The sequence below is a fragment of the Eptesicus fuscus genome, chromosome 8, assembly GCF_027574615.1.
Source record: "Eptesicus fuscus isolate TK198812 chromosome 8, DD_ASM_mEF_20220401, whole genome shotgun sequence".
Lineage (NCBI taxonomy): Eukaryota > Metazoa > Chordata > Mammalia > Chiroptera > Vespertilionidae > Eptesicus > Eptesicus fuscus.
This window is the reverse complement of record NC_072480.1, coordinates 88,980,355-89,124,533: the sequence shown is the minus strand read 5'-3', so window position 1 is coordinate 89,124,533 and position 144,179 is coordinate 88,980,355. Positions and strand designations below refer to the sequence as shown.

The 144,179-nt window shown below is 46.1% G+C and overlaps 1 protein-coding gene across 1 annotated transcript; it reads right to left on the bottom strand.

Moving 5' to 3' along the window:
* Window positions 1-47,316: 47,316 nt before the first annotated feature.
* PRAG1 (PEAK1 related, kinase-activating pseudokinase 1) lies at window positions 47,317-99,425 on the bottom strand. The gene is made up of 6 exons (XM_008146218.3): window positions 99,322-99,425; window positions 94,574-94,993; window positions 90,786-92,635; window positions 68,951-69,108; window positions 55,475-56,229; window positions 47,317-48,896 (listed from the first exon to the last, which is right to left on the bottom strand). Exons 2-6 carry the CDS (start codon window positions 94,901-94,903, stop codon window positions 47,718-47,720), a joined length of 4,272 nt encoding a protein of 1,423 aa, XP_008144440.2. The 5' UTR covers window positions 94,904-94,993; window positions 99,322-99,425; the 3' UTR covers window positions 47,317-47,717.
* Window positions 99,426-144,179: the final 44,754 nt, after the last annotated feature.

The following is a 144,179-nucleotide window of genomic DNA, read 5'->3' as shown; positions in this document are numbered from 1 at the left end:
ATGTTGGAAGTTTAAACTGTTGGAACCTCAGTCTGTGACTTTATTTGGGAATAGGGTTTAGTGTGCAGATGTAATTGAGATGAGGACACACTGGAGTAAAGTGAGTCCTTAGTCTAATATGACTGATGTTTTTAGAAGAAGAGGAGGAAAAACACAGAGAGCAGAATGCTATGTGAAGCACAAAGACTCAGAAGACAGCCCATGTGGCAATGGAGGCAGAGATTTGAGTGACATGTCCACAAGCCAACGAATGCCTGAGGGTATCAGGAGCTGGAAGAGGCAAGAAAGAATCCTCCCCTAAAGGTTTTGGAGGGGGCATGACATTGGTGACATCCTGATTTGGGACTTCTAGTCTCCAGAACTGTGAGGGAATACACTTATACTGTTTACAGCCACCCAGTTTGAAGTATGGCAGCCTGGGAAAACAAGTATAGCATTCATTTCAGATTGGCACAAGGATTGTGATGCAAAGGCCATGTGGAAGTGGGACTGAACCTGGTTGAATACTCTTTTTCTGATTAAAATTGATTCTAGCAACTAATCCTATATAATAAAGAGCTAATATGCTAGTGTTTGTCATGCCATCACGCCGTAACGACCGATCAGCAGAAGGCTGCATGCGCGGTAGGCACGTGTGGGTGGGCGGAGACTTGATGCTGCATCCTTCTGGACAAAGCTGCAGCAGCAGCCTGAGGCTCAGGCAAGCTGCCAATGGCAGCTGCCACTGCCCAGGGCTGGTCCGAGGCTCAGGCAAGCCGTGGATGGCGGCTGCCACTGCCCGGGGCCCAAGGCTCAGGCAAACTGCGGAGGCTGCGAGGGCTGAGGCTCAGGCAGCATGAAGCTGACAGTGGCAGCAGCAGAGGGTGATGGGGGCGTCGCCTTCCCTTGATTGCTGGGTCGCCTCCTGCAGGGGGAGGCCAGAGGCAGCAGCAGCGAGGGGATGATGGGGGTGGTGCCTTCCCAATCGGCCATGGTGAGCGGGCCTAAGCCGTCAGTAGGACATCACCTGAGGGCTCCTGAACTGTGAGAGGGGGCAGGCCGGGCTGAGGGAACCCCCACTACCCCTGTGCACAAATTTTCATGCACCAGGCCTCTAGTCTGATATAACTAATTCTAGAGTTGGAGGATTTGTAAGTAGAGATAAAGTTGCCAGAAATGAGGAAAGGAAGGGACAAATCAGCAGATGAGACTCAAAATAATTATACCTTTTACTTCAGGCACATTCATAAATCCATGTAAACTAGCTGGTAAATGCAAGACACATAAAAGCCATCCTCTCACCCCAAGTCAAAACATTGGAATGATTCTAGCATCTCACATGTATAACAGTTACTCAATAAATACCTATAGAATGACCACCTATCAAGATAAATATCAACAGATAATTTCATGTTACCTCCAATTTGTTCACTTTTCAAAATTAAGAGCTCAGTAGGGTCTGCAGGGAAACAAATTTCATGAAGTGAAAGGTATCCATGTATTTACTGGGACAATGCAGTCTGTCCTTAGGTTATTTTCATTCTTTTTTTTAATTCATTGATTTGAGAGAGAGAAAAACCTCAATTTGTTGTTCTACCCATTCAGGCATTCATTGGTTGCTACCTGTATGTGCCCCAAACCCTGGTACAATGCCCTACCCAACCGAGCTACCTGACTAGCACTATTTTAATTTTTAATTTTACAGATTCTAGTAAATTTAATTTTTTAAAAAATATTATGCCACTTCCGCACCATATTGTTGATAATATATGATGATTAAGAATGCCAAATGGAGAAACTCTAGTTCTCTTTACATAAAAGAGTACTATTTTCATAGATCTTTGGTTCCAAAAATATTAGCATTTACCTTGTGCCCAACATGGATAGGTATTTGAAATACAAGTATCAGCCCTTTAGAAACTTAGATTCTGATCTGTTCATAAAAAAATGTGTCCAGAAACACCTAAACTCCCTTTCTCTATGAGTTCATCTCATGACTTGTCAATCGTCCCAAATTTCTCAAAATTTCTAAAAATTGTTACTCAAATCTTTCCCAGCAGATGCACACAGGCGTCACCTGGTGGCCAGTAAGATCAACTGCAGGCTGAGCTGTCAGCTTTTAGAACTGTCTGATTCCAGACTATTTTCTGGCACAATCCTGGAGGAAAAAAAGTGAAGGAAATAGGACTTGCTTGTAAATAGCTAGGCTCAGATCTCCTCCTGCCTCCCACTGGTCACCAGAAAGACTTGCGATGCAGTGGAGAATACTGCCAAACACTGAAAAGGGAGGGGTGGGTTGACTGCTCACCACACGCTGATTTAGATGATTGTTTTGGTGGCTTGTTTTAATATAATTACAATAATACTACATATTTTAAAATAAAATTAAATAATGCGGACATGTAAAAAGCAAAGTTCAACATCTTCTCACTATTTCTCACCAGTTACCCAGCCACGTAAAAGCTCTGTTTACAGTGTGGCCATGTTTTCAGAAGAGGCTTGCTGGAGGTGTCTTCATGCTAAATTAGTAGGAAACTGGAAAAAACAATGCTGCAGGAGGCACCATCTGCCACGTTTCCTAAGTTGTAGAAATCTCAATAAATCTAGAAATTCCCCCCATGTGCTTTCACAGATCCAAAATTTGTAACAACTGACATCTAATCTAATAAAAGAGTAATATGCAAATTAACTGTCACTCCGACACAAAGATGGCGGCACCCATAGTGGCCAGGGGGGGATGCTGGTGTTGTCACCCTGGCAACGATGCCAGTGTCTTGCGCCCTGGCTGTGGAGGGCGGGAGGGCTGCAGACACAAGGCAGGGCTGCTGGGCTGGGGGCGTGCTCCCGGCAGCTGCTGGGCAGCTTGGGGCACACCCCCAGCCCAGCGGACACAACACAGGGGGTCCTCTGCGCATGAGCTGCAGAGGAAACACCTTTTCTGACTGCTCATTGGCTAAGCTCCCTGTACACCACCACTTGCAGTGTTCCTGGTAACTTGGGTAATAAGAATCCAAGAAGGTGATCTAGGGTTTTTTCCACCTCACTCCTGGAGGAAAAAAACGAAGGTCCGCTGCTGGAGGGGCTAAGAAATGTCATATCCTACCCTAGCCGGTTTGGCTCGGTGGATAGAGCTTCGGCCTGCTGACTGCAGGGTCTGGGTTCAATTCTGATCAAGGGCATGTACCTAGGTTGCCCAGGTCAGGGCTCATGCAGGAGGCAACCAATCGAAGTGTCCCTCTCACATTGATGTTTCTCTCTGTCTCTTCCTCTCTCTTCCAAGCTCTCTAAAAATAAATGGAAACATATCCTCAGGCAAGGATAAAAAAAAGAAGAAGAAGAAAGAAAGAAATGTCATATCCTATGAAAGACACATCTTGAAGATGCCTAAAGAAAGTTGTAATTTTTTCGTGGTGAAGGGACTGGAGTCCATGTTGATGAAAACACCTTGGTGGCTGCGGTGGCTGGCAGTGGCAGCAGCAGCGGGATGATGGGGCTGGCGCCTTCCCCTGATCAGCCCAGTCACCTCCCACAGAGGGAGGCCAGACTGTGGCTTAGGCTTGCTCCCCATAAGGATGAAAATGAAAATCGTACCCTGTAAAGGCTATATGTAGCACATTTTCACCCTCACTACATCTTTTTTACTAGTTTATTCCTCATTTGGTTGAGACTTCCGTCAGTGGGACATCCTCTGAAGGCTCCCAGTCTGTGAGAGGGGGCAGGCTGGGCTGAGGGACCCCCTCCCCACCAGTGCACGAATTTCGTGCACCGGGCCTCTAGTCCTATATAATAAAGAGCTAATATGCAAATGATCATCACACCCTTGCTCCGGTACTGGGGGACCTGAGGCTGGGCCGGGGGACCTGAGGCTGTGCCCCCCAGCCTGGCGGGGCTTGACAGGGGTGGGGCTGGCCAGGTCTGGGTCTCGCGTGATTTCAAGGCGTGCGCGGTGGGCAGGGACTTGACTCTGGGTCCCACGGCATGCCCCAGACTCTGACAGGAGGCAGATTTTCATATACATTTTACTAATTTTCTTTCATCTCTGACACTTATATTATAGAGAAAGGGCAAATAGCAATATTAAAATATTTCCTCTAATTAATTCCCTTTTAATGTGTACGAATTTTGTGCACTGGGCCACTAGTATATCAATAAATACCACATTTCAAACTTCATGCTATGAAAATCGTACCCTGTAAAGTCTATGTGTAGCACATTTTCACCCTCACTACATCTTTTTTACTAGTTTATCCCTCATTTGGTTGAGACTTCCTAAGCCCCAAATGAATGTCACCCTATAAATGGGGTTAGTTGTCCAATGAAGAAAGTCACTCAATAGGTCTGTGTCTGAATTTTTCGCCACTAGATGGTGCTGCCACATCTGAATATAAGTTAACTGGCGTTCAGGTATGAAAAGTAAGAAGGAGTTGATTTTCACATGGAGCTTTTCAACATTTCTCTGATCCTAAACACGTATGCACCTCTGTAAGTGAGTCTACACAGGTCTCTCCTTTTACTACATTGATACTACTGAGGAGATCCTGGTTTTGGCTGAGGAAGATCACCAGAGGATACTCCCTCAGCAGTCCATCACCGTGTTCTTTTTCTTTATGTCTCTTACTGATTGTGAGTGTGTCACTGACATTCCTATGCTCCACTCTGACTCTCTTCTTTTTTTAAAAATAATATATTTTTTATTGATTTCAGAGAGGAAGGGAGAGGGAGAAAGAGATAGAAACATCAGTGATGAGAGAGAATCATTGATTGGCTGCCTCTTGCACGCCTCACACTGGGGATTGATCCTGCAACCTGGGCATGTGCCCTGATCGGGAATTGAACCATGACTTCCTGGTTCATAGGTCAATGCTCAACCACTGAGCCACACCGGCTGGGCCAACTCTCTTACATCTTAAATTCAGTCCAGTCCTTGGCCCCGTAGTCTGAGAAGTGATCTGGGCCAGGAGAGCTACCGCTACTGGGCATCTATAAGTGTAGTTTCTAGTTCTGCTGCGAAGCCACAGTTAAGTCTCTGTGTTCCTTCATGAAATAAACATCTACTATGATACCAGATGCTTGGCGACGGAAATAAATAACACCAAGTTCCTGCCCTCAGGGACTCTCAATAGAGCGGGGAAGATGAATGCAGAAAGAGGTGATAAAAACCAGGGCCATGTGCAGTGATTGGCATATGCCTGGGGTGTTATGCAAACTCTAAGAGGGTCACTTAGCCTATAGGAGGGTGGGGTGGCGATGGAGTGTTATGCTGGGCTCCTGGAGAGGGACTCTAGGCTGTCTTAAAGATGAGTCATGTTTAATCAGGTGGAGAGGGGAGGAAATGAACTAGATGGAGGGAACAGCATGAACAGAAGCCTAAAATTCTCTATGAACTACAGTAACTACTAAGGAAGACAACAGGTATGCTTATTCCATCTGGGCACCAACAGATGCCAACCTCCTAGATAAGAAATGATTCAAATACTGTGAAATTTCATCAAGTTCGCTGCATCTTTAAACACACGATGTTTGATTTATCTCATAATGACAAAGAAATATGTAAGTCTGTCTCTGCTTCAAACTTAACTGTTGGGGGTACATGTTAGGCAGCTTACTGATAAAGGAAATGTTAGGAGCTGAATTTTTTTTGTTTTGTTAGGAGTTAAATTTGATGAGAACAAAAAACATGAACTTCCTGTGTTCTAGGTCACCACCTTCTATCCTCTTTCTGTCTCCTAAGTATTTGTAGGAGTCTTTTGTCCCCTACGGGTTTGTCTCCAACTTTCTGCCTCTGTGAATTAATAACATTTTTCCTTTCATTGGCTCCGTTTTAGTTCAATTTTTTCCAGGTAAAGAAAATAAACGTATTTTCTCATTTTATTTTTAATTGGAAGCCCCAAATTGATCTATCACCCTTAAAAATGGGGTTAGATGTCCAATGAAGAAAATCACTCAATGGGGCTATGTCTTTTTTCACCACTAGATGGTGCTGCCACACCTGAAGATAAAACAGGCCAGCTAGCTTCAGAGGGAATTTGATGGATTTGTGTTCTTAAGAACTTTTCTCTCATTTGGACAAAAACAAACAAACATGCTCTTAGATAAGGCCATAGTGTTTTTTTAAACCACTTTTTTATATTTTAGGAAAACATCTTCCATATTAGGAGAGGAACACTTTTTTAAAACCATAGTCTTGAGAGAGACTGAGAGAGAAATGAACATTTTTAATAATATTTCCTAGATGTGAAATCTTAGATGAGCTATTTAACTTTTCTGAGCCTCAGTTCTCTATAAGATAATGAAAGTAAAAACTATATCTCATATTTTATAGAAGTTAAATATTTATTACATATCTCACAGGCATATATAATGGATCACAAAAAAATACTAAGAATGACAACGTTAGAATATATAGGCTTTTAAGACGATCATGTCAAAGGTTAATATAATTTTTGGTATGAGTAGTTTGTGTTTTTATTTTTTGTTAACCCTCACCTGAGGATATTTTTCCATTGATTTTTTAGAGGGAGTGGAAGGGAGGGGGAGTGATGCAGAGAGAGGAACACCAATGTGAGAGAGACACATTGATTGGCTGCCTCCCACAGGCACCCTGACAAGGGCTGGGGATAAAACCTGCAACCACGGTATGTACCCTTGACCAGAATCTAACCCTGGACCCTTCAGCCTGCCAACGCTCTATCCACTGAGCCAAACCCGCTACGTCTGGCAGGAGGAGTTTTAAAATGAATTTTAATGACTTCTTACTCCCTCCCTTCCACATCTGACTTGAGTGGTAATGGAGTAGGAGTGTGTGTGTGTGTGTGTGTGTGTGTGTGTGTGTGTGTGTGTGTGTTTAAGTGAAGCAATGACTGTGGGTTTATTTTCTTTCAATTGAAAATGGTTATATGTGAAAGTGCTCTGCGTACTGAGAAGTGTCTACAGTCCAGGACCCATCCGAACCACCTTTACAAGCTCTGAGGAGAGGGGCCCTGATCGCATGCACTCAGCGGGTCACATCACAGAACAGACACTTGTGGGCGCATCTGGCCGGCTCGAGCGGGTTGCCCTCCTGTGGAAATTGTCAAGGATCCTCAAAGGCTGTGTGTTTTCACTGAGATGCTGCCCCAAGGCCGGATTATTCAGTTCTTCCATGAGTTCCGTTAGAAACCACAGCATTCCCATGCTAAGTCCCTTCACCTGCTCACCGTAGCTTCACTTGGAGTCTAGTCCTCAGAACCAAATGGACCTTAACGAATGCAGCAAAGAGAAATGATGCATTATTTTCTCAGCACCGCAATATCTCGTAGGGATGGAACTGTTTGTTGCCTAAGAAAAACACCTTGAAAGGTAGCTGAGCGTTTCTGGTAAAACCCCTAAGCCATAGCTCGGCGGGAGAGAGCTGAACGCCATGGAAGTAATGGGCGGGTTTGGGAGAGCAAGTGTTGAGTGATTGCTGCCACTGGGGGGACAGGGTGGGCGAGCGCATGCCGGACAGACTGTTAGAGTGGGAATTTTTGAGCACTACTGAGGCCGTGGACTATGCCCCAGATAGAGTTGTCGGTGCTGACACCAGGCCAAGCCTTGAGATATGGTCTCATGGCCCCTTCCCAGCACGTAGCCTTCTTTCATAGAACACTGTCAGCTTTCTGAAGAACAGGATGACCCTGTGAATAACATGGTCATCATTGGCATGATCCTGACGTTGCTTGGGAAAAACTGTTTTGTCTTGGGTTACTTGTTCTGCAAAAACCGGATGTGGTTAAAAGCGCTTCTACACAAAGGGTCGCTGCTGCTCTCTGGTCTCCCTGCGTGGAGAATGGCAGAGCTGTCGCCGGGTCGTCCGGCCGCCAGGCCGCCCAGCTAATAAAGGCTCCCTAAATTTTAATTTGGTCTGGGCTCCAGTGGTCATTCACTCGCATCCGCTCCACAACACAGACACCCACAAGCTAAACGATTCAGAGCTGTCCCGGCACATGGCGAAGATTTAAACCCGTTTTATTCCAAAGGCTACTTCTGAGCTTGGAACTACACAAATGTCCATAAATGAGCTTTCTGGTTTAAAACCATCAGTCACTATTTTATTGTCACAGCTTACTGTCACCTTGCTACATTTTTTCCTCCTAAACTTTCTGCTTCGGTTGAACTCCTTAGTCATGGCCTCTGTTATCCCCTCGCTGACAGGCCGAGCCTGTTGGGGCCGCACAGGTGCTCAGCACCTTGAGCATCTTCTGGGCACCGACTTTGAGAGTTGAACGTTGCTCAGCTTCATGGGTCTTAAAGTCTAGCTGGAGAGACAGAATATTTACGGCAGCAGCAGATAAGTCGTGTGAAAGCGTGGCCAGCGCCACCAGAGAATCGAACAGGACGTGGCTGTAAGAAACAGGCCGAGTGGCCTCTCTTAGACACGGCGCTGGAGGAAAACATTTTGACCAGCATGAGAGGCAGCCAGGGATGGACGGAGAGTTACAGGTGAGCAGATGAAGGTGTGAGGGCTCTCAGGTGGCAGAGACCTGTCCTGTTGGAGAGCCAGGAGCAGCCTTCCGGAAATGCAGTTCTCCCCGAGTCAAGAGGAGAGGTGGTGTGGTGTGGGGCTGGGAGAGGAAGCCCTTGGCAGAAAGTTTCCTATTCTTTTTGTTTGTTTGTTTAAATACATTTTTATTGATTTCAGAGCGGAAGGGAAAAAGAGAGAGATAGAAACATCAATTATGAGAGAGAATATTGATTGGCTGCCTCCTGCACTCCCCCCACTAGAGATCAGGCCTGCCACCTGGGCATGTGCCCTGTCCAAGCATCGCACAGGCGGCCTGTTGGTTCACTCAACCACTGAGCCACACCAGCCGGGCGAAATGTTCCTATTCTGATGAGCAGGGCAATCGCCCCTTCAGGTATGGGATGGGCAGACACATGTCCTATCTTCAAGTCGCTTCCTCCCTGCATTTTCCATAACTCAGGCCAGGCTGGGAGAGCTGAAAGCCGACCTCCTGTGTTCTAGCCACACCCCACGGTCATGGCAGCGCTGGACAGAGAATAATCACGGGGGTAGGGCAGCTGCAAGGGGCTCCCCTCTCCCACCGGAAGGGAGAAGATAGCAGGAGCCGAAACCAAAGTCGCTCCAAGGGGAAGTTAAAGGGACCCTCTGGCTATGACAATAACTCCTTGGTGGAGAGGATGTTATTTAACTTTTACTGCAATTCCGCAATAGTTGGCTTGCAGGAAAGTAATGGTATTGAAATTCTCACGTTACCAAAAAGAAGCCCTGTTTTTCATGCTGGGAATGCTCTGACCACTTCCTCAGTGCCGCCCTGGAATGCCTGTGATCCGATGACTGGTGGCGGCAAAGGATTTCAGATGCTAATCGAGAAAGATGGCCTTTCTCCAAAGCACTACGTGATCTTGGGCAACTCTTCATTTTGGGGGACCTCACTTCCCCATCCATGTAGGGAGGGGCTCAGGCTAGATGTTCTCTGAGATCTCCTCCAGTCCTACATCTGACGATGGAAGGACAGCAGAGTGAAATAGGAAGGAAATAGGGCAGACTGGATTGGGCAAAGCTGGGTGTGAGTTCTGGCTTCATCACATCATAGTTGTGAGATTTTGAGAAAAAGTCTTAGCCTTTCTAATCTCAGATTTCTCATCTCTAAAATGGAATGGTGAAAATAATACATGAATTTCTTACGTCCAGTGAAGGTCCAATGAGATGACCCGTGTTTAAACTGTAAAACTCTGAGGTTCAGTATAAATGGGAGTTTTGTCACTATAGTTATGATGACGAAAATAAAAATAAATAATACCAACCAATACCTGTTTGTCATTTTAAAGCATATGAATACGTGGTCTCTTCATCTTCACAACAACCCTGTAGGATAGTACCATGACAATCCCCATTTTCCAGAGGGGAAAACTGAGGCAGAGGATGGGAAACGGCATGACTAACAAAGAGGCCGGGTTCTTGGCAGGAGGCAGGGGGTCTCAGGGCAAAGCTTGGCTTCTGGGTCAGTTCTAGTCCTTAGACCTTGATGTGAAGGGACCACAGAGATTTAATGTGACCACAGAGGACGGGTAGTCCTACTCTTCAAGCTTCTTCAGTCATTTCTGAAAAACCCAGCCCGGCCGGCATGGCTCAGTGGTTGAGCATCGACCCATGAACCAGGAGGTCACCGTTCAATTCCCGGTCAGGGCACACGCCCAGGTTGCGGGCTTAATCACCAGTGTGGGGCGTGCAGGAGGCAGCCGATCAGTGATTCTCTCTCATCATTGACGTTTCTCTCTCTCTCTCCTCCTCCTTTCCTCTCTGAAATAATAAACAAACAAACAAACCTATTTGGGGAGGTAAAATGATCCCAAATGATTCACGTAGTCACAATCATGCATCAAAACACGTGGTTTTAGCATGTTCCCTAAAAGCAATACGGTAAAAGAAATCAGTATGACCACCAAAGAGCCCTCCTATTCAGAGAGCGATTCTGGAAGGAAAATGTAGCAACTTAAACACAGAGTTCCAATATCTCAGAAACCCCAGAAACAAAAACACACAGAAAACACCAGTGCTCATGCGTAAGTTTCTGTGTGCATACAACCTTAACCTGTGAAAAGCCTCCCGTGTCCCCACGCCCACCCCAACAAGCACCTGGGAAAGAAGGCAGCATCTCAATCGAACCCGGCCCTCGGGCACAAAGGCTGCCTAATGACAGGCGTGTTTCTGTGGTGGAATTGCGAAAGCAGCAGGCAACAATTTAATTAGCTCCAAGCCAATAAATCTCCATGAACCCCAGCAAGGCAGTAAACCACAAGCCTTGCTAAGCAATTATCAGCAGAAGATTATTCATGTAGAACCATGATGCCTAACATTTGGCAATACCCAACATGAAATATTTATAAGTTTCCGAGAACAACTGACAATGGAGAATGGCATTAAAATGCATCAGACTTAATTCTGCTAGAATCCTTAATTTAGAAAGAATGCACATGAAAGGATATAAAACACAGGAAAACCACAGATGATAAATGGTCAAAGGAGAGACAAGTCGCAAAATACGTTCCCAGGCGCTTCACAGAATTTTTCTTTTAGAAAGTGACTGCATGAATATTTTATGTAGGAAAATGTTGATCCTGGTGGGAGTGGGTCACACTGCGTTACTCACCTATTTGTTATATATAACTACTCATCATATTATAATTCCTTACATTAAGCAGTCCCTAGAGTCTGCCTCAAATCTCACGACGCTAAACACTGCCATGGGTTAAGAGTTGACTTTTGGCTTTGATAGAAGGGTTTTGATTTGAGAATCCATGATAATTTTGATAAAAGAATCTAATGAAATAAAACAGATAAGCATGTTTACCAGGCCCCAAGCTTCACCGTCTGCAAGGTATGTGCACCCCGCCCCCATACTCACTTAGCTGCAGTACAATTCAAATCTAGCAGACATACCCAAGTTCTTTAGGGCTGACTCTATCTATAGAAAGTAGAATATAGGGTTTCTCCCTCAAAAGTCATAAAAACAACTAATTTTCAAGAGAGGCAAAAAAACCAAAACCAAAAAATAAAATGAAAACAAAAAAGAGTGGTAGACTAGTAGAATGTTATTTTTCCTGCATTATCATAGGATTACTCTCATTCTCTGATCCTTTTTTTTTTTAAAAAAAATATGTTTTTATTGATTTCATGGAGAATAAGAGAGATGGAGAGAGAGATAGGAACATCAATGATGACAGAGACTCATTGATCAGCTGCCTCCTGAACACCCCACTACTGGAGATCGAGCTCATAACCTGGGCATGTGCCCTGACTGAGAATCGAACCGTGACCTCCTGGATCGTAGGTCAACGCTCAACCCCTGAGCAACACCAGCTGGGCTCAGCTGTCTTTTAAGTCCTGCCAACTCACCAACAGCTCTTTGGAAGTGGAGCTTATGACATTGTTTATTTTGAGGATGATAGCTATTTCTCATTCGATCAGTGTTGCCTCACAATGAAGACCCAGTCTAGGGAGTCCAGGAAGGTCTCCCTGAATAAGTGAAGGCTGATCTGACCTGAGGGATGAGTGGGCTTTAACTGTAAGGGAAAGGGGAGCCTTCAGCAGATAAAACTGTATGGACGGAAGAATTGGGAATTCAAAGGATGGCAGGACCAATAGGGATGTAGGGCAGAAAGTTTGGGAGGAGGGTGACTTGAGAATACCTTAGTTAGCTACAACACACAGGCTAAAGATTGCTCTCTCTACACGATAGGCACTGGATGTCCTTAGATGGGAGAATAATACGAGCATATTCTGACTTTCAAAGATCAGTGGGATTGTGGTGATGTCTTCCCAATGGGAACTGTATATTACACTTCTTCATGTACACCCCATGTGCCCAGTGCAGTACTGTGAGCATCGTGCCAAACAGATGCCTACTCACGATGAAGGAAGAAGAAACAGCAGGCACTGAGCTGGCCTTGAACACAGCATCTAGCACCTTCCCTTTGCTTCTGACAACCTTGAGGTTCCCTAAGCTACTTTGTGTCTTCTTTAGCCAGTACTGGTTGAAGAGATTTGGAGCAATATCCTTCGTAATACACACTCTTTGTTAAAATAAACACATTTCTGTTTATTTTCTGCATAGAAATAAAGTATAACTAATGATCAGCTTTCTTTCCTAAATTCAATAATTGTTTACTGAACACTATACCTACTCGTTTCCATACAATACATTTGTCTTTAGAAGGAGCCAAAATCATCCCTTCTCCCCCTGCCCACCCGGCCCCCGCCAAACAAAACAAAAAAAAAACAAACAAAACAAAACAAAACTCCACTTCAATACAAAGCAATAATTATACTTTACTGAAAGTCTGTATGAAGTACATATTTTGGGGTACTCTCAAAGTATTTTCTAATCAGAACTGAATTACAAATGACAGTTAACTTTTTAAACCAGTCCAGAAAATTGAATGTAACTGAAGGAAGTAATGAAAGAACTAGCTGAGGTCCCTTTGGGGTGTGTGTGTGTGTGTGTGTGTGTGTGTGTGTGTGTGTGTGTCTGTCTGTCTGTCTGTCTTGCTGGTAAACAAGTTGTACACTACTTCTTTTCTTTTAAAAAAATCCTCACCTGAGGATATTTCTCAGTTGATTTTTAGAAAGAGCGGAGGAGAGAGGGAGAGACAGAGAGAAACATCGATGTGAGGGAAACACATCAATTGGTTGCCAGGGAGGAGCCTGCAACCAAATCCTTTGGTCCACAGGCCGACACTCTGTCCACTGAGCAAACCGGTTAGGGTTACGCTACTTCCTTTCTACGTGTGGAATTTCCAGCCAAACTCTGGAATGGATGAGGTTCACCTTTAGTTTCCTTCTATCTCCTTTCTATGTCCTGTAAGTGTGGCACACTCTCCCTAGACCCCCAGGCACGCAGCATCCCCCGACGGCCCAACCTCGGAACCCACTCCCCTGCCTACACGCAGCACGGCGCTCAGGACTGTCCCGTCCCCATACGTGTCCTATCTGTTTGGCAGATGCACTTGTCACCTGGTGTGGAAACCGAACAGATAGCTGGGCTGGAGGTGGGCTTAGAGGAAGGGAAGCCCAGAGGGCAAGGAATGTGTAGTCTCTAGTCTACAGGGAAGACAGATAGTAGACACCTGGTTATAATTGGAGAAGTACAAGGGTCTGGTGAGAGCATGTAGTCCTGTGATTGAGCAAACCTGGCATGTAGGAGAAAGCCTGCACGGAGAAAATGGTGTTTAAGGAGTCTTTATGTAACAGAGAGATTTCTTTTTTTTCCGGCAGGAACTTCTCTTTGTCTCGGGTAAATCCCTGGGTCAAGCTGTCCTGGGCTCTATCCCTGGAAAGCACCATCCCCACCAGGCCAACCCAGGACAAGTACAGTGCCGAAGTGCCAGCCGCCTGGAAGGGGACCCCTGGGAGAACCAAAGCCCTCTGCGTTCATAACCTTCTGACCCGGAGGCGGATTAATCACATCAACCAGGGGCTTGGTGTTCTCTGTGTTAAGAAAACAGACTTAGAAGTTGGGGCACGTTGGGTTCAAATCCTGAGCCTACCCGAAGAGCTGTCTACCCTTAGAAACATTGCTTAATGTTACGTTAGCCTCAACATCCTCATCTATAGAACAGGGAGAAAAAATATCTGACTTACATTGTTGTATCCATTGGATGATTTGAAGGCACTAAACAGAAAGCTCTGATTAAACCGGCGTAAACAGTGAAATTTGTTATCACATGCTAAAAGCAGTCTGCTCCATGGACATTCTATCAGAACCCTGGTTGCATTTCTCTGTGGTTATCTCCATCTACCCACCCTCCTGTGTGCGACCTCTGGCAAACAGCAGGTTCCGGGAAGTAGGTCAAAGTTCAGCACGGAACAGAGGAAGAACGGGCTTTCTCAGGAGTGAGGGAACCTGCCAGAAACGTGAGCGCACGTCTCCCTCAAGTCTTGTTGGCCAACATTTGGTCATATGTTCATTCCTGAAGCAGAAACTGGTGGAAGGAATGGGAGGACCCTTAGACCAATCAGGGCCACCCAGGGGCTGAGCGAGAGGTGACTTCTGGGCCTCGTGGCTGGACGAGGTGGACCACGGAACAGAATCAGGGCTCTGGGGAAAGAGGAACGGGGTCCTGAATGCTGGGGAGCGTCTGTGAGAATTGCATGCAAAGTGCTATTGCTGTGCTTGACTCACATAAATAATTAATCACATTGCTTCGGGGAAAGGGCAATGTAGGAAGTATCTGCAGAGAACAGAAACCAAAATAACCAGTGCGCTCACCTCAGCTCAGTGGCATTTGCTATAACAATCCACCGTACCCTCCCCCAAGAATATCCCATTCTGTAGCAACAGGCCTGGCAGGTGACATCTACCTGTTCGGTCTGTTCAAATAATCAAATCGATACCTCCTCCCCTGGGAACTGACCTTTAGGCCACTTCACAGCTGACATTCCATTCTGCTTAGACCAGTGGTCGGCAAACTGCAGCTCGCGAGCCACATGCGGCTCTTTGGCACCTTGAGTGTGGCTCTTCCACAAAATACCACGGCCTGGGTGAGTCTATTTTGAAGAAGTGGCGTTAGAAGAAGTTTAAGTTTAAAAAATTGGGCTCTCAAAAGAAATTTCAATCGTTGTACTGTTGATATTTGGCTCTGTTGACTAATGAGTTTGCCGACCACTGGCTTAGACCACATTCCACTTGCTAAGACCATTACCCTTTCCCTCCGGACCTTCCCAGGATCTGGACCCGTGCAGAGAATTCTCTGCCCAGAAAAAGCCCTCCTAGCGTCCTTTAAAACCTCTGACTCCCCATCCCCAGGTGCTGATGCCATTTGGGGGCTCAGCCCATCTGGGTTCCAGATGACCTAATAAATGTCTAACCCTTCACCACCTTTGGCCTCGTGCGTTCCTCCTTCGGCAACCCTAACAGTACCCGGGGTGGGAGGCACTGTGACACTAGAAAAGCCTCTAGAAAATGCTGTAGGATGTGCAGGGTCAAAGTAAGTCCTAAAGTGGTAGCTGTCCCTCCTAAAGGGGGGGCATCTCAGTGGAAGATGCCTGGGGCTGCTCCAGAATCTTCCAGACCTGACACTTCAGAAACCAGAGGTCCACTGGGGTCGGCAAGCCGCCGAGGCCACCATCCCCATGAGTTTCTGTCTCTAGTCTCCCTCTCTGCAAACATCCCCACCAGGCCCCCCAGATCCCTGCTACACCCAACCCACCCTCTCAAACTGCGCCTGAACATTCGATCCCAACAAGAGCTCCGGTAACTCTTCCCCGTGACAATGGGAAAGAACCCCCATCGCCTTGGAAATGCACGCACGCTCCAGCCTTCAGAGCCGTGGACCAGGCCCATCTAGGGAACCCCCACAGGAGAAAGCCGGTGGGGGAGGGGAGGTTGGAGTTAGTTCTGAGCTACTTTAATTCTAAACGCCTGACCTCGAAAAGCTGCCTGCTTGGGTCCTGCCTGCTCCTTCCACTTCTCAGGTCTCCTCTTTTGTTTTGTTTTTCTAACCCATTTGGCGTCTTATCTTAGTTGTCACTCACGATTTGGCCTCTGGGGTTGCTGACCCAATTTAGAAGGTTTGTTTTGGCTCTGACTTTGCATTCCTTTGGGGACTTGACTTTCCTGAATTACCTGTCTGCACCTTGTGCAACTTTCAGCCATAGAGGCCTCATTCCTCTGACCTCTCCCAACCCAGAGACAGAGGGTGCCCCTTTGCCGGCTCCACGTCTCCCCCCCCCCCCCGCCCCCCAGCAAAGAAGGGTGATTACCCAAGAGAATTCTGTAATTCAGACTCACCTTCTTTCCTTGTACCCTCTGAACGTGGCTGTTCTGAAGAGGTAGAAGAAAGCCACCTGATGGAATTGATTCCATCTCACGGGTGAATTAATCATACCCATTTAACACTTAAGCTTATCTTAACTGTATTTCCAGTTTTTAGAAGCACATAAATGGCCTGGCCGGTGTTGCTCAGTGGATTGAGCATCGTCTCAACCACCAAGAAGGTTGCTGGTTTGAATCCTGGTCAGGGCATATGCCTGGGTTTCAGGCTCGATCCCCAGTAGGGGGCGTGCTGAAGGCAGCCGATAGATGCTTCTATCTTCTCTCCCTCTCCCTCTTTCTCTAAAAAAAAAAAAAAAAAATCAATAAAAACATATGTGTGTGTGTGTGTGTGTGTGTGTGTGTGTGTGTGTGTGTATTAAAGAAGTATATAAATGTAACAACACAAAGTAAAATATTTGGGGCCCAAGAAGTCAAGGTGGTGAGTTTCTCCCTCCGGGAAGGTGGAGTGTCCCACATCTCCCTGAGCTGCCTGTTATTTTTACCTCCACCCTCACTCCATTCTGAAATCACAGAGCCCGTAAGTGTCTCCAGTTTCAGGTGACTTCCGTGGCTGTCACAGTGGGCACGCAGATGTGACAGAATCCAGATATCCTGTTCTGTTGTGTGTGTGATTTGGGTGCTTTGCTACCAAAACACAGATTCGCTTTAACCAGGAATGATTCTCCACTTTTTCCTTCTGGTGGTTGCCGAGGGCTGGCGCACAGAGCGATTCCCTTCCAATGATTACCTTCGTGCTTTCCGCCTCACTCCGGGGAAAAGAGCTCCACAGAATGAAAGACAAGAAGGAGAATAAATTAAACCCAAGAAAGGAATCCATTAGACATTAAAATGCAAAAATAATCGGTGTCTTGAGTTTAGTAGACATCAATCGAGGTTCTGTTCCTTCCTTAGACCTGGTCGTAATGAAATGCTAGGAACTGCAGACAAACAAAACCTGCTGGTTAACAGTCTCCCGCTTAACCTCCACGGCAGGGATTTTAAAATGCAACGACACTATTCAGGTTAGTGGGGTACTGTGTTTTAATAATAAATATGTAAATGGATTGTGGTCTTTGTCCCTGGCTCCAGACCAGAGCTCTCCAAATCTCTGTAAGCGATAAAGGCGCTCGGAGCATCTTTTGTTCCAACGTTAGTCGTTCACCCCAGTTTCTGACAAAGAGATCCTTAATCCCTTGGGCTTTCCTGGGCGGCAGGAGCATCTTTGGAGAAATGAGGTCACTCTCGGTGGGCGCCTGGATAACTTCAGGACGGGGGCTGGTCACCAGGAAGACGAAGCCTTGGTCGGAAGCTTGGAACTTCCATCTCCACTCCCCATCCTCCAAGCAGGGGAGAGGGACCAGAAATTGAGTTACTAATGGATCATGCCTCTGTGATGAAACTGCCTTAAAAGTCCCTAAACTACAGTGTTCAAAAGATTTCAAGCTCTCGGACACATGAATGGGAGGATGGCACTCCCCAATTCCACCGAAGCTGCTGTGCTTGGGACACTTCCGGCCCTCACCCTACATATCCCTCCATCTGACTACTCATTTACCATTTATCATATTCCCTCTTAAAAGAAAAGTCAGTAAATGTCAGTGTTTCCTTAGAGTTCTGTGAGACATCATAGCAAGTTATTGAACCCAAAGGAAAGGGTCATTGGAACCCCCAATTTGTAGCCAAGTCCGACAGAGGCTTGGGTCACCTGGGGAATTGGCATCCGAAGTGGGGGCAGTGTGTGGGACTCCGTCTCTCACCTGTGCGATCTGACACTGGTTCCAGGCAGAGGGTGTCGGACAGGACTGAACTGCAGGCCACCAGCTGGTGTCAGGGAATTGGTGGAGGTGGGGACAACGCCACACCTGCTGTCAACGTGTTGTGAGCAGAGGGTAGAGGGATGGTGCTTTCCCTTCAGCAAACTAACGAGGGGCTATTGCCAGGCGATGTGTGGTTATACACATGAAACACGTGCCTATCCCTGAGTCAGAGGTGCATGTGAACTTTTGAGTCGTTTTGGAGACTAAGAATACAGAAGTACTTGCTATGACGTCTCACCACGTACCTGCACTTCCCACCAAACCTTTACTGAGAAGCATCCCATACCCCTGAACCCCAGAATAGGTGCCTTTTAAGTCTTTTAAATGATCTACACAGGCAGTTCCATCAGTAACTGCCAAGTCCAGGTCATGAGTAGAAACAACTCTAGATGTTGTTATACAGCTGCTTGATAAAAAGGTTGCATAGACATATATAACTTCCTACGATAGGAAAGATCTGTGTAACTCTTATAAAATAAATGAGTATGATAATCCTGTGGAAGCCGGCAAGGGAAACAGACTTGCTTTGGGGGCCCATTTAGTGTCCAAACCCAAGGACACCGGAACATGAGCAGACTCAAGAAAATCTCCATTAGCCAGGGGACCATTTTTCAGTAACTGCTCAGGTCCAGTGAGAGTGACTTGTTCATGAGACAGAGGTTCATATCCATAGCAACTTCCTATTGACAGCAGTTAGCAAGCTTGTTTCAGTGAAATGGGCTTCGCGTTTGAGAATGAGCACATCCTTCGTGTAGTGTGTTTATCTTCCTTCCTAGAGTGTTACTAATTTCGTTATCTCAGAAAGAAGGCATGATTTCTGGGACATTTATCGGTTTACCATGACAAAGCCAGGAAGTATGTCTATTGACATTCAAAATAAGAAACATATTTGTAGCTAGAGAAATAACAATAAAAAAAATGAGTCCCCAAATTGAATATCTTCCTTTGTTTAACTTGAACCCCTGACAAGGGTTAGTCAAACAGCGGAGCACTTTTTATGTTCTGTTGAGAAGCACAGACTGAGAGGAGCCAGAGGACTGAGAAACTTAAGACTACTATGAAACCGCCGTCATTTTTCCTAATTAAAGAGTAGGCTTGTCTGATTCAGAAAAGGGCCTGAATCAGAGGACACTTTATAAGAAATGTAATTTATGGCAGCCCTTAACAAGGAAGGGGAAGAGAATCAAATTAAAAGCCTTAGAAAATAAAAAATTCAATAAAACAAAGACAATCATCTATAACTCATTCATTATTTGAATATAAAGGCTACTAGAAGTTCGCTTTCAATTTTTTTTTAAGAAGAAATGAATTTGCCTTAGCACTTAATAGACTAAATTCATTCCATCTTTGATTGTCACTAGCAGTGTGGTCTGTTGGAATGACACCAAATTCCAGGTTAATAAGTCTAAATTAATAAACTATGTTGGCTTTGCCTATATCATGCCTGATAGAAATATATCCGTTGCTGGCTTTGGGGGATATGTGGGTTGTTTTTTTAACATTCCCAGGAAAAGAATTTATAGCTGTATGACAAAATAATTGTATATTTCTACTCTGGCCGCCAGAGGTCTCTACTCACCACTACAAATATTCCAAGCCTGGCTACTGAACTGAGTCACAGACAGGCAGTGTGGGCATGCTCTTGGGTAAGAAATGCAAACTCTCAGGCCCTCTCCCAGACCAGAACCTGTGGTGGAACGTCTCTAGGTGATTTGTATGTACAGTAAGTTTTATTTTTTTTTTTATTATTATTATTTTTTTTAATATATTTTATTGATTTTTTACAGAGAGGAAGAGAGAGGGATAGAGAGCCAGAAACATCGATGAGAGAGAAACATCGATCAGCTGCCTCTTGCACATCCCCCACTGGGGACGTGCCCGCAACCAAGGTACATGCCCTTGACCGGAATCGAACCCGGGACCCTTGAGTCCGCAGGCCGACGCTCTATCCACTGAGCCAAACCGGTCTCGGCTACAGTAAGTTTTAGAGGCATGGTTCTAGGTTATGGGAGCAAATATTTTCCTTTTCTATAGGATCAGGATTAAGAAGTTTGAAAACTCAGAGGATCTTGCCATCCAGTTTCAAACTCAATCTCCTGACTCCAGATTAGTTTGTTTTTCATAAAAGCATTACAAGTCAAAAACTAGTCTTTTCCTTAAAATACTTGTTCTAGCCCTGACCGGTTTGGCTCAGTGGATAGAGCGTCGGCCTTTGGACTGAAGCGTCCCAGGTTAGATTCTGGTCAAGAGCATATACCTTGGTTGCAGCCACATCCCCAGTGGAGGGTGTGCAGGAGGCAGCTGATCTATGTTTCTCTCTCATTGATGTTTCTAACTCTCTATCCCTCTCCCTTCCTCTCTGTAAAAATAAATAAAAAATATATATATTTTTTAAAAACTTGTTCTAAAGTGTTTCTTGCATGACACTTCTAATTCCATAAATGATCATAATCATGAACCCTTTTTTATTTAATATCTGGTTTACAGACATTAATTATATCAGAGTTGAAAAGCCTGTAAGTATTATCTAACACTAGTCTAAATTTCCTCATGTTTTAGAGTTGGGACCTACAGTAGCTGTGGGCTCTCAGTAAAGATTCCTCTCCATCCTATCCTTTTTAAAAATTTTTTTCTTGGTAAAAGAACTGGCGCTGAGCTAGATGAGCTCTGGGAAAGGGACAGGGCTTGTCAATCAAGATGTGTAGCTCCCTGGGGGTAACACTCTGTCCTACTTGACTATCCCAGGATTCCTTAAGGGACACAAGGCCTTGGACAAATCTTTTCTGCCATGTGTGCAGGGAGAGCCCAGAGTGATCTGAGAGCAGGGCACTTCCTGTGGTGCCTCAGAGGGGGACTCTCAACCTCTATACTACGCTCACAGGGAGGGGACCCTGTGGCCTGAGAGTATCCTGATTTTTAGAGTAGTATCAAAAACAGGAATGGTTTCAATTCCGATTGGCCAACAGAGAAAAATATTCATCTATTCAAAGTTGTCCAGAGTCAAAGAGAGGACAAATAAATACGATGATCAGGTCATACCCCCAAAGGAACAGACCTGCTGGAGTAGATAAATGGGTTCCTAAATAAAAAAATTAAAGAGAGCACTAATGCCTGGCCAGTGTGGCTCAGTGGCTGAGCGTCAACCTATGAACCAGGAGATCATGGTTTGATTCTCAGTCAGGGCACATGTCTGGATTTCGCGATCAATCTCCAGTAGGGGGCGTGCAGGAGGCAGCTGATCCATGATTCTCATCATTGATGTTTTTCTCTTTCTCTTTCTCCCTTCCTCTCTGGAATCAATAAAATGTATTTTTAAAAAATCTTATAAAAAGAGCACTTAAGGACAAAACTATAAAACTGCACATTAAGTAAAAAGACTTTTTAATAACCTGACGAATTCAGTAGGTGAATCAAGAGGGTGAGTGGTGACAGATGACAACTATATGAGTTGACTGGAAAATGGGCCACCATTAGCATCACAAATCACAGAGCAAAGCAGGCAGCGATTGAAATCACGAGGGAAGAGGTGAGATTTGGAAATGGGTGCAGGATGCCTGTCACATGGATAACACATTCTAGAAGTAAAGGAGGGAGCACATGAAGTGGAAGAACTAATTTGAAATAACTTAGGATAAATTTTTCTAAGTCAAAGAAAGGTGTAAACTTTCAGAGTAGAAAGGCTCAGAAGTCTTGATGGATGAGACAATCATACATCCCGGTAAAAGAAGTTTCCAGGCTTTTCCCTTTTGACTGTCATTGGATTTTTAAAAAAATACATTTTTATTGATTTCAGAGAGGAAGAGAGAGGGAGAGAGAGATAGAAACATCAATGATGAGAGAGAATCATCGATTGGCTGCCCCTTGCATGCCCTACACTGGGGATCGAGCCCGCAACCCGGGCCTGTGCCCTGACTGGGAAGCAAACCGTGACCTCCTGGTTCATAGGTCGACGCTCAACCACTGAGCCATGCCAGCCAGGCATCATTGGATTTCTTATCTGCCACACAGGAAGCTAGAGGACAGTGGACTCTTATCTTTAGGTGATTGATTGAAACCACAAGAATCTTATACTAGGCATTTACAGTTGCTTATCTGTTCAGGTGAAAGATATTGGAAGACGTGTACTAATCACAAACTAAACCATTGTGTGCCCCATCTGAGGTAAACACTTGAAAAAAGGACCTCTCCAAAGACCCAATGAACTAAAACAGAGACTTCAAGCTGGGGAAAGGTAAAGTAGGAAAGAATTGGAGATAAATAATTCATTGATTTTATAAATATGTCATTAAATATTGATGGATAGAGATAGAACATGTAACGGATCCACTTGTGCACCCTGAAAACAAACAAACAAGCAAGAAGTGAAATTCTGTGTTTAGTTACTTCAGCAAAACCTTACAATTAAGAGTGCGAGGGGAAGTAAAAACCTTAGAGAGTTTAATTAGGAGGGGAGGGATAATTGGGAGGCGGGAAGAAAGGGGAAAAGGGAAAGGATTCTACAGATTTCATGCCATTAGGTTGTGAGCAAAATGTGGAGAAACGAGAAGGAGGGCATCAGTAGGGGAACTAGTTGGTCTCAGTGGGAGAAATAGCTTTGAGAGAATAGGGCAATAGAGGCATTTGTTCTGATTTATAGAGCAGAAAAAAACCAGGTCATTAATTGAATGTAATATGATGGCAGAACTTCTAAATTAATAAGATGAATATGAAATGCATAGCAACAAGCTCAGACCAATAAAACTAAAACAGGGACAACAATGTTAAGTAATAACCATAAAATAACAGGGAAGGAATAGTTAGCATTTCCTTTCTTCTGTATTATTTGGGTTGATTCTGACATTCTTTGCCTACCTTTTTTAATGGAATATTTAGCTCATACATTGTCATCTTTTTAAAAATGTATGTAAGTCTTTTATTTTGCTAAGTACTGCTTTGACTGCAAAACACAGAAGTGTTGAGATGTAGCATTTTCCTTACTTTGTAATTCTATGTATTTTCTAAGAAGTTAAGACTTCTTTTAACCCATAGATTATTTATTTTTAATTCCCCAAGTTGGTTTTTGAGAGGTGCAGTGTGGAATTAATTTTTTAGTACTGGTGTCTAATTTAATTGTGCTGTAGCCAGAGATTGTCTATAGAAAATAGATTTTAAAAAAATATTTGTTATGCTTGCTTTATGGCCTCAAATATGGTTTTTAGATATAATGACTTTTTCATCAAGCTTACTCCTTTTTGCTTGCTTGATCTGTCAGTTGCTAAAGAGGTATATTAGAATCTGTCATTGTCATGATTGATGTATAATTTGTAATTCTTCCAAATTTTGCTTTATATATTTTGAAGCTATTTTATTGAAGCTATACAAATTTTGAATTGATATATCTTCCTGGTGAGTTAAAAATGTAGTGATCTTCTTAGTTGTCATTGATGCTTTCAGCTTTAAAGTTTCTTTCATCTCTATTTAAACAGCTATCCTACTTTCATCCTTGTAGGATTTGCCTAGCATATTTTACTATTTTTTTTAAAATCAACCTTACTGTGTTCTAAAGTGTTAAGTTGATTTCTTGCAAACAGAATGCAGTTGTATATCTGATAAGATCTAGTCTATCTTTATCTTTGAACTTGAGATATTAATTAGTCTATTTATATTTAGTGTGCTTATTATTTTGTATTTTCTAATTGTCTTTTTTCTCTCCTTTTAGGTTTCTCTCCCTCATACTCTTTCTTGCTCTCTTTTGGACTTAGTTTTTGTTCCATTTTTAAATATTTTTCTTCTGGTATTTTTAAGTGATACACTGTTTCCATTTTTCAGTATTGACCCAGAAAATAGAACATGCATATTTAACTTAAAAAAATAGCCCTAACCGGTTTGGCTCAGTGGATAGAGTATCGGCCTGCAGAGTCAAGGGTCCCGGGTTCGATTCTGATCAAGGGCATGTACCTTGGTTGCAGGCACATCCCCAGTAGGGAGTGTGCAGGAGGCAGCTGATGTTTCTCTCTCATTGATGTTTCTCTCTCTCTCCCTTTCCTTCCTCTCTGTAAAAAAAATCAATAAAATATATTTAAAAATATATATACAGTTAATCAATAGTTTTACCCTCCTCCAAAAAATATAAAAGCCTTAGTTGGCATTTTCCCTCCACTTATTCCTGATTGTGTGATATTTATTATCTTAAATAATAAAAGGCTAATATGCAAATTGTCCCTCGGGAGTTTGACTGACCGGGAGTTCGACTGCTCACTATGATGTGTGCTGACCACCAGGGGGCAGTGCGGAATGAAGGAAGGCCCAGCCAGCAGCTGGCAGCCGGGGGAAGGAAGGCCTCGGTCGGCCCTGATCGCCAGCTAGGCCTAAGGATCCTACCTGTGCATGAATATTGTGCACCGGGCCTCTAGTAGTTTATAATAAGAAATATACTGGGGTGGAGGGTGGAGGCAGGCTAGAAGAGGTCAATGGGAGAGGGGGGAAGGGGACATATGTAATCCTTTCAACAATAAAGATTTAAAATAAAATGAAAAAGGGAAATATATTTTTGGTCATCATCCCTGGTTCTGGCACAAAGCTGCTAAAACTTGAAATTTCCTAAGTGATGTTATGTTAAGGAGGTGACATTGGAACCTCACCTGAAGGTAAGGGCTGGTTGCCTAAAGAACCAACCATGTGATTAGCAGGTTGGAACTTTCAGTCCCACGCCCTGACTTCTAGGGAAGGGAGAGGGGCTGGAGGTTGAGTCAGCAGCCAATGGCCAATGATTTAGTCAACCATGGGTGTGTGATGAGGCCTCCATAAAAACCAGAAGGGCCTGGGTGTGGAAAGCTTCTGGGTTGATGACCACGTGTAGATTTGGGGAGAGTGGCCACTGAAGAAGGCATGAAAGCTCAGCACCCCCCTTCCCTAACCACTAAGCTGTTCACCCGAAACCAATACAAAATAAAATTGCAAGAAAAACGTCTGTATTACTCTTTGAGGTTTCTAGAATATTCTGTCCCCCCCCCACCCCTTTCTTTGTTGGTGGTGGTGGAGAAGGTTGGCATCAGCTGGCAGAGGATGCCAAGACTTCAAGATGGTCCAGCCACATGCAGGCTGCGTTCCAGGCAGTTGGATAAATACAAGTAGCGCCGCTTGATTTCAGTGCCCATTTATGTCTTACCAAGCATGAATCCCTTGTAGGTAGGGTAACCATATGGCCCAGTTTACCCAGAACAGTCCATATTATTGTTTCTTGTTTCAGCATAATAACGACACTCTCACTCTCAGAAGTGTCCTGGTTTGGATGATACATTACATGGTCATTCTTCCTTTAACTGACAGCTTTTAACTTTATGGCTTCTCACTGCTCATATTGTTTGAGATTAAAGTATGCTTTATATTATGAAAATATGGAAGTCATTAATTATTTCTATTGACAAAAGCACCCTGTGACTTAAAAGACAACTGTTCAGAGTTAATAACACATTCGACCCTCACAGTCTCTGTAAATGAGTAGCAATTTAATTAGCTTCTGTTGCAAAGGAAGCGACTGTGAATCTTCATAAATGCGGTCCAGGCTGGATGCACTGAGACCTGTGACCCAGGGGGTCGGTCTGCCCGCACTGCTACTCACAGGCAGTAGACCCACACCTCCTGTCCCCCTGCCTCCCAACCAAAATATTTCTGGGACTTTCCCAATACCCACCCTGTCTACATCAGTTCCCCCAAGACACCTGCTGCATTCATTTCCTAGTCTGTCTCCCTTCTCCACGTCAGCTGCCTTACAATGGTACTTGCTATAGCGTTTGGGCCACAAATAAGGCCAATCTCTTTGCACAGGTGCCCTTGTCCAGTGCCCCCCAAGCTGCCCGTCATCAAGGCTCACAGCAGAGCTGGGCTCCATGACAATGGCAGGGAAAGGCTCTCTGCTGACCCCAGTTGGTAGCATGCTTGTGCTCAGAGTTTATCATTTCCCGGCCCCTAATCCTCACTTTTATCACGGCTCCAACCAGGCCAAAGGGCTAGAATGGAGCTCTGTGTGGTCTCTATTCTCTTTGTCTTCCCTCTCTACCTCCTTCTTTTGGTCAAACAAAGCTCCCAATCAGATTACTTCATGCACAATATACTTGGTGAGGGACATGTGAACTTCTAGAAGTATCCAAAACCCAGCCTCATCCTATTACATAGGACTTTGTAATAATCAGAACTGTTTGAAGGTAGAATGACATGCCTGGGTAGGTCACGACTTGCCAGTAACACTGGCAACATTCAAGGACTAACTGGGTCTGTGTCAGTCCCCGGGGTATTCGAGGAGTCCCTCCATTGGGTGAGATCTTCCATGTCAAAGCCATGCAATTCGGGGCCTGCTGCTCTAAAATTAAGTTACATACTATTCATCAACACAGAAATGTGAAAAAAGTATTTTTTCTCTCCAGTATGACACATTGGTTAGATTATGCTATTTACAAACTGGGAAAAGACAGTGGGCAAAAGATGCATTTTTGAAGCTAAGCTACCCTTTTTGCTTGCATGATTTTTCTCCTCCCCTCACTCTTAACTAATATTTTGGTTTGGGACCGGATATTCACTTTGGACTCTTTATATCATTGGCTCATCTACTTAGCCCTGAATGTCAAATCCTTTTATGCCTACACTTCGTAGCAGAGCAGAGGCTGTCTACTGCCGTCTTCGTGATGAATGAACCCAGCCCTGCTCTGTGGTGAGTGTGGCAAGGTGCCTGGTATGCAATCACTCACCACTCCACCTTCCCCGTCAAAGAGATGGGGTTGGTAGGTCTTTTGCCACTTCCTGGTTTCCCGTCACATACTATTCATCAAGGCTTGATAATTGACAGGATGTATACCAAGTTATGAGTAATACGCTTTACCCAGCAGCACCTAATCTTCTATTTGGTTGCTGTTGCCATATCATCAGCATTTCTTCCCAGGGCAAGAGGTCTGCCTAGAGGAAGAGTTGACATTGCGGAAATGAAATTGTAACAAAGATTACTGCTCTAATTCCACTTGTAGAAAACTTAGGACTCTGGAGAATCAAAGGAAGCCAAGAGAGTTTAAATAAATAGTTCTGAATGCTTAGTTACGCCCTCACGTTTAAAAATATCACTTTACATAAGCTATGCATATGCAAACCATATGGGATACCCGAATCCATTCCCTCCTCTGTAAATGAAGGGGTGGGATACAACAGCTGTGCTCTCCACCCAACAATTCGCCACGCAGTCAAGCGTTATGAACATGAAATAATTAATTCTAGAAAATGTAACCATCAATCGCTGTCATCTAAATGTGTTTGTACACAAATATTTGCATTGACCCTGCAAACACAATGCAAATATTAAACTATGTCTTTTCTCTCATTGGCAGATAAACTAGGAGTGACTTTGCTCTGCCGGTGCATCGTGACATGGAAACCTCTCCGACTGAGCCAGGTCTGGCCAACGGGCTTGGGGGGTGCCTTTGCTGAGGCGCCTTTGCCTTCCTGAACCTTCCTGCTGCATTCCTCCATTCCCAATCCCGTGTCTAAGTCCATTTCTCCAGTTTGTAACTTTTGTAGTGCTACACTATGGAATTTTGGAGCTCTTTACATGGTTCTATGATATCTTTGGAGAAGAGCAGCTCTAAGAGAGACAGAGACAGAGAGACACAGAGAAAGAGATATACCCCTTTCATTCTCTCTATTACCATCTATCTCTTTCTCCTTCCCTGTTTCTCTACTTTTCTTCTCTTTAAAACTATGAGAACTGCCTGGCCAGTGTGGCTCAGTGGTTGAGTGTCAAACTATGAACCAGGTCATGGTTTGATTCCTGGCCAGGGCACATACCCAGTTTCGGGCTCAATCCCCAGTGGGGGACATGCAGGAGGCAGCCAGTCAACGATTCTCTCTCATCATTGATGTTTCTATCTCTCCCTCCTCTTCCCTTTCTCTCTGAACTCAATAAAAATATACATTAAAAAAAACCTCTGAGAACAATTTTATTAAGTCTGAATATGCCGGTGGTCTTGATCAGGCATCTAGAAAGGTTCAGGAATCTGGACAAGCACTGTGTGTAAATTAACACAGAGTCCAGAGACAAAACATAATTTTGAAAGGCATTTGGGGGGCCAGAGGAGCTTGGCTAAAGAAACCAAGTTCTCCTTGTCTCAGGACCCCTTGCTTTTTGCTTAACACAAATTATCCTAAGGCAAAGTAGATATATACTTCAAAGGCTAGGGTTTGGTCTACAGAATCCATTGTCCAGATTGGAAGAATTACCTCCGGCTGTTCAGGTATTTAGCCAGTAGGAGGCAATAACATGTAGATTGAGATGCCCTCAGCTGTCCAGCAGCAAGCAATCATTTATGCATCCTTTTCAGGTTTGAGGAAATGCCCTCAGCCATCTCCAGATGATTCAGCCCTGCTGACATGCTGGAATTGGATTCCAGCATGTTACTAGATTTGACTTTCCCATTTTATTTATGCTATGCAAATTTAAGATATATGCAAATACCAGTATACACATATACGCACACGTAGATACACACATTTTTATGTAATCACCTAGTCACTGTAACCTTCAATATTTTCTTTCTCATTATAAATTGATAGACACTTTTGTCTTGCCCCAAATTTTACACAATGGAAGTTGAGTTTTTTGAGTGTATAGTCACAGTAATTTTTATTTTGCTTTCAAATCAAAAGCATTAGGACAAGTAGGTTTATTCTATGCATAGCCTGTGTTCTCTGTGCAGGGATGTCAGATGTCTGCTAACTCTCTGTTGTGTAAAGAGATCATCTCTAAATCCCTTGAGTGGCTGTTTAGCTGAAGTTTGGAGTCTCTTAATCTTATATTTGATGCTAAACCAAATAGACCCTTAGGGAAGAATTAAGGACAAGCCAGACAGTATACAATTCTTATTTTGTTGAAGTTAAATCGTATTTGTTGCATTAGGTATAACCCAGGTGATCCCTAGAGGGTTAGTTGAGAGCACTCTTACACGTATACCCTCTCAGATAAAGTCATCTAGCTACACAGCTGGACTAAAGAGATTACATACTTTTATTTCGTTATTTGCCATTCGGGAGTATTGCCCTTTCAAAAACCAGAATGTCGTTCAGATTAATAAATAAGGTCATGCCTCCAAGACCACAATGAATCAACATCAGGGGGAAAGAGGTAAGTAGCAAACCTTGATCCAAATGCCAGCAGCTTTCTTTGTGCATATAGAGTTTTGGATTTTGTCCACAGGAACACCAATATTCCTCAAACAATAGGAAACAGCAGAGATTCACCAGGAATTAGCAAAACTTTAAGGAAACAAAAATGAGCACGGATTCCTAAGAAACTGCTTTTTAAAACAATAACTCTCCTTTGGGTTGATATTGTGATAACCTAAAATATATTCTTTGGCTTCAGGAAGATTATCATTGGCGAACATGTTATTCTGTTAAAATACAGATTTTGCCTAAAATCTAAGTTAAAATGAAAGCAACTCAAATACTTCTCTATAAGGCTATTTAAATTATTTTCTTTAATTGGAGGTTATATTTACTTAATCGCTTGTGTTTATGGCTCTTGCGACAATCACTTTTCAGGAATTCCGTGGTGTTTGTTCTTTTGTTTATCTGAACGTAAAACTATTTCTCTTTTTTTCCATTGCTCTGTTTGGATGCTCTGCCTACCTAACTACCCAGTCCCACCCTCACTGCAGATGCCACAGAAGCTTTTATTCGGTACCAGGGTTCTGGTCGGGGCCTGCGGCCTCTCCTGGATACCACGTGCATGTCCTGGGTGCCAGGCCACGCCACTGGGCACTGCGAGGCTGCTGGGCGCTACAGTCTCTGCCATCCTGTGGCGTTATTGCCTCCCACGGTTCACTTTCGCCCGAGACATCCCGGAGCCCATACAGCAGATACTGAGGTGTTGAAACCTCAGGGCTGGGAGGCGGAAAGGCTGCTGAGGTGCATACTGTTCCTTGGAAACGTGGGAGAGGATTCTTGACTCCCTTTTAATGTTTGGGCCATTAAGTCCAGCAGCCTGTACCCAAGGTTTTTGAAGCAGCTATATTCCCTTTTCTTGCACTACTCTACTTATATTCTGTGTAAAATAAGAGTCAGGCATGGGTGCATGGGGCGGGACCAGGAGACAGATCGGAAAGATCAACACAGCCATCCTTTTCCTGGATCACTCCCTCTTGAGTCTTGTAAGAAGCAGGTCTGCCTGCCTCTCTCTCCCTCAGGACCAGTGTTACGTGTGTGTTTTTCTTCCCAGTGATCCAGGAGTCATTTTGATTTTCGTGTAAATAGACTGCTACTTGCCTAGGTCTGAGTCCAGAGCTGGAGGCACTCAGGCTTAGGCGGACATGACACTCCATATGATGCAGCCCTCCCTGGTGAGGACAGAGAGAGCAAGGGGGAATGTTCCCGAACCCTGTAGGTAAATTATTTTTTCCTGAGCTTCTGTTATAATATATGCAGACTATTAATTCTTATCTTGCACGTAGCTATATTTTACTTCTTTATTTTCTTTACTTCGCTGTGCCTCAGTCTCCCCATCTGTAAAGTGGGGTTCGTAATAGTAGTCAACTCAACGGGGTTTCCAGGAAGCTTCAATGAGTTAATAAATGTTTCATATTTAGAAATGGGCTTGTATAGTGACTGCTACTTTAGTGTTAGCTACTATTATTTCTCCTCCCCTTTTCTCATTCATTGTGTCAGAGCTTGTCGTTCATTGGCTAACTTAGTGGTTGCCCACATTTACAGCCACTAGAATCTTCTCCCAGCTGCCGGAGCCCGCTTTGGAAGTGCTGGGCCCCTTGGTGCCATTTCTGAGTGAGAGACTTGATCTGACTCTCAATCCATTCTGCTGAGAAAATGCGATTCTACAAGAGTTTGGAGGAGAGAGCTCTGGACGGCGGGTGCGTGTGGACTCCCACGTCTCAGCTCAGTGAGTACATGTTTGCCAGTTCTCTACCTGGTGCCAGGGGCAAGGCACACCTCCCCTTGTCCTCAACCGAATGGACTCTTCCTTCCCCACGGAGGCAGCTGGGCAAGGTGAGCGGCTTCCTCCCACTCACTCCCAACAGCCTGGAAGAGCCCATCCATGCGAGGAGCAACCAGAACTTGGATTTGCTAGAAAAAGAGAATGTGGGGACTCGGTAGGTGAACCTGTGGGGAGTCAGTAGGCGAACCTGTGCCAAGCCCAGGAGTGACTAACCTCCTGCTCCCGGGTTTTGCCCTGAGTGTGCAGTTTTGCTCACGTCGAGGCAGGGCTCCTCTCTCCCTGTGACTCACCGCCCTCGCCGAGGAGGGGGTGTTACCTGGGAACATTCCCCTGGGCTGACCTCAGCAGCAGTCAGCCCTGACCTCGCCTGTCCGCCAGGGCACTCGGGGCACTGGCTCGTGACCACAGCAGCTTCCTGCCTCCCCTCACACCCTCTGTCTGCGAGAAGGCAACTTTCCTGGGAACTTGGCAAGTGACACCTTGTCAGAGACCGTTGTTCTTCCACATGGGAGGGGGGTGAGGGGAGAAGGGGAGGAGGGGGAGGGGGTAGAGGAGGGGGGCAGGCGTGCAGAGCAGCAAGAAGAACCTGTCTCAGAGGGCTCCCTGGACCAGGAAGGGTGGTCAGCAGAGCAGGGCTTGAGGGCTCTGCTCCACGATTGGGGTCATTGGCGGAATAGGACAGACTCTTTGTCACAGGGACTGCGTGGTGAACACAGGCTGCGGAGGGACCCTCCCCTTCAGCGGGGCTGGGAGAACACCAGAAAGGCAAAGGGTGGCCTGGGAAAGGGCCAATCTGGGGGTGTCTCTTCTCCATCTTCATGAATCCGTGGGAAAATCCCAGTACAGGTATGAAAACAGAGCAAAGGGAAGATTAGATTGACTAAAGATATTCTGAGGTCTACCGATTCAGATAAGACCCTGAGAGAAAAGTGAAAATTCAGGCCCTCTCCTGGCTTTGAGTCATGGTGTAACCAGATGATGTGGTGACTCGGAGGGCCTCCAGCTTCCTTCTTTTGAAAAAAGGAGCTCATGGTATCTCCTGCCATCTCCCCAAATTATACAGAAGGAATGTAAACACGCAGACAGTGGTAGCATTGCAGTAAAAACCACTGGTGTTCATTTGTGCCAAAGCAGGACGTGGAGTGACCTGCTAACTGCGGAGAAAGAGTGGGGGCAGTGGAGACATCCCTCTCCGGTTTGAGCTAATGGTTAGGACCTTGGGTCTGAAGCTCTGCCGAGGCCGGCGGGCAGAGTCAGGAAGGAGCTGCAGTGTCCCCTGAGGGCTGGCCACCTAGACGGGACCGATGGGGAACTCCCATGAACAGGGAACTCTCAGGGCAGCATTGGGACAGGGGGCTGTCTTTGCCCTGATGAAAGGTGGAACTCAAGAGAAAGCCAAAGAGGGGGAAGGGGAAGATCATGTGAGAAGAGGAAAGGAGAAACAATCAATGCCCAGGGTAGACAGACTCATCATCAGGAGAAAAGAAGTCTCTTCTCCATGGAGCCATTCGGTCATCTTGAGAAAGACTGCTACTTGGAGAAACATTTCAACGGAACACGGAGACTGTGGTGTGTGTTCCAGAGACGTGGTGGTGAGAAAGAAGATCTTACTCACTCGTGTATTTAGATGACTATACTCTTAAGTTAAAAGCCAGGCTGCATCCAGTCATTAAGAGTTTATCTGGTACCTCCACACTCACCCCGACAAGGCCCTCAGAACATCTACAGAGCACAGGAAAAGGCCAACTCAGATGCCACCAGGACCACCAACCATAGGGAGGCTCTGGTCAAAACAAAGGGGCAGATACTAATTCTCAATCTAATCCGTCTCCCTCTGATTAGAGTCCCCCATGAGCCGGGAAGCCCCGTCCTTTGTGCAGGGTTTTCAGCTGGGTCTAGCTGGGGTTTAAAAGGAATTGTCATGTCCAGTCCCTTTTTAGGTTGGGGTGAGTCATTTTCTAGGAAGACAAACCTCCGCATACCTCCAGACGGTCCATGTGAGGAATCATGGTGGGTTAATACTTGACAGGAAAAGGAAATACCTCCATTGCCAAGTGAAAGGTCAAGGTGAGGTGCCGGTAATGATCAAGTTCTCTAACATCTGTGAAAGGCGGAAACCTTCACTGCTTCACAAGACAGAAGCAGGAGTGATTTGTTTATCTAAAGGGAAGTAGCCCCAGGAGAACCACAAAACTGGAAAACCCATTACAGATTACCTTGTAATCTAACCCCTGGGCCAAATTTTTTTAAAAAAGAGTTTAGACAGACAGATGATAAAAAATAAACATAGTTACAAGTGACACAAATAGTGAGGTGGTGCCTGAGAGACAGAAAAAAGAAAAGTTGTAGTTTTTATTCAAGTTTAAAGGGACACCAATTAGTTCATTACACTTGAGCAGGAACACAGCCCATGGTCTACTCTAGACATTCGTCACAATGCTCTCCATCCTGGCTGCAGCCTGCGTGTCCTGCTCTCTACCTCACCACTCCTCCTACCTTGTGCCCTGGAGCTCTTACCTCTGCAGAGATACCTGGAAATGCAGGGACCACAGGAAGGCTAAGGATAATATCCAAATTAACAACAACAAAAAAAAAACCCCCAAGCCCTTCTCCACACATTGCCCCACAGGAAAGATGGGATGTGGGTCATTCCGTACAGGAATTCTGAGAGAAATGAAGGAGGATTTCAAGAGGTACATAAGGTAAAATCTTTGTTAGGAGGGTAAATAAATTATTTTATGGAAGACAATTTGCAACCTATATATATAAAAGCCCAAGCGACCATCCGACTGTTCGACTGTCTGACTGGAAGCTGTGATGTGCAATGACCACCAGGGGGCAGATGCTCAACCCAGGAGCTGCTGAGCTGCAGTGACTTGGCAGCTGTGGTTCTTGGGTGATGCATCTGGAACCAGAGAGGAGGGAGCCCGATTCGAGGGGAACCGCCCTCTCACAATCTGGGACCCTTTGGGGAATGTCGAAGAGCCGGTTTCAGTCTGATCCCTGCAGGCCAGGCCGAGGGACCCCACCGGTGCATACATTCATGCACTGGGTCTCTAGTATAAAATAAGAGATTTAAATGTTCCTGTTGCCTCAACGATTTTCTCCCAAGGGACTCACAGAACATGTGCCCCCTGCACACACACAAAATGTGTAAAATTAAGGTGAAAAAGATTGGCCAGGCCAAGTCATGTGGAGGAACTGGAATGCGTACACTGCAGGTGAGTGTGTAGAACAGTACAACTGTGGAAAACTATTTGGCAGGTTCTAAAAAGTTAACCTAATATCTACCCTATGACCCAGTCGTTCTACTCCTCGGTTTTTATCCAAGAGAAAAGAAGGTGTATCTCCTTACAGAGACTTGTACATGAATGTTCTTGCAGCAGTTTTATAAAACTAGAAACAATTCAAGTATATATAAAAGGTGTTGAATACCATGTGGTATATCCACACAATGAAAACAGCTCAACAATAAAAAGGAATAATATGCTGATATACATAACCACATAGATCAATCACAAAATAATTAATGCTGAGTGTAAAGAATACATGTTCTATGATTCCATTTATATACAATTCTAGGAAAATGCAAATGAATGTGGTAAGAAAGCATATCAATGTCTGCTTGGGGACGGGATGATCATGCGATGGGTGGGGCTAGGCAGGAGGGAGGAATTACAGTGGGCCACAGGAAATTTTGGGGAGTGATGAGTATATATGGTCATAATCTTGATTGTGGCATGATTTCATGGGTGCCTACTTATGTCAAAACTTACTAAATCTGAAATCTCAATGTGTGCTTATTACATATCAATTATACCTCAAAATAGCTTTAAAAATAAAATGTTCTTTCCACTCCTATCTATCTTACATACTTCTAATTATGCTTTAAAACTCTCTTCCAATATCACTTTCTTTGTGATCTTTCCTGATTTCTCCTCTCCCCTACTTCATATGGAAGAATCAGTTTTCTCCTCCTCTGTACTCTCCTTGTACCTTAGTTCATATCTCCATTGTAGTTCATATATATGTTTATAGTTCATATTTATGTCACTCTAATAATTTCTTTGTTGTCTTTTTCTTATTTTTAAAATATATTTTTATTGATTTTAGAGAGGAAGAGAGTGGGAGAGAGAGACAGAAACATCAATGATGAGAGGAAATCATTGATTGGCTGCCTCCTGCACACCCCACATGGAGGCAGGTGCCCTGACTGGGAATCAAACCATGACCTCCCGGTTCATTGGTTGATGCTCAACCACTGAGCCATGCCAGCCAGGCCTGTTCTCTTTTTCTTTAGCTACACTTTGAACCATTCCTGTTGATAATCTAGCCATTAAGATGCTTAGAGATGTATAAAAATAGAATTCTAAAGATTACATGACCAGTACTGTGAGTTCTTATGTGGAAAAGTACTATAGAAACTTAATAAATAATTCATAAAGCAATGCATAAAGCTGCTGTTTAACTAAAGGCAAGCAACTCACCATAACATAAATTCTCCACTCCTGGCAAAAGCAGAGGGAGCCATGCATTTTAATTGGCATTATTTCTATATATAAAAGCCTAAGCGACCAAATGACTGAATGACCAAACAACCGAATGACTGGTTGACCAGTTGCTATGACACTTTCTGACCACCAGGGGACAGATACTCAACGCAGGAGCTGCCCCCTGGTGGTCAGTGCACTCCCACAGTCAATCTCCTGCAGCCAGCCAACCTCCTGTGGTCCCTCCCTGTGGCCAGCCCCCATCAGCTCCCCGATCGCTGGCCAGGCTGAGGGACCCCACCCATGCATGAATTCGTGCACTGGGCCTCCAGTCCATAATAAAGGGGAAATGGGGAATAGAGAGCTTGTCTAGCACTTGACTTTTATGTAATTGTCTTTTAAAATGCCTCCCTTTCAGACTGCCTTGTACAAGTAAAACATTGATTAGAAGAAACACTTCATTCAGTCTAAATAGTAGAGAGACTCAATTTGACTACCAGTTACTAAATAGGGCTTTGAGAAGGAATATTGTCAACCCAAGATCACAATGATCCTTTATTAAACTCAATCTTTTGGGTGATTTTGGAAAAAAACAATTAACCCGTTCTCTTTTAATTATACCATTCGCCAATCTAATCCAACATAAAGTCAAAAGACAGAGCTAATCTCTACAGGTCCACAGGCAAGTCAAACTCTTGGACTTTAGTTTCTTCATCTTTTAAATGGGGATAGCTGGCCTTGCTGAAACACATGAAAATATACTAAAAACATAAAGCATGACCCAGCAATTCTACTCCCAGTGATATATTGAAAGAGATGAAAACGTATGTCCACACAAACACTTGAGAACATTTTTTCATGATAGTCAAAGAAACAGCCCAAATGTCCATCAACTGATGAATGGGCAAATAGAATGTATATCCACGCAATGGAATATTATTTGGAAATAAAAAGAAATGAGGTACTGATACATGCTATGACATGGATGAACCTTGAAAATATCATGCTGAGCCAGGCCCGCGTGGCTCAGTGGTTGAGCATTGACCTATGAACCAGGAGGTCACGGTTCTATTCCCTGTCATGGCACATACCCAGGTTGCGGTCTCGAGTGGTGGAGTGTAGGAGGCAGCCGATCAATGATTCTTATCATTGATGTCTCTCTCTCTCTCTCTCTCCCTTCCTCTCTGAAATCAATAAAACATATACTAAAAAAAATATTATGCTGAATGAAGAAGACTGTGACAAAGAGTACACGTTGTGTGGTTCCACTTGTATGAAATGTCCACAATAGGCAAAACTATAAAGACAGAAAGCAAATTAAGATTGGCCAGAGTCGTGGGGAAATGAAGGGTTGGGAGGTAATGGATGCAAAAGTCTGTGAAAGTACTAAGAGCCATTGAATGGTACATTACAAATGATTGAATTGTATGGTGTGCAAATTGTATCTCAGTGATGTTAAAAATGAAGCATTTATATCATAATTGAGTATTATGTGTAAAGACTGGTGGTCTGGAGAGGTAAACATGCACAGCAGCACTTCTCAAACTTTAAATTACAAATCCCCTGGGGATCCTGTTAAAATGCAGATTCTGGTCAGCAGGTCCTGGGTGGGCCTGAGGTTCTGCATTTTCAAGTTTCTAGTGGGTGCAGACGCTGCTGGCTCCTGGGTCCCGTTTTGAAGGATGTAAGTATGTAGAAATAAAGTCGTTTTTTCCTTGAAGAAATTGTACAAGGATTGGTGAGACAAGGCACCCAGAAAATGGGATTAAAGAAGATACATTTGTGAAAGGTATGTATATGCAAATATTAAGTGCTATACTATTTTATGCGGATTATTCAAGTTCCAGAACTTAGAACTCTCTAAGAAAATGACCATAACTTCTTTTTCAAGACCTGCCTCCATACCATACTAATGTATGTTGGCCACTGTTTCTTGACTATCCCTATCCTAAGCCAATAATCCCTTCTTTGTTTCTCTATCATTCTCATGTAGAAAAGTCACAGGACACAATCGTGACTTTGTTCTCTGGTTTGTTCCCACATGACTAGCCCATTCCTTACTAAGCATGCTGGGCCCCTGGTGCAGAGCTGCGAGTGAGGGTCTTACCTGAGTGTAAACGTGAGTTAGGAGAGTTTTCTGAGGTTGACATAGCTCTTAGTCGCTGAACGATGCTACAAATTTCTATCCATGAAAAAGGCAAAGACTGAGGAAATTGTTTAGGGCTCAGAACATCAAACAGTGATTTCATTACCGCCAGTGACTGACAGAGAAAAAACACAATTTCTCACCCCAGGATGCTGGTATGCCACTTGTGTCATTGACTTTTCAATGCAGACAACTTTTCTAAATTCTATGGTTGCAAGAACGAACAAGTTAAATAGGAAGATTTACTTGTTTCTGTCTGTTATGTTATGCTTTTACCAAGAGCTGGATATTATCAACTCAGAAGCTTAAGAAGAGCTTTTATAACTCTTGTGGCTCACCTAGCAGCCTGGACTGGAGATCTTCAGTTCTTTTTTTTTTAAATGTATTTTTATTGATTTCAGAGAGGGAGAGAGATAGAAACATCAATGATGAGAGAGAAGCATTGATCAGCTGCCTCCCGCACTCCTCCCCACTGGGGATGAAGCCTGCAACCCGGGCATGTGCCCTGACCGGGAATCGAACTGTGACCTCCTGGTTCATAGGTTGATGCTCAACCAGTGAGCTACTCTGGCTGGGGGAGATCTTCAGTTCTTGCATTGTCTAACCTTCCTCTGACCTTTTGGGTGATGGGAGCTGGGAAAGGCACGGCACCCGCCAACCCGCCCTGCTGCAGCCAGCAAGTTGTCCATAGCATCCAGCCCCTGGCTCCGGATGCAGAGAACACACTCGTCCTGAGCCAAAACAAACACTTCCCCATCTGGGAGGCCCACTGAGTGACAAGCGGCTTTTGATGTAGACATCACCCCCCCAGAGAGCCATTTGTTTGGAGGCCAAGGGGGAGAGGGAAGGAGCTTGTCCGCCAAGATGCCCTGCTATCCTGTGTTTGCTTCCTGCAATGCGATCCTCTGGGGTTTGGGTAGAAGCGGTTACCCTGGCCCTTTAAAAGGAAAGTTGCTGCTGAAACCAGATTCTTGCTGGCAGAGCCCTGACATGCCTGTACTGGGGCTGATGAAACAATCTGCTGAGGACTGAGCTCACTTCGCAGACTTTTGTGACTGGAAACGGAGAGAAACCAGGCAGAGGTGTGACTCTACCAAGTGTCACTGTCGGGGACACTGGGTAGGCTCTGGAGGTTTATGGATCCTTTATCCCAGAAAGACTGAGACATCGTTTTGGAAAACTGAATTTCTGCAGTAAAAACATAACACTGAGAAACAGCTCAAAAGCACCCAAGAAATAGAAGTGTGTCTTAAAGCTGATCCAAGTTTGGGGACCCCAGAGAGCAGGACCCTACAACATAAAGAAAATTTTCAATCCACAGTATTTCTTTAAAATCATGGAAAAACATTTCAATGATTTGTAAACTTATGTACAATATTGGATTCAGGTGGTTGTCACTAAATTTCATCCTAAATGATACCTAAGCTTTGAAGAAGAAAACAATCCCTCCTGTATGGGGAGTCCCCTGAGAGTTTTTGTAAACGCTGCCCGCTGACCTGCTGAGTTATGCTGTGCCAGGATGCCTTTCAGCACTGAGCCCATCTATGCAGACCCCAGTTTAGGAGGTTCAGCTCCTGGGAATATCGGGACAGTTTCATCATACACCCAAGGTATCCCAGCAAGCTGGCATATTAATGACACTCAGACTCGGCCTGAAGGAGAAAAATCTCACAATACAGAGTGAGAAGCTTGGGAAGTTGCAGATTCTTGCTTCCTTTCTGCCCAGTAGCCACAGTTTGGTGCTGAAAATGAATTAGGTGGGTTTTGTTTTTGTTTTTTAATATATTTTTATTGATTTCAGAGAGAAAGGGAGAGGGAGAGAGAGAAACATCAATGATGAGAGAGAATCATTGACCGGCTGTCTCCTGCACACCCCCACTGGGGATCAAGCCCTCAACCTGGGCATGTACCCTAACCTGGAATCAAACCGTGACCTCCTCGTTCATAGGTCGACGCTCAACCACTGAGCCATGCCAGCAGGTAGAATATGGTGTCTTAGAGCACTCGTCCAGGAAAACCACACTGCTCTCTCTGTCCAGCTGTCCTGTTTGGGGTTGAGCACCAGGCTGACAAGTCTGAAGAGGGAGACTCCTCAGGAAGGGGACCGTGGAGTCATAGCGGTTTCAGTGCAGGCATGCAGCCTGGGAGGCCAGAAGCAGGGCCTGGCAGGGGCTGAACTGGGCAGACACCTCGGACATCCCCACATGCCCATGTGATAGGTCCATCCAGGCCTCGGCATCATGGAGGCTGGCAGCTTGGAAGAGCAGTGGCCTGGGTTGACCAGATGATGCAAGAGAGAATGTTCTCGGTCTGGGGTACCGCAGGGCACACTGTCACAGCGGGAGTGTATCTAGGGTAATTCAATTGAAAATGTTCTATTAAAATTTGTGCACAGCTGTTACTACCCACCTCATCAGAGAGGCCGTGTTTGCATGACATGCCTAAGAAAATAGAAAATGTGCCTTCAAGTTTAACTTTTGGTATTGGTAATGGAGCACTATTCCAGTGGGAGCCGCACAGCAGTATAGAAAAATACAGAGCAGCTTTGGTGTACCAGAGGCCTCGGGGATCTCAGTGGGGACAAGGGCAGAATTCTTCATAAACAACGGTGGTGGCTGTGCTGTGGAGGAGAGACCACTGGCTTTGAACATGGACTTGGTTCCAGTCTGAGTCCTGTCACTCACCAGTCATAAGGACTGTCTGGCAAGTCACAGACTCAGAGGCTCACTGCCATGCTCTGTACTTGGGGATGTTGTGTGCCCTTAGGGTGCTGGTAATCAGATAAGGCCCAGGGCAGTGCTTTGCCAGCTTAAAACCCTATATGATTTGAGGGGCATCATTTTTCCTAAGTAGTGGCTGTTGTCATTAACTGTAAACCACACATCATCATAAATGGCATCAACACTTTTATTAAGTGCTGACTGTATACCACACAAGGAGCTAAGGAATGGGGAAACAAAGTGGTTTCAGACATGGCTGTTGACCTCAGGGACCTCACAGTCTACTGAGTGAGAAAGAACATGCTACATCACCACTCATTATAATAAGATAAAAAACAGTACCCACATCCACAAGACTGACCCAATAGTGAGTCAAGAATGACCCAGGAGTGAGGAGTGCAGAGGAGAAAGGGGTGCTGGCTTTTACGGGCAGGGTAAAACTTGAGCTGAATGTTGAAGGTCAGCCAGGACGTTGCTGGGTCCCCAGTAAACATTCAATCACACGAATGTTTACAGGGGTGCTTAGTGGAGAACAGAAGGCATGCAACCCTGCGTTTACAACTCACCTATCTATTCACCTCTCCAGACCTCAATTTTCTCTTAAAAATGTAGGTCACCCATCCTGGTTCCTACATATATCAGAGAAATACTGTAAGAAGGTAAAATGATATTTTAAATACCAGGACTTTAAGTCTTTTGGAACAGAGAACTCAGGTAAACAAAGAGACTATTATTATGTCATTCATAGTTTTTCAATGTTTTCATTAGACACCAAGCTAAGAACTTCTGTTTATGCAACCCAGGGAGTCTATGAATGAAGGATTTGCCCGTATGAAGGAATTCCTTTCTTGGTGCTCAGAACACTGGAGTATGTGAGTGAAAACCAGACAAGGGACTGGATTAGATGGCCAGTTTCTGTTTGCTAAATGGCACACAGACACCAAGGAGAGCCAACTGTAGCCATTCCCAGGGCTTGCGGCATGCTCTAACATCACTCCAGGAATACGAGTCTCTCCTACATCCTTTCTTTCCTTTCAAGGTCACTTTAGAGGAACCACAAAGGAGAAATTCCAGACTTCCCAGGACCTGGAAGGTGATAATCACACAGCTCGAGCCCACTGCTCGGGAGAGCAGCTCCCTGAGGCCAGCGCGGGCCCTGCCGAATGCCCTTCTGTAGGAGCCCTTGTGAGCTGGTGCTGTTTAGAAATGCCCTTGGTTTTCTTCCTTCCAAAGCTTTCTCCTTTGGGCTGTTGCCTTTTCAGCACTGAAACAAAGGGGGCTGTCCAGTGATAGGCAAGGGCCCAGCAGCTGGCGCAGGGCGGGCCCGTTTGCAGGAGGAGGGCTGCGATCAAATGAGTGACTCATAGCTGGAGGAGGCTGCCAACCCAGCTGCTCTGTGCCCCACGTGCCTTCTGTGCTGAGAACACAGTCTCCCCCCAACCCTCGTCTCCGCATGGAACTGTTCCACTGGCCAGAACACCCAGCGAGCCCCTTCATTCTATCCATATTCAATCAGGTACTTGAAACAGCAGATGACTCATCTTGGACTCAGCCAAGACCAACGGCGTCAGGCTCCTTTTGTTGAAGAGTTAACTGTAAGTTCCATAAAGGGTTCCAATGAGTGGAGTCCTTGTTGCTTACAGGGCAGCTCTCTGAAGTCAGGGAAAGCCATGACCACACTGGAGCCTCAGGAAAGCCAAGCCACAGAGTAGCACAATCTCTTTCTTTCTTAAACATCTTTCTGGAAGTAAGATCTTAAGATCATCTGGAAGTATTTTCCGCTGAGATCTGGCCATAGTTCCCAGGTTGAGTTTGCTATAAGGGATCCAGGTATAGTTTATCAAAGAAGCATTGGGTTTCGAGTGCAGGGACTAGCAGTGTCACTCCAGGAATGAATAAGGGTCTGAGGATGAATTTCTTCCTTTAACTCAGGGGTCTGCTGCTAATGCTGACTGCAGTTTGAGGGCAAGTCTCAAAGTTTGCATCTGGGAGGAAAGACAGTGCTATCTCCCAATGGAAATAAAATGTGTTGTCCTGAGAACCAAGAAACAATAGCAGTGGGGGATCATTAAGAGTTGGATGAGCTGAAACCGGTTTGGCTCAGTGGATAGAGCGTCGGCCTGCGGACTCAAGGGTCCCGGGTTCGATTCCGGTCAAGGGCATGTACCTTGGTTGCGGGCACATCCCTGGTGGGGGGTGTGCAAGAGGCAGCTGATTGATGTTTCTAACTCTCTATCCCTCTCTCTTCCTCCCTGTAAAAAATCAATAAAATATATTTTAAAAAAAAGAGTTGGATGAATTAATGAATGAACGGGTGGGAGCAAAGTGGAAAGGATGGAGGAATGGGGACAGGGTATGGGAGAGTGATACTTCTCTGAGTATTTTTAAAAAATAGTTTTGGTGTTAGTGTCATGTTATATTTTACATACTCAAAATAAAACCAGTAAGGCTGAAAATTGTTTCCCATCATGAGGTTGGGAATGGTCAGGAAATAAAGGACACAAATAAAGGGCACAAATATTAAAAGTTTTTCTGGCTTTTAAGGAATCTGAAAAAAGCTCTGAAATGGAAATATACACAATCTAGAGTTCTATAGCTTCCTCATCCCTGGAAATCTTTGAATAGACATACAAGTATTTGTATGATCCCAGGGAGGGGTTGACAAGCGTGACACTATAGACTGAATGTTTATTTCCCCCCAGAATTTGTATGTTGAAACATAATTCCCAATGTGATGGTATCAGGTGGTGGGGTCTTTGAGAAGTAATTAGGTCATGAAGGTGGAGCCCTCGTGAGAGGGATTAGTGCCCTTATAAAAGAGACCCTTGAGAGATCTCTTGCCCTTTCTGCCATATGAGAAAACGGCAAGAATATGGCCATCGATGAACTAGGAAGTGGGCTTGCACCAGAACCAACTTTGTTGACACCCTGATCTTGGCCTTCCCAGCCTTCAGAACTGTGAAAAATAAATGTCTGTTGTTTATAAGCCATCTGGTCTATGGTATTTTGTTACTGAAGCATGGCTGGGCTAAGATCTGTGAATAGCCTTTTGGAGGTTGTGGGACGTTATCAGAGCTGGTTTCAGGACAGTGGTAATGCAGGTGGTTTGTCTCTGAGTCTTGTATTCTCATTTCCTACCTTCTCTTCTCTCCTTAAACCGCCATGCTTAGTTCTCTCAACCTATCTCCATACCTGATTATCCCCAATGATGCATTAAGTCAGGAGTCTGTACAATAATCTTTAAGTCTTAATACCATACATAAAAGTTTTGATAGTCTAACCACATCTAGTGTTCAGTACAGTGTTTTTGTAGGAGATAGCTGTAATCACATCTGGTAAAGGATCCAGAAAGATTTTAACCCAGAATTCAGAATATGTGATAAGTATATATGTTCAAATCCCCACTGAGGTAGTCCAATACCAAGTCAGCCATTGGCAGGCAGAAAAATCCTGAGTAAACTTGACTTTTGTTTCCTCCACTCTAGAAAGTGGAATAGATGTAGTCAAGTCCTAGGAGAAAAGATGCAAATCAGAGAAGACTGAGTATCCAGGATCCAGTAAGGATCCAAATTGATCATGGAAGTCTAGCCCAACCCCAGGTCCCCCTAAATGAATGATGTGTGGGTTAATTTGGACTCCTTTTCCTTGGACCATCAGGCTAGCTCCTAACCTCCTCCCCAGGGCACGAATCCTCCTAGGATATCTTCTGCCAGGAATAGTTCTCCTTTGCTGTCCTTTACCCTCATTAATTAGCATTGGAAAAGAGAAGGAAAGAAAGAGTAATTTGTCAAGACATTCACCCCATGGAAATTCCCCCAAATGTGTTATTTTTGTCTTTTATTTTTAGCAATGACATCAGTTGGGTTAGATTTGGGTTTCTAATGAATCAATTCCATTCACATCACTCTTTATTAAATATGCCAAGCAGATTTTTACATTACAAAGTTACTCATTTTTAATAAGAGTTAGTTAATAAGTTTATCTTTAGATCTTCAAGGATTTATAGCCATTCAACAGAGTGGGGAAGGGCTGCCTCATTTATTGGCTAAATATTTAAAGAACAAATTTTGGAGAAGTTATTCAAGTAACATGTGTCTTTCCTCTTCAAAACCCTCCTAATTGTTTGGTGGACATGTGGACATCACAAAAGAGCATATTCCAGCCCTAAGTTCTTGAAAACCAGGAAGTGTTACACAGAACTACAGCTCCCCAGAGCCCCATCTTTTCAGATCTGAGCCTTGGGTTATGATAAATAAATAATCTCTGAAGTGCTTATCTTTGCTTCTGGCACGGGTATCACAATTCAGATGTACAGCTCCATAACGCCTACAGGAAAGAATTTAGAAGAAAAAAAGAATCCACATCTTGGCATGAAAAAGGGAAAGGCACGCTAACAACAGAAATTACAAATGTGAAGAGGATATGGGGGCGAGTTGACTCAGAGCGGGAGAGGGAAAGAAAGAACCACAAGATTTCAATACCAGTAGTTGGATCTAAAGCCAAGAAAAAAGATGAACTCACAGATACCAGGAGTATTAAATAACCAGATGTTATGAGACTGTCATCATAGCATCTGGTTATTTAATACTCTTATTGCCGAACCTCAGTCCTGTGGAATAAGCTGCTGTTTCTGGACCGAATCTTGTTGGTGCTGAGCTTTCTGAGAGATGAGGCCATGCATCCCAGGTGTATTTTGAAGTTACAAAAGAAGTTATATTGAGCCCCTGAATTTAGTGTGACTGGAGCTGTCTGCCAAACCTAGTGTTTGTAGTCACATGACCCACATGGCTTACCATTTATTTATGGGAAAAGCCAAGCCGTGGAGATGAATGGTTTCTGCCCTAGAGAACCTCCTTGATGGAACTGGCTTGAATGCTACCAGTTGGATTTCACCAAGGACGGGTATAGGCAATTGCCCCATCTGGAAAAATGTCTTTAAACATGGAAGTCCTTGACAAATCCACTTCAGAACCAAGCACCGGGAATGGGCTTCTTCCTCCTGACAAACGGAACTGTTTCCTGTAATGACACACAGATTTGTGCAATCAGCTGTCTTCTACTTTTCCTTGCTTGGGGGAAAGCTCGGAAGTACGTTTTCTGTTTGATGGCTATCGTTCTTTTCAATCAGAATTTATTGCTTACGTTACCCCCCCCCCCCGCCATTTTTACTTTTCAGTTCATTTGGTTTTTAAAAACTCTTTTACAGCCGAAACTAGTTTGGCTCATGGATAGAGCGTCGGCCTGCGGACTGGAAGGTCCCAGGTTTGATTCCGGTCAAGGGCATGCACCTTGGTTGCGGGCACATCCCCGGTGCAGGGTGTGCAGGAGGCAGCTGGTCGATGTTTCTCTCTCATCGACATTTCTAGCTCTCTGTCCCTCTCCCTTCCTCCCTGTAAAAATCAATAAAAAAACAAAACAAAAAAACTCTTTTACAATCTCTCCTCTCGTCCCCCATGAAGTGGGTGGCATATAAAAAAAAGTGCAATTAATTCAGAGATTTAAAATGTGCCATGGAGACATGTGTTTCCAAATGGCACCGCACTCCCCTGGTGGAGTATTTGTCTCCTCCCGCTCCATTGTTTATTTCCCCCAAGTGAGAAAGGACAAGAAAGCCGGGCGGCAATTCCAAAGTGGAGGGTTTGCTTGGAAATTTCTCAGGAACAAACAACTGACAAAATAATGCCCTCTGAAACTTAGGTCCTGTGGAGAATTATGATTCCAGTGTTCAGACTCTTTTCTTATACCAAAACATAGTTGGAAGCGGGTTTTAGCCAGTTCTTTCCTGAATGCTCAAGTAACAACTGAAATAAGAAATGTGACCACAGGTGCCGCTTCACCCAGATGCATGGAAATGGGATGTTTACCTCCAGTGCCAGGCAGGAAGGCGGAGCTTGCAAAGCACTGACGGGATCTGGCAGAGTTCCCCACCCTGCTTGCTAGCCACATGCCCAGATTTTTAGGACATCCACTGAAACCTTTGCCTTTGTTTCAAATTGTCCATAATTATCAACACGGTTTTAGGAATTAGTTCGGAAATTGGAAGATTGTCCGTTTGATAAGAATACGTGGGCCTGGGGGCTATTCTCCTTCAAATGAGTAATGGTTGACCTCGGGTCACTTTGAAGAGGGAAGTCCTGGTGCTTCCTAGCTCTGTGTGCATTCGAAAGGCATGGTAACACACTGACTGTAGTAGATAGCAGGTGCCAAAAGGGTTAAACGTATGCGTTTTTAAAACTGGAAACCGGAAGGAGCTTAGAACTGCAGAGTGCTGGTCTGGGAATGAGAGCCTGAGTTGTACTGCTGCCTTCCCACGATCTAGTACAGTAAGAACAGTGAGCCGTGTGCCCACTGCCACCCCAACCATTCACCCCCTTTCCCTGTGCGGGGAGGCTGATCCTGCCCAGGGCATCACCCCAACCCCCCGGCTGTCTGGTGTCCCATTGGTCTTGGTCTGGAGATGACAGGTGGCAACAGAGTAGGTGGTTCTCCCGTGCCAGCCTTTGCCTCATCACTGTCTCTTCCCTTAACCTTGCCCACACCTTTCTAAGGTTTTTACATTGAAACTATCTGGAGTGGATTCTACTTTCAGCCAGGCCTCTCACCAACACAAATGGTAACCAGCGTTAGCCAATGGAAGTGGTTTGGAGCAGTGGGATTGAATTCCCGACCTGTGGGACCACATCAGCCGCGTCTAGATTCCTTCTGAGACTGCCAGGGGGGAGAGGCGGGGAAGATAGGCCCCGCCAGGCCCGGCGTAGGCCTGCTGCTCTGTCATGAGAAGGGTCAGACCAAGGCCACTCCTGGGGGCCCAGCCATTGCTTCAGAGGCTTGTCTTCAGTTTTACCCGCCAAAGACAAGTCATGCCCTTGGACCTTTGGGGATAAAAGAGCTTTGCTCATGACTCAATCAAAACATTTTTAATGACTTTTTTTTCTTTAAATAACAATTGGACAGGAAGGTGAAGAGATCCCACGATGGGGCAGCGAGGCCAGAGTCCAGGCTTCATTCTGCTGGCAGCCCGGTCCCCGGGACCTGGACTGAGCTGGAGTGTGCGTCACCGCGGAGAAACCAGGAGCACGCGGGAGCAGAGGCGGCCCCAGGCGGCAAGGACATCCTCAGCCTTTTACATGTACACACTTTATATACATATTACATCCGAGTAGGACAGTCACTGTACCATTTCCCAGGGAGACACGAAGCTTTCCGAGGCAGGGCACGGGGGTCAGGACGGACCACAGGAAGGGGCTGGACGCGAAGGGGGCAGACAGGGAAAAGGGCAGCGAAAGTGCAGGCTGGGCTGTGCTCACAGAAGCTGCAGGAGCTTGAGCGACTGTAAGAGGGCGCCGGGCTCCGCGGACGCCAGGTACTGGCAGCAGAGCCAGTCCTCCAGCTCCACGCCGCGCCTGCGGTCCACGGCCTTCTCGGCGAACTTCATCATCATCAGGGCGCGCTTCATGTCGATCCAGTTGTGCAGCGTGCTGCTCAGCGCCTCCTCCGAGGGGCCGGGGCCGCGCTGCTCCACCAGCTCCCGCCGCGGCCCCCACAGCAGGCACTGCAGCACCCGCTTGGCCTCCCCGATGCGGATGCGCTTGATGGGGTCGGCCTCCAGCAGCAGGTGGGCGAGCTGCTGCAGGCCGGGCGAGTAGAGGGACAGGGTGGGCAGGGGCGGCAGGTCTTCCCGCCGGTAGTCCTGCTCCCACAGCTGGGCCCGCACCTCGAATGGGTTGGGCTGGTGCAGCAGCTCGTAGATGAGGATGCCCGTTTGGAACTCGTCGAACTTGCTGTACTGGGAGGCAGACACGATCTCGGGCGCCAGCCGGGCCTGGCTCTTCTTCTGCTGCAGGTTGGTGGTGCTGCCTGGCTTCTGCTTGGCCTTCAGGAAGTTGCTGATAATGAGCCGGGGCAGGTGCTCCTCACTGGGCACCCCCTGACAGGTGGGGGCAGTTGGGGGGCTGGGGGTGACACTGGCGGGGAGGGTGGTGGAGGGGCCCGGGGCAGGACCAGCGGCAGGGGCAGGGCACGTGGTGGAGGGAGGGGCGCCGGTGGCGGCGGAGGAGGCAGGGGGGCGGGGGGAGGCCTGGGGGGCGCAGTGCACCAGCAGCAGGTTCTCCAGGCACAGGTCCCGGTGGATGACCCTGTGCTCCTTCAGGTGCTCCAGCCCGTTGCAGAGCTGCAGCAGCAGGAAGCACACGCGACGCTCGTAGGCCTCGGGCTCAGACCGATGGGTGTCGGCCGAGTCCCGCACGAAGTCCGAGGCGGTCTGGTGGGGCACCTCGCGGGTGATGACCACCACGCAGTCCTGCTCCTGGGCGGGGGGCTGAGAGGGCGGGGCAGGCGCGGGGTCCTTGGGTACGTCTGGAGAGGCGAGCATGCTGGAGGGCACCGAGGCCACGAAGTGGCCGCAGTCCTGCTGGATGTTGAAGTGCACGGGCACAGCCGGGCTGCAGTAGGAGGCCCCTTTGGGCTCGGGGGTTTTGCAGATCTGCGGGGAAGAGGAGAGGTAAGGTCAAGAGGGGGAGCCATCATCTGTTCAACAAACGGTGTTGGGATATTTGGAAATCCCCCCCGTGAAAAGGTGAACTGAAACTTACTTCACGCCATGCACACACATGAACGCAAAATGGTCACAGAGACTTAGGTATAAGGGCCCAAACATACAAATGTTAGAAAACATAGGCGAGAATCGTTGAGACCTTGGGTTGAGCAAAGACATCTGATACCATACCAAAAGCATGGCTCCTAAAAGAAAGAATGGATAAGTTTGACCCCATCAAAATTCAAAACTTTTATGCTTTAAAATATACCTTTAAGAAAAAAGAAAGGCAAGCAACAGACTGGGAGAAAATATGTGCAAGACACATATCTGATAAATGCTTTGTATCCAGTTTACACAAAAAAACCTCTTACCACTCAGTTGTAAGATAAACTTCCCAATGAAAAAGTAGGGCAAAGGTATTAACAGGCTTTTCACCAAAGAAATATGTAAATGACCAGAGGCACATGAAAAGATGTTCAACATCATGAGTCATTAGGGAAATGCAAATCAAACACACAGTGAGATACTGGCTGACGCCCACTAGAATGGCTGTAAGAAAAATGACAGACAATATCAAGTGTCTATGACGGTATGGAGAAATGGGAACACTGATGTATTGCTGGTGGTTTGTAAAAACGGCGTAGTCACTTTGGAACACAGTTTGGCAATTTCTTAAAAAATCAAAAGTAAAATGATCACACAACCCAGTAAGAGTGGGGTCCCTGAGCAACAACATACAGTGTGGCCCCCTGGTATTGGTAGGAAGCCTTCCCTCTGCCCACGGCGTCAGCTGGACAGATTCTCAGGAAGCCAGATCAGAGCCTTGCTGCCCACCCCCAGCACCTGAATGGGCAGCTACCTGACAGGGGACCGGCCTGACCACGGGGGTGCATCCTTCGTGGGAACCTCAGGGGCAGATGCAGGCCCTAAGCTTCTGGGCCTTGGCCACGTTCTCTGAGGCTGCCCTAGTTTCCAGATCCAGGTACGTATGCACTGCCTACTAGCTGGCATGACCTGCAGGGCTGATTTCAATGAAACTGCCCTGTGGAAACTGCCATGTGAGTCAGAGTAGCTGAAGGAAAACAGAAAGCTCTCCAGGGCCAGGGAATCCAAAGGGCCACAGGCACCCTCTGAGCGGAAAGTAGGAGTAAGCACACAGGTGATCTCAAGCTCCTCTGGGGAATCCCCACAACCGTCTCTTCAACATCTTTTTGTGCTAATGACAATGCCAGCCACCCGGGACCTTCAGCCGCACTGATCCTCATCGGGTCGCCACACAACTGGAGAGCCTTGAGCCAGACACCGGGGGCCCCCGGTGCCCTGTAATTACACTGGAAGGGACGGAAGATGGTCTGTGATCTCCTCTCCCAAAGGCTGGTGCACAGCCTCGGCCTCGCTTTATGGAAGGTAAGGATCAGGGTGTAATCCCCAGAAGAAAGGCTTCTCGCATCCACCCGGAACACAGCATCCTGCGGACAATCCCAGAATAACCCTTCGGGCTGCCGCGGGGCCCCACTCAGGTGACTGCAATGGTCACAATGCTCACAGGTGCTGTTTTTAGAAGTTCCACAGCAAGCACTTTCCACGGAGATTTATTTATACTGCAGCTATAGAACCCTTCTCAGCACGAAACCTGGGATAAAAGAGTTCAGCCTCTTAGGAAACTTTTATCAACCTAATGGGGAAGCGGGGGAGGTAACACATTAATCTGATAATGTCTCTGCTATAGGAGTGGAATAGAAATAAAAGGGAAGTGCATTTATCCCAGACATTGGTTCCATTATACCAGCAAACATGATTTGGGAATACCTTATCCAAAGGGCATTGTTGCAGCTCTTTCTTATTCAACTGTCTTTAGCTTTTAAATGGCTGGCTTCAGCCCAGCCGATGTGGCTCAGTGGTTGAGCATCAGCCAATGAACCAGAAGGTCACAGTTGGATTCCCTGTCAGGGCACAGGTCCCAGTTGTGGGCTCGATCCCCAGTGTGGGGCATGCAGGAGGCAGCCGATGAATGATTCTCTCTAATCATGGATGTTTCTCTCTCTCCCTCTTCCTTCCTCTCTGAAATAAAAGATATATATATATATATTACAAATAAATAAATACATGGCTGGCTTCTGGAACACTATTAACCAGAAGAAAATTTAGGGGAGTGGTCCCCACAGATAGTCTTGCATATAAATACCAACCACTGTGTATGGGCCGGCCTGCAGCGCTATCTCTGAGCATGTGAGAAAAGCAGTGCTGATGTCTGGGTCACTCCCTCCAGTGAGGGTATCTCAGCCACATGGCCACCTACTGAACTCCTGCGTGTGTGAGGCCCTGTGTCTACTCAGCCCTCTACGCATCAAATCTCATTCAATCTCAAACCACCAAAATGAGGTAGATGGTATTACAGAAGAGGAAACCGAGGGTCCAAGAGGTTCAATTTGCTCACGATTATACAACGGACAAGAATTTGAGAGGTCAAAGCATGGGCCTGAGAGTGCAAGAGACCTTGGTTTTACACATAAACTCTGCAAACACTGACAAGTTGCCAACGCGCCGGGTACTTGCAGCAGCTCTGTTCTGAGAAGCAGCCACACACACTGAATTAGCGAATACTGAACCACGGCTCCCAGGGGAAATGCAAAGGGAAGTTCTAGCAAGCCTCAGGTTACAACATTTTCATTAGCTGGCCAACATATAACCTTGTTTCATGTGGGTTTCTGTTTAAAGATACCTCATTAACAGATACTGTTGATTCATTAACATTGAACTCACGGCCAACAGCACTTTACCTCCTGCCTGAATGAAGCTGGTCCAATACTCTCCCAAAGGCACACCACAGCACTTAGGAGCGCTAGACAGGACCTCAGCGCTCAGCCTGTTCACTTAAACAGCAACATCACCACCAACAAGCCCCAAAATGTGAAGAATGAGGCAGTAACTAGACCACGGAAGGGACACTGTTGACAGCGAGAGCTGAAACTAGCGCCCCCTTGTGCCACCTCTGCTGGGAATTTGCAGATTGGGCGATTCAAATCCTCCCCCCTCTGTGCATGTCCAGAAATGACCACGAAAATGCCATAAGTATTTGAGTTACAAATACGTTTTAGCAGTGAATTCACAACATGGAATCCATAGAGTGAGGACTGACTGCTTTTATCTCCAAGTCTGCCTTCCACCCTGTGTATACGGCAGTAACAGCTCCTTCCTCGCAGGCCCCTGGGAGCATTAAATGACACAACACGGGTGTGGCTCTCAGCACGGGTGTGGTGCCCAGCCCAGGTGAGCAGTTGCTGGGAAAGGTTGCTATGGTGACTGCTCTGGCAGGTTTGGCTGCAACCATGCTCAGTGCACACCCCAGAGCTGGTGTGTAGGTTATTGTACCACCCGGAGGGCGCAGCTGCCTGGGGCGTGGGAAATGTTTCCAAGGATCCCCTTTCTCCAGGGTCTCAAAGGCCTGGGCCCCCGCGCACACTCCCAGCGGAGCGCTGAGAGTCTGCACAGAGATGTAAATGAAGGAGCGGAGTCAGTGGCAACGGGGCTGGATGTGGTTCAAAAACCAGTGAGCGGGTCATCTGGCTGCACAGACAGCTGGGTAGAGGGACGGGACAGGAAGGGGGGGCAGGAGGCTTCCTTTCCATCCCCACCTGCCCCACCCCCTCATTTCATTTTCAGGCGTCTGCACTTGGGGCTTTTTGGCTCAAGACATTCACACAAACCTTTGATTGAGCTCACATTTCAAACGTCTCGTTGAGCCAAGTCTTCCTTTAAACTTTGCAGCCCGGTCCTCATTCACTGTTGAGAATCTGGGCTAAGTCACGTCTGTTCAGTAAGAAAGAAAGGCCATCCGGCTCAACACAGGTCCCTAATTACTCAACCGAAGCTCTAGGTGACTGAGGAATGAACCGGGCTTCCAAACCTCACACGCAGTTAATGGTTTTTCCCCTGCCCTATACGCATGAGCGGGGCTACAGAGCAGCCTTCCTCTCCTCGCTGCTGCAAGTGCCGAGCCCGAGAACCAGGGCCCAGCATCAGTGGGAGCAGGTGCGAGCCGGCCTTTGTTCAGAGGGCTCCCAACCGAGGCTCCTGCTCACCAGGCGCAGACGAAATGAGCTTGGCGACAGACAGGCTCCGGAAGGGGGACCCGCTCCCCCGCTCTAGGAGGTCAGACGGCTGTGCTCCCGTCTGGACCACGCAGCTAATGAGGTGGAACAGCTGCATGTGCGAAATGATGCTCCACACCCCGCCCGCCGCCCCCAGCACCAGGCCAGGCACATGGGCAAACGGATATTGTTTGCTCCCCAGTCTCTGAACATTTCCAGCTCTTCTCCAAAGCTCCTTCTCCACGGTACACTTGCGCTGCCAAGTGTCCGGCAAAATCAGATGGGGGACACGTGGGCCCCTCTTCCTTCGAAGACCAAGGCCTATCTCCCCGTTTCCTCATGATTTACTTTCCTACCGAAATGAGAAGCAACGCTTGCCTTTAACATCCTGTGGGGAAGCTGGATTTTCTGCACTGGTCTTCAGAGAATGTCTGTCCCATTATGACAGGAGGTTCTAGAATGCAAGCTGCACGTTGCAGTCACGTGTATGAAACCCCAAACCCTGGCAGATCTTGTGCCAGGGGGCCCCTTGGTGCTTTGCAGGAGGGTCATATCGCTTTCACCCTCGGGGCAAGAGGGACGAGGCCTCTCCCGCCAGGCTCTTTCCCGCTCACAATGGAGAGGTCAGCTGTCTCCCGACAGTGAAAGAGCGCCCAGGTCCAGCCCAGGAGACGAGGAGAATGACTGATGCACTTGAACCAGGAAGGCGGACGCAGAGGGAGGATTCACAGCTCCCTTGCTCAGGTTCACTGGGGCTAGTGACAATGAACTTCCTACAGGCGCCTCCATCCCCTTGGCGTTCAGGGATCTCACCTCTACGTTCCTTTCGTTGGGTGGATACAGACCCCTGGCTCTGGGCTGAAGGTGGTAAGGGGCTAACCACATTCAGCTCACTGGAGGGTCCACTCACTCCTTCCTCTACTGGATACAGCACCATCCCAATAGGAGGGGAAATGCTGGCATTGTTTTTTTTCTTCCTCTTTTAATCGTGGTTGGGGGAGTGGCAGGGAAGGGACCTTTCCAAGAGAGTAGCTGCTGGGGTTAGATATAAAGAGGCAGTGAAGTTCAGGAAGTCCACAGACTCTCATTCCTGACCTTGGTGTTTTCTTCCGTTTAGTGCCCGTCATCTGGACACAGCCCCTAGTCTTCCAGGACTGTGATTTCTGTACAATAACCAGATCCTCCTAGTAGCCATCCCCTCCCTCATTTTTTTCATAGGAAGGCAGCAAGTAATTGTATGCAGTTCCTTGAACATAGAAATCCGCAGTTCCCAATCTATCCTTTAGGGTGGTGTCACTAATTTCTTAAAAGAAAAATCTCAACGTGAAATTCATTGCTATTTTCCTTGGCTAGTAATTGCAATCTTTTTAAAAATTTCACTCATAAGTAGGACGCTGCCCCACCAAGGCTGTTTAACATTAATTAGTTCACTATTTACATTTTTTCTAACTGGAAGCAAAATATCCTGGGACAGGTGATGGCAAAAGAGAGCTCAGGGTTCCCCTCCTCATTCCCAACCCAAAGCCTACATTTACAGAAGGGCCACAGACCCATCAGACATTCAAGGCACACTAAAGGGAGATGAAGGAAGAAGTCACACAGAAAGACTTGAATCAGTGGCCAAGATCCAAATGGCCAGATGTGTGCAGACCCTCAACCAGCTGCCTTGGAACTGCACCCTGAGAGAGCAGTGGGGTGTGGCAGCAACAGCCCGGATCCAGTGGCAAAGAGCTGTGTTACCTTGGACTAATCACTTAGCTTCTCTGAACTTCATTTGTCTTAACTGACATGATGGTACCATCGGCTTTGTACACAAGACAAAGCATCCATTTCAGCCACCAGCTGACTATGGGCAAATCACTTAATCATTTTAAGCTTCAGATTCCTCATCTGTGAAACCTACCTACCCTGTGAGGATTCAAGGTCATGTAGTTAATGCAGCCAGAAAAGAGCCTAGTTGTATAGTGAATGCTCAGTCAATGCTCTTACCCTTACTGTTCGAGGTCTAAAGGACAATACCCTAACTGTCTATCTTCTGTGCTAGATTGCAAGCTCCATAGGAACCTTATGTCCACCTCTCTATACTCAGACCTTGACAAAATACTTGGCCTATAGTAGGCAGTCAGTAAAACCCCCTGAATAAATGAAGGAACTCTCTGTTGCATTAAAAGGCAACTGCTATCTTAATCCAACGAGATCACCTAAGTTCATGCCTGGAAGCACAGAATGAATCATCTATTCATAGTGCAAATCTCACTGCACCATGCCCTTCGCCAGGCAGAGAGAGAGATCACTGAGCATTAAGTGTTAAGAGGAACCTTCGGACTCAACCCTCCCCCTGAAACCTGGAGAGGCGGAGGACTTGCTCCAGCCCCAATCCCGCCAAAGCCAGGACCAGCTGGCCGTGCTGCAGATGAGGAGGGTGGTACCTACTTTCACAGCGTAGGTGCTGCCAGGGTCCTTGGAGCAGGTGGCACAGTAGTAGATGGCATCCCCCGAGTCGCAGCAGGGCTTGTTGCAGGTCAGCTTGAAGAGCGACCAGTTGTTCTCATTGAAGTGCATCCCCTTCTTCTGGCGGCCCATGAACAGGTCCTCACACTTGGCCACGAGGCGGACCAGGGACTGGGCGTAGAGCCCCACCAGCTTGGCGTGGGTGCCCTCCTTGCTGCTGATGCTGCTCAGCAGGCTGTGGAGCTGGAGCTGGTTGCTGCTGGTGGAGGCCTGGCTGGCCACGCTCAGCTGGGAGGAAGAGGCCGAGGGCACCCCCTTGCACTGGAGGTTGGGGCTCCCGCTGCCGCTTCTGCCGCCTGCCGGCCCTGGTGCTGGGACCCAGTGGCCGTTGCCTTTGAACGTTTTCTCCAGAGGCTCCGAAGAGAAGGCGTGATGGTGGCGGTTCCCGTGGCTCGAGGAGAAGCCGAAGTGGGACTCCTCATGCGCACGGACGTTGATCTCCGAGTGGCTGAGGTTCAGCTTGGGGCTTGCTGCTCTCGGCTTGGGGGAGCCCTGGGTCCAGAAGAAGCCGTCGGGTGAGGAGGCCGCCCGGCTCACTAACTTCTTCTGGGGGAGAGGCGGGGGCTGCAGGGGGCTGCTGCGGGACACGTCCTCGGTGGAGCCGGAAGGGAACGGAACAGGCGCGAAGAGCTTCTTCCCGCTGTTGGTGGGCGAGTGAGGTGGCTCAGACGATGGGCCTGAAATCGAGAAACAAATAGGCTGGAGGTCAATGCCATTCATTCCAGAACCCCGGGGGCTTGCATCTACCCACTACTTATCTGTCTGTCTATCTATCTACCCATCCATCCATCATCTATCTATCTACCCATCCATCCATCTAGCTATCTCAAAGCAATTCATTTTATTTTTATTTAAATATCCGCACAATGAAAACAATTTAAATGCAAAAACAGTGTATAGCCCTGGCTGGTGTGGCTAAGTGGACAGAGCATCGGTCTGCACACTGAAGGGTGATGAGTTCGATTCCTGGTCAAGGGCACGTACTGGGGTTGCAGGTTCAATCCCCGGCCCCAGTCAGGGCGCATTCAAGCAGCAACCAATCGATGTGTCTCTCTCACATTGATGTCCCCCCTCCCCCGCCCACTCTCTAGAAATCAATGGAAAAATACCCTTGAGCAAGGATAACAAAAAAACAAAAACGGTGTAGAGTGCCAACGAAGTCTTCCTTCTACCCCGGCCCTCAGCACCCAGGCCCTCTCAGAGGAAACCACTGCGGCAATTTCTCACGCATCCTTCTTGAGATACGCCAAACCAACCAACAAACACAGTGCACACATTTACACGAAAAAGCAAATCTGCCCACTGTATGTAATATGGCTTTTCTTCACTCGATGCAATGTCTCAAAGATATTTCACAGCAGGTGTACAGATCTATGTAGTTCCATTTCACAGCTATCGATCATATATCATCCTATGCAAGTACCATAATCCATTTATCCAGTCCCCTCTTGAATGTTACTGAGGCTGCTTCCGATACTTTGCAAACAATGCTGCAACAGCAGCCACAAACCTGAACGTGTGCGGTTTGGCTGGATTTTGTTAAAAAGTCAGGTTTATAGAGGGTGCAATTTACCCACAGTAAAATTCCTCCCTTTTAGCCTGTTGTTCTAGGAGTTGTGACAAACACCGGTGGCTCGGGGGCAGGCCTGGCCCACAGATATTTTAGGAGGCACAGGAAGGTGATTTTAGTCAAAACAATAGCAGCAAAACAGATCTCAAGGGAAAGCAAGTGCATCCTGAGCCCACAGTCCCAGAGTGGTGCCCGGGGACACTGATTCTGGGGTTGGGGGAAGGTCCCCCATGGCCACAGGTCTCCACAGAGCATGGGGGCGTTCAGAATCGTCCCCGGAGATGAGATGAAGGGCTGGCCCAGACAGGGCGGAGCCTGCACTTGACTCTCTGTGTCGATGTATAGCGTGGCGGTTTTACAGTGAAACAGGAAGCCAGGTGGTCAAAGACGTAAGGAAAAGCTATGGACATCGGACACGGGAAAGGGCGAATTGAAATAAGCCTCATCTGTGTCCTTCTAAGAACTGACTGGAATATGCACCCATTACTTTAATAACAGCTTTTAGGAGGGTTAAAAAAAAAACATGAACTGCGTTCATAGATTGGAAAATGCACCCTGTAATCCCGAAGGTTAAAATGGGAAAGGAATAGGGGTCTTAGATGGAAGGGAACGGGTACTTACGCTGTGCACCCCTCATTTAGCTCACGGGGCCACGTCACCTTGTGTGCCTGGCCCACTCCCGCCTTCGCAGCATGGCTAGGGAAGGAGGCACAACGAACACACAGGCCTGAAGCCTACGTGCAAGGCCCCCAAGGAGGCAAACTGTCCGTCAGTGGTGTATCGCCTCCCTCGGGTGCACTTGACCTTTCTAATAGCCTTCTTTAAAAAAAGGTTTTTATTGATTTTTACAGAGAGAGGAAGGGAGAGGGATAGAGAGATGGAAGCATCCATGAGAAACAACATCATCATCATCATTGATCATCGATCGGCTGCCTCCCGCATGCACCTACTAGGGATCGAGCCCGCAACCCAGGCATGTGCCCTGCCTGGGAATCAAATTGGCGACCTCTTGGTTCTTGGTTCGACGCTCAACCGCTGAGCCACACCGGCTGGGCTCTACTAGCCTTCTATGCCCACACTGAGTCCCTCTCTGCTTTCTCCAACCCACATGGGGACAGAGTGGGCCCCCCAGGATAAGCACTGGCACCAAGCCCTTCAGGTCAACACTGGGTCTCTGACTTAGGGTGCCCCATAGGGAGGAGGGACCCTCTCAGGAGCAAGGTGAATGACCACGTCCTCAGGGCAGGGTGGATGCAGACACCCATGCCCCAGCCTCACTGCCACCCAGACACCCCCCCGCAGCCCCAGTGCGTGACAGCAGGGGGCCTCCTGCCCAGTACAGCCCTGAGTGCAGAGCTCACAGGTGCACAAAGCTGGTGCACACTGCCTGTTGAACACAGGAGCTGGGAACCAGCAGGCTCATGCCAGAGAATCCTGTGCAGCTGAGCGAGGCTGTCAGGGCCCACGCCCACCGTCTGTCACCGGGCCCAGGAGGAGTACAGGATCGTAGACAATGTCCCTACCCAGCTCACCCGCTGGCTGTGACAGGCGGGGCCCAGGCTGAATGAGTGACTTCTGTCCCTTCCAACAGGCCCAGGTTAATGATACATCGAGCAACAGCGGCACAGTGGGACCAGCCCACTTCGCACACCTGTGTACACTCTCCCCTCGACAGTCCGAACGGGGCACACGGGAACCTCTCAGAGAGGAGGGAGAGCCGATGGCGCTGGTCTCCGCGGCTGGAACCCTGGCGTCATAGGTCCCCACCCCACGCTCCCCGTGAACAAGCTTTCCTCCTCCAAGGGCTGGGTCAGCAGTGGGGACAGACGAAGGCTGGGTCACTTCCTCCCTCCTCCCTCGAGCAGCACAGGCTGAGAGGGGAGGATCGCTTACTAACTCCCAGGCTACAAAAGGGAGGAGCAAGGCTCTCACAGGGCCCTGAGCCTCAGCCACCCAGCACCCAGGTGATGAGCAGGGGGCCGAGCGGAGCCATGTCCACTCCCAGCCTTCCTGCATTCCGGATAGCAGAAGCCTGCCCCATCGAGCGGCCGAATCCTCAATTAACTTATTATGAAAATGCAGAAGAGCCTGGCTGGTGTGGCTCAGGGGTTGAGTGTCGCCTTATGAACCAATCAGGAAGTCATGGTTCGATTCCTGGTCAGGGCACATGCCTGGGTTACGGGCTTGATTTCCCAGTAGCGTACAGGGGCGGCCGATCAATGATTCTCTCATCGTTGATGTTTCTATTTCTCTCTCTCCCTCTCCCTTTCTTTCTGAGATCAATAAAAATATATTTTTAAAAAACGCACACAGAAGATGGGGGATGAGGAGAGAAAGCAGGGTGTGATGAGAATCCCCAGTACATGCTTTAATGAGCGCCTCCAGCAACAGGGACAGCCTGCCTGGTCCAGTCCAGCGACTGGGGAGGTTCTGACAAACCAGCCCCTAGTCCCCTCTGTCAATCTTGTGCTTCTTTTATGCCCCGATCCTTACTGGCTTTTCCTTGCTGCCTTCCTTGTAAGCATCTCCTTGATGCCTCCACACACCCCTTCCTGCCTCTGCTCTGCTCTGCAGGATGAACCGTAACCAGCTGTCGACCCCCCGCCCCGCCCCCGGCCGAGTTTCCTCATTTAAAAATGGACTGGATGGCATCGCCGCGAAGGCCCCTTCCAGCGCCCATAGTCTATAATTTCAGCCACTCCCTCCATCTCGACCTCTCCTAACATGCACTTTGTCTCAAAGCCGCCCCTGAAATAAAACACCTCTACGCAGACGGCTCTGCTGCTCAACCTTTCCCTCCCTCTCTCTTCCCACAGCTGCCGATGGTGAGCTCTCCAATCTGTCAGGACAGCAGGAATCTTTAAACAACCTATCTGCACACTCTTCTTCCACAGACTGCCAGAGAGAACCAAGAGGCTCTGCTTTAGCACAAAAACTAACTCGCGTGTCAGGCAGTGGGAAGGCAAGGGTGCTGTCTGGCTTTCCTGGAGACTGTGGGGGCTGAGCTAGGCCGTGGCTTCGATCAGACTCATATCCCATGACCACGTAGGCAAGGGTCAGACTCATATCCCATGACCACGTAGGCAAGGAGCGCTGGGTAACAGGAGGAGGTGTGGCTTCAAGGACCAGCGTGTGAGCTGGTTCGTTTTTCCGTATTTCTTAGACACTAGTGTTTGCCACCCAACAATCCCCGCGTAAAGTGCAAAATAATCCACATGATGGCGCTGCAGAAGGACACTCCCCAACCAGCCACTTCCCGGCCGATGTCAACGACTGTACCTACAAGGACCGCTCAGGTGGGTGGGCCCATGGCCCACCTGAAGGGTGCGCTTTGCCCGGAGAGCGGGGCATTACAGAGGCAGGTTGTGCTTTCCGTAGTGGGGAAAAAAAGTACTGCCCGCTTCTGTAGCAGGCACACCACCTTCCGACCTGGGGCACCCTTCGGAACGCCCGGGTCCTCGAGGCTGTTCTCCAGATGTGGACCCGGAGCAGGTGAGAAGACCACAAGGCACCCTGATCGCCCCTAGGCGCCCCAGGGCCCCATGGCGCCTGAGCAGCTGGCATTCTTAGGGCGATCCTGAAATAGATGCCGGCAGGTGGCCCTTCTCCACCACGAGTCACGCAGTAGCTGTCTTCTAGGGATCGGGCCACCCCTAAAGACCCACCCAGACTCTGTCATTTTCTTGACTCGTTTGTGGGGAGCCTCCTCCTAAACACAGCAGCTCGAGCCTTACTATTTGCAGCAGCTGCCACACTCTGTGTTTAGAAGAGGGAACACACATGCCTCCACACCTAAAATAGTTTCGGAATTCACAGGCAAACCACTGGTTCAGAAGATTGTGTCTAAAATCATCCTGAAAAACGTGGGCCAACAGCCCATATTCCTAGGACTCGGCTCCAACGGCACATGAGACGGGTTCAAACACAGGCACCCCTCGAAAGACTGTGGGTTTGGTTCCAGACCACCGACACCGAAATAAAGCGAGACTTGCAATAGAGCGAGTCATGATCTTTTTGCTGGGGGGAGGGTCTGGCCTTCCCTTTGTAAAAAAAAAAAAAAAAAAAAAAAGAAAAAGAAAAAAATGCAACATCTGCAAAGCCCAATAAAGTGAAGCACAGTAGAATGAGGTATGGCTCTATGTCCTGGTTTTATGCTGGCATTAGATCACTCCGTTTCCAAATTCTGGCTTACGATCAGGGTAAAAAAGGGGTGAAAATGGAAAATACTTTTCTGAGAAGTCTGCCTACATCATAGTTACATCAGTGTAGGTTTTTGTTTTATTTAATGATTTTGCATGCTAATTGGGCCAGAGAGCTCCAGATCCCAGCTCCTAAGTTTTCCTCCCAATTTCCAATTCTGCATGTAAAGCCAGGGGCCAACTACAGAGAACACCTCCGCGTCTTTAGGGAAGAGAGACTGTTTCCTGCGGGAAACTACCCATCGCCCATGGGGCACTGGGTGGGATCTTAAAGGAATTTAGGGGGAGGTATACCAGTTAGTGCCATTATAGTCAGAGAGAAGAGACATCAGGATTTCGATGGTCAGGCAAAGCAGCTTAACCCCTTTGCAGGAATGCAGGCCCAAAGTTCAAACCGAGTAGGGCTGTGCGGTTTTCCTTATTGCAGGGTCCTTCTCTTGCTGGCTTTTAATAGGCACGTTCATTGTTCTCTGCAGACAAAATGAGAGCTGAGCTTAAGGAGGAAGTGGTCAGTCCAGTTTCGAGCCGTATGAATGAACACGGTTGGGCTTCCTCAGTGCACAGCTCTGCCTTCTTGCAGCAGCTGGGCCACAGGAGGCAAAGGACAGAGTCCCAGCGAAGAGGCCCCGAGCTCCAAACCTGAGCTCTTGCGACTGACTAACCTCCAACTTCCCGGAAGGTAAAGCAAATGGAACTCTCTTTTGCTCAAAAACTTGGACTATCGCCTTCTTTTTTAAAAAATGAGGATCCTACATTGTATAGCTGGAAATATCAGTATCGGTTGAGCGTCTATTCAATAAAAGGCATAGGGAACAAAGCAGATGGAGAAAAATCTCGCCGTGCCCTGCAGCTCCCTCCAGCCCCTCAGGTTCAAGGTGAGAAAACCACAGCCATCTGTGTAGGCACCTTGCCAGTTTTGCACAGGAAGTAGCAGTCTTGCAGGATTCTGCCAAACCCTTTCCCCACCCCCAGAAGATGCGAGGGGACGGGGCCAGGGAATGTTCTAGCCTCACATGTAATTTTTTCCTCCAGAGGAAAATTGTGCAACCTCTTGTTTGGTCCCACAGTCTGAATAGTCTCGACTCTGAACATTAAAAAAAAAAAAAAAGGCAACAAAGCATTCCTTTAAAAGGAATCCTTGCTTTTTCAAGAAGGTAGACGTGGTCTGAAAATGGAAGAATGTTATTAGCATTTTACAACTGGATGGAAAATGTGGCATTTGTGAGGAGTCTCTCTGGACCACTTAATCATCCCGAGAAACAATAATCAAGACATGAATGCAATTTACATGCAAAAGAGACACACTGTCTCGGTTTGGAAAAAGGGCTCACGGAAAACATGCCATGCCTACAGCCCAAGTGTGCCTTTCTCTCCCTGTTAGAACACAACCATTGAGGGTTTTCTTCCAAATTAACAGTAAAATTAAAAGTTAGCTCAGAGCCCTTTTACAGGCTGTTGCTGAAAGTGCAAATCGACATTTTTAAAGGATAATCTGGTAACATCTATTTAAAACGCATATATATTTTGACACATCAATTCCTACTTGTAAGGATTTATCTTACATATATGTCCATGAAATTATTTCACTGTATATCACAGGATCTTACTGTACACTTATAATGAAAATAAGATAAATATGCACTGATAAGGGGAGGGTTTATTTAACCGACTCATACAATGAAAAACTAGGCAGCATTAAAAAAAGTGAGGTAGATCTAGAGGTTGTGATTTAGAAGACGTCAAGATATAGTAAGAACAAAAATGCATAGAAATAAAGTTTACAATATTTAAAACATGGATAAAAATTTGAGATGATACAGAAAAATATGTTCAAGGTGGGAACTGCGACGGGGGTGTCTGGACACTGTGACTTTTCATTCCATACCTTTCTCCATTGTTTTCCTTTTCACCATAGACCTGTACTGACTTTACTGAAGTAATTATATATATTTAAAATGCGGTTTAAATGGAAATAGTTTAAACAAAGATGAAGCTCCGGCCACAATCTTAAACACGAGTATTGTTTCCTTTGGGATATCTTCTTCATCCTTCAGTGACTGATTTCCCAGCATAGAACCCACCAATTTTGGATCAAGTGCTTTAACAAGCCTGTTTAATGGTCTGAAAACACACTATTTGTAGCTAGAGATTTTTAGATGCCCTTTTCAAGACCACCTTTATTTTTTTTTATTATTTTAAAATGAATATATATTTTTTAAAATTTAAATTCTTTTTTGTTTGAAGTATTACATATGTCTCCCCTCCCCCCCCCGCCCCCGCCCATTGTCAAGACCGCCTTTAAAAAAATATTATTTCTGTCCAGCCAGCAGTTAAGCGCCAACCCAGGAACCAAGAGGTCACCGGTTGGATTCCCAGTCAGGGCACATGCCTAGGCTGCAGGCTCGATCCCCAGGAGGGGGCATGCAGGAGCCAACTGATCAATGATTCTCATCCTTGCTGTTTCTATCTCTCCTTCTCCCTTCCCCTCTGAAATCAATAAAAATATATTTTAAAAAATACTATTTCTTCTCAGATAATAGCCGGAGTGGGGAGCAAAGGCTCAGTGAAGGTCAGGCTGCCACTTATTCTGACCGATGTCTGATCTTTGTGGACTTGTTGCCTCTCCCCCCGACAGGTCTTCCCACTCTCCCCGCCACCTTCCTGGCTCGATTCCCCCTGTGGCGCCTACTGCCGTCGGACACACTGGCTACTTGACTCCTTTATCTTCCTCACTGTCCACCTCTCCCCACTAGAATGGGAGCTCCATGAAAGAAGGACTGGACACTTTGGGGTGGGGGTGTCACTGCTATATCTTCAACATCTGGAATTGTTCTCAGCACACAGTTTACATTCAACAAATATCTATCCAATTAATGACTGGATTAATGTATATATATTTTAAAGACCTACCTGGCATTATTATTGAGAACAACAAGCCGACTACTGTCAAGATATTTAATTAACTTTCTGTATCTTTGGTCTGCTAGCTATCAAAGTACGAATACCGACTCTGCCCTGGTACAAACCTTCATGCGATTTATAACTGTGTCCACTGTATAATTAGACCTCTTATCTAGTGTTCGTGCCTACAGTTTCAGTTCAATAAAGCACTCTCTAATCTTCTGGACCAGGTGTCCTCAAACTACGGCCCGCGGGCCACATGCGGGTGTTTTTGCCGTTTTGTATTTTTACTTCAAAATAAGATATGTGCAGTGTGCACAGGAATTTGTTCATAGTTTTTTTTAAACTATAGTCCGGCCCTCGAACGGTCTGAGGGACAGTGAACTGGCCCCCTGTTTAAAAAGTTTGAGGAACCCTATTCTGGACTATGGGAACCTGACATCCATTGATGCTTGGTTAAACTGCCGAACTGAATTTTGTTCTCCTAAATCAGAAAGGAAATCATCTGAGCAGCACGTAAGGTCTGCATATTTAAAAGCAACCATTTGGCTCTAGCTGGTTTGGCTCAGTGGATAGTGTCAGCCTGCGGACAGAAGGGTCCCGGTTTTGATTCCGGTCAAAGGCACATGCCCAGGTTGTGGGGGGGGGGGGGGGTCAATCCCCAGCGGGGGGCATGCAGGAGGCAGCTGGTCAATGATTCTCTCTCATCATTGATGTTTCTCTCTCTCTCCCTCTCTCTCCTTCACTGAAATCGATAAAAATATATTTAAAAAATAAACAAAAGGAACCATCTGAAGCACAGGCGTCTTCTGAAGACCATTTCACTTAGCCGACCCCTTCCCCTCACCCACCCACCACTCACTGCCGATGAGCTTCCCGGGCAGCATTCACAGATCTGTCCTGACACGGGCCCTCTGTCCCTCCCGCACCAGCTTAAACAACTGCTTAGACGGATTCTTCCTTCTACGGAGTTGACTCACTGTTCAACGGAACTGCCCACATGGACAAATGGGATGACAGATGTGCTTTGAGGAGCATGAAATGCGATACAAGCAGAAAGACATAAAGTTAATATTGATACAAAAATATCTGTAAACATATTTAGACAGACTTGTTTAAAAAATGGGACAAAGTTATTGATTACAACTGTTTGCTTTTCTTATAAAATTTAAGACTTTCTTTTTATTTTTTATCACAAAGCCTGAATAGGAGAAATATAACTTTCACCATGAATCCCGATGTGCTTCCAAGCTGCTACTACGATATGGCCTGGAATGACTTCGTGCTGACCTCACTCTGGCCAGCCTAGACTGTGGGTGTGAAGTCAATGCATCGTTTTCATTAGTGAATTCCTACTGTCAGAATAAGTATAGAGCCTAACTGTATATTATGTCAACATATAATATTAGAGGTAGACACTACACTCTGGTTTCAAGGATCTTCCGCTTGAACTAACTCTACCTCTCCTATTAGTAATAGGAGGCACGAAGGGTTATAGTTCGGATACGCAGTAAAAGTGAGTGAAGACTCATGGGACTGAAAGAGAATTATTCAATAACAGCCCTAGAGCAAGCGGCCTTGGTGGGTGATGAGACGCTGAATGAAGGGCTTCTCACATTTCATGACCAGTGGTTCTATATATTCTCTGGATTGATGTTTAAGGGATGCTGGAAGGAGAGAGAGAGAGAGAGAGAGAGAGAGAGAGAGAGAAGAGAGAGAGAGAATGAGACAGTGCCCCTTTGGTCTCTTGCTAGTTTCAAAGCATGGTTCTGGGGACAGAGCCATACACAGGAGCAGTAGTAAGAAATAGTTTGCTTTAAGGATACTTTCTTGTGGATCTGGGACTCCAAATTCTGAAGTGCATTTCCATTGAATAACTGGATTGCAATAGAGGAATAATCATAAAAAATGTAATCATTTTAATTAAAAAATGTCTAGGTTAGGTGTCATCTTTATACTCATCGATCCCCAGAGGCTCCCTCTTTCCTACCTCCACTAATCGGTTTCTAGAGCCTTGGACAATCAGCCTCTGCTTCCCACCAACCCCACGTGCCATTTCCCCTGCCTGTTCCACGGAAGTGTGGCAGGCTGGTCTTACCCTCTTCCCTGAGCCTTTGTTCCGCCTTAGTGTCTTCTTAACCTGCAAAGCCCGTTCCTCCTCAATTCTTGCCACACTTCAGACACGAGCTCAAGTCCCATCGTCTCGAAAGTCTTCTCCGAACCCTCCATCAGCTCTCACTGACTTCTCCTTCGGGAACCCTTTACAAGCACTCATGTCCCGGGCAGCCCAATTTCCTAGCTCATTCCATCCATGCATCGTGTGTTTTTTTTTTTTTGTTTGTTAATCCTCACCCAAGGATATTTTTCCATTGATTTTTAGAGAGAGTGGAAGGGAGGGGGAGAGATAGAGAAACACTGATGTGAGAGAGACACATCGATTGGTTGCCTCCTGCATGCGCCCCAACCGGGGATTGAGCCTGCAACCCAGACACGTGCCCTTGACCGGAATCGAAACCACGACCCTTCAGTCTGAAGGCCAATGCTTTATCTACTGAGCCAAACCGGCTAGGGCCGTGGTGGGCAAACTGCGGCTCGCGAGCCACATGCGGCTCTTTGGCTCCTTGAGTGTGGTTCTTCCACAAAATACCATGGCCTGAGCGAGTCTATTTTGAAGAAGTGGTGTTAGAAGAAGTTTAAGTTTAAAAAATTTGGCTCTCAAAAGAAATTTCAATCGTTGTACTGTTGAAATTTGGCTCTGTTGACTAATGAGTTTGCCGACCACTGGGCTAGGGCAGTGTCACGTGTTTTAACCTTATCTTCCTACACAGACCGTAGGAGCTCTGAGAGCAAACATCATGATTTGCTGGTTCTGAGGAGCAAAGAGTTGAGGCCATTAAGTCCAGCTCTCATCAACACCAGCTGGCAGGTGGCCGATGAGGGCTCCGCCATAGAATTGGTCACATCCCGAGAGAGCGGGTTAGGGCTGGCCAGCACAGGGACTCATGGTTCACGGACCCGACCCAGCCCCCTGTGGAATAATCTGTCTTGTGGAATGTTTGCACAATGGGATGGGAAAAGGAAAAAGATAGAAGCCCAGGAAAATCTGCAGAAAAAGAAAATCCTCTTTGGTCACATCCTACTAGAATCAAGGCTAAGATATTTCCTGTTTTTAAGTTAGAGCTATCAGAAGTTTCCCATCAGAACACACCACAGACTGACTTATAACACATGCTTTTGCCTTAGTGCAGGGGTCCTCAAACTTTTTAAACAGGGGGCCAGTTCACTGTCCCACAGACCGCTGGAGGGCCGGACTATAGTTTTTAAAAAAAACTATGAACAAATTCCTATGCACACTGCACATATCTTATTTTGAAGTAAAAAAAACAAAATGGCAAAAACACCCGCATGTGGCCCGCGGGCCGTAGTTTGAGGACACCTGCCTTAGTGGTACTCGTCTTTTAGATAGAAAAATGTTGGTGACAGTAACTTTTCATTGGAACTCTCTACTCTGAAAATGCCTACTGACAAGCAATACTTCCTCAGGAGTGAGAGGGGAAGTCATGTTGGCACATGTCGAAACCTAACATGCTACAGCCAAGTCCGAGAGAAACGCAGGAGAGGACACACACAAGAAGTGTTGAAAGGGTGAGAGGTTTTAATACTGCCCATCACAACTACAGAAAAACAAGAGTTCCTTTTCAGGAACATACCCCATCAGGACATACCCACATATTATGCCTTAGAGCTTTATCCAGAAAGTGGAATGGATGGTAGCCTAATGAAGCCTGCATACTTTTAATTCAATAGACATTTATATAAACACCTGCTGTGTCCAAGTGTGTATGCATGGGAACACATGTGAGTGCATGCATGCACACAAGAGAGCTCCAGGTAGGGGGAGGGAGAGAGAAAGAGCGAGAGGAACACAGAGGGTTGCCAAGAAAGAGAAAACCGTGGTTGGCATGTACCCAATCCCGAGAACTAATCCCGAGGACAGAAATGGAGAGCAGACCTACGCTTAGGTGGCTCATTACCCAAGGAATTAGGAATCTTTCAACATGCTTTCAACTTCTGCCTCCTCCCATCTTGTTGCTATGCGATGCGTTGTGTATAACTGGAGAGTGCAGTATGGGATGAGGCACCTTGCCATACATTCACTAGGGAATTCAAGTCAACTCCTCCTTGGTAGAGTCGACTTCATGGGGAAAGCAGGGCCCAGAAAGTAGGTCTAGCTCAGTGCCGGGGCTGACCGGCAGACCCTGAGCGACGGATAAACAGATTACTCTGACACACGTTTCTGTGAAAGAGAGGCTAAGGGGTTGTTTTGCTTTAGGAGCAAAAAGCCTCATTCGCCTGCCTCCTTAGGCTTTTATTGTCACAACAGCTTCAACTAAAATTAACCTCTAGATACAATCAGCAGGGTGAGCATCCTGGAGAAAGGACCTGCATCTGTAGTGTCTTTCAAACAAGGACGTTTTGAAGTCTAATGTAAAGATTCTAGTAAAACACCCAGCTGGGAGGGCGGGGGGTCAGACTTGTTTGGAAAAGTCAAGGCAGGAGCTGCCGCCTTCGGCAAGGTCCCCCAGAGGCCTCGGACCTTACAGACTTTCTAACCAAGTCCCATGCTTCCCCACAGCTCAGCCCTCCCAAAATTCTGGCAGTTAACCTGGGCCTGGCCTTACAGACTCAGGAGAATCTAAGCCTCCCTGTCAAGGTCACGTCTGTTACCTCCATCACTGCCGGTCCTGGAGTCCGAGGCCAGGCTGTCCGTGGAGCCCGTGGTGAAGCTGACGTGGACGCTCCTGAAGGATGGGCTGAGGCTCTCTGCGGAGCCCTGGCTCACTTTTTCCAAGTCAGAGCTGCTCTTGTTCATTTTTAAAAGGTGCCTGAAAATTTTGGAAGAAACAATGAAAGTGATTAATTTAGTTTCAAGTAAAAAACCAGGTTTATTGACCATGAACGCACTATGCTCTCTCTTGAAACCTGACCTAGGCCAGCAAGTTTTGAAAAAATGATTTTGGGAAGAGAGAACAGGGGCTCTTTTGAAACCGTATGCACATACATGGCAGGAGATTTCTTGGGTGGTTAGGAGAGGAGAATGTATTAAATTTAGACAAATGCCAAAACCATGATTTGGGAGCAACTGCCTTCATATTCTGACCTTGTCTTCTAACACATTTATGTCATCTATTATATCCTGTGCAACAACTCTACAAAGAAAAATAGAATATTATCTTACAAGCCAATGTATAGAGATATATAGAGACTGGGTAGCTTTTGCAAGATCACAAAACAAGTGAATTGCAAATCAAGACTAAAAACATAGGATTTCTTTTTTGCCTGGTACCCTCTTGACATAGCTGCAAAGAGTCTAGGTTGTTCCTTGGAATTAAGAGAAACTTCATTTAAAAATTCTTTTTTTAATTTTTATTTTTTTAAACATTTTTAAAAAATATTTTTTATTTATTTTTTTACAGAGAGGAAGGGAAAGGGATAGAAAGTCAGAAACATCGATGAGAGAGAAACATCGATCAGCTGCCTCCTGCACACCCCCTACTGGGGATGTGCCCACAACCAAGGGACATGCCCTTGACTAGAATCGAACCTGGGACCTTTCAGTCTGCAGGCTGACGCTCTATCCACTGAGCCAAACCGATCATGGCTCATTTAAATTTTAACCAGACTTCTAGTGCAATGCCTAGTCAGAACCATGTTAACATAACCCTTATTCCAGAATTATGGAATAAATCTGCCCTTAGGCTTCCTATGATATCTTTTTGTTGCATTTCTAAGACAACATCACCAACATATCAGGGACAGGAATACCAAGTTCACAACAAAGGACTTAGCCTTGGAGAAAACAGTTCCATTATTAGGTAGGGTGTTTAGTTTATTGATTCCTCCTTCCCTCTTTCCAAGGGCTACATGAATATTCACTCTGGCCTGACATTTTCACCACAGAGTGAGACAGAGTCCAATCAATCCAGGTCCTTCCCTGCGGGTGGTAACCCAGATTTGTCTGAACTGATATTTCCTGATGACATTCTTGCTCCCCCGACAGCAGATCTATATCTCAATATCTGCTGTAGGAAATATACAATGCAGGATTGATTTGGCACCAGAACTGCCTTATTTAATGCATGTGACCTTACAGTAAAAAATGTATTGATTGCTCTTTGGCTCAGCATGGCCAGGCCCTGCGTTGCTCTTCATAGTCACTGGAATCCTTTGTTCATTAACAGAAAAGTTTAGAGAAAGTCCGTTTGCTACCAGAAAAAGTGCTTTCTGGAAACATCTCTCCCTCCATCTTCAACCCTGAGAACCACCATGAAACATGTTTTTAAAGCTGTTAAATAGAAGTGTGACATTGATGGCAATATTATGATTAACAGTATTTTTATATTTCAATGTCACTGGAGGAATCTTGGAAATATCAAATCCTTAGGAAGGGCTATGGTAAAATACAATTATAGAGGTCTTCTACAATATTTTTATCCTCAGCAGATCCATCATAATGGCTTCTCAGATGAAGCCAAAATAAGAAGGTGTGAATAGCAAGAACTCCCTAGTGTAGGAGAGAAGCCAACTCTATGGCAGCCCAACTACTCCACCCCCTCCAGAGTGGTCTCTGCTATCTCTTGGGTCTTCAGGCCCAGAAAATTGCCAAGAGAGAAATTCCAGCACCATAGCTGCTGAGCTGACATAGCCCCCGTTCCACAAACTTAAGAAAGAAAAACACTCAATGACATGTATATAAATAGATAAAACTAAAAAATACACAAGTGTATGTATGAGTACACACACACACATACACACACAATTATTTAAAGTAATAGCAATCACTGAAAGAACAGAGGGAACTCAGTGAGGGAACTCCACAGGGTGGGATCTGTGTCTGCATTTATAATAAGCCCCCAGGGGAGGCACTACACAATATGCTTCAACACCACGTGCGTGCTTGCTGGGAGTGTTGGTCAATATTCTTCATCAGGTTAAGGAAGTGTTTCTATCCAGGCTTCTGAAGTGTTTCATATTCTTAAGTCATTTATAGTTATTGAACTTGATGAAATGCTTGTTCTACATCTACACAAAAATCATTGTTTCCCCTCCTTTGTTCTGTTCATGTGATGAGTCACATTAATAACGCGCACACTTTGCATACTTAATTTACTACACATGGCTGGATTCAGTGTGACTAATATTTAACTGAAGATTTTTACATTTACATTCAAATGTGAGGTTAGCCCACAATTTTTCTTTCTTGTACTCTTCTTGTCTAGTTTTGGTATAAAGGTTAAATCAGAGCCATAAAATGAATTGGGTAATATTCTCTCTTTTCAATGATATTATGTAGTTTATATAAAATAGGGATTATGTGTTTCTTGAAAGAATGCTATAACTCCAATGTCCATCATAAAGAAATGGTTATGTTGTGGTATAATCTTATAATGGAATCTTATATAGCATTAAAAAATAAATGTACTTGCTTTTAATGTACCAATGTGAAAACTATGCTTAAAATGAGTATTACAAGTAGCTTTCAAAAGACTCAAGTAAAGTATACAAGTGGTATTGAGTAGATATACCATTTATATACATTTTTAAAACGTTATATATTTTTTCTCTATGTCACATATATGTAATATAGTGGAAATAATACTCATAAAGTTCAAGTTAGTGGTCACTCCAGGTAGCAAGGAGAAAATGAAATGGAAATTAGGTAAGGAGGGATTTTTCCACCGTACCTGTAATATTTTCTTTTAAAAACCTAATATAATGGCACAATGTTAATACTTGAAAAATCTTAGGGAGATACATGAAGGTCTGTTAAATGATTTTTTTGACCTTTATTGTATGCTTGAAATATTGCATAGACTGAAAATGAACACTTCTAGGAGCAACAAAAACCACTAGGGCCCGAATGAGCCGAGGGATGGCCACTCTGTTGACCTGCTAGTGAGCCTCCGAAGGGCCCGGAACACTGGGATGACCCAGTGGGGTTTCCGTGAGGACCCCAGCGGGACAGGCAAGCCCAGGGAGGGCTGACCCATCACAGAACAGCCTCGTGGGTGAAAAAGGTTATTTCCCAGACCTGACAGTTCTTCTGAGACTCTGGGGGTGAGTTCTTCTGCATCGCGTCACTCTGAGGAGAAAGTCAGTTTTGAAGACTCACCAAGTGAATGCAGACAAAATCAGAGTATTCCTGTGATTGCAGGATGAATTCTCCACAGACTCTGTGTGTGTGTGTGTGTGTGTGTGTGTGTGTGTGTGTGTGTGTGTAGGGAAGTGGGGAGCCTCCTGGAGCAGACTGGGGTAAATCTTAGTACCTAAGCCACCATTTCATGTCGTCATGGCTTCTGGGGACATCACTGCTGTTTCTCTATTAGAAGAGGCACGAGTAGCCCAGGATCCCACCAGGTAACGAAAACCCAATAGGCAAGCAGAACGCTCAGGTGTAAGTGAGGAGGGAGAGGGGTGGCCCTTCTTCTTAAGAGCAAAATCTTGGGAGTGATGACTCTTGTGTGCGAGATGCGTCAGAAACCTTCCGCCCTGCAAACCTGTGTAATCGGCACTCTTAGAGAATTGAATCCGAGAATGAACAAAACCACGTCAGATTTAGAAATGAAAGGCGAAGGCTGCCACCCCACTGGAGACTGACATCAAGTTGTCTCGTGTCTTCAATCTGTGTGTGCAATGGATTTCTCAAAAAAAAAAAAAAAAAAAAATCTCTGGAAAGGGCTTACTATTCCAAAGCCGACTCTTCTGGGTCCCCATAGCGTCTTCTGTGAGACCTAGGGCCAAAAGGCCATCTGAACACACGCAAAACGCACACCAAGGCTAGCCTTAGGTTTCTTTAAGGGCACGTTTCCCTTGTTAATGACAGTTTGTTTTTCATAAAACTGGCGCAAACCATCCATAAGATGAAATCTGATGTCATGTCATTTAAGGAAGTGGTTTCAATGGGCTAAACCCACACACGCTGGTCTTTCCTCTCTGGGTGGTGAGTAACGCTCTTATCAGGGCAGAGGGAACACGGCCCCGCACAGATGTCTTTGCTCACGCAGAGTGATAAATGACTCGTGCTTGCTCAGACTTCCTTTCTTGCCTCCCCCTGTCGATTAGCCACCGGCACAGGCGAGGAGGGTGACATGCCCGGCCGGTGGCACCGCGTCCTTAGAGACTCCGAGCCCTGCAGCTGCTGCCCAGTGTTTTCAGAGCGGCTTTTCCCCCCATTGTCCTCAGAGAAAGGAGCCTGGCCAGTGTTCTCCACACTGTACTGGGAGAAAGCTAGAAAAAAAAGAATCCAGGCGGAAGAGCCATCTGCCAGACTTCCTCATTTGTAGGAACCAGCCTCTTCTAAAAATACCCCTGAGTTGAGGCATGTCCGAAATTCTTCATGGAGGTCGGGCCGGTGTGGGGCAGGGGCTGCTAGAACCCTCGTTCGGGAGTGAGATTTCAAGTGTGCCTGGGGCAAGTTTTCATGTTCACTGCCCTCGCCCCGGCGTTAGTCCACAGACATCAGATTGAGCGCTTTTTGCCTCTGGAGCCAAATATATGAAAATCCGAGTAATGCCAGTGAGCAGCTTTAGACTAGCTCTTTAGATCCGGGACACATGCAAACTACCAACTTCTTTGAGCTGGTCAAGTTCACTGCTAAGTTTAGTGGGGACTCGAAGAACTCTGAGGTGGCTCTGAAGGCGTAAACAGGTTAGAAAACTCTATATTCACTGAGAACATTACCAAGAAGAAAACAGAATGGGTTCAGATGCAAATCAATCAGGTCTCGCCTAAATCAAAGAAGGAGAACTTCTTACCATCCTAGACTCCAGCCCGAGGCGCCGTCCTCACCAGCGTGGCCTCCCAGAGCCCCGGGACAGGCCGGGCCGGTGACTGCAGGGTCCCGTGGAGCAGCCCTGAGGACGAGGGGCCAGCTCCAGAGGCGGCCCGAGTGCCCTGTCAGCCTGCTGTGAATCACACTCAGTTCCTCTCTGACTTTTCTACAAAATGCACTTCCTGCAAAATCACAGGAAGGTGGGGAAGGCTCTGCCGCTGTGACCTGCTGCATTCAGCCTCCAATGGTCGTACTGGGCTCCATCGGAAGGAGGGATTCAAACACCCTCAACAATGCAGTGAGTTTCACCCTGTTTACTAGTAATCTCTACTATTTAGCCACATCCTAAAGTCAGAATCCTTAACCGACTCACGCTGAAACACCAGGTCTGCTAGGTGAATAAGAGCACCCTGTTTTAAACTTACGCCTGTGTCACCTGGAGTGTGTCCCCCTTCCTGCCTATCCTGAACACCATTTCAGGTTTTTCAATAAATAAACATTGACCACTGTGTGCCCAGCACCGTGTTAAGTGTTGGGGATACACCAGTGGGTGGAGCAGACACCATCCCTTCTAATTTGTCAAGCTCCTCGAAAAAAAGTATACAGAGGGTTCAACCACATCCTCAGAAAATATTTGCAGCCCTGGGTAGAACATCCTGACTCAAATCTGTCCAAAATACTGCTCTGTCGATGCTGGCTGACTGAAGAGTCCCACCCAGAGCTCCTTCGAGGATTCTCAACCTCAGCCACCACACTGGAACAACCCACCAGGCCCTCCCTGGCGACGAAAACACACATTCCAGACTTCCTTTGATAATCCCGCTTTCAAATATCCCCTGCCCCCATTGTTTATCCATTAGAACACACGCCTGGATTTCTTGTTTGGAAAACAAATTATCACCCTTTTGGCTAATATACTACTACTACTTGCCCTCGAAAATCCTTCGCTCCAATTGGGCTAGGCCAGTGGTCGGCAAACTCATTAGTCAACAGAGCCAAATATCAACAGTACAACGATTGAAATTTCTTTTGAGAGCCAAATTTTTTAAACTTCAACTTCTTCTAACGCCACTTCTTCAAAATAGACCCGCCCAGGCCGTGGTATTTTGTGGAAGAGCCACACTCAAGGGACCAAAGAGCCGCATGTGGCCTGCGAGCCGCAGTTTGCCGACCACTGGGCTAGGCTCTCACTGTCCCTAAAGCTCTCCGTGTTCTGCTCCATTCCCCACGCTGACTCAGGAAACCATTCTCTCCCCCCTTCAAAGCATTTCCATCCTCAAGACCCAGGCTCAGTATCACTTACCTACAAAGCCCTCTCCAACCATTTCAGTCGGCTCACTTGTCTGTCCCCTCTGGAACCCACATTGAACTGCACCTGACTCACACCACTGAGCATTCAGTGAGAATCCTGGTGAGATTATTCTAATTGTCTCATGTGAAACAGGCTTGTTGTTACTGCCCCCAAATTATAAACGATTTCAGGAGTTGTGTCATAGCCAGGACATGCTGGGACACAGAGTCATTATTGAACACTTCTTGCTTAAGTTTATCTGCCTCTGTTTCAATACCTCGGTGGCATCTGAGAGGATAAATGTTTCCTTTAAGAAAAAAAACTATACTTGCCCAGCAAGACTTGCAAAAGGCAGGAACACTGAGCAAACAACAACCCCCAGGAAAGCTGGGTTCAATAGCGGGATCCTTCTTCTAGCTACAAAATACACCAGTCCCAGAATATCCTGACTTGGCACAAAGCTTGTCGTTTTTTATTGTTGTTGTTGTTGTTTTCTGGGACATGAGATGAGAAAAGCAGATAACGAAACTGGGCAGGTTTTTATTGCCTCTACCTTTGGTGTTCTTAGATGACAACGCTAAGGGGATAATTTAGCAAGCGGCTAAGTACCACCTGAAAGGACTAGTAAGTCCAGTCTGCTTTGGGGGCGTCTTTGCCCACTGACCGCTCGGCTTTACAAAGATAGGAAGTCAGTTTCGTTGTGGGTCAAAGGACCTCTCTGGCGCAGGCCTACTAATTTGCATTGCAGTTGATGCACTGGTGACTCCGGGGCTCCACACGCTGAAAAGCCCTTTGGTTCAACCTGAAGATGAATATGCTTTGCATTCAGTGGAAACCACTTGAAAACAGAACTAAAGCCGTACTTATTTTTAAAGATAGAAAAGACACACACATTTACATTAGTAGTACTTGGTTTTGGTCAAGGATAAACATGCTTAAATTGGCCAAATGGAAATTTGTAGGCATTTGCCTGGCTATATACAGATCTACTTTGGCATTGAGAGATACCAATATTTTTAAAAGATGGCCTTTCTGGTCTCGGGAAATCAGAGTTGTTTATTTGTGGCCCCAGTCTGCATGGTTATGTACTGTCCTAAAGCAGCTCTGGGCTGCCTGGGGCAGGAGAGGGGCCAGCAAATGTTTGCAGTTATCCAGGATGGAGAGGCTTCAGCTAAGGCTGAGCACAGGGAGAGGCAGCTGCTGGGAGCAGGTACGAGGGCAGAAAACCCCGCAGCTCATCCCCATCACCCAATTCATACACTGTCATCTCTAACACAATCGCTTAAGAACCAGGAGTTCTTAAGAACCAGGAAGCTCTTACATCTGTTCACACAAGGGCCAGATGGGATGAGGACATGAAAAGAAAGAGATGAATAACAAATGGAGGTACAGACAGAGCAGCTGCAGTCCGGAGGGGCACCCCCTACCAGCTGCCCAGCCCACAGGCCGGTTCTGTGTGGGAGGACCCTCAGGAGCCGTGGGGAAGAACAGCCAGGCGAGCATTTGAATAGCATCCCAGGTAGACGGTGGAGTCACCCAGGAAGCCCACGGATGTGGTGGTTAAGGGTGTGAGCAGTGGGGCTCTGATGCCTGGGTTTGGGTCCTGGCTCCACTGCTTTTATGGGCTGTGCGCCCCTTGGAAAAGGCTCTTAATCTCTCTGTGCTTTTGGCTTCCCATCTATAAAATGGGGATAACAATACTTATGGGGCAGATAGGAAGGTTCATTGGGTTCACCGAGTTAATCTTTGACGAGTGCTACAAACAGCACCGGGTATATAGAAGGTGTTAAGTTATGTAGAAAGATGAATGTAGATGGATGGACAGATGGAAGGACGGATGGACAGACGGTCGGATGGATGAAGAAAGAGAGAGGAACAGAAACAGAGACAGAGAGAGGACTTCAGCAGCCTCCAGTAAACCCATAATTCCTTGTGTGACCTGGATAGAAGCCACAAACAGCAGATGGGCTCGAGATCTCACTCTTTCCTGGTACCTCCACTTTTATTACGTCTTTGAGGAGACTCAAAGAAGAAAGGGAATCAAGGTGATGCTTTTGATCGCATGCATTATTCTCAAATAACAAGGAAGAATGGATTTGCCCATCAACAGACCTCACTTTGAATCTACATGATCAAGAGCTTGATAATTTCCAGTGTAATCCCAGGTTCAGCGGCTGGCATACTCCTCAAATGACCAGGTTGCTTAGCTCCATCATACAAAAATTGAGAGACAGAATAACCTCTTTGATTATATAGCTTGCCTCCCCCTACTGAAAAAGAACCTCCCATGATGCTTTTCCCCTTCACCCTCCTCCCCATCCTCTCCGCCAACACACAGAAGGCTCTGGTGATTGACTAGACCAAAACGTTAGCAAGTTGTTATCCGCCAACTTGGGACTTGCTGCTGTTCTGGTCCTGACCTATTCCTGTTGGAACCCATCCACCGAGATGATCTGTGCCTGACCAAAATCCTTTTGTTTCTAGACTGTTGGTTTTGGCAACTGTACTTTCGGAATTCTCTCGCTCCTCCTCTTGACTCAGCAAATGCTTCAAGTATACTTTGTTGACCCAGACCTTGAGCCCAGCTATTTGGCTTAAGAAATACTTACATTAGACTTCATTACTACCCTCCTGGCTTGGGAGATTCAAGCTACTTGTAACAAGGCTACTAGGATAATCTACTTCCCCACTCCCACTCTGGTCCAGCCTGTTGCCCAATAAGGGTGGGGCTCCCTTCACACTCCCAGGACAGTTCTTCAGCACTCTTTTACCTACTCCTCAACAGCTCCACCTCCCTCTCCTCTGCCTTGGCTGAAACCTCCCCACCCAAATCCCCGCACCACCAACCAGACCTCACTTAAGAAGGTTCTTGGACACCAGCTGTGAGTCTTACCATTCAACTCAATTCTGTCATTACCTATGTGAGATAGCATTAGAGCCCACAGGATAAGGGCTTTATCCCACAAGAGTGCCTCCATTGCAGATACCAAACTCAAGTCCAAGTTGTCACTTGTGCTTCTGACTGACCAGATACAGAAATAAGGTTCCAAAAACACCCCTACTTGAGTTCGATTAATATGCTAGAGCAGCTCTCAGAACTCAGAGAAAAAAATTACTTAAAAGGACATAACTCAGGAACAGCCAGACGGAAGAGATGAATAGGGCAAGGCATGGGAAAAGGGTGAGGAGCTTCCATGCCCTCCCCGAGTGTGCCACTCTCCCCACATTGCCATGTGCTCACCAACCTGGAAACTCTCCAAACCATGTCCCTTTGGGTCTTCTCGGAGGCTTTATCACATAGACAAATGGATTAAATCATTGACCATTGGCAACTGATTCAACCTCCAGTCCTTCCACCGTCCAGGAAGGTTGTGGATGGGCTGAAAGTTCCAACCCCCTCATCACAATGGTTGCTTCCCAGGAAACCAACTCTATTTGTAGGTGGGTTCCAAAAACCACCTCATTACCATAATAGAAGATGCCTATATGGTAAGGTGACCTGATCGTCCCGCTTTTGGCGGGACAGTCCCGATTTTTAACCATTTGTCCGGGACAAATTAAGCATTTCTACAACAATGCTGAATCTTTCCAAAAATCGGGACTTTTTTAAAACGCCGCGGGACGCGGGACAAATTGTTAAAAATCGGGACTGTCTCGCCAAAAGCGGGACGATCTGGTCACCTTACTATATGGCTCCTGGGAAATTCAGCACTTAGGAAACAAGGGTTTTAGGAGTTCTGTGATAGAACTGGGGAGGAAGACCACATATGTATTTCTTATTGTAAATCACAATGTCACACTGGGTCACTCCAAACATCTCCCACCTCCACTTTTGTACCAGGCCGTCCAGTGCTTCTCTAGGAAAGTACGCAACCACGCAGACTGGCGCCACTTCTTGCCTCTCTCAAGTAATCCTCTCTCTCTCCATTTTTGTATTTAAGTGGAGAGGTGAGATAACCATATGCCTCAATTAATTATATACTTTCAAGTTAACCTGCATTATTTTAATTTTTCTCTTCAACCCCATCTCTAATTCTTTCCCAATTTCCCACTCTCAGGTACTCATACTATATTTTCTTGGATAAATACACTTGGATTTATCTTTAAAAAATATGTATATGCTCAAAGTCACTAATTATCCAAGAGGTGCAAATCAAAATGACACTGAGGTACCATCTCACACCTGTCAGAATGGCTATCATCAACAAATCAACAAATGACAAGTGCTGACGAGGATGCGGAGAAAAAGGAACCCTCATGCACTGCTGGTGGGAATGCAGACTGGTGCAGCCGCTGTGGAAACAGTATGGAGCTTCCTAAAAAAATGAAAAATGGAACTCCCATTTGACCCAGTAATTCCACTTCTAGGAATATATCCCAAGAAATTAGAAACACCAATCAGAAAGGATAGATGCACCCCTATGTTCATTGCAGCACAATTTACAATAGCTAAGGTTTGGAATCAGCCTGAGTGCCCATCAGTAGATGAGTGGATTTCAAAACTGTGGTACATCTACACAATGGGATACTATGCTACTGTAAAGAAGAAAGAACTCTTACATTTGCAACAGCATGGATGGACCTGGAGAGCATTATGCTAAGCGAAATCAGTCAGTGGGAGAAAGATAAATATCACATGACCTCACTCATTTGTGGAATATAGTGAACAACAAACTGATGAACAAAAATAGATCCAGAGACAGAGAAGCATTGAACAGACTGTCAAACCTCAGAGGGAAGGCAAGTGGGGGTGGGGGATGGGGGCGGCAGTAAGAGATCAACCAAAGGACTTATATCCATGCATATGAGCATGACCAATGGACACAGTCAATAGGGGGTGGGGGCATGTGCTGGGGGGCAAGAGCAGGCAGGGAGAGGTCAATGGGGGGAAAAGGAGACATATGTAAAACTTTCAACAATAAAGAATTAAAAAAACATGTATAGCGCTACTTTGTGTGTTTTAAATTTATATTAATTACACTGTGTTATAGATCTTGTTCTGGTTCTTAGTTATTTCACTCAATACCAGTTTAAGGTCCCTCATATTTCTGTATATACATCTAGGCCACAGTTTCTGGCTGCTATTAAATATTTTATTATACACTCATTACCTCTTCCTTTTCTGTATCCCTAAGAGATGAATACCTGGGTTTGCCCCAGCTACCTGCTAGAAACAGTGTTGTAATAATCTTCCTTGCATATTATGTCCCCTTATTGACCTGTGTGTTTCTCCGAGGCATACACTCAGGAATAAAGACTGTTGAGCCCTGACCGGTTTGGCTCAGTGGATAGAGTGTCGGCCTGCGGACTGAAGGGTCCCGGGTTCGATTCCAGTCAAGGGCATGTACCTTGGTTGTAGGCACATCCCCGGTGGGGAGTGTGCAGGAGGCAGCTGATTGATGTTTCTCTCTCATTGATGTTTCTGACTCTCTATCCCTCTCCCTTCCTCTCTGTGAAAAATCAATAAAATATATTTAAAGGAAAATAAATAAAGACTGTTGGGACATAATGTAGTCTTATACTCTATTTTACTGAGTAATTCGTATTAGCTCCACCTATACTAAGTCCTCTATTTCAGCGGTCGCCAACCTTTTGGACCTCCGGTTGGCGACCGCTGCTCTATTTAGTAATTAAAAGACTGTTGAGATCAAGAAAATCTCAGACTCTGACTATAAGAAGAATATCCTTCATTACTTTTCTCTGCTTATGAAACATGGGTAAGCACTGAAAATAGGATAAGAAGCAGGATCAAGGGGCTGGATTTAGGATTCGCTGTACAGACAATTTTTAAGTTCCGGAGAGGACATGAATATAGAGAAAGTACTTTCGAGAGATTTGGAGGGAGGTCACCAAGTATGTAACAAATCAGGAATATTCCTGTGTTGGTTTCCTCTACTTTCTCCTAGGGACACATGCTCTGTCGAACATCTCTATGAAAATGATGGCCTAACTTGTCACAGGTCAAGAAGACTTGAAAAAATTATATACGTATTAGGTATTGTGAAAACAGTAATTTTGTTGTTATTTCAAATTTAAATTTATATTATAATATGTAATTCCTATCTTCAAACTATTCCTTCAAAAGATTTTGACTTATCTTCTGCCCCTGCCTCCTCACCCCACAATCTGAGGCATAGGGTGTCAGCGCTACAAGCCAAAGAGAATAAGGCTAAGTGAACACACATTATTTAACAAGATTTTAGGGACTAAAAAAGTAAATTTAAGGTCCATAAAAGAAATAAGACTTTGGATAAATAATGGATAATAGGTGTAATGATCGCTATTTATTTACTAAAATACTGGGTCCCAAAAATTCATGGACTAGTCATAATCACTCATTAAAATTCAGGACACATTCATAATTACTCATTAAGAGGAAACAAAACATTTTGGCATGACAGTCAAAGCTGTCATCCAAGAGAATGACCACCTTCTGCAAAACACTTTGCTAAGAGCCCCCTGGCTGGACAGGCCACAGGTCCTCTCCCAGATATGGAGCTCTGAAATTAGTACAGGGGGCAGTTATTGACCGCCAATGATTTTGCATTATAGATGGTAAGTGTTAGATTCTAGAGCTGGACTGGCAAATCGCGAGCATACTTATCTGCACTCTGCTCTCGCCTAACCTGAAGACTGCTGATGGCTTACAGCAAGCTTTCTTGCAGGGTGGACACGTAGCCACACCCATTATTATTGGTTCTGAAGGATGCAACCTAACTACCCTCATGGTTCAAAAATGTGCAGTCACAGAATCTTCCTTCTCATGTGCACATATTAAGAACTAGAGGCCTGATGCACGGATTCGTGCACCGGTGGGGTCCCTTGACCTGGCCTGTGGGGATCGGGCCAAAACTGGCTCTCTGATATCCCCCGAGGGGTTCCGGATTGCGAGAGGGCACAGGCCAGATGGACGGAGGACTCCAGGGTGTGTCCAGCCTGTCTCACCCAGTCCCGATTGGCCAGACCCCAGCAGCAAGCTAACCTACTGGTCAGAGCATCTGTCCCCTGGTGGTCAGTGCGCGTCATAGCGACTGGTCGAACAGTTGGACACTTAGCATATTAGGCTTTTATTATATAGGATTATTTAAGTGACAACCCACTATATAAGTCATATATCTTCAAAGTTACATTACTTACTAATATGTCTTACATTTATCCAATGTCACCATATTTTTATTCATTTGACTGTTGAATGGAGCTTCTGAAGAGCAGGAGCCATTCTGCAGGGCTTTCTACAGCTCAGAGCCACACAGCGGTAACACCGCCAATGATGTGCTGGGTTTCTGACTTCAGCTTTTATAGCACATGCATTAGTGGGCATGAAATGGCTAAAAAAACCCAAACTGCTGGGAAGTCAGGGAGGTCACTTGATAGTAATAGATACTAAAATTAACTGGAGCGTACAACATCTGAGTAAAAAGGGAAGGGTTTTTTCAAAGTTGTCCTTGATCTAGAAGTTCCCCTTCTCCCCCAACGAGGAACGGTTGTTTATGTAAGTCAGCCTGTCAGAGAAGCACGGAGCATAAGATGCCCAGGGCGCGAGGCAGAAGCCAACTGAAGCAGGGAATTGTCCAGAGTTGTATGGAAGCAGCAGGGACACCTTTAATGCCCAACGTGTTCAGGGATCTGCCCAAAAGTCAGGAAAAGAATAATGAGCAATTTCAGCACGGAGGATGAAGACGGATCTTTAACGCTGAGAGTCACCAGCTGCAGAAGGGGCTGCTGAATATTCTTTGCAGTTGGTTTGTCAACCCTGATAGAAGGAAATGAAAATCCTCTCATGAGCAACCAATTATTTGCAACACAAACAGAGCAAATTTCTCACCGATCTGTGAGTTCCACACCCAAAAAGTGGGCTGGCCATTCCAGGAACAAAGTCCCTCTGATCGCTTGAGGACAAAAGGGGTTTGATCATATGGCCCAGGTGTGTGTTCTCCAACCTGCCTCAGAAAACACGGAAAATCTGTTTTCAGAGAAGCAAAACCACACCCTAGAATTCCTTGCAACTCACTGGTGGGGGAAAAAGAAAAGTCCTTAGGTGATTACTACCTGAAAGGAACATTCTGTGGCAAGAAAGGGCTGGCTCCACACCTGCTCAGCTTAAGAAAATAATGAGAGAGAGAGAGAGAGAGAGAGAGAGAGAGAGAGAGAGAGAGAGCGCGCCAAGTAAGAGTCCCGTAGCAAAAGTAAAATGTACAATCACTGGAGAGTAATTAATCCTTGAAAGGATGCATTGTGCCCAAATGGCCTTTACCCACCTTGAAGCATTACTAATGATTAACCTCAGCTTCTCTAACTGAAGGTGACAATGTTCTATTGGGCAAGGCTAGCAACAGAATTATAATGGGGTGTCCAGTGAAAACTTTGTAGTTCACGCTGACCTCTTTTTTCTAATTCAACAATCCTTCACTGAATACCTACTATATCCCAGGCACTGTGCTAAGGTATCCTGTTGGAGAGTTAAAAAAAAAAAAAAATGAAACAAGGTCCCTGCATACCAAGGAATTCACAAATTCTTGAGGAGATACAAACACGGATCCAATTCCATACAATGCAAGACACGCTATGTTAACCACCAAAACAGGCATGAACACAGCAGCCCTGGGGCAATCAGGAGTGTGCAAGGCATAAGGTTAGGTACTTTTGGAGAAACTGAAATAAACAGGGAGTGGTCTCTGTCTACCACTACCTACTGAACAAATATTTCTTGAGCGTCTATTTTGTCCCAGGCATCAAACAGGATATTATGGAATTACAGATGGCTAAGCATGCTCTTTATCTTTAAGGAGCATCAGGCATTTTTTTTCCCTTTAATAAATGGTTATCTATATGCCTGTGCTAAGCTTGATCTTGATCTTGAATTAGGTCAAAAGACAGTTAAAGGAAGGACTACTCCCAGGCAGCAAGCTGAGCTGACCTCTGCATTACTGAACAGAACAGAGAATGTGGTGAGAATCCAGATGCTATTGTAACCAGCCTCATCAAAGGGAATCAAAGCAGGGGTGAGCCGTTGGTGGTCATATTACACATGTGCTCATTTAATCACATCAGCTCAACCCTCAGGGACCTTAAGGGGGAGGCACCGGCTTTTCAGCACCTTGTACCACGTGTAACAGAAAGCGGGCACTTAGTAGATATTGACGAATTAAAGAATCTCTAATCCCTAGCCTTAGCCATGGATGCATGCTCAAAAAATGGGGAGAATGCCATCCATATTCTAATATACCACTTTTCAAGTCAGTGATTTTTTTTCTTTTTAAATTACAGAATAGAAAGACAGGAATCCATTTTAACTCCCAGTGCTACGGCATCATTAGATGTCCAATATTTTTAGGGTCTACCCACAAGCTCATGGGAAGAGGCCAACTATTCATTTGCCCCTGGTATGGCACAGAACATAAAGTTGTGTTGTTGACACCTGTGCTTTGTTCCGTTTGCTAAACTCCATGGGTGGGGGTGGGGCGAGGAAGGAAGAGTCTCTCCTGAAGTGCGCCCAGTATTCACTGGACCCTGAACAGACTCAGCCTTCTCCAACGCATTTCAGCTTTGTCAACAAGGCTAAACACACTCAGAGAAGGTCCTCTAAGGGCATACAGTGCTTTCTAATACGAAGCGTGCTTCTCAAAATGCCACATGGGAAATCCCATTACGCACCACGGCTCTGGGATTTCCTGGGAAACTGCTGCCATTCCCTTGCAATCCGCTCCCGAAGCAAGTGCCACGGGAGCCAAGGAGCATTCGGAGCTCCAATCAGATGGGACACGGGGTCTGGAGGCAACTACCCTCCTCACTCACTCACTCACTCTGCCCCACCCTCGGGGCTCACGCTGAGAGAGCATGCTCCGGAGAGACCACACAGGGATGTCGGTCCCATTTCTCTGGATAGCACAGCAGCCACTCCCGTGGCCAGAAAACAGCTGCATCTGTGACACTGTCTCCACCTGCCTGCCGAGGAGCAACCGGGGAAGGAGGAAGGAAAATGAAGAGCGACCAAAAGCCCAAGGACAGACTGAGTCTCTGCTCCCAGAATCCCCGCAGCGGGGGAGCATGTGGTTAAGTGGTGGGTGAAACGTACAATCAACAGGAGTGACAACTGCAAGACAAGGTCATGGCCCCTCGCGTTCTTGGTGAGACTTTTCTTTCTTTTGATCAGTCTCACAGGGGCCAGACTGGTTGGAAGCTAAAACCCTATAAACTTGTCTTATTTCTCATTCACCTGTCATCCTCTAATTCCACCTCTGAGCTCCGGCTACTTTCCTAATTGGGGGTTTCTGTGTGAGATGTTTGCGCTAATCAGATGATTCCCCTGCAACTGACCTTGTCACTCAAAGGCCATACGTCATTTCAAAACAGGTTTGCGGCTCAGAAGAAATAAAGGGCAGAAATAAATTTGATTCTTGTGCATTTTAATTATTTCCCCAGGCACTTCTGCTCTCATTAAATTGCCTTAAGTCTTTGAATGTGACATTTGAAGGAAGCAGCCCACACTTCTTTCCTGCAGGTTTTAGTTTTCTAACCGGCAGTACTTGTCACTCCTGACCTTCTAACCCCGCTCTACATGGGAGTAGGGGTGGTCCAGAGGGGTTCGAGGGGTCTGTCAGTCTAAGTAGGTAAGAGCTGGTGTCTGCAGGAGGCTGTCTTGGCAGCAGCAGGTGCAGAAGGACCCAGACGCTGCCTTGCCTGCCCCGGAGGAGGGCTGGGCACACGCTTAAAGTTAAAGCGCTGTCAACGCATCAAATGAGCGTTGAGAGCCTTTGTCCTACATGGCATCACCGCAAGGGGTGTCTCAGCAACCCTAGCGGGAGTTTACAGAGGACAGGGCCTCAGACAGACTGAGTGACTGCCGAACAGTTAAAACAAGACTGCAGGAAAGCCAAGTCATTCTCAACATCCTTTTTTTTTTTTCCTTCCAAGTCAGAGTCTTGTAAAACAGGACCACAGGCAAACCAAAACCCATTCTCTGTACTCTCCCAATGGCCCCAGAGAGCAGACGGATCTAAGGAAGTGTGAGGAACGCTGCCCGGCACCAAGCAGCCCCTTGCTCAGAGGTCTGTGTGAACGTGATGGCGTCCTGAGATCCATCATCTCCACTCCAAAGGGAAGCTGAGCCTTAGAAACAGAAGCCATTTGAAAATTGTCGTAAATAATCTAAACGTAATTGTTAAGGACGCGTACATGAAATAATTGTAAGTAGGATAAAAAGTTTTTAGGTGGAATTTTTAAATAGTTACCGTATTTTCCGGCGTATAAGACGACTGGGCATATAAGAAGACCCCCAACTTTTCCAGTTAAAATAAAGAGTTTGGGATATACCCGCCCTATAAGATGATACCCGGCGTATAAGACAACCCCCGACTTTTGAGAAGATTTTCCTGGGTTAAAAAGTCGTCTTATACGCCGGAAAATACGGTACCTTTTTTGGTAACTTGAAACTTCAAAGTTTTGCTAAGATTAAGCAAAATGATGAAAATGTATTAAATATCTAGATCATTTCCAATTAAAATAAAATACGGAAAACACAGGTTTTCCTACTTTGGCTTCCTTTTACAGAGGAACTAAAGCTATTTGGGTCTATTAGTATACATATTTTGTGCCACGGTGAGAAATTTTCTATGAGAAAGCACATTTCTAGGAGTTACAAAAAGTATTTATAAATCTGCCAATCCATAGAATGCTAATTAAAAGACAGTTCACAATTGCTTACTTCTTACTTTCCACTAGAAATTAAATGTTTTTAGAAGCTAAGAATTCTAATGTATTTAATTGAAGCTACTAGAAATAAATAGGGGAACAACTCGGTATGCAAGGAAAGCAGGATGCGTGTTTTTGGTAAACCTAGTCGTTTGATATTAAAAGAGCAAAGTTTTGCTCAGAACTATGTAACTGTCTATATTTGCCTGTGAAATCTTTGTGTCTTTGGTTGAATAGATAACTAAATGTTATTTCACAGTAACCTATGATCCTATTTGACTAATAGGACCATTAGTTTTAAAACCTTTTGCTATTTTTAACAAACTTCCCCAAATCAAATTCCAAATGAAGTCTTTTTGACCTCAAACTAAATTGGGATTTTGTAAAAGGCTCCTCGACCATCTCAAAAGATTTTTCTCTCTTTTCCTAAAAAGGGAGATGTTACACTAATCAGGCTCATCTGATATGTTAAAATACATAGGAAGTATTGTCAAATCAGAAGTAATACTAAGCTTTCTTTATTGTTGTATTAGTGTATGTGTTACAAGTATATGTTATAAGCGTTCTAGAAATTATCTGAAATTCCTAAAGTCTAGTATGTTCTGGTATAATGTTATAAAATGTTGCATGTTACAGGAATGACCAAATTTCCTTGTCAATTCTATTATAATAAAAACTCTCCCCGGATCTTCAATTTATAGTTACTGTTTTACTCTGAAAGTTTATCAACATGTTCCTGCAAAGTGCTTTATCTTCAAGGGGATTCATGGAGGGGACCTTTGACAAATGCACAGTCCTGATGACTCTGAGATCGTGGAGCAGAGCTGGGTGGGGATTTCCAGAACTAATTAAAATAAAATTTAAAAAGCTGGATTAAAAAAGAGCAAGAATTAATGACATGGGACTGAATGAACTGAGGAGGATGACTATAATTTTTATCCAAATTCTGGACTAAAAGGAGAAGCAGCTGAGAGATGTCAACCACTTCTTCCCAAGATGCCAGATTAAGACTTCCTACTTCAGCTAAACCTGAAACCTTACTTCTTCTTTTTTTTTATTATATATATATTTTTTTTTTATTGATTTCAGAGAGGAAGGGAGAGGGAGAGAAAGAGAGAAACATCAACGATGAGAGAGAATCATAGATAGGTTGCCTCCTGCACACCCCACACTGGGGATTGAGCCGAAACCCAGGCATGTGCCCTGACTGGAATTGAACCCTGACCTCCTGGTTCATAGGTCGACGCTCAACCACTTTCTTTTCTTTTCTTTTTTTCTCTTTACTCTGGCATTGGCCAAAGTAAAAGACAATGCCATCACCTGTATGCCAGACCCTTGTTAGGAGAATAACCTCTGAAATTCAGAAAAATATTTATTTCAGGCTAGGAGGAAACCTAACTGACTCCTGGTTTGAATGAGCAAACGCAACAATTCCTGCAAATGAATCCATTAATAATGCCTCCTTCGTGGAAGTGGATTGTGCCTGATAGGATTTACCCTAAAACTGTGAGCCCAAAGTTGTAACCTGTGTTATTACCAGAGAGATTCAGCAAAGAAAAAAACAAACAACAAAAACAAAATTACAAAGAGGATCAATGAAAATTTCAAGAACTACTACAGAGCGATAGCCGAGAGTGGCACGGATGCCTTAAATTTTGATCACATCTCTCAGACGGAGAATTTGATCAAAAGGAAGGAATTGTTAAAAAGAAACAATAGGCCCAAAATGGAGTCACTTTTGCTAAGCCCCACCAAGACTTAATCTAATTGCATCTGTAGCCTCTCCCAAGAACAGAGTTTTAACCCAATCAGTCTGGGATTTCTGGTCAACCCTCGTAAGGTCATCTGCCGGATAAGACCCCCTGCCTTCCTTTAAGGGAAGGTGACCTTGCCTGAAATAATCCACTCTTTAACTTCCTTGTCTCACCCTGTTTCTGCCTATAAACCCTTCCATTTTATACAGTTCCTTGGACCACCTTTCTATTTACTAGATATGGGATGCTGCCCTGATTCATGAATTGTTGAATCAAGCCAAAAAGATCTTTAACGTTACTCGGTTAAATTTTTGTTCTTTAACACATTGCTATGGCGACTGGGGTTTCTTCCAGGCCCATGATTCTTAAAAGAGAAAATCTTAGTTCCTTCAGGCTTGATCTTATGGGGTGTGGGTGTCCCTGCTGCCGTCAACAGCTTCTGCCTACATACTAACTAATCCTTTGCATTGGATCCTGTTCATCTCCTGTGAGCCTTTTAACAATCGGGGCTATAAAACTATTCTCACTGTCATCTTGTTTTAGAGAAGAGTAACCTGGAGGCTCAGTCATGGCCAGTGGCTTGTTCAAGATCACTCAGCCTGCAGGGGAGACAGATGCGATATGAACTTGGTTTCTGACGCCAGAGCCCGTGCTTCTCACTCACCTGCCCAGGCCTGAGGCAGAGCGATACAATGCCCACGCTTCACTCTCATGCCCTGCTCGCTTCTCCTGCCTGCTGACGTGCCCTCTGTGTTTAGGAACACAGACTGGAGCCAGGCTGCCAAGTACAGCTGTGTAATCTTGGCAGGTTACTCTGGCTCTATCCCGTTTTGTCATCGGTAAATTGGGGTGGTGATTCCTACCTCCTAGGGCTAGTCTGAGGATCAAATGAGCTAATATGTCAGACTCCCAGAGCATAGTAAACACCATATACATGGGAGCTCCTCTTAGCTGCTGAACCTCTCATTCATCTAGGGAGTTAAAACTGTAACCAAAGAGAGTCAACCATCCCCTGAGGACCTGGAGGGCGTCTACCTCGCACGGCAGGTGGCCAGTGCGATGCCAGAACAAAGCAGGGGTCGTGGAAAAGCGCCTCACAGCCTCACATACCTGGATGCTCAAAGGCAAGTGTCACAGCTGCGTCTCTCTGTGGTCAAGTCCCTGCTCCTGACATCAACCCAGAGGCGCACGAGCTGACACAGATCCATTGGAAACAGGCTGACTATGTAGTATGTTCAGAAAGACTATAAATTTTTTAAAAACAAACAAACAAACAAACAAACAAAAAGTTTCTCCTTTTCCTGATAGGAATCATTAATAGAGGAAAAAAGTTTCCCCCTCAATTGTAAATTCCATGAGCAACTCAATACCTTTAAAAAGGCATTGAATATTTGGGGGCCTTTGGAAGGTACTTTAAACTGGCAGGAGACCGCAGTGAAACAGTGGAGAAAGTTGTGAGTTTCCGCATGCTAAAATGAAACTGTTTTTTGTTTTTTTTCCCTTTAAAAACCCACATCTGAGGGTTGCGAAGCATGCGCAGAGCGTCCTACTATTCTGCTTTTGGGCCCGCAGCCTCCTGGCCACCGTGGCAACAGTTCCTGCAGCACACCCCGCACTGCCCCTCTGCGTCTCCAAACTCGGGAGCGGAGCCTCCTTCTTTCACGTGTTTGAATAAAGGGAGAATTTCAGAGTTTCCTTGAAAAGAGGGCAGAAAAGAGTCCCAGAGTATAAACATATGGGCGCCAGGGGAGAGCAACAGCACTTCCTGGAAAAATGGATTCCAAATAGCCAATCCCAAGCAGGGCGCTGCTTGTAGGCTTGTTTGCTGCCCACAGCATGAGCAGCAGCTCTCAGGAATTGACACAAGGCACGAGGGCCGGGCGGCCACTGGTCCTGAGTGCGGGACTCAGAGCCTGGGCTGCAGGCCTCGAGCAGGTGGACAAGGTTCTGGAAGAGCCTCCTGTCCCGCCCCGCGAGTCAGACACTCGTACTCACCTGGACTTCGGAGGTGGCGGAGGCGGTGAGAAGGCCTCAATCCCATTTCTGTCCTTGGGGAACTCAAAGGCAAAGGAGGCCGATTTGCTCATCCCGGTGCCCGCTTTGTCGTTCTGCCCCGAGGCGCCGTCCGTGGGGCAGAGGTGGTGCCAGGTGGAGGAGCTGGAGGGGTCCCCGGTGCCCTTCGCCAGCGTCTCTCCGCCCCAGCTTTGACTCAGCAGGTTCTGCTCCGCCTCCTCCTCTTCCTCTATCCGGCACTGGCGGCTCCAGGCCCCCCCAGTCTGGTAGCGGGGCCGCCTCTGGTCCGAGGCTGAGGCAGCGGTGGCAGGTGGGGGACACTTGGCAGAGTCGTGGTTGGCGACGCCGTTGGCCCGGCAGGAAGCAGCGGGGTCGGCCGGGCACCGGGATGAAGGCTGGGGCCCAGTGCTGCCCGCCGAGCTCCCTTCGCTGAGGTCGGACAGTGGGGAGGGGGAGGGGGATACCGGGGACCCTCCGGGGCTACCCCTGGACAGCTTGGGAGGAATGGCAGGCCTCCCCTTGGGGGCGCTCTGGCTCGCATCATGATGGTGGCCTTCCCTGGAGCCCTTCCCCTGCCCAGCGGACGTCTCCGGGTCGCCTGCTCCCGGGTCCTGGCTCCCCGGCTGGCCGAGCCACTGCACGCCCACGGCGGAGTCCGGGCTGCTCAGGTAGATGGTCCGGTGGTCCTCCTTAGGGTAGGCTGCCATGATGGTGATGGTGGCCGCCACCTTGGGGGCCACATCGGGGCCGTCCCTGTCCCGGCTCCAGCCAGATGCTGTTTTCTGAGTCCAGGTGCTAACGGTCCGGCCCTGGCCGGGGCCCTGGCCGGGGCCAGCTGCGGGCTGCTCCGCCTTGCCCTGCGGCCGCGAGGGCACCGGCAGAGCCTTCTTCCTCTTGGTGCTCTCGGCATAGATGGGTTCGGGCTGCACAGCCTCCCCGGGGTGGCTGGGGGGCTTGGGCTCCCCGGTCGGCCCCAGGCACCTGCTAGAGGTCCCCGCGGGGCAGCCTGAGTCCTGCTGCTTCCCGGGCACAGGCTCCTTCACCAGGGAGCAGTAATCGCTGTCGAGATGGGGGGCGAAGGGGCTGCTGGCGCCGCTGCTGGCGCTGCCGCAAGACAGGCCGTCGGAGGAGGAGCTGGCCGCCTCCGAGGGGGCGCACAGCTTCCTGGAGGCCGGGCGGGGCGGGATCTCCGCGGGGCCCTGGCCACAACACTCCCTCGGGAAGCTCAGAGCCTGCTTCACATCCTCCACCGGCCCCACACACATTCCCGGCTCCCAGCACATGGGGGAGCGGGCCCCTCCGCCGGGTCTGTGCCGGGGCCCCTCGGCCTGGGGGGTGTCCTTGGCAGCGGGGCTCCTGGGGCAACAGTCCAGGATGGAGCAATATTCCCCCCCTTCGCTGTCCCCGGAGGGCGAGCACCTCTGATCGCTGTCATCCTCCGAGGGCAGGGACTCCCGCGGGGGCTGCGGAGAGGGGTGGACGCCGGGGTCCTTGGGGCAGCCGGGTGTCATCCTGCCGCCAAAGGCGGCGAGCTTCTGGTGGCCGCCTTCCCGGGCGGAGGCCAGCTCTTGGTGGGGAAACGTGGGTTTTCCTTCTCGCCCAGCCTTCTCTTCGGGGAAGCTCAGCGGGTGGAAGGCGGTGCTCCGCTCCCCGCGGCCCCCGGGGCTGTGCAGGCCGACCATGGCGTACACCGGCGGGCAGCGAGGGTGGCCGTCGGCGGGGGCAGCGGGGCCGGCAGGCTTCTGGACGCCTCGGAAGCTGCCCAGGCACACCATCGGCACGTCTTCCTGCTTCGGGAGGGGCAGCTTGCCGGTGGCCCGTCTCCAGATGACCTACACAGCCCCAAGGCGAAAACTGACATTAGACCTCACCAGGGCGGAGGCTGGGCGGCGCACCTGCCTTCCAATCTGCCACAGGGCCCCCCTCCCCCCCCATCACTGCTGGGGCCCCAGGCAGCCACTGGTCTTCCCGGACACTGAGCTGCCCCGCCCACTTTGGGCTGTCATTCTTTTGGCTTGGGTCTGTGAAGTAGGGGGGAACATCACTCTGAAAAAGAACATTTTGCCTTTTCCCTAGAAACTGCCGGATGAGGTAATTTCTCCTATGGGCTTTGAAAATAGAGTTTTGGGTTTTGTTTAATTTTGTGTGTGTTTGTTAGTCTTTCGATAACCGTGCCATGGGACATTCCTAAAGAAACCAAAGTTATAAGGCTTTTTAAAGCACCTTGGGTGAGGGGTGGGGGCAGGAGCAGGAGGGGGAGGGGTGCTTTCCGAGATGAATCGTGCCCAAGGGCTGCCAGTTACAGGCAGCGACCTTAGCCGGGGCCTGCCCAGGTGGCTGGAGTCCTTGAACTCGGAGACAGAAATGTGAACTGGTCACTCTCATCACTGAAGTCACTGTCCCCTCCTTCTCTACTTCTAAAGCGCCCCGGAACCCCACTTTGAGCATCAGCTTCAGAGTGGGCCCTGCATCTGGCTCTTTCCAAGATGATTCTGAACAGAAAGGGTCCCTGGCTTATGTCTGTGAGGGGTGACCTGGTGAATGGACACGACCAGCTTACCCTGCGGGGACAGGGAGCTCAGTGCCATCAGAGGCGATGCCTTTATGCAACTAAGCCTCCCTCCCCGGGCTTACCTCTGACCTCCGACCTCTGACTTCCCAGAAGCTCCCACACCCTTCCCAGTACCCTCACTATGATGGTTTGGGAAAACTAAAACAGGTAAAGAGGTCACAGAGTTCGCAAGCCGTTCTTAAGACATGTCCCCGACATCCAGCTCCGCAGACATGTCTGGAGCAGGCTGGCCTGTCCATGCCCTCTAAATAATTATGCCTTTGCAAGCGTTCGCTGTGGGATAAGCAGAATGGTCTACTCTCTAGGGATGGAGCTGTTTTACTTAGTGATCCTAAGTCAAAGCCGGTAAATATCCAAGCTTCACAACTGGAAATATGAACACTGGCTGGGGATGGGATGATCTTAAGGAGTTACTGCTAATATTTTTAAGATAATGGTATTGTGGTTATAGTTTTTAAAAGACTTCTTTTTTTTTTTTTAAAGACGTACCAAAGTGAGGCGATGACTGGGTTTGCTTTAAAATCATGGGGTAGGGAGGGTGAGGGGTAGAGATGAAGCAAGACGGGTCATACGTTGATGATTGTTGATACATGCTACATCATGGTGGATGCATGGAATTCATCAGGCAATATTCTCCTGTGTACACATTTAAAATTATCAATTAAGCCATAGCTGGTTTGGCTCAGTGGACCGAGTGTCGGCCTGCGGACTGAAGGGTCCCGGGTTTAATTCCGGTCAAGGGCACATGACTGGGGTTGTGGGCTCAATCCCCAGTAGGGGGAGTGCAGGAGACAGCCGATCAAGGATTCTTTCTCATCATTGATGTTTCTATCTCTCTCTCCCTTCCTCTCTGAAATCAATAAAAAAATATTTTTTTAAATAAAAAAAATAAAATTATTGGTTTAAAAAATCTTGAGAACTTTTTTTAAAAAGCTCCATTTCGCGTGCCCGGATATTTACCCAAATAAACAGTGAAGGCAGTCTCCTAAACTTCGAGGGGGTGGGTTAGCGGTCCTTAGCCTAAAGAAACAGACGGGAAGGAGGGAGCAGTCAGGAAGGAGCGGCCTTGGGACAGGCTGACAGGCAGCCATCCTGCGGGAGTCTGGCTCTAATAGCCCTTCCTGGCTGCCAGCCAGTCAAGCAAGCGTTACAACAGGAGCAGCCCCTGTGAAAATGCCACAGGGGTGAGTCAGCTCACCTGCGAGGCGTCGGGGCTCAGGTTCGCCTCTGTCCACACGTCCGAGGCCTCGGAGCTCAGCATGGTGGGCTTCACGGCGATGGTGGGCTTGGAGTAGGGTGAGCTGTTCACACCCTCATCTTCCAGGCGGCAGTGCTCAGGCCTGGGGGGCAGGCGAGGAGGGGGGAGCAGGCCGCCTGCTCGGGGCTGGGGACAGGTGGGCGACAGCTGATGGTCGCCCCGCAGGCAGAAGCAGTTCTTGCAAGACCCGGGCTTCCAGATGTGCTCCACAAAGTCACTGCACGCAGACATCTTCAGGCTCTCGGGGTTCAGTCGGATGGTCTGCTGCATCTTGGGCGGACAGTGCGCGGCTGGCTCATCCTGCCCCCGGCGCTCTGGCGTGGTCTGGTGGGAGGCAGACGTGGGTCACAGAGCAACTTCCTGGAAAGGGAGAACATGGGGTCTGATCAAAGACCTCCCTGCCAGAGGACAGGTGCATTTTCACTGAGGGTCTGAGTCTTTGATGGGGGAGAAGAGGGGAAAGGAAGGAGAAAAGGGGGAGAAAAAAAAAAGCTCATCATTCGTCTTCCATTTATTCCCAGGCCCTCGCCCGTTTCTCATAAGGCTCTTAGTCACTCGCTCGTGGTGCGGCCTTATCAGAAGCTGTAAAAAATAAACGCAACTGCTACGTGAGCAGAGAGCACAGTGACGTTTCAGTCCCTGAAAATCCGGAGCACCTGGAGGCTGGGGGCAGGTAAGCAGAAAAAGTCCCATGGAGGAGAATCCTGTTACCTCATCCGTGCATCCCCCGCCACTAGGGGTCCAGAGCCTGGGACTCCGCCCCCGAGGAACAAGAACTAAGAAGCAGTACAGCCAATAAAACCGGTGGCTTCCTCCTTCCTTGAGACCAGGCAGAGAGGGACGGGGTGCGAAGGGGGAGAGCTGTGGTGCCTGCCTGCCCCCACAGGGGACCCCTGTCAGGAGGTCTGGCATCCTGGGAATTTACCTCCCTCCCCCTGCTTCATACACATCACTCCACCCGGCGCTCAGTGAGGTCAGCCAGGCTGAAGCTGCGGGCCAAGGGGAGAACAGACAGAAACGCATAAGCACCTGTGGGCTAGGGGTGGCAAGACAGGGTCCAGGAGAGGGAGGAGAGGACCACACAGTAATTTCCCCAGTGATAACCCTGGAGGTAAGGCAGCCAGCGGGCTGAGTTAGTTGCCTCTGAGAGTAAAACTGAAAGCAGAGAGTTTGCATCACAGAAACGAATACATTCACCATTGAGGAGGAGCTCAAAGGGCTGCAGATAGTGTCCCATTAACCCGAGTAACCCCGTCAGGTAGCTTTATGCCCTTCATATGGACGGGAAAACAATGGCAACCACATAAACTCAGACCTGTTCCTAGACAAATAGTGTGGTGGTTCTGGAAAGAGAAGAACTTTGCTGGCAGAGCCTCAAAGCCATGTCATTGGTCAGACCGGTGATGTTCAACCGGTGTGCCACAGGAGTTTTTAAAACATGAAATATCTGCCTGTTTAGTCAGGGGCCCTGTCCTCTCTTCCCTTAGATGGTCAAATAAAAAAATGACAACAGCCAACACAACAATAGCCATCCGGTGTGAATGAATCAAAATTATACCTCCTTTTTGTCAGATCAGCAAATAACATATTTCTCTGTGTGCCGCAGAATTTTATTAACTAGTTTATGTGTGCCAGGAGGTGAAAACGGCAAAAGTGGCTGGGTTAGACTGAGAGCTCCCTTTCCCTCGTTTAAAGAAACTGACTTCCTCAGAAGGAAGGTTCATGAGAAAATAAGCCTGGAGAGTCTAAAGTGAACAGATTCCATGAAATAGGAAGGGTTTTGCCCTCAGGTTTGCTCTCTCCACTTTCTTCCCATGAGAATCGGCTTTGAGGCTGATGCTCTCTCAACGACCAACAGGACTAACCAGGTGGAATGAGCCAGGTGTCCCAAAGATGATCCCAGAATCTCTGTGGGAAGCGCTGTCTTTCTGATCTCCCACACTCACAGGCAGGAGTGTTTATTCAACAAGTGCTGACGCTAAACCTGCCTCCTTTCCCTCCAGAGTTCACCTGGAAGCCCCCTCATCTTTCAGCTAAAGGAATGCTCTGGAATAAAAGAGAAATGTTGGTCTTTGAGCACCGGTGGTCACGCATCCCTCCCTCCCAGACGTCTGCAGGCCGGGCTCCTCGCCCTGAGAGCGCCCAAGCAGCAGGTTCACCCCTTGCCAACTTGCCCAGAAGAGGTCACTAAGCTGCAACAAGCAGAGGAGGAGAGGAGGACAGCAAGGATTTTTCTCTCCTACAATCTCTGCTGCTAATTTCTAGAAGCGGAGGGGGGGGGAAGAGGGGGGAGGCTACCTTCCCGGCCACAGCAAAGGCAGGCACCTCTTCCCCCTCCCTTCTCCCCCCCCCCCCCCCCCCCCCACTGAACCCCTGGCAGAGGCTCCGGAGTCCCTGGGAGGGCTGGAGGCAGAGAGCTTGGAAACCAGTTCCGTGTGGGCTCCTCACAGTCCAGCAGCCTCCCCTGAGGCTGGGCTCCCTGAGGGGCTGGGCATCCAACTGCTTCCCAGGAGCTACCACAGAGCCACAAAGCAGCAGTTTCCGCCACGGGCAACCGAGAGCACAAACTTGTCACGGTTGCCTGGTGCTGGGGGTCCCCCGGATTACCAACACCAGGGGAGCTTCCTTCCGACCCCCCAGTTCCGACCCCCCAGTTCCGGGCACTCTCTCCGCGCCCACCTGAGGCTCTGCAATTCTCTGACAACCGCACAACTTTCACCAACAGGACTGACTGCTCAGAGATGCAAAGGTTAACAAAGCCCCGGGCTTCTCACCATCACCGACGCGCTGCATCCTCTTAAAACTGGTTTCTCCGTCGCGGCAAACAATGTACCACCCTGTCCGGCTGGGAAGGATTTCTTTCCCAGTTAGGTCTGTCTAGAGAGGCCTGAAAGGATCTCGGTTTGTTTTAAGTAAAAGACGGTGAAAAACTCAAGTGGCACTCACACACCGGGAGCCGCGCCGCGCCTCCCAGCTCGCTCTCCGTCGCCTGGGAATGGCAATGGCACCTTCCCAGCCCACATTCCTTACCTCTGAGGGAAGGCGGCCCCCAGAAGTATGCAAATTCCCCCATTTCTGTGGGAGGCAGCAGTGTGAGCCTAGAAAGAGATTGCAGCATGCTTTCTGATCCAAGTCATGATAAAGTATCTTTGCCGCTGCAAACTTGTGCACTGGACTTGCGGCTACTATCTGAAGACTGGAACTGTCAGATGCATCCCCACCTCCTTTCCAAAAGACTACAAAGAATGCTGGCCAGATCCGGATCCATAAAATTAAATATTTTGGCTCAAAATATTGCCCCTCATACTTGCATCAAAAGTTGTTTATGCCTTACCCTGCAATGACAGATTACCAGAAAACACTCATCTAAAAAAATGTACATATATTACAATTAAATGAATGCAGGAATGGAAAAGAAAAATATGTATGAAAGAGGTTCTGGATTTCAATAATCCATTGGCGAGAGTTGCCCGGGCAGAGAGGAGAGAGTGACAACCTTCACACACACACACACACACACACACACACACACACACACACACACACACACACATGGTAAGTTATGATAGTCACCCAACTTTTTATTTTATTTTTTTCCTTCTCCAATGCCATGCAATCTAATCTCAGCAGTAGGAATGCGTTCTGGGTGAGACCCACTACAGTCTAAACCAGTAAGAAGGATACCGAGTTGCACAAGACCCCAAGATAAGAAAGTAACTGCAGAATTCTCCGGGGCTTCGTGTCCAAACTCACTTTCAGAAAGGGAAGGGGTTGCTATCATCATCAGTTCAGGCTGAGATCAATAAGGTCTCCGGGACCTGACTCTGGACCTGACTTATTGCAAAACTCCTCGCCGCTAGATCTCCGGGCTTGGCTCTCCCATCGGCTCTGCACAGCTGTGTGCTTGCTGGCTAGGCTCCACCGGAGGGAAATACACAGGTACCCGGTTAGCCGGCCCTGCCTCCGTCCCCATTCGCAGGACCTGAAAGTGGCGAGGTCCGTGTGTGTGGTGTGTGTGGTGTGGTGTGGTGTGGTGTGGTGTGGGTGGTGTGGTGTGTGTGGTGTGTCCCGGCTGGGGAAGGGGCAGCAGAGGCAAAGGTGAAGAACGTGCCCAGGGCATGCCTTTCAGAGGGCTCAGCCACAGCTCAGGAAAGAGGCATCCTTCAGTCCCTCTGGACACTCCATGGAACCCGGTGCCGCTAAGGGGCAGCTACGACCCTGGCGCCCCAAACCATCACCACCGGGCTCCTGGTGCGGGCGTCCCGGGTGGCCTCTCGCTCCCCACCCCCTTGACAATACTGCTGGGGGGGAAAGGCGGTCTCCACACTAGCAACCCCAAAGCTCTTCGGTCTTGCCCCAAACCGAGCAGCGGGACCAGCAGAGGAGTCCGCTTCCCCTCCCGGAACTCCATGGAAAGTTTCCCCGTTTTCCCGAACGCGACGATCTCAAATGAATCGAAAACACCCCTCCGGCTCCCGTGCGCTCCAGGCTGGGCGCCTCCACCGCGGGCACAACCCCGAGCGCACGCGGTCCGCCGCTCCATCCTCCCCCCGCGGCCGCCTGTCACCCCCGCGGACGCCGGCAGGGGGTCGCCCGCCCGCGATCCCGGCGCTCCCCTAGAGCTCCCTCTGCGGCCACGTCTGCCAGACAAAAAGGGGCCGAGCTCGGAGGACGCGTCGCAGGCTCACCTCGCGGCCGCGCTCTCCCGGCCTCGCTGTGGGTCGCCGAGCCGCCAGCCGCCCGGCCGAGCGCCGCGGAGCATTGTTCGGAGAGAGCGCGCGCGGTGCGTGCCCGGCCGCGGGCGGGTGCCGTCTGCCGAGCCCGGCGGCGGGGTGGCAGCTGCGAGCCGGCTCCGCCCCCTCCGCCTCCGGTGACGCCGCGCGCCCGGCTGCAGCCGCACCTCCGGGCTCCCACCGCCCCGGGCCCTCCGCCCCGCACGCCGCCAGCTCCCTCCGCGGCGGGCTCGGGCTCGGCAGCGCGATGCCTCCCAACTCCCCACGCCTGGCCCCGCCTCCCGGCCGCTCCTCCCCGCCCGCCTCCCGGCTCCGCCCCAGCCCGAGACTTGGCGCCTTCTGACCCCGAGCCAAGCCCCCATGGGTACCCCTCCCCATCCACAGCTCTGCGCGGTTCCGCGGGGCCGAGAGTCGGCGTTTGCAGCCTTCCACGAGGTATGCATAGGTGCCCCTCCGTCCAGTCTGCTCTGGGGGGTGCGGAGGACGGGAGGGTACAGCACCAGCTCTGGAGTGGGGGGGAACCCGAAAACGACAGGTCGCGAGCAGAATGAAGAGGTCTGGATCCCAGACGGGACCCACGAGCTGCGTGAGCACCGTGATCGTCAAGTACCGTTTCCTTGGGAGGAGGGTGGCGCCAGACGGAGCCAGGCTGGGAATCCCGACGGCGGGTCCTGGTCCTGCTCAGACCCGGGACTGATTCGCGGCCTCAGGCAACTTGCTTCATCTCTGCATTTTACTTTTCTCCACGTGGAATGCAAGGGTTGGACTGAAGATAGCTGATCCTCCAGGACGCTGGGCCTGCCGGGTCCTTCGCAGGCCAATATCATACACCTGCGTTTACACCATCACTATCAAGTGACTCATTTGCTGAGATAGAACGGGTTCGAGGCAGTCATCTGGCTGAAAACCTTTTTACCTTTCACCGGGCTTAGGCAGCCTAAGGCCCAGTCAGTCCCTTCCCTTCCCTTCCCTTTGCTGCCTACGACGGGATCACACCTTGACCTGGGTGTGTCTCAGGCCGCCATCGGCCGCTCAAACCTCTCTCCTGCCTGGGTTGGAGGAATGTGGTGAAATGGAACAGGAAGATGACCCGGAAAAACACCTGCGGCCTCCTCTCTGCTCCAGGCCTCCCTCCCGGGAGACAGTGCATTGTAATTCCAATTAGGGTCCCCACCGGGCTGAGAAAGGAAGGCTGGTTCCTGCGCCCTCCCTGGGATCTGGCTTGACCTGGCTGGACTCAGGGGGGGAGGACATGGGTGGAGGAGAGAGAGGGAGAAGACAGGTGTTTTAGGTTTGGCTTCTGTGAAAAAAGGAAGCACGTGGAAGGGACAGAGAGGATTCTTCCTCCTGCTCCAACATCCCCGATTTCTCCTGAGTATGAATAGAATTTGGGGGAAAGGTAGGGATGGAAGTGGAACTAACATTCCTTAAGTACCTACCCTGTGCCAAGCAACCCCATATGAGGGACATCATCCCCATTTTATAGAAGTAAACAGATGCAAAGCCCACAGCTGGAAAGGATGGGGCTGGAATCAGAGCTATCTGGCTCCACTGATGGGCAGTTCCGCTCTGCCACAGTGCCCTCTCAGAGAACTGGGGGTCCAGCCCAATTACCCTTTCTTTGCAAAGCAAGGGGAAACCACTTGACCAAACATGAAAGAAAAAGTGTTTAGGCTCCATCAGCATCCCGCAACGCTGAAGGGTCCAGCCCATTCCTTTACCAACACCCCTCCAGGAGGCAGGCAGGTACAGAGTGGTCTGTGCTGGAGACATACGTGACATCAGCTGGTGCATGCAATTCAGTCACAACGTGACAGGGCAAATCCGAGTGTTTGAGAAGTTCTGGGTTCCCATGATTCAGGCTAGATTCTCCCTCTGTGAGGCCCCAGTGGGGGTACCCACCTGACAGGAATGATTCCATGGGAAGCACTCACCTTCCTTTCCACTTTGTTTTCTTCTCTTCACCTAACTTATTCTTAATACAAGGACAGGCTGAAGAATGCAGCTGTAAGAAGCAAGGGCTCGCTAGTGTGACCAGATGGGTGGTTCCGTGGCAAGGAACAGCAGCTGAAGGGTTAATTTGGTCTTTCTGCAGAATAAACTGTTCTCGAGTGTTTTGCTGGCTCACACAAAATAAATGCATTATACTGTAGTTGCCGACATATAACGTGCATCCTTTTTATGCCAGCAACGTGGCCTTAGGATGGCTTCATCTTGCCTAATGAAAAGAATAATAATAATTTAAAAAAAAAAACACTTCAAAAGGCTCCCTTAGATCCACATGAAATGCCCATTTTCTTATGCAGTGCTCCACCAGTGACCGTTAAGTGTGTCATCTCCTCAGTAAAGCCATGGTAAGCTCATGCATTTTAATAAACACGCCTCGCTCGAACTTCCACACTGCATCCTGCAATGCAGTGCCATCTGTGTACCCACAGCACTCTGCTTCTACCTGCTTATCAGTTCGTTTTCAGGACACTTTTCACTGCAGGGCTTGGGTTCCCTGCTACAGATCAGATCTTGAAGAAGAGTGATTCCCTTCAGGGTTTTAGTCCAGGAGCTCCACACTGTACACGAGATCAGTTCAATCTCAGGAAATAAGGACACAGGCTGGGACAGGTAGGGCTTGGGGGTGGGGCAGGTAACAAAGGCAGAAGGAGGAAGTGCATAGCGTTATGTTAGGCACACGCCGCTTAACAACCACATTTCAGTCATTGACGGACCACCTATATGAGCGTGGTCCCATAAGATTATAATGGAGCTAAAAAAATTCCTATAGCCTAGTGACGCTGTAGCCATCATAACATTGTAGGGCAATGCATTACCATGTGCTTATGGTGCTGCTGATATAAACATACGTACTGCATTGCCAGTCGCATGAAAGTATAGCACATACAGTTATGTACACGCTACTTGATAATGAGGATAAATGGCTTTGTTACTGATTTATGTATTTGCTGTGCTATTTATTGTTATTTTAGAGTGTAGTCTTTCTACTCTAAAAAAAAGTTTGCTGTAAAACAGTATGTCATATTATGCCTCATACACCTGGTATTTCCCAATGGCCTCTTGATTGCATCATTTTCTCTTGCGCTTGATTTAATCTCGTGTTGTTTTGTACAGTAACCTGCTGTACAGGCTTGTAGCTTAGGACCAGTAAGCTACACCTCATAGACTGTGTAGGCTGCAGCATCTAGGTTTGTGTAAGCGCACTGTGTGGTGTTTGCACAATGATGAAATCACCCAACAACAAATTTCTCAGACTATATCAACATTGTTAAGTGGCACATGACTGTTGGGAAAATGCTAGTTAGGGTATTTGAGGGGTTAGACAGCGTGAAGGTTGGACCAAAGTGATCCCATGCATGACATGTCCCCAGTCGGAGCACAGACCTCACAAACCAGAGAAGGGCCTCTCACCTTAAAGTGAGAAAGGTGGTCAATTTTAGTCAGCAAACATGTATGGCAGTGGTCGGCAAACTGCGGCTCGCGAGCCACATGTGGCTCTTTGGCCCCTTGAGTGTGGCTCTTCCACAAAATACCACGTGCGGTTGAATCTTCGTGGCCCATGCGCAGAAGTCGGTTTTCGGCTCTCAAAAGAAATTTCAATTGTTGTACTGTTGATATTTGGTTCTGTTGACTAATGAGTTTGCCGACCACTGATGTATGGAGTCTTCTACGTCTGAAGCACTGGATGAGGTCCTACAGGGAGAAAAAGAAACATGAGTAAGAGACCAAATATGCGAGGTAAGGTCTGTGAGAGGGGGTTAAAAGACAGAAACACAAACCATGGCTTCATGAAGAGAACTTGAAAGACGAGGATTTTAATTTGGACAAGGGGACTTTCCAGACTGAGAGAATGGTATCCACCAAGGAATGGACGTGGGAGAGGCACAGACTTTTTTCAGAGATCGACTAACCAGTCTGGCTGGAGCATGGTTGCTGGAGACAAGGCTGGGAGTGTTGGGTGACACTGGGCAGAAAAGGCTTGGTTTCCAGGGAGCCAACAGCAGAGCACTGACATTTCTGAGCAGCTCCATCTAGATCTTCTATCTCAGATGGATTAGGAAGTGGGAGGGGAGATTGGCTTCGAGTTTCTATCTCTGGTCCAGATGGGAAGTAGAGGGCCTTGATAAGGAGGTGGCAGGGGGAATGGAAGGATAGATGTTGGGTGGGTGATTTTGAAAGACACAAAGAGGGAGTTGTGGGCATTGGCTACGTACTGATTCATTATGAGCCATAAGATAGTCATTAATCACAGTTACATTAGGGAGCACTTACTCTGTCTCAGGCCCTGTGTGCGGAATGATTTACATGCTTTCTCTCATTTAAACCTCCCAGAAACTCTGAGGTAGGTGCTATTACTGAGGGAGAGAAAGGAATCGAAGGTGACCAATAGAACTGTAGCCTCGGAGACTGGCAGTATTAATGATGGTATCATCAGTGCAAACAGGGAGGTCAGAGGATTTAATGTGTGGTCTCCCGAGTCTGAAGTGTATGGTAGCCACACGGTGAATGAAGTGATCTTGCCAGAGGTGGTGTCCAGAGCCATAGGAAAAACGAAAGAGGTCGGAGGAGTATGGTGAAGAAGGAGCAAAGATGTTTTAACTGGGGACATAGAATGAATCTAGAGGAAGCCCTGAAGAAAAGGAGTGTGGACCCTCTCTTCTGGACTTTTTAAATCCAGAGCAGTAGGAAGTGTCTTGGTGAGATAGTCAGGAGGAGGTGGGGAGTGTTTGAGACCAGCTTGAGCTCTTAGTGACTTTGTTTATATCAGCGGGGGGTGGGGGGGGTGCCAACGGACTCCATGAAAGAACTAAATTAGAGGGAGGGCAAATGGGATGGGAAGGTGGGCTTGATAGGGATGCAAGTGGGACAAGGAACATTTAACAAGGGGAGGAGGGTGACTCCAGGTGAGAGAGGTTGGCACACCTGGAAGCCATGGGCATGTCCTGGACCTGCATTGGTGGCATTTGGGGTCCCAAACCACCATGGAGGGATTGGGAGGGGAAGGAAGGAGAGGAAAATGTCTTTAAAAAATTTGCTGTGAGAAGCCCTTCCCAGTTCCTTCTAGAAGATGATCTCAGCAAGCCAGTTAAAGGTTCGTCTAGCAAGCATACACAGCCCCCACCCCCCTCCACCCCTTTCCTCCCAGTGATAATCAGCTTTCCGTTGCCAACCCAGATTTATCTTTTTCTTCTCTGAGGTGTGGAAATTCAAGCAATCTTATCGGCTAATCCCCGTCCTGTGTCCCAACCTTTTTTAAAAACCATTTTCAACATCCCATTCTCCCTGACTTTAGTCCTAGGCAGTTCTCCACAGGATGAAATATACTAAATAATTTACAGTCTCACATTCCAAGCTTTTATTTAAATAACTGCAGGGTATCTGAATGTCAAACCACAGGGGACTGAGGCCCAAAGGTTCAAGTTGGTTATGATCTGTCTTTGGGATCAAGTGTCATAGAGCTCCGATGTCAGGTGTTGAAGAAGGAACAGTTTTCTCCCCCTTTACAACGTAATTACAGTTAAATGTATATTCAGTGACAGTTACTTAATTGCAAACCTCATTTCCCCCCAAAATGTTATTGTTATGGGTTGAACTGTGTTCTTCCACCTCCCAAAAAAGATATATTGAAGTCCTAACCCTCAATACTTCATCTACTAGCCAAGGAACGCCAAGGATTGCCAGAATACACCGGATGCAAGGAGACACAAAGAAGCATTCTTCCCTTGAGCTGTCAGAAAGAGCCTGGCCCTCGCCACACCTTGAGTTTGAGTGTCTAGCCTCCAGAGCTGTGAGACAATACATTTCTGTTGTTTTAAGCTACCCAGTTTTTGTTATGGCGGCTGAAATAGAATTAGGAAACTGATGTAGTTACTAAAATGAAAATGTTCCAATGAGGGATATATTGCTTCTGGGCAGAAAATAAAAAAATAAAGATTTTTTCAAAAATCAGCTCAAGCTCTGGCCGGGTAGCTCAGTTGATTAGAATGTCCTCCTGATATTCCAAGGTTGCCAGTTCGATCTCAGGTCAAGACACATACAAGAAGCAACCAATCAATGCATAAATAAGTGAAACAAGAACTCTCTCTCTCTCTCTCTCTCTCTCTCTCTCTCTCTCTCTCTCTCTCTCTCTCTCTCTCTCTCACCCCTCCCTCTCTCCCTCTCTGTTTCTAAAATCAACCAATAAAAAAATTTTGAAGTCAACTGAAAAGAGCATGACATACAGGAGATACACTAATTAATGTCCACTACAGATGTAATGCCAGACAGTTCACTGTAAGAAGGGCAATGTCCCTTCATTCAACCTGCATGAGGAAGAGAATGCTCATTCTTTCATCTATACCTCCTTCCTCTCCATTTTTAAAATTTCTTTATTAATTAAGGTGTTACATGTGTCCTTATTCCCCCATTACCCCCCAAACCCCCCCCCCCCCATTTATGCCCTTACCCCCCTGTTGCCTGTGTCCATTTGTTAGGCTTATATGCATGCATACAATTCCTTTGGTTGATCTCTCCCCCTTACCCCCACTCTCCCCTACCTTCCCTGAGGTTTGACATTCTGATCGATGTTTCTCTGTCTCTGGATCTGTTTTGTTCATCAGTTTATGTTGTTCATTATTTTCCATAAATGAGTGAGATCATGTGATATTTATCTTTCACTGCCTGGCTTATTTCACTTAGCATAATGCTCTCCAGCTCCATCCATGTTGTTGCAAATGGTAAGAACTCCTTTTTTACTGCAGCGTAGTATTCCATTGTGTAGATGTACCACAGTTTTCTAATCCTCTCATCTGCTGATGGGCACTTAGGCTGTTTCCAAATCTTAGCTATGGAGAATTGTGCTGCTATGAACATAGGGGTGCAAATATCCTTTCTGATTTGTGTTTCTAGTTTCTTGGGATATATTCCTAGAAGTGGGATCACTGGGTCAAATGGGAGTTCCATTTTTAGTTTTTTGAGGAAACTCCATACTGTTCTCCATAGTGGCTGCACCAGTCTGCATTCCCACCAGCAGTGCACCAGGGTTCCTTTTTCTCCGAATCCTCACCAGCACTTGTCATTTGTTGATTTATTGATGAGAGCCATTCTGACAGGTGTGAGATGGTACCTTATTGTTGTTTTGATTTGCATCTCTCTGATGATTAGTGACTTTGAGCAAGTTTTCATATGTCTCTTGGCCTTCCTTCTGTCTTCTTTCGAAAAGTATCTTTTTAGGTCCGTTGCCCATATCTTGATTGGGTTGTTTATCTTCCTTTTGTTAAGTTGTATGAGTTCCCTGTAAATGTTGGAGATTAAACCCTTATTGGTGATATCATTGGCAAATATGTTCTCCCATGCAGTGGGCTTTCTTGTTGTTTTGTTGATGGTTTCCTTTGCTGTGCAAAGCTTTTTATTTTGATGTAGTCCCATTTGTTTATTTTCTCTTTAGTTTCCATTGCCCTAGGAGCGGTATCAGTGAAGAAATTGCTTCGGCATATGTCTGAGATTTCTCTGCCTGTGAATTCCTCTAGTATTTTTATGGTTTCCCGTCTTACATTTAAGTCCTTGATCCATTTTAAGTTTATTTTTGTGTATGGTGTAAGTTGGTGGTCTAGTTTCATTTTTTTTGCATGTATCTGTCCAATTTTCCCAACATCATTTGTTGAAGAGACTGTCTTGACTCCATTTTATGTTCATGCCTCCTTTGTCAAATATTAATTGAGCATAGTGGTTCGGGTCGATTTCTGGGTTCTCTATTCTATTCCATTGGTCTATATGTCTGTTCTTGTGCCAGTACCCCTCTCCAGTTTTTAAGGTCTACAGTTAGGGAGAAGTCTTCACTGAGTTGGAATTTGCACAGATGAGAAATTCTTGACCTCCTCATGCAGGTGGTGTGAACTAAGGCGTATCTCAAAGCCCGTTGGATCCCTCAAAGGGATCTTCCTGGGTCCACATACATTTCCAGAGATGACAGTAAAGGACATTAGAGATCACCTAGGTCTAAACTTTCAGTGACAAATGGGATGCCAAGGCCCTGAATGACCAATGTGACCTCTCCAAGGTCTCACAGGACATTTCAGAACACAGTTCTGAACTTTCAAGGTTGTTTGGTTTTAATGTGAACTCAGCTGTGTGTTAAGGATGTGAAAATGAGAACTATTTGAGGAATTAATTCATAACTCCCACTGCTTGGCTCTCTGACTGAGCTGGGGTCAGAGTTGGAAAGAAGCAGAATATTTTACATTAGGAAGGGTCACAGAGAGAAAACAAACACATTGAAAGATTTGTTTAATTACCCTAAAGAAAATCTCCTGATGGTACAGCCACTTTGGAAAATAGTTTGACAGTTTCTTCGGGAGTTTATCATAAAGTTGTCATAAGGCCCAGCGATTTTACCCCTAGATATCTACCTAAGAGAAATGAAAGTATGTCCAGTCAATAACGTGCACACATATATTCTTACGAGCATTATTTATAATAAAGAGTGGAAATAACCCAAATATCCATCAACTGGTGAGTGAATAAACAATGTGTAAGACAGCCACATAGTGGAATATTTTGTCATTATTTTAAAAAGAATGAAAAACTGATAAACAGATACATGTGAAAACATTCATGGCTCTCAAAGACATTGTGCTAAGTGAAAGAAGCCAGACACAGAAGACTACTTAATGTGTTGATTCCATTTATATGAAATATCCAGAAAAGGCAACTCGGTTAGAGACAAAAAGTAGATTAGTGATTGCCTGGGTATGAGGTAGGAAAGAGGTATGGGAACAAGGATTAACTATAAATAAGCATGAGGAATCTTGAGATGATGGAAATGTTTTAAAATTGTATTGTGATGATGACGGAACAACTTGACAAACTTACTAAAACTATTGAATTGCATGCTTAAAATAGTTGAACTTTGTGGTATATAAATTATACCTCAATAAAGTTGTCTATTAAAAAATTGAATATTGCTCTGGTCAGGCGGCTCAGTTGGTTGGAGAATCATCCTATACACCAAATGGTTGCGGGTTTGATCCCCCAATCAGGGCACATATCGGAGGCAACCTATTGATGTTTCTCTCTCATATCAATGTTCCTCTCTCTCTTTCTCTCCTCCTCTCACCCCGCCTCTTCTCCCTTCCCATTCCCTTCCTCCTCTCTCTTTAAAATCAATAAACATAAAAAATAGAGTATAATTCAGCCTTAAAAAGGAAAAAAATTCTAGCACATGCTACCACATAGATGAACCTTGAGGACATTATGCTAAGAGAAATGTCAGTCACCGAAGGACAAATACTATATAATTCCATTTATATGAGGCACCTAAACTAGTCAAATGTACAGAGACAGAAAGTAGAATGGTGGTTGCCAGGTCCTGGGGAGGAGGGAATGGTGCATTACTGTTTAATGAGTAGAGATTCAGTTTGGAAAGATAAAATTTTTGAGATGGATGGTGATGATGGTCAAACGACAGTGTGAATGTGTTTAATGCCACGGAGCCATACACTTAACAAAAGTAAAAATGGTAAACTTTGTGTTCACCCTTTACTTACATATTTCATCACAATGGAAGGAGAAAGAGAGAGAGAGAGAGAGAGAGAGAGAGAGAGAGAGAGAGAGAGAGACCACCTATGTTTCTGTAAGTGAAGTGCCTTCTTGTGAAAGATGAACCAGGTCTGAGAAATCTCATGTTATCTTTAGGTCAATGCGCCTTAGACATTCCCAAAGCTGTAGTTATTAAACTCCTGTAGGCAATAGGCTAATCCATAACTCTATAAAATCACAGGAACTCCAGGCCTATTGCTGCCTGATAAATCATGGATGAAAAGCATCACATGCTTCGTGTGTTCCACAGTCCCATCATCCCATCACTTTCCCCTCGCCTTCTCCAGGGCAGCGGTGGTTCTGGTGTGATTAGGTCAGTAGGCTGCCACGCCCTGACCTTTGTGTTGTCTTGTTGACTCCTCCTGGAAGCCTTCTGTGTAATGTTACCTCTGAGACCTAGTTATCTTGCCAAAACCCAGCCATGTGAGTGCCACTACATGGACCACGGCTTAGGGGTTTGACTCACAAAGGTGAGCCAGTGTTCTAAATCAACTTTTCCTGAGGATTGTTCAATGGGGGAGACGGGGGCGGGGTCCTACTTATCAAAAGAGAACATGTCATTCGCCATCTGTTGTACAGTTTTATAAACCTCTTGAAAACAAAGTGTTTCCTTTGCTTACTCACCCTTGAAGTGAGGTGGCCTTTTTTTTTTTTTTTTTTTCTCTTTTGCTCCTTATATTCTTACGGTTGTCAAAGGAAATATACCATGAAAGGATCTTAAGACAGTCTTTTGGACACTTAAACATTATACTAATAACCAGCATCAGCTCTTCCCAGGAGTAAAATCCCATGTTGATACAGCACAAGTAACTCTGGGGAAAAGTCTTATTTCTTCCAATGGTACCACACATGGTGACCGCCCCCCCCCCCCCTACACACACACACACCACCAAATATCCCAAATAACAACAACAAAAACCTTTAATCTGCTTCCTCCTCTCAGGTTTCTGAGAGCATGAACTCAGTCAAGAGACAGATGTTGCCTGATTTCTGCGTGGGGTGAGGTAGGTGACGTGGGGGAGGAAATAAACCTCCCCTCTAGGACCTGCAGATACGGGCACTCTTCCTTCAACTCCAGGTCCACAGTACATAATTGACATAGGTTATAGATAACCTATCTATATCTATGCCAACCCCAGAGCCTCCTACAAACACTGACTTTTATTAGCAAATTACTTCTCCCCGAGTCATCATGTCATAGAATTAATATTCTCATTTTGAATCTCAATAAAGTGATGTGGGGGAGGATTTGCGCAATCAAACCAGTCAATAATCAAGTAGAAAAGATTGGGGGGGGGATTAATGTGTCTCCCAGATCCTCTGTATAAACCCCCAGATAGCATTGCACACGATGTCACCATGGCTGCCCTCATCGGAGTCAGGCTGATCTGCTTGAGGATTTGCGTTCCCAAATGGTTCTGACTTACAGTGATGGTGCTGAGTGGCTTCCAGAGGGACACTTGGTAGAATGTCCAGTGCCCACAGAATGTAAGCACTCAACCAGCTTTGCAGTGACCGATGAATGGGAGAAAGGGGGCACCGTGGCTAGAGAGGGGGGAGGGGAGCAAAAGCTTGAATCAATTTATTGGAAAGCCCAGGCCTTGTTAAGGAGTCTTTAGGATAATAGCTCTTTGAACTGGCTGTTCAGTTTTTCCCCCTTTTAGAAGTAGCAGTGGTGGATGGCTGGGAGAGCTGTGGAGAGAGCAGGGTAGGAAGGGGGTCAAAAGACACGTGATGGGGCTGACTAACAAGTAGGCTTTGTATGCAGCGGCCAGGGGACACCTGCAGCTCTTCCAGAGGCGCTGGCCCAGTAGGGGCTGTTTGAATGAGAAAACAGCTTCCAAAAAGATGTAACGCAAGAACATAAAAGGAAAAGAAAAGTGTGCAATTGCGAGGTGAGGGAATTGTTGAGTTTTATCTCTGAGTCTTCTTTAAATAAACCTTTTATTATCTAATATTCTCACCCGTAGGTCAGGGCTCCTGGGATGAGGAGAGCTGGTGTTTCGCTCAAAAAGGAATTTGCTTTCAGACAGACATGTATTCACCAGTCTCCTTTCTTTCAAAAAAAAAAAAAAATAAAACAAATACAAAATCTCTTCCAACTCAGCTGACTAAGTCCGAGTGCGGATGACAGCAGCATTCACTGACATAATCCCACAGAGCTAGTGTCCAGAATGGAGATAAATGTGACTTTTCATATCGGGGCATAGTGTTGCTTTGTGTGTAATTCAGTTAAAGAACAGGCATCACAGTGCTGTTGTGTGGCAGAGGGGATAAGACAGAGATCCGCGTCCCTGGGGCTGCAATACAGCGAAACCTGTGCTTGACAGCTTGGCATTAGTATCTTCAGAGAGCCGGGAGGGGACAGTTTTTAGTTTCCAAGGGGCTATACTTGTGGGTGGGGAGGGGAGAGCAAAAGAAAAAAAAAATCCCCATACCTTCCACGGTCAACCCGCTTAGCCCAGATCTATTTCCAGATGGTTATGTCTCACTTACTGATAGCTCCCATGGCTAATAGAGCTTTGAAAAACATCGATTGTGTGATCATACATGTGAGATAGCTATCTTTTAAAAAATATATTTTTTTATTGATTTCAGAGAAGAAGGGAGGAGAGAGAGAGAGAAACATCAATGATGAGAGAGGATCATTGATCAGCTGTCTCCTGAATGCCCCCTACTGTGGATAAAGCCTGAAACCTGGGTATGTGCCCCAAGGGAATCCAACCGTGACCTCCTGGTTCATAGGGCACCCTCAACCACGGAGCCACACCAGCGGGCGATCTTTCTATCACTCCCTGTTGAGATGCCAAATTGCCAGGTAAGTTCAGCCTCATAAATTTGGTTTCAGCAGGACACGGAAGGAATTAAGTGGGGTGTCATCACTGTCACTCTTTGGAAAGCCTTTGCTGACTCTGGAAGTTGAGGTGACTGTCCATTCTTGGTGCTTTCACTGGCTTCAATGTCCTTGTCTATAAAACAGTCAGTGATACCTTCCTCCAAAGGTGTTTTGAAAATTAAGTAAGCTAAGCTATATAAAATGCCCAGTTTAGAGCTGGGTATCCTAGTCCCTTTGGGCTGCTATAATAAAAGTTCCGCAGACTGGCTGGTGGCTTGTACACAGCAAACATTTATTTTTCACAGTTCAGGAGGCTGGAAAGCCCAAGATCAAGACACCAGCAGATTCAGTATCTGGTGAGAGCTGGCTTACTGGTTCATCGAGGTGTCTTTTTTGCCGTGTCCTCACACGGTAGAAGAGACAAGGAAGCTCTCAGGGACCTCTTTGTAAAGGTACAAATCCCATTCATCCCCAAAGACCCCCACCTCCTAATATCACCACTTTGGGAGTTAGGTTACAGTATACAAATCTGGGGGGGAGGCCACCCAAACAACCAATCTATAGCATTTGGCATATATTATGCTCTTGATAAATGATGGGTATCGTCAGAACATTCATCCGAAAGTTAAATCCATTCGTTCACTCATTCAGCACATTTTTATGGTGAAAATGGACTCTGAACAATGTTCTGATGAGACAGTGATGAGCCAAACAGAGATATGTTCTGATTTTCTGAATCAGACAATATAAAGGGGTGTGTGTGTTTGTGACAGAGCCAAACAGGACCACGCATTTCTGATGGCAAATTGTAACAGATATTCTGAAAACAGAATGCTCTATAAGGTGATAGAGTAGGGGAACCCCATCATGTAGGGAGTCAAAGAGGTCTTCCCCATGAACGGACAAGGTTGCAGAGATTGCAAGGATCAAGGCTGACCACGTGGAGGCTGGGACCCGAGACAGAAGCAGGATGTGGGAGAGGGTATCTGTTCTGTTGTGGTTTCATTGTCATCCTTTTGGAGGATCAGGGTATTCATTGCTGTGAACTTGGAAGAACTAAATTCCAGTGCCTTTTCTGGCAAGTGAGTAGCTGTGCTTTGACATCACAAGGATGGATATAGAGGGAATGTAGACAATGCAAGGGGGGAAGTTTGGGGTCTGCAGGAAGACACCTTAGGGAGGATTGTGGAGGCAAATGGGGAGGTGCCAATAGGATCCTGGGGTAAACACAAGGAGCACTGGGCTGAGAGTCCACAGAGCTCAATCCTGTCCTGGCTAGCAGTCTTGGTTTACAGACGAGAAAACCAGGGTGCAAAAAGATTGTGTTACCCAGGATGCACACCTGGTAGGATGTGGAACTTAGACTAAAACCCAGGCCTTTTTATTCTGCTCCACAAATGGATAATTTGAGAAAGTAACTAAGATTCCTTCCAGGTCTAAAGTTTGATATTATGAAAGATTCCTATGGTGCTTCCTCAAAAAAAGAAAGAAAGAAAGGAAGGAAGGAAGAAAGAAAGAAAGAAAGGAAGGAAGGAAGGAAGAAAGAAAGAAAGAAAGAAAGAAAGAAAGAAAGAAAGAAAGAAAGAAAGGGAGGAAGAAAGAAAAGAAAGAAGAAAGGAAGAAAGGAAAGGAAAAGTGAGGTAAACAAAGAAGGAAAGAAACAGAAACAATCAGAGACAGCAATAGAGACAGAAATAAAGAAGAGAGAAAGAGGATAAAAGAAGAGAAAAAAATCTTAAATTCTATCTATGACTTTTCAACTTGGGAACGTGTCCAGTTTAATCATTTATAGAACCATTAAATTCCACATCAGTGTGATCACCAGTGGAGAGTTCTGTGTCCATCCCAGTGTAAGGGGGGCGGTCACTGGGAGAGATGAGGGACTTCTCCACTGTATTGTCATAATGATTATTTCAGCCAATGCTTGATTATCTGTGCCAAACGCAGAGCCAGCCACAGAGACATAAACCTCTCGGAGAGTTCAAAACCATTCTGAGTCATTAGCTCCAATAATTCTCCAAAGACAGCCAGCTGGTGGTTTCTGCTGAGCTTCATTCTCTTAACCACTTCCAGGCTATGGTTTGGAGCCTATAGGTTAAGAAATTAGAGCTGGCACACAGCAAAGAAACAATTTACTTTGCACCCAGGACAGACAGCAGGTGACATCACCTGGCTGAAATTGGGGTCTTGAGGGGAGGCAATGCCTTGTCTTGTTTTTGTAGATACACATCCTTAAATATGTCATCATTGACAGAATGTATTCACCCTACCAATGAGTTGTCTCTTCCATATTTTCAATTTTAATCAGTTCTACCTATAAAACTCACACCAACCCCCAAAACATCCACGGGTGTTTTTTCCATGGAGTTTTAGAGAGTGTAAGGGAAGGGGAGAGACAGAAAGAGAGAAACATTGATGTGAGAGAGACACATCGATTGGTTGCCTTCCCCATACTCGTAACCGAGGTACGTGCCCGTGACCGAAATTGAACCCGAGACCCTTCAGTCCATGGGTGGACACTCTAACCACTGAGCAAACCCGGCTAGGGCAATGCCTAGTCTTTTTATTACTTGAACCAAGCTTCCTTTTTGGCTGCTCCAGGTATAAGGCAAATGTGCTTGTCCTGGAGGCCTTTGGCATTTCCTCCCTCCCTAAGGGTTCTTCGTGCCAATGTCTGCTTCTCTGCCCTCCCCTGCCACACGCACACTTTTTCTGTTTACACTTTTGTAAAAAATTTAAATGTGTTGCCAGTTAAACATAATATCAAAGGCCCCAAGGTGTTTATTTCTGTTTCTCTATTAGAGGAAAGGAACCATGATAAAAATAGTGCTTTGTGGTTCTAGTGGAATTTCAATATTTTTAAAATAAAATGTTGGTAAGAGACACACATCCCCTCCTCACCAGAAAGCCCCTCATTTAATAAAGCAAATGTTTAACAAAGTAGAATCTGTGCCTTTCTGTGGAGTGCTCAGGCGTGACATTGAAACTTGTTATTAACAATACATAGCAACAGCTCCTGGGCTCTCTGATGCAGAGAGAGAAAGCTAGGAACTGAATGTGAGCTACTCTGACGTGACACTACATACAAAAATAAATCATCTACAAAAACAGCGCATTAGTAACACACCTATTTTTAACCAAAGTTAAAGAAAAACAGAAGGATCTTCTCCATACTTACCCGAATTCCATCGTTCAAGACTTTTCAAATGTTGGAGGAATAGCTAGAAATGAACAGATCAGAAAGCGCAGTGATTTATAAGACAGTCGAGAGACAAAATAAGCTCAGTTCCTACTAGCACACGAACGACTTCAAAGAAAACTGGACACGTTCTGAGAAGCAAGGGACCCTATTTTAGGGACTAGGCCGTTAGAAAACATTTCTGTTCAGAAATGTCATCTGTGTGTCATGGAGTCCCCAGCCTCTTATGTAACTCGAGACTGGATATATTGGGTCTTGTCACTGGAGAGTAACCTCATTGACTTTAGAAAAGATACTGTTGCCCTTTGAAATGCAGGCACATGTCTAACTTTTCCTATTTAAATTTTATTATTTATTCTTTAAAAAATATTTTTTAGTTGATTTCAGAGAGGAAGGAGAGAGAGAGAGAAAGAAACATCAATAACGAGAGATAATCATCGATTGGCTGCCTCCTGCACACTCCACTCTGGAGATCAGGCCTGCAACCCAGCCTGTGCCCTGACTAGGAATCAAACTGTGACCTCCTGGTTCATAGGTCAACGCTCAACCACTGAGCCACGCTGGCCAGGCTCTAACTTCTCTTCATTACCCATGCTGAGTATATAAACTATGAGTTTGTATTCACATTTTTGAATGTGTATATTTAGTCAGTATCTTTTAAGCTTAACAAGTTCTTTAAAGTTTCCAACTACTTTACAAAGTAATACCTTCTTTATTTTACTTTCTCCAAACACCGTCATTTTCTACCTCCAAAGGTTAACCCCACTTCCCCTTCGGGATCCAGGGAAGCAGTTCGTATTCTCCCACGACTTCTGCAGGTTTTCCTTAAGTCTCTCTTGGTCTTCCCCTAAGCTTCATTACACAACTTCATCCTAAAAATGCCTCCTTAAATCTGTCATTATTGACAGAACACATTCACCCTACCAATGAGTTTTTCCTCCCATATTTTCTATTTTAATCAGTTCTACCTATAAAGCTCGCTCCACCTTCAATCTACATTTTATTCATCCTTCAAGGTTCATCTTTAGTCATTCTCCACCCCGTCTCCCCCTCATGTCTTTCCTTCTTAATCCAATCCACTCTGAACTCATACACTATTTGTATTGGTCCTTTCATGTTACTTGCATGCCTCCTTTAACTGTTCTTAACCATTTCACAGGTTTCTCTCTTGCCTGGAGAGGAAGAGCCCAAAGGTCAGATATCTTGATTCACACTCCTCTTACCCAGTAGGGGTGAGCTTTGCATATAAAAGGAGCCATATGTTATGTTTTAGAGTCTTTGATGGTTTCCCTGTCAATCATTGTCAAGAAAATATTTTATTCTAAGTCTAGTCTCTTGCCAAGTTTATTCCCCATTTGGACCACTTTTGTTGTGGTCTATGCACATGAGGACACCTGTAACAATTGAGAAAGCTGTTATTTCCATTTGAAGAAGCAGAAAGGGGATTCAGTGAGTTATCACATGGGTAGATGAAGACCATGCAGTGTATCAAGCATTTATAGATTCCATGGAGGCATTTGGCTAAGAATTCCTTGTTATCTTTGCGTAAAAGAAGGAGAAATAAATTATATGGAATCTGAGCCATATTTGGACCCCAAAGCAGTTCTTATTCATTCTAAATTAATTACTGGCCTTCTGGATTTTATAGACTCCATCAATCTCATGGGCTTGTACTGCACAGACAGTGTGACTGAGTATCAGGGTGCACAAGGCTGGGGTCTCTGCTCTGATCAGACCTACCACACACTCTCAGTTCTCATCACCACTTTCTGAGCCAGGGGCCTCATTTTTTCCTTATGCAATTTCTATCCTTTTTTGGTGATAAGTTACCAAAAAAGTCAATACAGTCTTAGCCTCATTGCAACATAGGGAGATAACGTTCTGGGCAGAGCTGAAGGCCAAGCATAGCCAAGAGTTTGGATGCTGTTGATAAGAAATAGTAAAAGGCCGGAAGCTGGATGACCCAGAGAAGAGGATTTGATGCAGAGAGGGAGCAGCAGGATGATATTTTCATGTACACATATTGGGAGGTAACGTGGAAGTGTGACTTTGTAAGAATGCTAGGACTAGAGAGATTAAATTACTGGGAGGCTCAATAGGTTAAAAAATGGAAGGAGTTGAGTTGTAATGGGTTGTGTGTGCTCCCAACACTGGTAAGATGGAAGGACTTGCATTCAGGTAATTAATCAAGATACTACAGAAGAGATTCCTGCATTGCATGAGACTAAAAAGTGAGTGCTCTCTAATGATATACACAAATCACTCTAAATCCAAGGATCTGCTAATCTATAATGGTTTCCAATTCATTTATGTTCTTCCTAATATGTAACACCTATAAACAAATAAAATTCCAGCTTCAGACATAGAAATGAATCAAGATTTTATGCAGTGGCAGGATTTGGAGAAAGTGTAGGTTTCCCCAATATCAGTTTTGATATCTTCATTCTAGTTGATCTTTCTTAAAAACATGGTGATCATTCAGAAGGCAATGCTAATTTTGTTCCCTCCTTTACCTCCAGTACAGAACTCAATAAATACATCAGGATGTTAGGCATTAAAAAAATTAAAAAACAATGATTGGTTGCTCTAAATGTGTCCAGCTTTCATTTTATGCCAATTTACAATGGCTAGGAGTATCAAATAATTAGACTTTTGGGGAATTATTATTTGGATAAAAAGTTCCATTTATCAAGTGATTTTTAAACATATATCACATTTAATCTCTAAAATAATTCTATGAGTTAAGCATTGTTACTCCAATGTTAGGGTTGATGGAGTTGGAGAAAGCAAGCAGCTTACTCAGGTTCACACAGCCATTGAGTTGTTGAGCTGGTATTTGAATCTAGGTCTATTGGATGCCACAGCCCTTTCCACAGAATCCCATGGCCAGCTCCTCATTATCGATCCTGCATATTTTTGAAATATAGAAGGCAATGTTTAGAGGTGCCCGTTACTTTGGAAAGAAATGGCTTGGTTTCCCAAGGATGAGGCAGTCTTTGCTTAGTGGGTAGGCATGCTGGCTTTGGCAATGAGCTGGCATGGGTTTGGAGATCAGTTCTGCCCTCTAAATAGCTGAGTGCCCTTCAGCAAGTTTATTGACTTCTCTAGGTCTCTGTATCCTTACCTGACAAATGGGAGTGCTCATGGTACCTTCTCAGAGGGCTGCTTTTAACTGGAAATGAAATCAGGGAAGGGCCAATGAATAGGGAAGCACCATAGAAGAGAAAAGCAAGACAAGCAGACTGGTCCTTGGAAGCTAGACTTACTGACCACAATAGCCCTCTTACTGGCCCTAATTGATTTATTCATAAAAGGTTATTCTCTCTTGATGATTCTGAAAATCTTTCCATCTTCTCTGCCTGGCACAGGGCTCCAATGCCTCACTCACAGTGAGGGAGGTGAGTCCAGTGAATGGTCTGGCTATGGGAAGAAAAGAATACACAGCTTGGGAAAGGCAAGAATCAGCAGCTTATACGCAATGCAGACTGAGGTGATGGGCAGCCTTGGTAATAAGGATCCGGTGTATTTGTCTGTGGATCTCAAAGCCAGGTAATCCCAGACTGCAATCCCAATGGCAGTTAGCAGTGTGTTGGGCTGTAAAAATGGCCTCCGTGTGGGGAGGACGTATAGCATGTATTAATGATCTCAGTCTGCAGAGAAAACAGAGGTAAACCCCACCCCTCAGGGGCATGCTCGGCACCAGGACAAATCTTTAGGTTATCCTCTGGAAATAGTTGCTCTAGTCACCATGGATACAATTTGGGGCAGTACCTTCCATCTAGGAGACCTAGATGATCTCTTCATTTTTTCTTCAACTCCCCTTTGCCACCCTCAGCAAGCCTCGTGTTAAACCTCCGATGGCACTGCCCTCATCTTCTTAAAACAGTTGGGATTTCATCATACTGTCTCTGCGAACAGTCCCTGCTTCTGAATCCCAATGCATCTTTGACCTGAAACTCCTTTGCTAACTTATCTTGGCAACTCCCTCTCCCCCACTTTTTTTTTTTAAAGAAAGTTTTTTAAGGTCAATAAAAAACATGCTCTTTTTTGTTTCGCTGGTACTATACCTTCCTGAGATACAGGCCAGAAACAGAAACTCTGCTGGCGTTCGCTTGGTGCCCCCCTGGAGAAAGGATACCAGCTGGGATGGGAATGGGACTCCTCTTCCCGGGATTTCCGCCCACAGCATCTCCACGCACCACGAAGGTATACACTGACGGCATGCTTTCAGCCTTCAAAAAGATAGTGACCGTGTGCAATAAAGAAGCAAAGCACTGCAAGGAGACATTTAGACTTGGACGGAGAACAGTTTGCCGCCTGCTGCTTCCCTGCCAGATCTCTGCAGTGTCCTTACCTCACCGCTGAGCTGAGCTCGGGCGGAGCTGCCAGGTCGGGAAGGCTTTTATCATTCCCATTGCTTTCCCTCTGAAAACACTTGGCCACAATTGTTGTCTCTCTCTCTCTCTCTCTCTCTCTCTCTCTCTCTCTCTCTCTCTCTCTCTCTCTCTCTCTCGGCATTTGCGTTAGCATGCATCTTTTTTTTTAGAAGTCATGTTTATTGAGGCATAATTTATACACAGTAAATTCACCCTTTTTAGATTTTGCAGTTCTGTGAATTTTGACAAAGGTATATAGACACATCACCACCACCACAATCAAGATGTGGAACAGTTCTGTCACCCCCTCCCCCCCTGCAAATTCCCTCATGCTGTTTTGAGGTCATCCTCTAGATTCCATCTCTAGCCCCTGGCAATCGCTGATCTGATTTCTGTCCCTATAGTTTTGCCTCCTCCAAAAAGTCATATTAGTAGAATCCTATAGTAAGTAGCATTTTGAGTCTGTCTTCCTTCACTTAGCCTAATGCATTTGAGATTTATCCATGTTGTTCCATGTAATAGTAAGTTGTTCTTTTTTCATGCTAAGTCGTATTCCATTATGCGGATATACCACAGTTTGCTTACCCATTGCACCAATTGATGAACATTTTATTTGTTTGTGGGTTGTGGTGATTTTGTTTGAATAAGAATTCATCTGTAAAGTGTTGCTTTTCAAGTTAAGTCAATCTTGCCTTTGAGCAATGTACTATAACCTATTTATGTAACGGTTAGCAATTGCACTTTTAGTTTGAGTTGGTACTAAGGAGTTATCCTTTGCCCTTTTAGCTGACGTAGTTGTTCTGAAATACGATCATAACTAGGACAGGCTGGTCATGGGAACGTGCCCTCCAACAGGTAGCCTTCTTTTTGCACTGGTTGTCCCAGGCTTTCGACTTCCCACCTGGAGAACAGAGCACTGCTTCCTATCCATATCTGAACAGGCGCAGATGCCGCTGGCTGAAGGACCCAGCAGGGGGTGGCTGCCTGAGAGAGACCCAGTAGTCCCTTTTGCAATAAGGCTATGATGCAAATCGTCATAAGTGAGTGGGTTTCTAACTTCACCCATAGGAAATTGGGAGCCATCTTTAATTCTTCAAACTCTGTTACATTTTGTAAATTACCTGCCTGAGAAGAAAAAACGTTCTCAGATATGTAAATGCTGGTTTATTATATAGTGCATGCGCTTAAGGTGGAATGTGTCTTTTAGATGCACTTACTTGCCTCAGGCAGCATAGTGTTGCAACATGCTGTGGTATCATATTGCAAAACTACTGCTGTTAAAACTTCTCTCTCTCCAACCTCTTCCTTTTCCCAGAAAAAAAAAAAGGGGGTGGGGGGAGGCGACACGAAGAAGAAGAGAAAAAGGGGAGGAGGGGATAGAGAGTGGAGAAGAAAGGAGGAAACCTGGGTAGTGAAACAGCACCTTTCATCTTAGAATCTCAGAAGTTATTTTCAAAATCAACTCACTTGACCTCACCTGACTGTCAGGCTGTGGGACACTAGGGAGGACCTAGGTGAGTTCTGGGGAGAACCACAGTGTTAATGTATGTGTCATCTGATTGTCAGGCTGTGGGACGCTAGGGAGGACCTAGGTGAGTTCTGGGGAGAACCACAGTGTTAATGTATGTGTCATCTGACTGTCAGGCTGTGGGACGCTAGGGAGGACCAGGTGAGTTCTGGGGAGAACCACAGTGTTAATGTATGTGTCATCTGATTGTCAGGCTGTGGGACACTAGGGAGGACCAGGTGAGTTCTGTGAAGAACCACAGTGTTAATATATGTGTCTACTTGGCTGGAACGTGGGTGCTCAGACATCTGTTCACACATTGTTCTGGATGGACTGTGAGTAAAGCGGGTTATCTCCATAATGTGGGTGGGCCCTGCCCAGTCAGTTGAAGGCCTGGATAGAATGAAGACTGAGCTCCCAGGAACAAGAGGGAGTTCTGCCAGCAGACTGCCTTTGGGCTTGAACTGCAACTCTTGCCTGGGTCTCCAGTCTGCCAGCCTACCCTGCAAGGCTCCTCAATCTCGTGAACGAATTCCTTAAAATAAATCTCTCTCTCTTGATATAGAGATACCATATACAGACATAGGTACAGAGATAGACACGCACACACTTATGTACATACATATGTACACATGTCCTGCTGGAGAACCTTGAACGTAATTCACACGTTCAGTCAGTGGCAGGAGAACAGCCATCTGGGTGAAGGCAGGAGAGTGCAGTGGCTGATGGCAGAGGCTCTGCAGCCAGGTTACCTGACTTCTAAGTAAGGCTCTGACAGTCGTCAGCCATGTACTTGGTCACCTTACCTGGGTGGCAGTTCTACCTACCTTATGGAAATGTGAAGGGGCAAGGGCTCTGGAGACTCAGCCGCAATTATCGTTACTATCTGAGTCCTAGTGGCACCTTCCTGGGACCTGCCCCACACTATCAAAGAGATATGTTCTTCTGGAAACCCTGAAAATGGCAGCGTTCACGAGTTTTGGGAGGACCGAACAGTTACAGCGAGGCAAGCATTTCCATGAAGGCTTCTCTACTTGCTATTGAGTTCTTACAAGGCAGCTATCACTTGCAAAGTGTTTTACCCAATGGAAGCCTCCCAACAAACACAAAAGGTAAGCATTGTTGTCCCAACTGTGTAGGCGAAGAAACAGGCCAGGAAGGTGAAGAGCCTCACCTGAGGTCACATGATAAGGTGATAGGCTAGATCTTGTGGGATTCATCACCACAAGGTCAAACCAAAGGCAAACACACACACACACACACACACACACACACACACACACACACACACACACACACACGCCTTCCTAAAGAATTGCAGAATTTCTACATTAGAGAGAATATTAAAGACAATTTATTCCCACCCTCCCCCAAGCCATAAATCTCTTCTCCAGCATCTGCCTAAGCAAGCACTGAGCTGCGGCTGAATATTTTCTGCCCAGGAGCCCGCTGGCCACTGAAGCAGCTCCTTTCCTTTTTGGGTAGCTCTGCTGACTCTGAGTTTTGTTGGGATAGCAAGCCCAGTCTACTTCCCGATGTTGATGTTGTCTCCCCTTCGGCCCCATCCTGTACCTGGGAGCCATGCAGGCTCTTTGCACACAGATCGGTGTACACCCCCCTTGTCCCACTCAGCTCAATTTGAATGATGTATGTGGCAGAATAATTCTGAAGTATTAACTAGTTTGTTCCCACTATATTTCCATGAATCTCTTTGTCCTTCCTCCACAGATCACCAAGGACAGTCTTGCCTACTGTCCCAGAGAAGATTAGACAGCAGATGACAGAGGACACAGACCATTCAGGGTGCCTGGCAGGAGCAGGGACGGAGCAGGAAGAGGGCAGCTTCAGAAGGAACTGCCTGCATAGCAGTGAGGGACAGCACACGCGACGTGTGTGGCTCCTGGCCAGGGCCAGGGGAGACAGTGGGCCCCACAGATGCCAGCTTGGATGGGTGATGGCCAAGGATTAGAAGAACCCCAGACCCTGCAATGCCTTAGACACAACATGGGGGCAAGAAGGGGAAATGAACTGAATGGGCTAAAGTCTCCACCACGAAGTAAAGGCATGAAACACAATTTTAGTTGGTTTATGGAAAAATCAAGTCATATTTCTTCTCCAACAGACAGCACAGAATGGGATCTACATTGGCTTCTATCCATCCCTGAAAAGGAGCTGGAGAAAATGATTCTCTGGTTTTGAACATTCGTGCCATCTCTGGAAGGGTCCACCTCGAAAGGTGAGAAATCAGCGTCCCAGAAACACCCTGGGAGTTACAGGCAGGTACTTACCCTCTACTGACTCCTCAACTCATCTCATCCAGTTACCCACACTCCTTCAAAAGTCACTTATTAAATGACTGGTGTATGCTGAGCGCTGCACTTATCATCAGAAAATCAAAGACAAAAGAGTCTTTGTTCCCAGGAAAACACTAAAATGTGAGCATGTGCAATTAAGTGGCCATGTTGAATTGGTTTAAAAACATGCAAATGAGTTCTCAGATTCCTTTCCTATGCAGACCTGCTTAGAGGCACTCGATTAAACTTTTACCCTTAAAAGTGATCATGAGATAACCAAGGTGCCATTTAAATCTATCTCTTGAAGCATGTGAGATCCTGAAGGAGATCGTTGGGGGATGGAATTTGAGGGAGCTGAACTTCATAATGGTTGGGGCCACACTGTAATGTGTGACTCACTCACAGTTTACAGGCAGGCGAGGCAGAGCTGGGCTTTCTTGGTGACAATTATGGCATTTCCCAGGACAGTGCAAATGCATGAGTGAGATAACATTGTGGAACAGCTATGCTCTGTGCTTGGCACATATTATTTTACTTAATCCTCACAATACATGGAATAAGTACCATTGTTCACCTGTATTATTGATAAGGAAATCAAGGCTAAGAAGGTTAATAACCTGCCTAGTGTCACACAGGTAAGCAGGGGCAGAACAAAACTCAAAGCCAGGTCTGATTCAGAAGAAAATCCTTTCCCTACCAAATATTATTGCGTGCTGGAAAATGCACACAGGGCATTTGAAAGCCCAAAGTTATAAACTTTTTCTTATACCACATCAGCTATTAATAGGGATCAGCAAACCCTTTGCCTGTTTTTGTAAATAAAGTTTTATCGACATAGCCACAGGCATGAAAACATTCCTATTTGTTTACACATTTCTCTATGGCAACTTGATGCCTCAATATCAGAGTTGAGTAGTTGTGACAGAAACAGTGGGGCCTGCAAAACTGAAAATATTCCTATTTGGCCTATTCTAGGAAAAGTTTGCTGACCCCTGCACTATGCTATGGAAAAATATGATAACAATACTACACAAATAACTTGCCTAGATAATGTTCTTTTTCATCGGGAACCGCATTCTCCCATATCTATCTTGAAGTGGTCTCTTGCTATTAGATTGAAAGGATTGAAGAGGCATCCGACAATCTTGCTGGGTCTCTGTGACCCAGCTCATCATGTTTGAGCAGAAATTAGTCATCCTTACATGTTCTTGAGTAGTATCCTCCCGAATTTATGAAATGTGCCAATATCATGAGTAACAGACTTCTCAAGAATCTCATTTTTTGATTAGTTTGAGAATTAGTAAGATGGCCTAACCATATGTGAGAAAAGGACAGGAATAATTACTTAAAAACTTGAAGCATTATCTGGGTTTGAGAGCGACAAGGTAACTGATGCTGCTGGGATTATCTCTTTTGAATTAGTGCCAGTCGTGGCATGCCAAGAAAATTTCTTTCAAAGGCAAAAGGAAACATGTCTAGGGTGTACACTCATTTACAAAACAATATATATGCTTTATGCATAGATACATATCCACACGTGTACACACACCCACCCACACACCCACACACACACACACACCCACACACACACACACACACACTCATTTCAGGCACTCCAACCTTCTCCCTGTTGAGATTCATTTTGTTATATTTCCTCTAGGGCTTCCAAGAGACAGAGTTAGCCTTATCTTGTCTATGTTCCTCTTCTTTTCCAACCCAAGACCGAAGACTTTTCCCCACTCATGTTGAAACCCACAGTGATTTCAGAGTAATTTGCATTCCCTCTTGCAAATCATTCTCTTGCCCAGCAATTTCCCATTGCCTCTTACAATCACCATTCTCACTTCTCTTTAAGTTTGTTTCCTGGACAAATGGTCAACCCAGTGACTGGGATAGTCACGCACAGCTAGAGCAATGACACCACAAGGAAGATCCACAGAGTGCCCACCCACCCCAGGGTGGTATGTGCTACAAGATGGGGACAATTAGTCACCCCGACAGAGGGATAGTTCCTGGTAGGAGTGGTGTCTACTTAGAATCTAAAAGGATGAGTAATGGTCATTCCTAGGAAAGTGGATGGAGGGGACAGGAGGGAAGGGCAGGGAAGGGTCCAGGCAGGAGGGTGCAAGTGCCCAGGTGTTGCTGGCAGGAACTTGGTCCTTGGTTCTGGACAGCCTTCCCCTTGGCTGAGTTCCTGCCTCCCCCTACTCCCCACTGCCACACTGCTGCCACTGCGGGGGCGGGGGCGGGGGCGGGGGCGGGGGTGTGTGTGAATGAAGCCGTCCTTTGATTTGAGGAAGTGCCTCCAGGCCTCGGAGCTCTGTTAGGCCTTACCTTCTGTTGCTTTCTCTGGTAACAGCGCCTGAACACACGTCAGCCTTTTCCTCCACAGGCCGCACAGGGCTGGCTCGCCCTGGGTGGTGCAGGTTATAGTTGCTCCACAGAACTCACTATCTGGACTAGATTAGAGGCATGATCTGGAGCGTAATCAAAGAACTGCCTTCGGGACTTTCCTTATTTAGCGAAACTGTTGTTGGCAAACCAAAATGGCATCTGCAGACTCACACCCAGGGTGTAGTCAAGCCAGGTAACATACTCAGTGCATCTTTCTTTCCAGAAACCCTGGGCAGTTCCGCTGTCAGTCTGGGGGTTTCATGAATGTCTTTGATTAAGAGTCAGTGTTAGCCAAGTCTCTGCAGGATCCCATCTCAACACTTGATAAAGTACAGCGGGGCACGTATAATTGACATGTACGTAATTTTTTCCCCTCTCATGTTCACAGACTTAGAAATATCTTTTTCCTGAATTAAATAATAAATATGGATTTTAAGTAAATGCTCCCTGAATAAAAACTTTAGAAAGTCGACTGCTAAGTTTGATCGTTGGAAGACGTTGCTGGTTAATAGTTTCAGAACTCACGTTGTCTGTTAATATTTTGCCGGTGGCCCTTATCTGGCAACATGGGCTCTGCCTTACATAGTGACGGGGCATGAGCCCGTGCTATTCAGCTCAGTTTGGAGCAAACGTATGACACCGAGACCCTGTGACTGGCTCCCGCTTCGCCCCTCGCAGCCGTACAACGGGGACATTCTTTTTCCAACACAGTCTTTGAGACCAGCACGATCGAATTGTGGCTGAATAGCTGGCTGTCACTTCGGTTGATGCAAAAACCAGGCATCCCCACTCGCAACTTAGAAAACAAAACGACGTAATCAGAGAAGGAAGTTGTAAAGAAATATTTGTAAAAGTTATTTGACTAACTTTTTAAACGCTTAAAGAAATCTGGCGTTCTGCTGGAATATTTGGCTAACTCCTATGGAAAACGGTTCAATCTAATAATCACTTTTCTCAGCCCCTTCTGTGTTATGTATTTCATGTGGAGAGGGCCAGGGGACAGAAAGAAGGTCGCTGCTCCTTCCAGGAAATTTCACAAGCACCTTGCTTTTTACTCCTAGGAGGCATTACAAAGGGGAGATGGGGCATGGTAAGAAAGATGTCTTGGCTGATTCCATTATAACTGTATTTGCCAGTTGAGCAAAATGATCAGATTTCAGGATATACCTGGGACAGAAGAAATCTGAAAGTGATAGCCGAGTGTTGGGTGAGGGAGGGGACTGCACAGACAGCACTCCCTCTGTCTGACACAGCCTCTGTCCCGTGTTCCCATCATAAGCATCCTTTTGCCCATCTCTAGCCTAGTAGTCATAGAATGAGGCTTAATAATCTGCCCCTTTATCTTCTTCTATCAGACCGTGGCTCCTTGATACCAGCCATATGTTACTTATATTGTATTCCTAAATCCTGCCCAGAGTAGATGCTCCATAAGCATTTTGCAAAGAAGGAAGGAAGGAAGGAGGGAGGGATGGAGGGTGGGGAGAAGAAAGGAAGGAAGAAAAGAAAGAAGAAAGGGGAAAGTAAGCATTTACTTATAATGTCTACAAAGCTATTGGACAAAGGAGTTAGTTTGAGGAGTTATTTCATTAATAACCAAGTATGGTTTACTTAGAATTAAAACACAAGTTAAAATTTAACATTTTCTATGGGCCTTATATAAGGAAAAATAACCACAATACATTTTAAAAGGCTTTTTTAATAAACTAAACTGATAAGATTTTTCATCCTCAAGAATAACCAGGGATATTAGCTTTGCAATGAGTTAAAGGTAAAAAGAGGGAAATAGCTGAAATGAGGTTAAATGGATTATTTGCATAAATAGTTACAGTCACCACTAAAAACTTCCAAAACACTTTAAAAGCAAACAAGGAACTATTGCTAAAATAAAGCAGCTTTACTTTATTGTCGTTGTATATTATGAAAACAAAATATTTTGTAAGTCTTACTGATAAGAGGTTAATTCTTTGTAAATACATTTTTTTAAACCTGCATAATGTAAATACATTGGTTAATCATTAGAGAGCTCCCAGTTTTCCTCTTTGTTCCACTCCTTAAACAACAAGATTGTAAATCCTTGAAGTTTCCTTGGAGTTATCTTAGGTAAAGTCCAAAGTTTAAGGTAAACCATAAACCTTGCCACCAGAGGAACCCCGACTGCAGAGAAGTCAAAACGAGCTGACTTCTCTGTCCCTCCTCCACCTTCAAACCATTTCTTGAAAGATCCATCAATACCTCGCTTCTTCCCTGTGACCTATTCAGAATTTCAAAAACTAACCTTTTTATTTTAGAACAGTCTTATATTTATAGAAAAACGACAACAGTAGTACAGAGTGTTCCTGTACGCCCTGTACCCACTCTCTCCTAGTATTAACATTTTACATTAGTATGGTACATTTGTTTCAATCAATGGACCAATATTGTTACACTAGAAGCCCGATGCACAAAGATTCATGCAGGAATAGGCCTTCCTTCCCCTGGCTGCCGGCACTGCCTTCGCTCCGGCCCAGAGTTGCCTTTCCGCCTTCTCATTCTGCCCAGAGGCCTGGAGCAGCTGGGGTGGTGCAGAACGCCTGTGTCGTCACCATGGTGACGACACAAGCGTCCTGCCTGGCCCCCGGCCCCTCGGTGCCTGTGTATGCAAATTAACCTGCCATCTTTGGTTAATTTGCATACTCACTCCTGATTGGCTGGTGGGTGTTTTGAAGGTACAGTCAATTAGCATGTTACTCTTTTATTAGGTAGATTATTAAAAATTAAAGCCATGTTTATTCGGGTTTCCTTAGCTTTCCCTAATATTCATTTTCTCTTCCAGGATCCAGTCCCGGACACCACATTGTGTTTAGTTGTCAAATATTCCTCGCTTCCACTTGGCGGTGCCAGTCATTTAGACTTTCCTTGATTTGGATCATTTTGACAGGTTTGAGGACTCGTGGTAGGGTATTTGTAGAATTGTTTTTCTCGTGGGTAGACTGGGGTGATGGGTTTTAGGAGGACGACCACAGATGAAGAGCACTTCTCCTCACCTGGTAGCAAGAGAACATAGTATCCAAGGGACTTAGCCCTTTGATGTTGAGCTTGGTCTCCTGGCCGAGGCAGTGCTTGTCAGCTTTCTCCTCTGCAAAGTCACTCTTCCTCCCCCTCCCCATACCGTCTTCTTTGGGAGGAAGTCATTGAGCCCAACCCACACTGGAGGAGTGGACAGCGGTGCTCTACCTCCTAGAGGGCAGAGGGCAGAAATCACTTTCTGCACTGGCCATATGTCTCCTCTTCCCTGTTATTTATTCATTCAATCACTTACTTATATTAGCATAGACTCATGCATATTTATGTTCACTTTTACTTTGGTTAGAATCAGGTTCTACTTTATTAATTTTGTTACTCAAATGACTCCAATTCTGGCCTGTCGGAGCTCTTTCAGTTGGCTCCTGTGTCTTTGCCATCCCCCTACCATTGCGTTTTGTTTTGTTGGTTTGTTTGTTAGCACTTCCTTACTCTCCGGCACTTTCAGATACTCCGGCTCATCTAGTGTTTCCTGCCCCATTTCTCCATGAGTCCTGGCTCCTTTACTGGAGGATGCTATTAGAAACCAAGATCTGGGTGCTGGGTCCTGCCTAGAGCAAGGAATAGATCTGGGTGTGTGTACGAACTTGTATAGATTCCCATGTTTATAAATGTTTCTTTATATAACCAAAGTCCATACTGATAAACCTATATGTATAGTAAGCTAAACAAGTTCATACAATGTTCCAATGTAAATCCATTAACACATGGGTCATTCTAGTTTTCCCCCTTTGCTGATTTGTAAACTCTCATTCCAATAGTGAAAACTCTGACCCCCACCCCTGGCTGTGTATTTGCGTACTTATTTATTCCCAGGACCCAGGGGTAGCAGCATCTGCATTGTTAGCCTGTACTCCACGAGAAACAACTGTCAACCAGAGCGCCATCTTCCGCACACTTCCTTTGCCTTTGGTCTTACTTATTTCCAAAGTTACTCAGCACCTTCGGCACCCGGCCCGCTGTGGGGCTGTGTCATACATTGGCCATCCAGTTAGATTCTTTATCACACTGTGCCTTCCACCCTGGGGTCCCCCATCTCCTTGATGATTTTTAAAAATTTGAATATGCATTTTGTTGTATATACACATAACATAGGTTTATGCTTAGTGCAGATTTGCTATACTATTAAATTAAAGTTTTATTAGTTCAACAATATTTCCCAAGTGCCCATCTGGTGCCAGGCCCCTTTCGCTTGCAGCTTCCTTGGAGCATCCCGGCCGTGGCTCTGCATGATGGGGCGGCTTAGGAAGCAGTGACTAAGCACTGACTAAGGAACTGGACTGTCATCTTTGTGGCCACATCTCCGAAACCCTAAGATTCCTTAGATTTGTATAACCGCACCTCCGTCGGTGGTTCCAGAATCTGCAAAAATAATCTTTTCGGAGAACTGCATTTACATAAAGTTAGAATTGTGTGTGTTTTTTCTTATTGCTCTTTTGCTCTTAGTAAAAAAAAAGTAATTTAAACCGCAGGGGAGAGTAATAACTACTAAAGTCAAGGCCAGCTTTTGTCTACTACGAATGCCTTCAGCACGACTTAAATTATAATCCGCTTTGTCAATGCGCGTTTGCTGAAAACAACAATTAAGTTGCTCCACACTCCCTAGCGATCTGCTATATGGCATTTTTATGGGCTTTATTTGTTGTGCCATCCACAGTATCTGAACAGCTAATGAAACTGCATGTGCAAAATTATGCCAATAAAGAAGGGAAGGCAATCACTGTTGCTCCTCCCATTGGCAGTGAGATGGGGGAATGGACTTGCTGGCATTAGCACATTAACACGTAGATTATTGTCCTTAAGGATATGAGTGCTTCATAAATCTCTCCAACTCCATCTTGTCTAACTCCCGGCATGACCCCGGCCCCCGTGGTGGTAAAAGATTGTCCCGTGAGGAATCTTTCTTTCTACAGCTGCCATAACAGATTGAGGAGCTGATAGGAGCAATGTTCTGGGGTTGTATGATCGAGTTAAAAAGTTGAAGGAAAATATTCTGAAGCCCTGGCTGGTGTGGCTCATTTGGTTGAGCGTTGTCCTGTGCACCAAACGGTCACCATGAAAGGCACTCAATTGCACATCGAAACCAAATTCAGTACCTAATTGGAAAAAATACAACAACCTTGACATTTCAAAATAGAATAATATTTCAAGCATTTTAAGCTGACAGCATTCTATAGGAGCCACACTGGCCCCCTCCTCTCCTTCACAGAGCCCCTAAACTACGTGGGTCCATGTGTGCACGCTCACTGTTCCCTCCCGAACATCCCCAGTGCGGTGACAGACTCATGTTCCTACAACCTTAAAACCTTCGATTGCAACCCACGCTAAAATAACAAAGGCAATAAAATGTGTAGGTGGAAGCTTGCCAAACATTGGTATTATTCAGAAAGCCCTTGAAAAATATTTGATCTCATTTGAATAACACTTTCTTGCCAGTGTAGCTGTATAGGTTTCTTTCTTTCTTTTTTGTTTGTTTTATTTTGTTTGATTTTAAAACAAAGACATACACGACATTTTTAAAGATGAGGCAGGCGTTAGCTCTGACTAGCTCTCTAGATTTAGCACATGGGAGAACTGTGTTCAATTTCCTTTTTTGGTATCCCAGGCCTTGATCTCTAAACAAATACAAGAAGTATGTCTCTGAACCCGGGGTAGAAGTTAGCTAATCATTGACGTTGGAGACACTCTGCTACTTGCACTTAAACAAGAAATGCCCAGCTGCTCTGCCGACAAGGTTTCTCCTGCCGCAAAGAACTGTCCCGTTAAGGGGCCCACTCAGCCCTGCTGAGGTGTTTGGCAGACTGCAACCTGTCCGCTCCTTTTCCAGCACCTCTCAGAGTGCCCAGCTCAGAGAATGGCACTCGGGGAGTTGTTCCACGGTGGGGTCGGGGTGCGCGGGAGGGGCGGGGGGGGGGGGGGGTAATTGCCACAAAGGAGCCCTCCTTCAGTCCTAGGTGCTTGCCAACAAGTGACAGATGAAATCCTCTTAAAACCATGCGATGGATGGATTGTAGGTGAAGAAACTGAGGCTGTGATCGAGCAAGAAGTAGATTTGATCTTTGTCCTTGGTTCCTGGACCAGAGCTCCTAAAACCCAGTTTCCTGAGTGCTGGGGTGATAAGAGCATCTGCTGTTAAAGTATTTGGTATTAGTCCCTGGTTTCTGACACAAGATCTTCTAAGACCCTTGGGATTCTGGAATGATAAGAATGTATTTTTGTATGCTAATGAGATGACTGGTGGCTGGGGTGAGGGTGTGTGTGTGTGTGTGTGTGTGTGTGTGGGGGGGGGGTCCTCGAAATAGCTTCAGGAGGGTGGCTGTTTGTCAGAAAGACCAAGGCAGGACTAGAGGATTGGAACTTTTATCTTCACCCCCTGATTTCCCAGGAGAGAGAAGGAGCTGGAGATTGAGGTAATCGCCAATGGCCATGGTTTAATCAATCATGCCTACATAATGAAACCTACATAAAAAAAAAAAAAATTCTTAAACTGTGGGGGTAGGTATGTATGTGGGGGGGGGGGCGGTCAGAGAGCTTCCTGGCTGGTGAAGACCTCAAGGTGCTGGGAGGGTGGGAGAGGGCATGGAAGTCCCTGGCCCCTGCTCATATACTTTGCCCTCTATATCTCTTCCATTTGGCTGTCCTGTGTTGCATATAATATTATATTATAACTAGAGGCCCAATGCACGAAGTTCGTGCAAGAGTAGGTCTTTGCAGCCTCCAGATTCATGCACAGGTGGGGTTCCTTGGCCTGGCCTGCACCCTCTTGCAATCCGGGACCCCTCAGGGGATGTCGGGTAGCCAGTTTCAGCCTGATCCCTGCAGGCCTGATTCAGACAGGAGGGAGCCCAATCCTGTGCATTGAGCATCTTTCCCCTGGTGGTCAGTGTGCATCATAGCGTCCGGTCAACTGGTCATTTGTCATTTGGTCGTTTGGTCACTTAGGCTTTTATATATATAGATAATGAGCCGGTAATAGTATAGTGCCTTCCTGAGTTTTGTGAGCCTTCTAGCAAATTACTAAACCTGAGGAAGGGGTCTGGAGAACCTTGATTTATAGCCAGTTGGTCAGAAGTCTGGGAAACCAGGTACTGGCAATTGGTGTCTGAAATGGGAGCAGTTTTGTGAGACTGAGCCTTTAACCTGTGGGGTCTGATGCTCACTCGGGCAGCTAGTGTAAGAATTGAACTGAATTGTAGAACACCCAGCTGGTGTCCAGAGAGTTAGGGAGTTGCTTGGTGTTTTGTGTCATAGTGTTATGAGTAAAAATGGTTTATAGAGGCTCAGAGTGGTTAACCTGTTTAACTTCACATGGCTTGAAAGTGAGAGAGCTGGGATATGAACCAAATTCTCGAGATTTCAACTCTATAATTCCACATTGTCCACGATTTATCTGTTTGACTTCTGGGAGGCTCCTGTTAATCCTGCTGCTGATAAAAAATGTACTTCATGAGAAACCCATAGTAGCACTTGAAAATGAACATTTTGGTGATCTTTACCAGAGAAAAACAAAGCATAAATATACCTCTGAATGTCTCAGTGAGTTTATAGGGCTGGCGTGCCATGTCTGGAAATGAAGGCTCTGGTCCCAGGTTCACTATGGACTAAAAGTATTACTTCTGAACAAATAAATGGGCTCGCCCTTAGGTTCATTTTCTTCTACTCTTTCCAAACTTAAGCAATCTGTTATCTGTGTTTTTGCTTCTGAGATAATATGAAACTTCAGGAAATCACATTGTTCAATTCTGGGGAAAGGGTACAAGAATAATTTGAAAGATGACTCCCACTACGAAAAATTCAATCAGCACACCACCACCAGCAGATACAGCTGCTTAACCATCACACCCGCGCCTCCCCCCCGCCCCCCCCGCCCCATTACCATCACCACCACCAATACCACCAACATGATCATCACCATCGCCACCATCATCATCAGGTTCTCTTAGGACAAAACAGAGGTAGTCTTCTCTTCCTCATGTGACTATCACATTTAGGATTTTCCTTTCACTAAAAAGTCATATCCCATAAATACCCATGCCTGTTCAAACTTCAAATACCTAAAGCATGACTTTGATAGGATACAGATTAAGTAAAAACAAATATCCAAGCTGCATAAATGGCGGAGGTAGTTTACAAACTTCTCCCTTTGATCAGTCAGATTCTTCTCATTGTTTATTTGGAAGTGGTCAGCCTTCAAAAATGTCTTTGAAGTAAGCTTGAATATATACTTTTCCCCAACTCATCTCCCCTACCTCCCAAAACATTGTTTCTAGAATAACATCTGGCTCTTGCTTTGGATTTATGCTATATAAATATGAATGTCTTCTCCCATTGCTTGTCTTTCAAGGCCCTAGATTAATACACTCTATGACTAATAAACTGGAGATTAGACTTTGCTCTCTAATCTATAATGACCTGTATTATAAAGAACAATTCTTATGTTTAAAAACTGTAACTAGTAGATATGGCTATTAAGAATAATTTTCTTAATCAACCATTAGATTTTGAACACACAAATATTGTCCTTTTCTGAATATCAATATAAAAAGTCTAAGAATCCATCTGAAACTGCCCTCAATTAATGTGACTTATTTTATGGTGGCAAACTCTCTCCTATTCAAACAGGATTTGATTTTTTAAGGCCTCATTTAGAGGTAGGCTATTGAGTGAAGGAAATAAATGATCAAGTTGAGTATTAATTTTTTTGAGTATTAATTTTACTAAAAAAATCTTTTACTAAAATATAGTATAATTTAGTGCTAATCAGTGAGAAGTAAAATTCTGGGGATGGTGAGCTGGTGATATATATTGAAAATACATTCACAGATGGAAAATAGAAAAAGAAAGTCTTAATTTCATTAAATAAACAAGAAAAAATAAATTTCAACTTTAAACCTCCTTGAATTATCAGTAATCTGAGGTTCAGGATAGAGAATAGCTGAGAATAGTCTCTATTCTATAGAGAATAGTCTTTTAAATTTTTTTTTTCACATTTCAAAAAGGTGTATATGTTTTAAAAGGTCAAAAAATTTTGGCCTGGCCGGCATGGCTCAGTGGTTGAGTATTGACCTATGAACCAGGAGATCATGGTTTGATTTCCAATCAGGGCACATGCCTGGGTTTCGGGCTCCATCTCCAGTGTAGGTGTGCAGGAGGCAGCCAATCAATAATTCTCATCATTGATGTTTATATATCTCTCTCCCTCTCTCTCTCTGAAATCAATAAAAAAATATTTAAAAAATTTGTTGTAATAAAATAGTTTTTCTTGTGTGGCTCCTAACCTGACTTTAAAGGCAATTCACAAAATAGGACCCCAAAAGTATTTTGAGAAATGGCAGTTCCATTGAAATATAGATATAGTCTTCTAGGGTGACTATTTCAAAGGTTAGTGCTTATTTTAATATTAAAGGTCTAGTATTCTCACTTTAAAATTAGATTAATACTTATAATCATCTTTCTTTTCCAGATGTTCCTTCCAAGAGTTGAAGGGCTTTGCAGATTTTAGACTAAAATTTTCCCCAACCTATGAGAAAAGAAGTTTTTCTTGTGTGGCTCCTAACCTGACTTTAAAGGCAATTCACAAAATAGGACCCCAAAAATCTTTTGAGAAGTGACAGTTACATTGAAATACAGGTATAGTCTTCTAGGGTGACCATTTCAAAGTTATATACTATCTATATGGATTCTCAGGTTCTCTGAAATTTCAGGTCCTGGAGAAATAGCAAATGTAATTTACCACAGTTTAGTTATTTTTTGTTGTTGTTTTTAGACAATACAGGCAGTCCTCGGGTTACGTCAGACTCAACTTATGTCGCTTTGTGGTTACGTGGCCATCTCCCATTTATTTATAAAAGAAAAAAATTTCCGTCATTTCGACGTATGTACATATGTGCTTTATGTTTTTTATCATTTATTTACCACAAGTAAAGGTCAGGAATTGTTATCTTTCTTTTAATTTTTTTTTACTGTTTCACTTCATTACTGCTGTGTGTGTGCTCCATGTGAGTGACGTAGGTGGGTTCCCACCGTAGGAATGGATCTCCGACGTAACCCGAGGACTGCCTATATATAGTCCCAGGTGTTATGTTTATAAAACTGTGGCTCTGCAGCTTCTGCAGACACAGTTAAGTGCATTCATGACTTCTGAAAGAAAAGGGATGTTGGACCCATCTTACAGCAGGATTAGCAGGGGCCTCCGTTAATCCAGGCTTTTCCTACAGACAGAATCGCTGGGGATTGCCATGTAAAACGTTATGATAGAATCTGGATAAGGAAGGACACATATGCTGGTTCCCACCCTGTAATTTTTCTGCTGTTTCATCTGAGTGACAAGTGGGCACCCCGATGTGATGTATAACCACCCCCAAAATGGAAACAACGGTATTTCCTGCTCTGCACAACTCTCCTATTCTGGACAGCCAATGCCATTTTTTTTTTTTTTTTTTTTAGTTTGTGTTTTATTTATTTACTAGGGACCCATTGCAGGAATATTTCCTGCAAGACTTTTGGCAGATTTCCCTCCCGCCACGGCCACCTCTCCTACCCACCCCACCTCTCCCATTGCTTCGGGCAGGGTGGGGCAGGGTGGGCGGAACGGGCGGGGCGCCTCCCGCCTGTCCCGCCCACCCAACCCAGCCCACTGCCACCTCCGTCTCTGCGGCCTCGCGGGGGACACGGCTGCTGCCGATGACTCTGAGCATCCCGACTCTGAGCATCGCCGACTCTGAGCACACGCTGCCACTGTGTCCTCCGCTGCACGTGCTGCTGCTGCACGCCACTCCCCGCCCGCCGCCTCCGCTGTGCGCTCCGCCCGCCGCCGCTGCGCACACTGCCCGCAACCGCCTCAGAGGCCACCATGGCCACGTGTTCCACAGCCGCGCCACTGCCTGTCCATGCAGCCGCCTTGCTTTCTGCTTTCTTCACTCCTCCCTCCCTCAGCATATGCAAATTAAACGCCATCTTGTTTGCTCTGATTGACTGTGGGCATAGCGAAGGTACGGTCAATTTGCATATTACTGTTTTATTAGATAGGATTTATTTATTTATTTATTTATTTATTTATTTATTTATTTATTTCCCCATCACCAGTTATCCCCCCATACCCTCTACCACCACCTCCCCTCCACCCCACAATCACCACACTGTTATTCGTGTCCATGAGTTCTTTCTCTCTTTTTTTTCTTTTTTTGCTCAATCCCTCCATGCCCCTGCCAACATCTCTCCCACCAGAGCCAAAGTCAATTTTTCAGACAAGAAAATAGCCAGTCCAGTGTACGGTCACAAATGACCCAAGTGTCTAAAGTCTAAGCCCCTTTGTTTCCGCACCATGTGCCTCACCCAGGCAGCTGTGCGTTCAGGGCGATCCACTGAAGTCAAATGTCAGGAAGGAATTCCCTGATCTGTCTCGGAACATGATCAGCTATTTTTAGGGTTCCAGCTGATGTCCTTAGCAGTTCCTAGAATGATCCAAACTGTTGACACACTTCCTTCTATTGAAATAATTTGGGAAATGAGTGTTGGGTGGAATTTTAGTCTGAAACTATCATTATTGCTGCTTTAAAGTAAACAAGTTCTTAGAATTCTTTCCAGCAACCTGATAAAATTTGGTTGTTGCCTCAGCATTGGTGGGCTTAGGAAGTGATGGGAAAATAAACTCAAGTGAATTGAGAATCTTGGGTCTCTATCTCCTTCAGTAACTCAGACAGTGAGCTTCCCTTTGGATTGTCCTTATGGTAACTTTTACATTGGGTTGGGCTGGGCTGAGTATCATGTAAAGGCTGATAGATTGTGAGAAGGTGGGGTGGGCCACAGCCTCTACAGCCGCTGGGGTGCTTGTCAAGATTTAGATTCTCAGACCCCACCCAGATCTTCCGATCAGATTCTCCAGGGGTCTGACCCAGTGACCTATATTTTTTAATGAACTACCAGGTGCTTCTTCCACACACCTAATCTTGAGAACCACTGCTGACCAGGAGGCCATAGATCTAGGAGTTAGAAATTGGAATTCTGGAGTGCCCCACCCCCCATTCCACATTCCTCTATTTTACACATTGGAATCTCCCTTATGCTTTCATTTGAAGAAACACTTGTGTGTTTAAAAAAAAAAAAAAAAGTTGGACACTTACTCCAGCCTGTTCATGCTTATCTTCACTGGTGATTTCTTTCTGGGTGGAATACAAATGAAAGCGTAAGAAAGTGATTTTGTCCAGATAACTCCGGGGCATAAAAAGCCACTTACTTCATCTATCCCAAGGATGCGATTTCACATTTCCAGCTGCAACTGATTTGTGCAACTCAGGGGGCCCTGAAGACAAGCCCCCCATGAATGTTGGCTTGGGTATCTGGGCTAATGCTCTACCCGAAGTTGCACACCCAGGACCTATCCTACATCCAATACTCAATTCTGGCCTTCAGCCTAAGAGTTCCTCATTTCAGATGAAGTTTAGTAATGTGACATATACAAACATAATCAAAGAATGCATTCCATATGCTGGTATTTAAGTTGCACAGAATGAAGACATTAAGAACATGTTAGTATGGTAGCTTGTAAGATAATTTTGTATTGTGGTATTTTGCTTTCCTAAATGCCTAAAGTAAGTCTCTCCTATAGTGTCAAACTTAGCAAGCAACCTAGAAGATGAAAGAAACTAGTGGAATTTCAAATTTTAAGACCATTCAAAACTAATATACCTGGTAGTATTCCATTGACTTTCATATAGTATAAAAACTCACTAATATGATTCAGATAAGTTTAGTAGCATAAAAAAACTTCAAACTCATAAAATATGGTACATAGTAACTCATGTATCTTAATTTATTAAGTACCAACTATATACAAAGCTCCATATCTAATCTAATAATAGACAAATATGCAAATTGACCACACCTCCGACACACCCACAAGCCACGCCCACAAGCCACGCCCACCATCCAATCAGAGTGAGCATGCAAATTAACCCAAACCAAGATGGCTACAGCCACAGAGAGCAAGGTTTCCTAGGTAACAGAGGAGGCCAAGCTTTCCACCTGCCATTTCCAGGCCTAAGCCTCCACTCAAGCTACAAAGTTTCAATTATAGAAGGTAAACAAATTCAAACAAATGGCGGCAGAATGGAGCTTGAGAGAGCAGGCCAGGGTTGCTGCCGGCAACAGGGGAAGTAAAGCTTTCCACACACCCTGGCCGGGCTCACCCGCTTAAGGCAACAAAGTTTCAGTTATAACCCCAACACAATGGCTGCGGCCTCGGAGGGAGCCCCAGGCTTGGCTTGGTTCCGCTCCAGGCTACAAAGTTTCAATTGTAGAAGGAAAATAAATTCCAGATACCAGGGCCTCCGCTTGGGTTACCAGGGGGCGTGGCCGGCCTGCAAACCACCACAGGCCCCTCGCTCAGGCCGCCCCACACCCCAAGGGAAACCCCACCTGATCTGGGACGCCCTTCAGGGCAAACCAACTGGCCCCCACCCCTGTACCAGGCCTCTATCCTATCTAATAAAAGAATAATATGCAGATTGATCATCACTGCAACACACAATATAGCTGCCCCCATGTGGTCAAAGATCCTGCCCCCATGTGGACACAAGATGGCCACCACAAGATGGCCAGCAGGAGAGGGCAGTTGGGAGGCACCCGGCCTGTAAGGGAGGGCAGTTGTGAGGGATCAGCCCTGCAAGGGAGGGCAGTTGAGAGGGACCAGGCCTGCAAGAAAGGGCAGTTGGAGGTGATCAACCCTCCAGGAGAGGGCAGTTAGGAGTGACCAGGCCGGCAGAGGAGGGAAGTTGGGGGCAAACAGGCTGGCAGGGGAGCTGTTAGGCATCAATCAGGCTGGCAGCGGAGTGGTTAGGGGGTGATCAGGCTGGCAGGCAGAAGCAGTTAGGGCCAATCAGGAAGGCAGGCAGGCAAGCAGTTGGGAGCCAGCAGTCCTGGATTGTGAGAGGGATGTCTGACTGCCCGTTTAGGCCCGATCCCACTGGGATCGGGCCTAAACGGGCAGTCAGACATCCCTCAAGGGGTCTCATATTGGAGAGGGTACAGCCTGGGCTGAGGGAGAACCCCCCTCCGTGCACGAATTTCGTGCACCGGGCCTCTAGTTATTACATATTTTATAATAACTACAAAGGAAATGATATATTGAGTCAGGCCTTCAAGAAATGTACAATGGGACAGAATATAAAGAAGAGGAGTAACATTCATACTACACCCTATAGCAAATGCAAAGACTAGAGTTCTGTCATTACATATGAGAGAAGAGAAAGTCAGAGTGCTTTTTTTAGGTGTTTTACTCCTACGAAGGTGAGGTATACTGTTTAATGATGGTACCTTTTGCCATGGGTTCCTTGTTGTATTTGCATATGAGTGTGTGTGTGTGTGTGTGTGTGTGTGTGTGTGTGTGTGAGTGTTTCTCTGGGTATTCAGTTCTGTGTGTATTTTTCTCCTCTTTTATGTTATTTTTAAAAAATTCTTCTTTTTAACACATATGCACTAGAAAATTCAAAAGTTAACCCAGAGTCACCCTGGCTGATGTGGCTCAGTTGATTGAACATCATCCCATGCACCAAAGGGTTGCTGGTTCAATTCCCAGTCAGGGCACACTCCTGCGTTATAGGCTTGATCCCCAGAAGGGGACATGCAGGAGGCAGATGATCTATATTTCTCTCTCATCAATGTTTCTATCTCTTCCCCATCCCTTACTCTCTCTCAAAAACCAATAAAAATATTTTTTAAAAAGTTAACTCAGAGTCAATTACTGTTGTCAATTTCCCAGGTATCTTTCAGAGATATTCTGTGAAAATATAAGCATAATGTATTTTACCTTAGAGATTATTTCAAATAAAATGGTAAATAGCTATTGCATTTTAAATGGCTGGGTAGCATTCTATTATCTGAATTCTATTCATAGAATTCTATCCATAATTCCCCTCCCCCCCCCTCTCTCTACACACACACACACACACACACACACACACACACACCCCTGTATTTATAAAGTTTAGGGTACACTAATAATCTGGTGAGTTTTCTTAGAGTGTAATTGTCTGCTTGGACTACCATAACAAAATAACACAGACTTGAACAAGAGAAATTGATTTTCTTACAGCTCTGGAGACTGGAAGTCCCAGATCAAGGTCTAGCAGGGTTGGTGCCTAAAGAGAGCTTTCTTCCTGGCTTGCAGATGGCCAGCATCTTGATGAGTGCTCAGGTAGTCTTTCCTCCATGCAAGCACTTGAAGAGAGAGAGAGCATGAATTTTCTTGAATCTCTTCTTATAAGGTCCCGAAACCTATCTAATCCAATTGAATCAGAGCCACACTGTTATTATATCCTTAATTATATCCTTAGAGGCTCCATCTCCAAACATAGCCACATTGGGGCTAGAGCTTTAACATGTGCCTTGGGGGAGGGCACACAACAATTCATTTCATAGCAGACAGTTTCTATGAGTTCACTTATACAAATGGAAGGTGTTAGGGGGGTATTACAAGTTACAGTTTGAAGCAGTGACCACCAGTTTTTAAATTTTTGCAGGACTTTGCTCTGATGTTTACTTGCTGGATATTATACTAGGCCTGTGATTCAAAGCAGGATGCTTAAATCCCAAAGGGGAATGGATAAATTATTAAGAAAAATATGAAATATTATAGGCCTATTTATAATTATCCTATCTCATCCTTCTACAATGTATTTTTGTGGTATTTTATAATATATGGAATGTATTAGTACAGTTTACAGGCACATGATGTATATAATCATAACTATAATGAGGAACATGTCTGGCATAGTTACTGATGGCTGCGCAGTCACAAAGGCTTGAGATCACATGTAAGAAACAAAGATGGCCTTTTTCATGGTGTAGAAATTCATGAACACAGTTAAGATCCTGAAGCTTGATAGCAAGAGGAGATCACACACAAAAATCATCAAAGAAATAGAAAATGTTGATGGAAGGGATAAATCATGTGTCTCCAACTCTAGAGGAAAGGAAAAGGCAAAGGAGAAGGAGGAAGGTATGCTTATTATTTCACAATATCTTTTAGCTGTCGGCTTTGTTTGCCCCACTTATTCTTAATAATCAACTTGGTGGCATGACTCCAACCAACCACAAGTGATAATCGTGCCAGTGTTTGCACTTGCAGGGCACAGAGATTTCTTGCAGAGGGCTTGGAGTTGCTCAGAGTTTATCTTGAACCATTTCTGTGTTTCCTTCAATGAGAGAATGATGTCTGGCCTTGACCCAAACAGTCTCTCTGCTGCTTGATAAGACAATTGAGAAGCTGGGTTGACTGCACTCCCATGACACTCTCGAATATAGGAAACGCCATGAATTGTTTTCTTCAAGAAGATATTTTACAATTCATGCGTCAGCGATAGGCTATCCTTCAGTAAAGGGTGGAAAGTAGTTCTTTATGGGCTGACAGAGCCTTTTCTTCCTGGCTACCATGAAGCATGTAGAGTTTTATGGGAAACCCCCAAGTTGTCCTAAAATCAGAGTGGCCGCTTCTACTCAGTTCCCACAAACAGTGCTTGTCTCTCTTTGGCAAATGCTCAGGCCTGCAATGCACAAAGAACAAAGTCCTTGTTAGCACCAGGCATTTACAGAGAATCTGGGCTGGAAGAGGGAAGGGGAAGATTTTTCTCTCTCTTATGGTACCACAGAGACATTTGGGGGCAGGGCTGAGTGGGAGGGGATGCACTCCTCAATCAGTCTGTTCTCGGCCAGTGAAGGTACTAAAATGAACAGAGCAACTTTCCTTCCAGGAAGAATTCACACACAGGACAGGGCTCAGTACTTGGACTCAAACTTTACGACAAGTTGTGTATGCATTTAGATCTATGCATTTGCTTTTCTTTGGGAGGCACTTCATAGATTGCAAAAGATCTGTGACTCCTCCTCAAGATACCCTGTATGAAGAATGATTGTTCTAGAGGAATTAGAAGCCCACAAGTATTTTTTCTTGGATGTCTTTTCATTCAAAATGGATGTTAGTGCTTAGACTTGGACGAATGCATCAAGGGCATATCGGGTGAAATATATGGTACTGACATGCCTTCCAGAGGTCCACCCTCTAACTCTGCAGAAGGTGTGATAAAACGCTTCCAGGCAGGTGGAGGCAGTGGCATTAATGGTGGTGGTGGTAGCAAGAGATTCTATTTTTTTAATCTTTATTGTTGAAAGTATTACATATGTCCCTTCCCCCTCCCCCCCCATTGACCTCTTCTAGCCCGACTTCGCCCCCTCACCCCAGGCCTTCACCAGCCTATTGTCTGTGCCCATGGGTTGTACATATATTCATACAAGTTTTTGTGGTTGATCTCTTCCCACCCACCCACCCCTACCTTCTATTTTTAAAGATTTTTTTAGGTTTTTCTTTTCCTTTTTGACATAAAATTTCTCATAAGAATAAAAATTTGTAAAATCCCAGCATAAGCACTTTGACTAGAAAGAGAAGACTTTATCATAATATTTGAAAACTTTTCTTTTCCTACACATCTTCAAGGAAGATGAAGCTACAGTAAGAATAACACGTGTGGCAGGGATGAGAAACTGCCATTCAGTGGTTAAGAGCACAGACTCTGGAGCAAGACTGCCTGGGTTCAAGTCTTGGGTCCTACCTAGAAAAGGGTGTCATAGATTGGGAGGAAAGAGAATTAGACCTGAGAGTTATGAGAGTGTAGACACTGGTAGGTTTCTGAGAAAGGAGGCTAAGAGCCCTGGTAACCACATCAAGTGTTAGGGAAGCTGGAACCTAAAACCAACCAAACAAAAACCAACCAACCAAAAAATCCTCACATAAAAGTTCATAGGATTTGAGACTAGATTAAACCCATGCCCTATTTCTTTAAGGTTCTGGGAAAGTGGCAATCAATGACTACATAGTGTGATTTGGCATATGTAGTCAGCCTACAGAGTTCCCTAGGCCCCACTATGGCCCCAACATGGTTTCTTGGCCCACAGTTGTGGCAGAGAAGCTGGGAATGAGGTTGCCTCAGCAACCCCCTGGGTAGACAGTGATGCTAGATGTGATGGCACTTCCCAGCAGGAACCATAATGAATAGATGACAGTGAGAATGGAGACCAGGTACACCCTCACCAGACACCTCATAAACCCTCCTGGCACTCAGATACCACACCAGGAAAAGGGGAGAGATGGAAAAACTGACTGTGCCATCCTAGGAAAAAATGGGACTTGAAATAGAAATTCATTTGAGTGATGAAAAAAATCAAGATGTGTTTCTTTGCACATTCACATTTGCAGACAAAGATTCATACCTGCTCTACCTGTTTTCTCCCTGACTCAGACATTGACATCATCCAGGGAAAATGAAGTAAGGGTTGGCTTGAAAGATTTAGTTCAGCACTGGCAATCCATGAGTCACCAGGGTGGGTCTTACTGCCTATCAGGATCCCATGAAGACAAGAAGAGACTAGGAACAAGGGAGCAGTTGATACCATGAGATCAGGGTCCTAGCACATTGGGATTGGGGTGGAGATTGTGAACAAGTGCTAAGGAGCTCTTAGTGGATGGAGAACGGGAACATTGCTGAGATTGCTGGACCTCTCTGTTCCAGGC

Coding starts and splice junctions, on each gene's coding strand:
- PRAG1 (XM_008146218.3), bottom strand. CDS start 94,903: ATGCAGCAGACCATCCGACTGAACCCCGAGAGCCTGAAGATGTCTGCG. Junction 69,109..90,785: donor CCGCCACCTCCGAAGTCCAG/GTGAGTACGAGT, acceptor CAAAATTTTCAG/GCACCTTTTAAAAATGAACA. Junction 48,897..55,474: donor GCAGCACCTACGCTGTGAAA/GTAGGTACCACC, acceptor TCTTCCCCGCAG/ATCTGCAAAACCCCCGAGCC.